This window comes from Pinus tabuliformis, chromosome 8 (assembly GCF_031772625.1).
Source record: "Pinus tabuliformis cultivar Carrire ecotype Pingquan chromosome 8, CPIR1, whole genome shotgun sequence".
Taxonomy (NCBI): Eukaryota; Viridiplantae; Streptophyta; class Pinopsida; order Pinales; family Pinaceae; genus Pinus; species Pinus tabuliformis.
In genome coordinates, this window is record NC_142294.1 from 1,444,573,536 (window position 1) to 1,444,717,714 (window position 144,179).

General features: G+C 38.5%; 1 protein-coding gene across 9 annotated transcripts; it reads left to right on the forward strand.

Moving 5' to 3' along the window:
- Positions 1-30,517: 30,517 nt before the first annotated feature.
- On the forward strand, positions 30,518-106,537 carry LOC149241137 (pseudouridine kinase-like). Of its 9 annotated transcripts, none has more exons than XM_089373888.1 (10): positions 30,522-30,838; positions 31,034-31,171; positions 31,301-31,432; positions 32,156-32,258; positions 32,349-32,396; positions 32,691-32,788; positions 32,921-33,035; positions 33,121-33,203; positions 33,463-34,057; positions 105,807-106,107. In XM_089373888.1, exons 2-9 carry the CDS (start codon positions 31,088-31,090, stop codon positions 33,826-33,828), a joined length of 1,029 nt encoding a protein of 342 aa, XP_089230014.1. In that variant the 5' UTR covers positions 30,522-30,838; positions 31,034-31,087; the 3' UTR covers positions 33,829-34,057; positions 105,807-106,107. The 9 variants fall into 9 exon arrangements, with proteins under 9 accessions (XP_089230017.1, XP_089230016.1, XP_089230018.1 ...); XM_089373886.1 differs by adding an exon at positions 106,168-106,537 and having other exon boundaries at positions 30,523-31,171; positions 105,807-105,865; XM_089373887.1 differs by having other exon boundaries at positions 30,523-31,171; positions 105,807-105,865; positions 105,956-106,107.
- Positions 106,538-144,179: the final 37,642 nt, after the last annotated feature.

The following is a 144,179-nucleotide window of genomic DNA, read 5'->3' on the forward strand; positions in this document are numbered from 1 at the left end:
ATCTTTTTTATGCTTGTCAGGAATCTTTGAGATTCCCTAGAGGATGATTTTTCACAACGACATAAATATGCCAATTTTATACTCAAAAGGACCAAAATTTTGCAGGGAACGCAATGGTGTGGTCTATTTCCCCTTTTGAGTAGCATAAATTTAGGTAACCAGCAGCAAGGAATCTTTGTAGAATATTATGGAATCTAAAAGATTCCTGTGGAGGCTGATTTTTTACTGAGGCAGAATGATGCCAACTTTATAGTCATTTTTCACAGAATTTCACAAGGAGAGCAATGGTGCACTCAGAACCTTCATCTGAGCAGCGGATTTTTCGGCAATCTTCAAGAAGGAATCTTTGGGGGGGTCTTCAAGATGCTCAAGGGTCCAGAATTTGACGGTATCAGAAAGAGGCAAATTTTATAGTTCTTTGACATGATTTTGTGCCATGAATTCAGTGGTGATGTTCGTCTCAGTAGTTGAGCTTTGAATTTTTTGGCCATCCCCAAAAGGGGAGGTATATGATGTAGTTATGTCATGCTTTTCTTCTGATTTTTTGAGATTATATTTTTGTTGTTGTGATCCCTGATTACCATTATGTTGAGGGATACTTGTATGCCATATCATGTGAGATTTTATTAGCTTGTCATGTTGAAGTGATGCCCATTTGAGCGAGAGTTCTTATAGGGAGAACATCTTGTGGAGAGACATGTTGCTCTTGTTGAGGGAATTTTTCCATATGAGTAAGAGTTCCTGAGAACACCTCATAGAGAGACATGCCACTTTGGTTGAGGGTATTCATCCTTGTAATGAAAAAGAATATACCATGTACGTCATCATCATTTACAACATTTAATGAAGCAACCTCCCCACTCTTAACACCAGGGCCTTAAGACGTAACCCACACTAGGTGAACTCCATTATCAATGTGTTTGTGTCATTGATTTGATGATCATCATTATGTTTCATCTTCTTTACAGTATGCACATGTGGCTTTCCATACTCTTTTATATGCAATTCTGCTAACATCACAAAAGTAAAATATATTTGTTAATCCCGGTAGCTGAAGAGAACTAGATCAGAACTCAATAACACTTTCGAAAATGAATTTACACAACATAACAATGATGCATTTGCAAAAACAAGGACAAGATCTAGATTGGAACCCTACTAGCCATGACAGAAATTTCGTCAAACATGTCACAAATATGTAGTCTACAAGTTTAAACAAGATATCTAAGCATAGGGGTCTCATACTTATCTAAAAATCGTTAAGAAGCATTGTTCCCTTATATCATAAGTTGCATTATCATCTATTAGGTCATAGATACATTATTCATTCATTTACAAATCAAAACATGAGGAGAGCCATACATCATCATTGTGATAATACATGCTTATAACCAGCATAATAACAACAGAAATATCAACGATAAATCCACCATAGAATCCACATATAAACCAGTACATTTACACATAATATACCAAGGAAAAAACCTCTTATTAATGAATGCAAAATCTAACCCAAGATGGGACTTCCACGTTCCACCCGACCATAGAATGGTTGAGCCAAATCTTTTTTGAGCCATTCACCCCCGTGCCATATTTCAAGCATGAATGTGGGACTCAAACCGAAAGAACCATCCAGGGCATGTTGAGGCTAAACCACCTCACCTTCATAAATAGAAACCAGGCTTTACCGTAATCCATCTCGGATCACTAGGCCAAACAAGAAACATGTAATAACATGCTTTACCATGATCTCCACCAGATCACTAGGCCAAAACAAGCATGGATGCCACTGGATTTATCCAACTACATCGTGAGGAATTTTCTTGTCTCCTAGTCTCTCAGGCTTTACTGCAATCCACACTGGATCACTAAACCCTAAACGGAGACCCAATCTCCAAGCTTTACCACATATCCCATCTTGGGATTACTGGGCCTAATGGGGAGCACCCACCTATAGGATTTACCGTATATCTCGCCATTCACCGGTTGAAGATTCATAGGCCCGCCGAGGCAACACAAAATATGGCTTTACTGAAACCCACAATCTGGTTCAAGGGTTCCTAGGCCATGTGTTCTATTATTTAGATATCCACCTCACTCAACTTTGAATCCATGCGGTAATCTAGCTCAACCAAAACATGAGAACCCCATCACACCATGGCTATCCGGAAATGGCAAGGCTAGGTTGAAAACATTGTCACACCTAGCAAAATCCATGCCATAACAACCAAGAACCACATGCAATACCACGCATGCCTTCTTTTTCTTTCTTGATCTAATGCCAAAGTGCTCCAAGAAAATTCTAAGTGTCCAAGAGTGATAGAGAGAGAGATAGAATAATGAGAGAGCTCCAAAACCGAACTGACAATACGTTCAAACTGATCCTCAGAAGCCTTTTTATCAATTAGACCTCTATTTCTTCATTTTCCATTATTTTCCTTCATTTTCCTCCTCACATGCAACATGTGACCTTTCACCTTCATTTTCTCCTAATTTCCATTATTTTCATAGATAAATATGCCAAAAAATTGATTTTTCCTTTCCAAAGCCTTAGCCATTGCCTTTGCCAATTTCCTTAGCAATAAAAAACCAATGAACACCCACACTAAGATGTTTTTCCCAACATTCAGCTTGGAATAAGTCTCCCATCAGCGAATTTGTAGGACCGTTAATTTTGTCATTGAGACCTTAAAACAAAAAACTGGGTCATATGGGGGCAATGCGCCCAGGAGCTAACCCCCAGCGTTGGCCTCCTCCCTCCGACGGTCACCGTAACCTTTAACGGTTATGCAAGAGTGTTCACATATGGATGCTTGTCTAGCGGTTAGGTGGGTGGTGGTGGTTGTGGTTACATCAAACGGTCTGCATCTGCGGTTTCAATGTTCACATGGGGGGTGGTCAAGTCCGCCCTCCTCCCAACCTTGGCAGAAATACACAATAACATTAACTTGAAACCTTTATATGTTAAGACATAACGTGCGGGTGCAAAGGTTAGTGTTTGGTGATGTTCTGTACATGTTTATGTTGTTGTTCAGTCTCTTATTTATGTTAAAATCGCACATAAAATTAACATAAAAACTCATTTTACATTTGCAAAACTCATGAATCCTTAAGCACAATGAAAGCATTTTGTTTCTAATCTGAGGAGGATCTTAGCACAACAATCTAGTATTCTAAATTAGATCATTCAACAAGATTCATACTAATTCAAATGAGATAGTTCATAAGCGTTAGCATAAGTGAAACAACATATGTTGCAAACATAACAAGAATATTCATACTATATTCACAACATATGCATGAAAATTGTCGGACCTGAGATTTTATTAAGTGAAAGTTCCAAGCATACATATACCATTGACGAACCACTAGTCCAAATAGTGGAACATGAAGTCTACACCTACTCCTCCAAAGAAAGATACTCCCTCTATGCTATGGAGAATCCAAGGCTCTAAACAAAACTCCCAAGCTCTTGATCCTAAGCTAAAAGCCTAGCCAAAATCTTAGCTCCCAAAAGCCCTTTACATGAGTTATGAGGACATATTTATAACAAAAGGGGTGACTATTCATCTTCCTTTTTTGACTCTTTAACTTCATTACAAAATTACTCTTGACATTCCATAATTGACACTTGGAATTTCAGTTAAATTAATTATAAAAGAATATTACAATATACTTGTACCCATATAGGACAAAATTAGGTAGAGCCAACTAAACAACCTAATAAGACAAAACAAGTTAAGCTTGAGTTTGGGGAAACTCCAACTCAACAACTTCAACTTGTAGGTTCTTGGTCACATGACAGTGCCAAGCTTCGTACTACGTGATGACTTCCCCAAACTGTATGATGGGATCAGGCTGGTAGTGAACTCTAGCCTCTATGGCATATGGGTATACTGATTTGGAACCGGTCTGAGTTTAATTCTTTAGCAGAGCAACATGGTATTGATCTGGACAGGGCCACCAATGTACTTCTGCATATTTTGCCTTTTCATTTCAATATCTTCTTTAGTAGTGATATGTCTGAGTTGATCCAAGTATCCTTCGACCTCCTACCTGACCTAATTCCTTCATTTAGCTTCAGTGAGTGAGCCAATTGATGGAATCCTATGCGATTTCACTATGAAATCCACGTTTTTGTACAATTGTGCATATGAGGCCTAAATATTAGTGATGAATGAGGCAAGTTGTTTGTTACTCTGAATGATCATCCGCACTTGTATTTTCTCCAACTCTGCTTGTTGCCTTGTTTTCTTTGCCAATTTGGATGGTGCCCCTTTGTATTGCATTGACCACTCATGTACGACATCAATGGTTGTATGGACATCCTTGAGGGCGTTATCATTATCCTTACACTTTTGTTGCATGTCGTGCAAGTGGAAAATTGCTTTATTCATAATGACAAGCTCCTCATAAAGGCTCCACGTGGTTTCTCCCAATGTTGATACTTCACCAAGTATGGTTTCCTTAAGTTCTTCCAAAAATATACCTATGCGGGAGCTGCGTTCTGGACCTCTGCTTGAAGTTGTTCAATTTCTTGCCTCACAACCTGTAAGTTCTTTACCAACTAGTTGTTCTAGGCCATCAGATACTCCGTGTTTGACTTGGTAGCACCTGCGAAGGCCAAGTCAGCTACGAAAATGGCATTTAGATTCCTTCTAGTGTCTCTCACAAACACCCTTTCTCTGATGAATGCAGGAGATGTGAGATCATCTGGAAAATGTTTCTTCCTTGTTTGTACAATCTTCTTCTAAAGCTTGTTGTAAGTCAGATTGTATGTATCCATGATCGGACCCTCATCAAGAGGAACAATTTCCTCTTCCTTGCTTGGAGGTTTCTATGTTGTCAGAGGAGGGGGACACTAAATGGTGTTCTGTTGAGTGCTCAACATCAGATCAACATCTTGGTTCAACGACTCCGGCTCCACCTCCATGTCCTGAATCACAATCAACTCCTTAATTTATTGAGTGATCTCCTTGTCCTGCAATTGTTTTCTCTCCTCTCCTAGTAGTTGGTTATGTTCTTGTTCCTCTACTTGTTATAGTGCTTCTTCTTCTTCCTCTATTCTTTGCCTTTCTTCTTCTTCTTATCTCTGACTTTCTTCTTCCAATCTCCTTTCCTCTTGTTCTCCCCCCTGCTTCATCTCTTCCTCCTTGTTCCTTTGTTTCCTCCTATTTTTTGTTGCTATAGTTGCTTTTAGGATGATTGGATCTGCTTTCATCTTGCGAATTTTCTCTTCCAATGGTCTATGTGGCACTTTCTTTTTTCCCCTTTCGCACACTAGGTTGTGCCTTTCTGTCGGTACTACCTCTGGAGTGACTTCCTTTTGTGGAGTAACCTGTGATGTTCCTGTGAAGTTGACTGGTTCATGGGACTTGGAGGAATTATAACAATTCTTCATCTCCTCCTCCTCGGGCCTGTGAAATGTCCCACTTGGCCATTGAAAATGAATCCTTGAATAGTGGTCCTTACAAACATTTATGGGATTGACGTATTGAAGTCCAAACAATTGAATGTGATTTTATCTATCTCCTTGCCTTCTGTGTCTGCAACTTTCAAATTCTTGATTTCGTATAATTCGATTTGCAAAGGAAGATCCTGCCAATTTGTTTTCTTCTTCTTGTGCAAAATTGTTGATAACCTTGTGGAATTATGGTAAGCAACTTCTTGCATGACTAACTTATCAATGGCATACATCAGTAGAAGATGTGGGAACTTCTGTCCACCAAACACTCTGAGGAAAGTGCCATCTGGTGAGGCAAACTAATCTGTTATTTTTGACACTGCTTCCATTTCCCCACGTGACATGCAGGGTTGTTCTTCCTCAAATATTAATTTGTAAAATGGAATGAGGAAGAAATCAATACGGTTTTCCATTACTCATTTGTGGTTGTACTCTGAAGGCAACTTACAATAAATGTGCACGATAGGCTCTCTTGGTGTCTAGGTCCAATTCATGCCAGAAAATGAATTGTGAGCACATATTGCATCCAGTAGATATACAGACATGTAGAATATGGCTTGCTTGCCCTTGGGAGGATTTTGGGCATTAGCTACATGGATCTTCAACTATTGAGCCAACAAGTCTAACCAATTGAATGGTTTTACTTTGTTCATAATATGATTTAGCAAGAACACCCAACCTTTGGGGAAGGTCTCAGTACATTGCTGACCATAGATCCTGCAACATAGAACTATAAAATAATAATAAGCCTTCTTGAGATATTTTGTCTTGTAGGTGTTGATGGATGTCTGACGAAACTTTGTTGGCTCTTTCACCCAACCTTTGACAACCTCCTTTGTGCTCAAGTAGCTAGTGGCTACATAGAAGTAATAATCCATGAGATATTTCTACTCCAACAAATGATACATGAGATAGTAATCTAGTGCCAAAAAATAGGCCAGCCTTTGTCCGCTAACACTACTAAGAGTCATGGTCTTGGAATCTGTATGAGAAATTATCCAGCTGACAATGTTTGCACATGGGAAAGTCAGGGACCTGCATGCAATCTAATGTAACCATGACCTTTGGACATTGATATACACTTGTCGGTCTTCAAGATCTGCTTTGAAGCTTCTTGTTGTGAATACCTCATTCTCTTTATGCCATGAGATGTTTGACTCCTTTTCTATAAATAGTTAAGTATCTGAGAAAACTGCAAGTTTACTGGAGTACTCTCAAGTGTCTCCCTGGTGCTGATTTCTATAGTGTCTTTTGAGGCAGATCTCTTGGGGGCCATGATAATAGTGACTGATCAAGAGAAGTGCTCAACAACTGCAATACATGTAGGAGGAAATTTCACTCATATAAAACATGAATTAGCTTCAACAAAATGTCTCACAAAGAAATATCAAGGCAGCAACCACAAGATTGAGGGGAAAATTGCGCAAATTCCTGAGTTGGTGAAGGGATTGGCTTCAAGAACTGCACATTACGCGGTCTCAGTAGCCATGTGAGTAGCTTAAAGCTTGACATTGCGCAATGCGCAATCTCAGCCTAGGTAGACTGAGGAAGAGATTGTGCATTTGCGCAGTCTCAGTGGCCAAGAGTGAGGCTTGAGCCTTGGAACTGTGCAATGCACAGTTGGGAAATCCAGGGACTGTGCATTACGCAGTCTCAGAGACCAACCATGATGCTTGAGCCTTGGACTTGTGCAATTCACAGTTGGGAAATCCAGGGACTGTGCATTCCGCAGTCTCAGAGACCAAGAATGAGGCTTGAGCCTTGGACTTGCGCAATGCCTAGTTGAGTAAGGAAACTGCTAGCCAAGTGAAGGGAAGATCTGCCTAGAAAGAGGATGAGAAAGTGGCAGATCTGAGTGATAGTGCAAGATGACTAAGGAAAGATAGATCAGTGAACATCAAGTGCAGATGGTCAACATGCAAAATGAAAATAAAACATGCATGGGGAGTCGCCAAAACAATGACCACTAATGGGCAAAAACAAGAAAGTTGATGCAACGCTTGTAAAAGGCGAATGACAAATTGGGCCAACACTTGTACAAGATAATATAAGTTAAAATTCCAACAACCATGAGAATAAACAAGAAAAACAACCTCATAGAAGTGAAATGACAAAAAGTAATATAAAAAGCGACAAAAGACGACAAAAGAAAAACTCCCCTGAAAAAGTGCCAAAAACTCCACCAAAGGGTCCTTGATCTCCTTGGGAAGGCTAGAGCTCCAAGATCTAATGTACAAATGAGGTCTAGGGGTGTCCATTACATAGATCTAGATTAGTTAGGGTTTATGATGCACATGCCTAAAATCAAGGAAAAGCGACACTTGGTGAAAGTCCAAAAATAAAAACGTATGTCATCCTTCAGGAAACTAGTTATCCACTCCCTATTTTCTAAGGATTTCCTTTTCCTTTTTTATCTTTTTATTTTTTGGCAAACTTCCCATTCACACTACCAAGAAGGATTGCACAATTCCCAACCACAAGGGACTAGGCAACTCATTGAATTAGTGAATTGCACAGTTTCTGAGCTCAAGGGAAGCTTTGCGTGATTTCTAAGCTCAAGGTTGGGATGTCTCCCAGAACTGCACAGTTTCTGAGCTCAAGATTGGCCTGCCTATCTAGACTGTGCAATTTAGATTCACAACGCTGACATGCCTTCCAATATTGTGCAATTCATGGAGGGAAGACCGCCAATGATGCAAAGTCAAGTCATGAGATAACTTATGTCTGAAAAGTATCAAACCAGGATCAAACAACACATCACAAGCACTGCATGAAATATAAGTCTTTAATATAACATGAATACTTGACATTAGTAAATGATAAGCTCCTGTGGATAGAAGGGAAGCTCATAAATCAAAGCATGGGAAATATTTTGGAGGGTGGTTGTAGTAGCTACAACACTTGACGACACACTAGTAGAACTCCAACTCTTTGTATGGGTCTTATTTCATGTAAAATAAGTCTAACTCTTCAGGAAGTATTTTTCATCTCATTGATCACCATAGATTCTTTACTTAATTTAAGTTAAATATATAGTCCCTACCATTATCTTCATCGATGACACACTAAAAAGGACAAGTCTAACTCAATTGTTTTGATTGGGGATGGGGAGTATATAAATACGAAAGTGGAAAAATGATATTTAGAGGCTTGGTTTTCATCTATGGTGTTTCTTTGTTGCCTGCAAGCCTGGACAGTGCCCTAATAGAGTCACTTCAGGGACACAAACATTGCTCCTCTGCCAGCAAGCCTAAACAGTACCCTAATGGAGTTGCTTGCTTCACCTCTCTATGCAAGAAGCCTTTCTCTTCTTTCGCCTTTTATTATTATTTTCCTTTTTTTTAATTTTTGTTCAAATAAATATGCATCGACACTTATTGATTTAATGATGCAAAAGAGGGATCTCGACTTATTGAGAGTATAAGAGGTTGTCACTCGAGAGAATGATATTTATACACCTCTAAAATACAGTTCACTTGTTAAAGTTTCCTCCCATCCTTACTCTACTCAACTCAATTAAAAAGATGAAACCAAACAACTATAAAACCGATTAGAGTAGCTGATACTAGTTATAGATTAAGCATCGTGATTCCACTATGGTTTTCTCCAAAAATGAACGTATTTTCAATCAAGGTATCATCGACTAAAAGTTACAATATCCACACAAAGAGAGGGAATAAACAGATAACCAAGAGTTAACAATAGCACAATTTCCTCTTGAACTTCACCATGCTTTCTTTGGAAACCAAACATGGTCTCATGCAGAATCTATCCTACAATGAAAATGAAAGAAAAGAGCAAAGCAGAAGGTAAATCAAAACAAAACACAACAAAGAAAATAAACAAACTACTCCTACTCCTAAACTAACCGAAAATAGGTCAGGCTTACGTAAAATGAAACTTCCAGTGTAACCATCGATGCATAGGCTGACCTATATGGGTGAGGGAATCCATATTAAGAAAGATATTCAAGAATAACATCAGAGAAGAAAGATATATTGATACATGCCACAACATTCGAAGAGTGGAAATGCACGCAGAAAAATATGACAAAAAAGCATATACAAAACACTTTGCAGATGCATGATGGTGTTTTTACACATCGCAATAAGGTGACATGCAAGAGAATCCTTTCGAACTTCTTAATTTAGCAAACATAAAGAAAGTGAAAACACTTATAGTTTGCGAACGAGATTGCCAGGTATGATTCCTCTAATGATTGAGCAATTACATCGTGAAAAACAGATGGAGGGTGCGAAGATTGTGGAAAGATTGATTTTCAATTTGTGTGATGGAATGATGAGGATCCTTGAAAGATAAAGCCTTATCCTAATTATGATTGGGACTGGCCTCAAGACTGTGAGAACATGACATAACCATCAGCGTGGGTTGAAGTGCCTCGACAACTTGTGATAGTTCCAAGACATTGGACAGTAGATCATCAAAAACCGGTGGCTTAGAAATATCAATAGCAGAAAAATCAGAGTCGTGACAAGATGAGTCAAAGAATATATCACGACAACCATGATCATAAAGTTCAACATCGAAAGCAAAGGCAAGCTCTTGATCTGACGAATCGTATAGAGGGGAAGATTGAAAACAAAAAATTTCACCTTTTGGTTCTTCAGAATGATCATATGATTAACGGGAAAGACCCGGAAAAGAAGATTCTTCCTCTCCATTTTCAAATATAAAACTGATATTCCACAAGTTCTGAGTATGATCAAAATTAACATCATCATAAACTGTTCCTTTGAAAGATACAACAGGTATGACAAAATCGTGGAAAATGTCAAAAAAATGTGGGAGAGGTGAAAAGGGAGAAAGATCAACTAGTAATGTAGATTCTTGTTCAGAGATATAATCCCACACATAAGCATCATGAATGATATTGCAAGTTTGTTGGTCAATACTAACTCTGTCCTAATTTTGATCCTCAAGAACATCAAAAGAAATGATTGAAACTGGTGAGCCCAACAAATCGCAATCAGGAGGACCAAAAGAACCAATGGATGGAGGGTGAGGAGAAAGAACATCACAAAAAAATCAGATCCATAGTCCAAACTTGCATTTAAATTTTGAATATGTGAGGTGGGAGAAGATGGTGGGAGATCAACAAAAGGACTCTCAAGTTCTCCAACCTCAACCTACGTAAATGGAGTTGTTTGATGAGAGGAAGACGAAGAGTCACTTGGAACAACAACTTCCTTCGTCGCATATTTGGGAGCTCCATAACTAGTATATGTTGGGAGACTTTTGAAAGATTCATATTCTTTTGGATTCATCGAAATATGAACAAGAAATTCGAACTTTTCTTTCATTAAATTCCAATCAATATCATCTTCGGAAAATTCAAAACAGAAATGAATGAAGCAATCGTGAAAATCGTTAAGAGATTCATCAGGTGATTTTATGAGATGCATGATTTTCTTGTAAACAAATTTATAATCATACCTGTCAAAAGCGTGGTAGATCTCACTGACAAGAAGTTCGAAAGAGTGTGAGAAGCGGTTGCATTAGAGGAGTTTTGAGGTCTAAAATGGGCCTCCTAAGAAAAATGTACAACTAAAATAAACTTTATAAGAACCAATAGGATTCAAGATGATGATTTCAACCATGGGGGATGATTAACCATTTTTGGAGTAAAAAAGTAAAAGGACTAAAAAAATAATACAATAATAAAACTATTTTTTCAACTCGTATTTTCAACTTATCTCCCAAATATTTTACTCAAATTTCAAGCAGGGGTACTCGTTGGATGCAAAATTTAATTCCTCGTCCAAATAGTACCCACATTACATACTTTCAATGGACCCTGCTACATGAAAAATGAGACATACATGAAAAAACGTTATTGCAATCAGATTTTTCATGTATTTCTTATTTTTCATGTAGTAGGGTCCATCCAAAGTATGTAACATGGGTACTCCTTGGACGAAGAATCAAACTCTGCATCCAATGAGTGTTCCTTCTCGAAATTTGAGTAAACCCATGGGGAGATAAGTTGAAAATATGAGTTGAAAAAATAGATTTTTCTTTTTTCCCTCTAAAATTTGATGATGTAATGTAATCTTATTTTATTATGTCCACAGTTATTTTATAATTTCCTTAGGAGCCCCATTTTAGACCTCAAAAATCCCCTAATGACCATTCCTTAACACGTGCTTCAAACGTGAGAATGAACAACCTGCAAGCAATATCCTCACAATGAATATTGTGTTGAGTGTAAAATACAAGAAATCAAGTGGTGTGCTCAAGAATGGTTGTTCCACCCTCGCCATCAAACTTCATATTTGACAAGTCATTAATTATCCTCACGAGCACTTTCAAGTTTACAGTTCTAGAAAAACATGTCGGGGTTAAGGTATGGGAAGAAGCCATTTAAAGATAAGGAAAGTTCAAACAGACTTCACGGGCTCAACTTGTCATATGGCCCTACTTCTAGCATCATAAATGTTGACGGTGTTGGACTCGCCAACATTTAGGGGGTATCCCCGATATGAAGTCCCAATTAGATCTCACACCGTTTGGACTCGGAGCCCTATCCGAAATATGACCTGGTTTTCAAAGCAATGGGTTTTAATGATGTGCCTTGGCTACAATAACACATATAATGGTGTATTCATGACTTTGGTGAATAAGTCTGTGACTTTACTAAGGGTCAAGTGCAATGTATGAAAGGTTCTAACACAACGGGAGGAAAATGAGTGAGACCCTTAGAAGCATGTAATAGTACACAACTTGAAAGGAACACATGAGCATAAAATACATCACGAGTTAGCTTGCAAAATAGTTCACAAGTTAACCATGACGGAAATAAACAACAACACACATTCAACAAGATTCATACTAATGCAAAAGAAATAGTTCATAAGCATTAGCGTAAGTGAAACAACATACATTGCAAACATAACAAGAACAATCCTACTATATTCACAACATATGCATAAAAATGTATCGTCTCTGAGCTTTTATTTAAGTGAAAAACTCCAAGCATACATATTCTATTGACGAACCACTAGTACCAATAGTGGAACATGGATTCTACATCTTCTCCTCCAAAGAAAGATACTCCCTCTATGCTACGAAGAAGCCAAGGCTCTCAACAAAACTCCCAAGCTCTTGATCCTACACTAAAAGTCTAACCAAAAGTTTGGCTCCAAAAATCCCTTTACATGAGTTATGAGGACATATTTATAACAAAATGCGTGACTATTCATCTTCCTTTTGTGACTCTTGAAGTTCATTACAAAATGACTCTTCACATTCCACAATTGACACTTGGAATTTCACTTACAAATTAATTACAAAAGAATATTACAATATATTCATACCCATATAGGAAAAAATTTGGTAGATCCAACTAGATAACCTAACAAGACAAAACAAGTTAAGCTTGAGTTTGGGGAAACTTCGGCTCAGTAACTTTGACTTTTAGGTTCTCGGTCACATGATGGTGCCAAGCTTTGTACTGCGCAATGACTTCTTCAAAATGTGCGATGGGATCAGGTTAGAAGCAAACTCTCCATGGCATCTGGGTACACTGATTTGGAACCAATTTGAGTTTCCTTCTTTAGCAGGAGCAACATGGTATTAATCTGGACATGGCCACCAATGTACTTTTACATATTTTTCCTGTTCACTTCAAGATCTTCTTTGGTAGTGATATGTCTGAGTTGATCCAAGTATCTTTTGACCTCCTACCTGACCTGATTCTGGTTTTTGGCTTCAGTCCAACTGATGGGATCTTGTGCGATTTCACCATGAAATCCACGTTTTTGTACAATCATGCATATGAGGCCTGAATATTGGCGATGAATGAGGTGAGATGTTTGTTACTCTGAATGATCATCCACACTTATGATTTCTCCAACTTTGCTTGTTGCCTTGTTTTCTTTGCCAATTCGTACGATGCCCCTTTGTATTGCATTGACCACTCATGCACGACAACAATGGTTGTATGGACAACCTTAAGGGATTTATCATTATCCTTACACTTTTGTTGCATGCCATGCAAGCGGACAAATGCTTTATGCACAGTGACAAGCTCCTCATAAAGTCTCTGCATGGTTTCTCCCAATGTCAATACTTCACCAAGTATGGCTACCTTAAGTTCTTCAAAATATACTTGTGCGGGAGATGCATTCTGGACCTCTTCTCATAGATTTTAAATTTCTTGCCTCATAGCCTATAAGTTCTTTTCCAATTGTTTTTTCTCAACATCAGATACTCCGTGTTTGACTTGGTAATACCTGCGAGGGCCAAGTTGGCTGCGGAAATGGAATTTGGATTTCTTCTAGTGTTTGTCACAATCACCCTTTCTCTAATGAATGCAGGAGATGTGAGATCATTTGGAAAATGATTCTTCCTTCCTTGTACAATCTTCTTCTTACGCTCATCGTAAGTAATATTGTACATGTCTATGAATAGACCCTCATTAATAGGAACAATTTCCTCTTCCTCTCTTGGATCTTTCTCTGTTATCAGAGGAGGGGGAGACTGAATGGTGATCTACTGAGTGCTCGACATTAGATCAACATCTTGGTTCAATGGCTCTGGTTCCACCTCTATCTCTTGAACAAAATAAAATCCTCAATTTCTTGAGCGAGCTCCTTGTCCTGCAATTGTTCACTCTCCTCTCCTAGTAGTTGGTTATGGTCTTGTTCCTTGGCTTGTTTCCATGCTACTTCTTCTTCCTCTATTATTCGCCTTTCCTCTTCTTCTTATATCTTCCTTTCTTCTTCCAATATACTCTACTCTCGTTCTTCCCTTTGCTTCATATCTTCCTTCTGCTTCCTCTATTTCCTCCTCTTTTCTACGACTATGGCTGCTTTCAGGATGATTGGATCTGCTTTCATCTTGCGGCTCTGCTCTTCCACCTCACTGTGTGCAACTTTTCTTTTGCCACTTTTGCGAACTGGGTTGCACCTTTCTGTTGGTACTGCCTCTGGAGTGAATTCCTTCTACAAAGTAACCTGTGATGTTCCTACAAAGTTGACTAGTTCATGAGACTTGGAGGCATTATAAAAATTCTTCATCTCCTCCTCCTTGGGCCTGTGAAATGTCCTGCTTAGCCATTGAAAATGAATCCTTGCATAATGGTATTTACAAACATTCCTAGGATCATACGGATTGAATTCCAAACAACCAAATGTGAATTTCTCTATCTCCTTTCCTTTGGTGTCTGCAACTTTCAAACTTTTGATTTTGTACAATTCGATTTTTAAAGGAAGAGTGAGCCAAGGTGCTTTCTTCTTCCTATGCAAAGCTATTGATAACCCTATGGAAAGATGGTAAGAAACTTCTTGTATGAATAACTTATTTGTGACATACCTCGGTATAAGATGTGGAGACTTCTGTCCACCAAACACTCTGAGGAAGTGTCGTCCATTGGGGAAAACCAATTTGATATTTTTGACATTACTTCCATTGCCCCACATGACATGCAAGTTGGTTCTTCCTCAAAGATTAATTTATACAATGGAATGAGGAAGTGATCAGTCAACTTTTCCATTACTCCTTTGTGGTTTCACTCCGAAATCAGCTTGCAGTATATGTGCTCGACAGGCTCACTTGGTGTCCAGGTCCAATTCATGCTAGGAAATGAATTGTAAGTGCATATTGCATCCAGCAGATAGGCAGACATGTAGAATTTGGCTTGCTTTCCTTGGGAGGATTCTGGGAATTAGCTACATGGATATTCAACTGTTGCGCCAACAAGTCTGGCTAGTGGAATGATTTTCCTTTGTTCACAATCTGATTCAATAAGAATGCCCAACCTTCGAGGAAGGTCTTCGTACTTTGATGACCATAGATCCTTGAACATAGAACTATGAAGTACTGATAAGCCTTCCCGAGAGATTTTGTCTTGTAGGTGTTGGTGGGTGTCTGACGGAAATTTGTTGGCTCTTTCACCCAGCCTTTGACAACCTCCTTTGTGCTCAAGTAGTTGGTGGCTGCATAGAAGTAAGAATCCATGAGTTATTCCAAGTCTGACAAATGATACATGAGATGGTAATCTAGTGCTAGAAAATAGGTAAGCCTTTGTCTGCTGGCACTGCTAAGAGTCATGGTCTTGGAATCCGTATGAGAAATTATCCAGCTAACAATGTCTACACATAGGAAATTTAGGTTCTTGCATGCAATATTGTGTAACCTTGACCTTTGGACATTAATATACATCGGTCGGTCTTCAAGATTTGCTTTGAAGCTTCTTGCTATGAATGCCTCATTCTCTTTGTGCCATGTGATGTCTGACTCCTTTTATATAAACAATTGAGTATCTAAGAAAACTGGAAATTTTACTGAAGTACTCTCAACTGCTTCCCCAATGTTGCTTTCTGTAGTGTCCTTTGAGGTAGATTTCTTGGCGGCCATGATAATAATGACTGATCAAGAGAAGTGCTCAACAACTGCAATATTTATAAGAGGAAACTGCACTCATGGAAAACATGAATAAGCTTAAGAAAAATGAATCACAAATCAAGATAAAGGAAGCAACCACAATATTGAGGGGAAAAATTGTGCAATTCCTAAGTTGGGGAAGGGACTGGCTTCAAGAACTACACATTGCACAGTCTCAATAGAGAGGGGAGAAACTTGAGGCTTGAGACTACATAATGCGCAGTCTCAGCCTGGGCAGACTAGGGGAGAGACTAGACATTTCATGACCTTAGTGGCCAAGGGTGAGGATTGAGCCTTGGAACTGCACAATACGCAGTTGGAAAATCTAGGGACTACGCATTGCACAGTCTTGTAGGCCAAGCACGAGGCTTGAGCCTTGGACTTGCGCAATGCCCAGTTGAGCAAGGCAACTGTTGGCCAAGTGAAGGGCAGATCTGCCCAGAAAGAGGATGGGAAAGTGGCAGATCTGAGTGATAGTGCAAGTTAGAGTGTAGATCTGACTAAGGTAAGATAGATCAATTAAGATCAAGCGTGGAAAGTCAACATGCAAAAATAAAAACAAACATGCACAGGAGTTGCCAAAATGGTGACCACTAATGGGAATAAATAATAAAGCTGATGTGAAACTTGTAAAAGGCGAATGATAGACTGAACCAACACTTTTAAAAGCTAATATAAGTTAAAATTTTAGCAACCATGAGAAGAAACAAGCAAAAAAACACTCACAGAACCAGAACAACAAAAGCGATAAAAGATGACAAAAGAAAAACTCACCTGGAAAAGCACTGCAAACTCCACCGAAGGCTCCTTGATCTCCTTGGTAAGGTTATAGCTCTAATATTGAATGTACAAATTAGCTCTAGGGGTGTCCATTATATAGATCTAGGTTGGTTAGGATTTATGATGTGCATGCCTAAAATCAAGGAAAAAGTGACACTTGGCGCAAGTCTAAAAATAACAACTTGTGTCATCCTTCGAGAAACTAATTACCCACTCCCTATTTTCTAAGGATTTCCTTTTGCTTTTTATTTTATTTTTCTTTTTCAGGAAACTAACCATTCACACTGCCAAGAAGGATTTCACAATTCCCAACCATAAGGGGTTGGGCAACTCCTTGACTCAGTGAATTGTGCAGTTTCTGAGCTCAGGGGAAGTTTTGTTGCAATTTTTAAGCTCAAGGTCGGGTTGTCTCCCAAAATTGTGCAGTTTCTGAGCTCAATGCTGGCCTGCCTATCTGGATTGTGCAATTTAGATTCATAAGGCTGGTCTCCCTTCCAAGATTGTGTAGTTTCTGGAGAGAAGACCGACAATGCTGCAAAGTCAAGTCAAGAGATATCTTATGTCTAAAAGCTATCAAACGAGGATTAAAAAATAGATCACAAGTAGTGCATGAAAGATAAGTCTTTAACATAACATGAATACTTGACATCAATAAATGATAAGCTCTTGTGGACATAAGGGAGGCTCCAAAATCAAAATTTTGTAGGGTGGTTGTAGCGGCTACAACAGTGCCCAAAGAGTTATTCGCACTGAAGCGTGAAGCGTACATTCCTCAATCGGTTTTCATTAGCCCCTATCAACATTGGAGATCTAAGCTCTATGAGATGGAAGTTGGAACACTATAAACTGGCAGTAGTTCAGAGATTTGAAAAAATAATTGACAAACGAGGCAAGTTTCAATCCGTGGTTGTGGAGGAGTTTAAGAAGTATGACTTGCAAATAAGGAGTTGCTATCACAAGTAAGAAACCTTGGTGTTTCTCATGGATTTGGACGTCGTCTTTCTTGTTGAATTTTTGCATTTTTCTGTCAGATATGCCAACAAAACGCCGGACTCGTACTTCAAGCAGGGGTTTTAACGAGACATTAGAAAATTTCGTGGCAACAAAATCCCTGGTCGGTTGATAAAATACAGGTATACAAATTCTTCAAGGTCCCATTCGCCTTTAATAGCCCTGGTTTACCGTATATTCACTATTTGAAATGACGAATAGGTTGACATATCACCTCGACATTTGTAGCCATAGTGGTGGCGACGACCATTCATCAGCAAAATTTTACAGTAAGAACCTTTTAAAGTTATAGTAAAACTTTGTAATTTGCATACAATTTTTTTCTAATTTTTTGTAAGATGATACTAATAGCCCAACAACGTCCCGAAATGTCACTACCACTGACATAACAATCTACTATATAATAGATCACATGGCTTTAGAGTTGCAAATATTTAATAATAATAATATATGTTTTTATCATTACAATATGGTAAATTTATATGTTTTTTTATCATATAGCAATATAAATTTAGTTGAAAATAATTATTCATGTATTTGGGTAAATTTCTAAATGATAACTGATTTTTTTTTCTAAAATGTGTACCGGTGATTATAGAATTAAAAGCAGTATTGGCATGAAAAGGGTTAAAGAATTTTAAAAATGAAGTTTAAAAAAATGTTTATATGGAATGGAAGGAAAAGAAAAAGATACTCTATTAGGAATAAATAAAAGAGAGATGGAATTTATAAAAATAAATAATGATGTAAAAAGTGTAAGAATACAAAAATAAAAATTAAAAAATAATAAAAGGATAAATAATTAAATATGAAAAATAAAAGTAATAAAAAAAATTGGAAAAAAAAAATATTGTTATAAGGAAAAAGTAGAAGCTTAAAATAAAATACTGTAAAAAAACATAAAAATAAATAATAATAAGATATAAAATAATAAAAAAGTGGATGAGGAAGAGATAATAGGAAAATATCTAAATTAGCCTAGATCCATTTTAATCCTAAATCTATCAAGCGTCGAGAGGGATCAAATATCTTGAGGTGCAAACCTCTTTTTTGAGTGCAAAACTTCAGGAAAGGTTTGTGCCTCAAGAGATTTGACCCCTCTCATCCCTTGATATATCTCGGGTTAAGGTGGATCTAGGTTAGTTCTAGTAGTGTGCGATCACACAAAATTTGTTGAACACCTAATTATTTTTTATAATTTTAAATATGCTAAAAATGTCTAAGATTAATCTAGTCATTTTAATTTTAAATTTGCTCAGTTACCTCAATTTTTTGATATGATAGACACTGTTAATAACTTAAATGATGAAATAAAAAAATTGAATGCGAAATGAAAATGTAACAGTGTTGAAATGTTAGAAAATATGAATAATAAAATTGTAGTCAATTACAAATAGTCTTCGTTGTGATCATTCTCAAACTATTTTCTTTTACTATTCTTATTGTCACCCCTGTTAATTTTGACATCTTTTCATATTGATTATATGACAAGAGCTACTGTAGACCATTCAAATCTTTAACTTGAGCTATTGTAGTAAACATCATACCTTGTCTCTCTTGCTCTCCAATATTATTAGTAGCTTTCTCCAATGTCGATCAATGTGACTTATGGAGTGTTAAACCCCAAGTTTCAATGACAGTTGTTTCTATTACCTCGATAAAATGAAAAGTGACTAACAATGTTAAAATGGTAGAAAATGGGAATAATAAAAATGTATTCAATTACAAATAGTTTACAATTTCAAGAAGCAAACACTTCAAGTAAGTGAACATCTTATTTAAGATGAAAATTCAAGTATTTTATTTATGGTTGAATTACTGTAACACAGAAATCAATGCACATCATCAATATTTTTTTTGTGCTTACACATAAATCAATGAACACTTCTAATCTAATTACTTTGAAATTAATGTACATCATACATCTAGTTACATCAAATAAAAAATAAACATCTACGCTAAAATCAATGCATCTAGTGGAAGCAATCAAATAAGATTAGAAATCAACATCTACATTGAAATAAATGCATCTAGTGCAAGCAACCAAATAGGATTAGAAATCAACAATGACATTGAAATCAATGCATCCAGTGAAATCAATCAAATAAGATCAAGATCCAATATCTATATTGAAATCAATGCATCTATTTCAATGAAAAACCAAAATATTCATGGCTTTATAAATCCAACTTCTTTTAACTTTCGTTAAATCCTTACTTCCTCTTTCTCTATGGTTAACAAGACTATATAATATATGTATTTGTCTTTGTGTGTCTCTTTCTTCTTCCCTCTTTCTCTCCCTTCCATTTTCTGTCTATCTCCCTCTCTCTCTCCTTCGCTCTCTCTCTCTCCCTTTCTACCTTTCCCTCCCTCTTTTTGTCTCTCCCTTTTTCCCTCTCTTCACCCTTTCCATCTATATTTATATATACCTCAACATTTCCTCCTTGTATCTCTATATCACCTTGACAAACTCACATACTCTCTCTCTCTTCATATATATTTATCCCTCCCTCCCTCCCTCCCTCTCTCTCTGTCTCTCTCTTCTTCCCTCTCTCTCCCTTCCATATATATTTATATCTCCCTTTTTCTCTCTATATCACCCCCCAAACATTCTCTCTCTCTCTCTCTCTCTCACCTTGAAAAACACACATACTCTCTCTCTCTCTTCATATATATTTATCCCTCCCTCCCTCCCTCCCTCTCTTTGTCTCTCTCTTCTTCCCTCTCTCTCCCTTCCATATATATTTATATCTCCCTTTGTCTCTCTATATCACCCGCCAAACATTCTCTCTCTCTCTCTCTCTCTCTCTCTCTCTCTCTCTCTATATATATATATATATATATATCCCTCTCTCTCCCCACTTCTCTCTTCCTTCTCGCTCTCATCTCTCCATTCTCTATCCATATCTCCCTTTTCACCCTATCTCTCTCTCTCTCTATCCACCTTTCTCTCTTTATGTCTTTCTTCTTCTCTCCATCTCCCCCCCCCTAAATCCATGTCTCTCTCCTTCTCTCTCTTTTCCTTCCTCTATCTCTCTTTTTCTCCCACCTCCCTATATCTCTCCCACCCATCACTCTCACTCTCTCTCTTTATGCCCTCCAACCCTATGACTATCTCCTTCTCTCTCTCTCTCTCCTCTTCTCTCCCCCCTCCATCTTTGTGTCCCCTCTCCCTCTCTTTCCCTTCTCTCCCTCTCTCTGCTCTCCTTTTATCTCTCTTCCCTCCTTCTCTCCTCTCCCCCCTTCTCTCTCTCCCTCTCTCTCTCTCCCCCCATTAGATATGACTTCCCACTTCCACTCGAGAATCGAGATTGATTATAGCAATCTCGTTGGGTAGCTGCATTCCACTTTAAATTGTTTGAATTCTAGGCACCTGGAAATACATTCAATGACATTTAATGAGGTCCAACAAAGTGAGCCCAAACATATAAAAGAAGGTGAGAACCTCTTTCACTCACAAATGTGGGTGAAGGGTTCTCCACTACATTTCATTGTTGATAGTGGGAGTCAAAATAACCTCATCTTAGCATAGGTCATTAAGCGGTTGGGCTTGTAAAAAACACCACACTTACATCCATACACCATCGGGTGGCTCCACCAAGGGTGAGATTTTCATGTTAGCCAATAGTACCACCTACCCTAAAGCATCAAGCCTTTTAAGGACGAGGTATTGTATGATGTTGCTCCCCTTGAAGTTTGTGATGTTTTATTAGGCCAACCGTACTTATGGAAGAATCATGTTGTATATGAGTCTATACCTTGTAGTGTTATTATTACTCTAGGCAGACAACTATAAAACATACTAGAGGTAGCCCCACCTACTACCATTTCTTTGATCTCATCTAAGCAATGCAATAAGGTAATCTCTCATACTAGGAAATTTGTCTTATTCCTAATTTTCTCTCAAAGTAAGGAGAATAGTATGGCCACATCCATGGCCTCCCCACAGGGCTCATCCACGAAGCGAAGGAAAGTGGATAAGGTCATGGAAGAGTATAGAGACATCTTCTCCTCACCTATAAGGGTACCGCTCCACTTCCATGTTAAGCATTCAATCGATCTAACCCTCAATGCACTTCTACCTAATGGGATAATCTGTTGCCACTTTCTTCTAAAAAATAAGGAAATCAAGCGATACATCTAAGAGCTACTCCAAAAATGGCACATCCGAGCAAGATCCTCGCCCTGTGGAAACCCAATTGTAGTCTTATAGAAGAAAGATGGGACTTGGTGAATCTACATTGATTATCAAGCCCTGAACAAAATCATAGTAAGGAACCGGTATCTAATTCCCTATATTAACGACATTCTTGACTAGCTCAAGGGGGATAAGTACTATAGTTAGATTGATTTGAAGTCCAACTACCACCAAGTCCCAATAGAACCAATGAATGTGTGGAATATTGCTTTCAAGTCCAAGGAGGGTCATTTTGAACAGTTGGTCATGCCCTTTGGTTTGATATATGCCCCAACAACTTTTATGGGGTTGATGGATGATATATTATGGCCTTTCACCAAATCTTTCATTGCTGTATATCGAGATGATATCCTCCTCTTCAACAAGGGTTGGGTAGAACACTTGTAACATATTCAACAGGTCCTTCATACTTTGCGAAAATAAAAATATATGTGTTAACTTGGAAAATTTCTCCTTCAACATTGATAAGGTCCAATACCTAGGCTACATTATTGATGAGTAGGGTTTACATGTTCATCGAGCCAAGATCCAAGTCATTCAGGATTGGTTGGGCTTGACAAATCTAAAAGAGATTCACAACTTCTTGGTCCTTGCTAACTTTTATCAAATATTCCTATTGGAGTTCTCTTATTTCGCTTGGCCCTTAAGTCACGTAACCAAGGGTGGAGCAAAAGCAAAGTTTTTTTTCTCTTGAGTCACAATAGAAGGAATTTGATGAACTGAAACACAACCTTTGCTTTGCACTATTCCTCACCTTACCATACCTGCAACAACCATTTGAGATTTAGACAATGCCTCTGACTATGCCATTGGTGTGGTCCTCATTCAACAAGGGCATTTGATGGCCTATCATAGTGAGACACTCTCTGATATTGTCCAACTAATGTGGAAATTCAATTTTTCTCAATTTGACCAAGGCAAAGTCGATTACAGGCTTTCTTCCTACACTTATCAACATTGTAGAAATTTGGTGATAGAATTGCAACTGCTTAAGAAATTTAATCTAAAATCATGAGACGTACTTCTACTCTACTGCTCTATGAAAATTAATTCACAATTTAGAACAAAATTCACAAAGATGCAATAACAAAAAACCACACATGCACAATATTTTTCTAGGGGAATCCATTTGGGAAAAAACCCTCAAGCCTCTTTGCATTAATTACATGAATAACTAATGTATTACAATTGCTTGCCCGCTCTAACCAGAACCTGCAAGCGAATAACCTATCTCTCTGCTCAATGAGAATCTCTGACCCAGACTTCGTCTATTTCTACCTATGCTTGAACCCATATTTCCTTGCACAAATCATGAGGAATTATCCCCTACCTTTTAGGAATTTTCCTCTAATTGATTGCACAATGGCAAAGAATTAATCATCTAACTGCAGGCAACACTTGTACACTCAAACTAGTTTACAATTGCTTGTTACATTGCCTTGGAATCTCCACCACAATTGGGGAACTCAAATTCTCTGCATGCACTAGCTATTTTGAGTTGATTGATAAGTTAATTGGATGATCACTGAGTTAGACTATTGTCCCACTGTACAACTCACCTTCCACTAGTTCCATCAACTATTATAACTAGTTTAACTGAAAACAATTGGAAATAACTGACCTTGATTGCTACAAATTAGCAATCACACATGCTTAACTGAACTCCAAGCCCTCTAACTTAGATTTACTAAGCTAACTGAGTGACAAGATCCATGTCACCCCAGTTAACAGCCTCCAAGTTGTCTGCTGATGTGGAAATTCAAATTTTCTCAATTTGACCAAGGCACAACCAAATTGAGACTTTCTTGCTACACTTCTCAACACTCCCTCTTAGCAATAAGGGATTATCAACCACCCTTATCCTGCACCTATGGAATTTGAATGTCCCTCTTGACAAAGCCTTTGTCAAGAAGTCAACATCTTGTTCCTCTGTTGGAATGTATTATATTAACATTATTTGCCTCTGCACATAGTCCCATAAATGATGATACCAGATATCTATATGCTGGGATCGATTGTGAAATATCAGATTCTCAAAGAGCTTAATGCAACTCTTATTATCACAATAGATCACAGTTGGATCCATCATCTAACTAAACAATCCCACAAGTATCTTTCTCATCTAGATCGCCTCACATGTTGCTTGACTTACAGCCATGTATTCAACTTCTGCTGAATTGAGCACCACAAATCTTTGGTTCCTGTTGTACCAGGAAACCGATGCGGACCCAACACAGAAAATTCCACCTAATTTTCTCTTCAGGTCAGATGGACTCCCTGCCCAATCTGCATCTATGAAGCCATGCAACTTCACTCCCTTTGTCTGTCTGTACCATAATCCATATTGGGTAGTGCCTCTGAGGTACCGTAAAACATGGTTAACTTCCTTCCAATACAATTTGGTTGGCCTAACCATAGATTGGCTCAGCTGGTTGACTACATAGCACATATCTGGTCGTGTGTTCACAAGATACATTAATGAATTGACTAGTTGTTGGTAAATGGTAGCATCCATGTCTTCACCTGAAGTGGCATCCTCCTTCCTCCAGTTGGTCGCTAGAGGTGTCTCCATGGGCTTACAACTCTCCATGAAAAATATCGACAATATCTCGGTGGCATACTTCCCTTGAGACACAAACAATTCCCCATCGCCTTGCCATACTTCCAACCTGAGGAAGTAGTGCATGAGACCCATGTCCTGCATCTCAAATTCCTTTACAAGGTCCTCCTTGCAAGAGCTGATCAATTGCTTATCACCTGTTAATATTAAATCATCAACATATAAAATTTTGATAAGAAATTTACCTTCTACCAAAATATAATAGAAGTTCGCATCCGCTTCACTTTTGGTGAAGCCCAATCCATAGAGATAGCTATCGATCCTGGTGTACCAAGCTCGGGGTGCCTGTTTGACACTATACAATGCTCACTTGAGTCTGTACACATGAGACTCCCAATCAAATGTATCAAAACATTCTAGTTTCTCGATGTATACTTCCTCCTCAATAACACCATTGATAATTTTTTTTTTACATCCATCTGGTGGATCTTCCACCCCATCTGCACAACCAGTGCAAGAATTGATCTAATGGATGAATACTTTGCTACGGGAGAAAAGGTTTCCTCGTAGTCAAGTCCCTTGACTTGAGAGAATCCTTTCTGGAGGTTAAAAATTGAGTAAAATACCGCCTTTTTACCAAACTAGTCTAAAACTACAACTCAATAGGTCTCGACCTTGCTAACTTGGAAACAAAATTGTCCTAGCCTAATTGTTCAAGCATTTAGGTTGGTACTTCGTAAGGCCGGGATTAGATCCGCCCTGCTCATCATTCGTTGCTTTGTTTGTTTTAAATATTAAATAATTTTTTTAATACGGGTTGAAGCCCCCACCACCAACCCTGCTCCTGGTTCCTTGCACGGTTTACAATTGTCATGTGGCCAAGGGCACAGGCAGTCATGCCATGCGCCCGACCCCTTTAATTCCTCCGCTGATGGTTCTGTCAGGCATATAAAACCACATGCTATGGGCTTGGGTGGTGGTGCCACATACCCAACCCTAGCCCCCTGCTCTCGATCACGTATATCACAAATGATCAACGACTGGGCCTGACCCTCTCCCCAACCACTCGACCACTTACATTAAATAAAATTCATTGACCTGTATTAATAAGTCAGTCATGCAACCTAATTAGTTGGGCGGTCGGTTTGTGTAATGGAGGTCATTAGGTTGAATCTTATGGATCCTGTTGGTTGAATTAATAAATTATGGCATAGTCCTGAGTGCCACATGGTGCCTTGGGATTGGGCCATGTGTCACTCTATGATTGGCCCATCTCCTAAACATTCAACCCAATTACAGTGCGCCACGTGTCCTCATGCAACTGACCCAAATGTCGACTTCTAGTTGGATCCCTCCTGACAATTCATACCACCCAACCATTAGATGACATCAATACCACATAAATGTACAAAATTCCATTTCAACATATGTACCTTCATAGTCAACCTGCAACTTTGACATTTTGCATGTGTTCCCAAAACTTCAAAATGTGTTAACTTTCTCATATGATGTCAGATTGATGTGATTAAGCGTCGTTGAAATCAACATGACGAGCTCTATGTTTTGGTGCTAGTTTTGAGAGAATTTGAACACTTTGATTTTTAATCATTTTCTGGATCTCCTAGATCACCGAAAGCTAGAGACTACCATACAAGTTTTTTCCCATTGGACAACTAACAAATAATGTCTCACTAACGCATTGGTGCATTTGTTGATGAAAATTTTTTGAGGGATGATGCAACATAGAAAAGATAGGCCATGCTTCATCGAGATCCACCCACTAGTACAAATGAGGCCAAAATTTGACGACTATTCGTTGTATATGTGACTTATTGATGTTAGATAACTGACACATTGACGTTGAGCAACTTGTTGTTGGCATTGTGTCAGATAGTCGACACTTTATTAAGTATCAGATATTCGACGGGACTGACGTCGAATATCTGATGCCAAAAAAGGCCGAAATTGTCATTAACAATCTGACGCTTTGAAGTCGGTTTTGGAACTCTCACATGCGTCAGTTATGTAACGAAAATCCGATAGGACCCACAATTCATTTTGCCCTTAATTTTATTATTCTAACCCTTAATTTTTATTTTATTATGCTAAACTTTCGTCCCTAATATTTATCCTAAAGTATTAATATAATATCTATTTATATTTATATTTATTATTATTTTTAAATTTCATTATTTTCATCATAATTTTCCTCAATATTATTCTTTTCCTCATTTTTAGTCTTATTATAATTCTCCCCTTATTATTTATTATAATGTATTAATATATTAATTATACTTTATTTATTTTTCCTTATTTTATCCTAATTATCCTTAATACTATCTTATTCCCCTTTTTAATATATAATTATTCCCTTCATACTATCTTACCCTCATTTTAATAAAGATTATCCCTCTAATTCTTTTTTTATAAATACTATAAATAATCATAATAATTATTTGTATTAATTTATTATTATTTCCGATCGTTATTTTGATTTATTTTAATAATTTTTCTAACAATAATTTTGAGACTTTTTTCTCTTTATATACTCTTGCTAGATCAAATTTTCTCCATCTTATTGTCGTGATGATGAACCACATTAGTTAGTTTGAAACGTGTTGGCAAATAATAGTTTAAACTACATTAGTTAGTTCGAAACGCATTAGCAAATAATAGTTTCATGTGATGAATCAGAATACATTTTTCTAAATAATTCTACTCACAGAAGCCTACATTAAAAAATGTTTTTCTTATTTTAATACCTTCTAACACATAAAACTCATTACTTACATATCTAATCATATTAAATTTAACTATTTATTATGTATTTTTTAATTTGTCCAATAAAAACTAAAAAATATTTTTCTTATTTTAATACCTTCTAATAAAAAACACTCATTACTTATATATCTAGTCTAGTCATATTAAATTTAACTATTTATTATGTATTTTCTAATTTCTCTGATAAAAACTAAACTACCATATGACACTTATTTATCACAATTTTTTTTTGTTAAGCTTGGTAGATCCCCATTTTTCATTAATTATAGAGCAAATATACACCACATAGGACTGGTCAGGTAGCTTCAACTTGCCCAATGGGAAACCAAGTCTATTGGCCACATATTCGCATTATATGCTAACCACTAGCAATTTTTTTTAAGTCTCTCTATCCAAGCAATATAGGTTTCAGATTCTTGTCCACTTCCATACTCTAGAGTTCTACATACATATATAATTGCATAGGCAAATTTAAAAGCTATCCGCATATATAAAAAAAACTATCAGAAATAAGGTTTGCTAGTCATGCTGTTCAGCTGATGCCGATTCCACCGGTGCTAGATCTTTGACATTCGTACTAGGTAGCTACGTCTGGACCAAGATACATGGCAAGTGCTGCTCAATTTGGCCAAGGTGGACATCCTATTTGTGCAGTTGAAATTGCATCTTCTGAAATTCCTGCTTGTAATTCGACATTCCTTGAACTGTGACTGCCATGCCTACCGAGATTTGCTCCATCGCCTTTCCCAACAGGCTTTTCATCAACTAGTATAGGTAGAGGGTCTGCTTGAATTGGGTGATTCTACCTCTTGTATTTTAGGGTTCGGGACAAGTTCTCTCTAGTCCTCTAATTCCGTATCTGCCTCACTCTCCTACTTCACTTCTGCTTCCCATTCTTCTAACAAATTTCAAATTTCTTTATTGGTTCCCTCTCGGTAAGCGACTGCCACTTCGCTAATTAACCTTTCCACATACTTCTGACCCCGTCGACCACCCCACGGTCCCGGTTCTGTGTCTTGCCTTGTCGCGTGGGGTTTCTTACTGTGGCCTCGGGTTTTTGCAGGTCATGCCATAGTCTCTCTTGCCCAGTGTTGTACAGTGAGGCAAACTATAACCTGATTAAACTTCAACTTCAAAGTATTATAACAAGGTGCATGCACACAAGTGGTGGGATTGCGTCGCTCCATCCCACCAGCTTCCAACCCCTTGTGTCAATTGCAATACCATGCTCCTCATGGTCACAGGCGGGTTCCATGGAAGGGGCTGACCCATGACCTGCACCTGAGGTTGTATTTCGCAAAAGACGCTCCCCCTTAGCAGCAGTGCAACATGCAATGTCTCCCCCATCCCTGGTAAATAGATGCATCTGCCTATGGGCTGTTGGCCTAACCTAGCTAGTATGCCCATTGTTATCCGCCCAATTAGCAAAAAGAGGACCCAACCCAAGTATCCACCCATCCCTGAGCCCCATAATGCCGCCATCGCCATCCCTCCTGCCATAGCCAATCTCAATTCCTTGCTAGGTTTCCCGCCCGCAGTAATTCTTCTCCTTCTTCTCCATTCCTAGGTTTTTGTAAACCCCCCTCCGGCTGTGCATGGTTATCTTATAGAGGTTTCCTCTCACAATGCGGGTGAACTTGCAGACATCCCCATAGCCCAACTCCCCAGCTTCTCCAACAATACACCTACATGCTTCAACACTATGCCCCCTGCCCAAAGCCATCCAAATTCTCATACAGAAGAGGAGAATTTTGAAGCAGAGCAAAATGGAGATGGTGCCTATCGGGTACCAAAGACAAAAGCAGAAGCAGACACATGCCACCAGCCTACGCCCCCAGCCCCCCACAACCATATGATCCATCCCCAAGATTCCTACCCTCTCCCTCAAACGAAACCCAAAATAGGGCAACATAATGAGATAAGAGAGATGGCTGATAACATACCCATAATCCTTCGCGTGTAGTCGATGGAGTTGCTGCTACTCGTGGCACCACAGGACTAGAGCGCCACTCCAGTGTCCTTGCCCACAATCGCTCTGATACTCACCAGACTTCTCTCTGGGACAATTACAAACTCCAACATTCCCCTTCCTCCCGTTGCCACCTTTCCTCTATGCAGTGATTGACATCATGCAAAGGGCCACTGCACCCATCGCCTCGAGCATGTGGGGTGCGGTGGCTCTGTACCTTGTTGTACTCACTATTAATCCTGACTTAATGTGGTAATCCGTTGGCTCACACCCCGATCGGAAGTATTTATCACTATTGATTTTAATATATATAATTTCCATCATTTAAATTAATCTTAATATTTAATATTTCCATTAATCACTTAAAATAATTTTAATAAATATAATTTCCATTATAAAATAAGGGCTACATAGTAGCTAGTACCTGTCGCTTAGTTTAAATATAGCTTAATTAAACTAAAAAGAAATAAACACAAAAATAAAACAACTAATAAAATGTTACATTGTTGAATGTGATCACAAAAAATTAAGAAATATGATTAACTAATATTATTTATATTAGCATATATACACTTTAATATATATGTTTATTATCTATGTGTGTTTTTTTATTTTATATATATATATATATATATATATTTTTTAATAATTAAATTGATTAAAATATATTATTATAATAATAAGTCACTTTAAATTGAAAATATGGAGAAAAATTATAAGTCATGAAAATGGAAATAATAGAAAAATAAGAAAAAAATAATAAAAATAAAAAAGTTAAATAAAAATGTAAAAATAGTAACTAATAGAAATGAAAGTTACTAAACAACTTATAATAATAAGACCTCAACCAATCACCTTAGAAATAAATAAATTTAAATAATAATAAAAAATAACAAAACTTGAATTCCTAATGTTAAACTATGAATAAGCAACATAAATTTTGGTCAAAAGCAAACTAATAAAAAGTGAAAAACAAAATTGAATGCTTAATATAATAATCTTGTAATTGACTTGATAAAATAATAATAAAAAATAATTAAAATTAGATTCTTAATATTAAATTATAAATAGACAACATAAATTTTTGGCTAAAAGCAACTAAAAAACCATCAAAAACAAAACTAAATATTTAATATAATAATCTTGTAATTAGCTTAAGATTCTTGTCACATAAATATTTTGAAAATGGTATCAGTAGATAGAGATGTTACATGAAACTAAACTAATTGTAGTAACTTCCGAGTATACCATGGCCATGACCGTAACCCCAATTGCAGGAAAATTCCCGTAGTAACTTGACCACGACCATAACCCGACATTAGTACGAGGGCACCCTGACTCAGCAATCTACAATCCAATAGTTAATTGATGTAAACTCCCATTCCAACGCCACTGACCTGAACCTGACGCCAGTACGAGTGCATCCTGAATAAGCGATATTCATAATCCAAAAAAGGAACCTTAGTCTTCCAGCTGTACACACTGCCCAGAGAAACGAGACGGATGAAGCATCCCTATGTTTGGCCAAATATGTGGTCCGAAATCGACATATATCGGTCAAACAAATAACAAAATTCCGCAGATCAATGCAAATCGCTGCATTCGATGGGCTAACTCGCGCTCAGGCTTAACGTGTCCCGTAGGATGATATTATTTCAATACAGTAGCATGGTTGTAAAACCCCTCTGTGCACTTCACATTTTTATTCAATTTATCTCTGTGAAGCAGGTGCTGATGGTTTGAATGAAAGAAAGACAGACATCATTATTTAAGTGTAAAAGGTTAAAGATAGCTTATAAAACAGATTATTTCTTCATATAGCCGACCTTTTTAAAGCAATACCAATAACTATCTACCTATTTACAGCAATATCAATAACTATCCATACTTAGATCACACTGAATACCCAAATTCTGAAGAATGGGAGAAAGAAGAATACTCGAGCGTATTGGGACTATTTCACAGCATTTGAATCCCTCAAGGACTAACATTTCTTTCAATGCTGTAACAACCCTTGCTAATTCCCTTTGGCATCCTGCATGAATTTGTTTCCCTTTCGTTATAAGATAGTGGAGTTTCATTGCACATTCCAATACAAGTCAGAGTTCACGTGGGGTGTTATGATGCTTGCAGTGTTTAGGAAATGGTGGAAAGCATTCAAGTTATGAGCGAGAGGGTCATACTGTGATTATAGGAGGTTTGGTTTTGGATATTCATGCTAAGGCTGCAAAAAATATCCGTGCAGGTACTACCACTCCTGGTCAGGTAAAACCCTTGTCTTCCAAAATTGACCTTTATATAAATTTTGATCATCCATTAAAGTCTTGGGAAAAGCTAAACGTTCATCCATTTGTTTGAATATATATAAAATTTTGGATTATCAGTATTCTTTTAAATATTCCTGCTTTATCCAATCATCCATTTGTTTGAATATGTATAAAATTTTGGATTATCAATATTCTTTTAAATATTCCTGCTTTATCCAATCATCCATTTGTTTGAATATATATAAAAGTTTTGATTATTAATATTCTTTTAAATTTTCCTGATTTTTCCAATGGGGGTAGTGGTCTAGAGGAACCATTGCATATCAGGCCACCCGTTAAGGTTAAATTGCCAAAGGTGCAAATAAGTGGTTAGGCAAATTGCATGTTCTAAATGATATCGATGGAGAAGTGCCCCTGTCATGGCAGCTTAGCTGAAGGAAAGTTCTTATAATTAATGGTTGTGAAAATGCACATTTCTTGTGCTGCTTAACATATCTGAGTTACCTGTAATACTTCTCAAGTTTAAAGGAAGCACTTATTTCAAAAAACTGTTTCTTGAATTTTAGCATTTCCCTAGTTTGTTCAAATCAGTAGACAAAAAATTGAATTATTCTCTGAAAATATGTTGTAAGAAATGAGTTAGCTTCAAATTTATGTAATGCCCATTTCTGAATGTTTTGTCGAAGTTTGAATCAGCAATAGTCTCAGGCATATGTTGCAGGTCACATATTTAAGCGGGGGAGTATCCAGAAATGTCGCTGAGTGTATGCAAAGACTCGGAGTTAAGCCCTTTATCATCAGTGTTGTTGGAGAAGACATGGCAGGTATGGTTCCGTATTGCTTAGTCATCTATCTGGTAACTTGTCGATTTATTTGAGATGTTCTATGGATTCTGTCTGTATTGTCTTGTGCAGGAAAAACATTGCTTGACAACTGTAAGTCCCTTGGTTTGTCCATAGATGGTAAGTTCAAACTAACTCTCATCCTTAATTTGCTTAGTTGCATTAAGTTCACAAACTGGTATGCATTTGGTCGAGGATGCATTTCTACGTCAATAGCTGCATCTTTCTTGTATCTATTTGTGTATTATATTAGTTACTTAAGATCATGGGAATTGAACCCAAGAGTTTTTTGATTTCGTTATACGTATTCACATTAAGAATAACAAGTTGCTACTACGGTCATTTTCATTTATGCGATCACTTTTGGCACTGCAAGTAGTAGTCCAAACATGTTATTTTGTATTGGAATTTCAGGAATCCGCAAGTGTAAGAATGTAGCAACCCCTGTTGTATCAAACATATTTGACAGTGCAGGAGAAATAGCATCCGCTGTTGCAGACGTGCAGGCAGTTGTAAGTTACAACTGACCATGGAAAATAATTCTTTTCGTAGACATCCTCTCTAAAGCGGTTTGGGAGAATGCCAGAAAGAGTGTACTGTTAAATTTCATAATTCATGTTTTTCATGACCGTTTGAGATGACAGGAAGAATCCTTGACAGCAGAATGGATAAATCAGTTTAGGAGCTATTTTGGCTCTGCACCTTTGTTGATGATTGATGCAAATTTACATCCTCTGGCCCTTGAGGCAGCTTGCAATTGTAAGTTTACAGACTTTGATGCTGTTGTACTTACATCTATATGGGCAACAGTGATCTTATGCATCAGATTTCTCTTGATTTGCAGTGGCCAAGGAATCAAATACACCTGTTTGGTTTGAGCCTGTATCATTTGCCAAATCAGCTAGAGTCAGAAGTATTGTAAAATATGTAAGTAATGAGTAATTTTATGTATTGCAAATTCTGTTTCGTTGAGGTTGTTGCAGCCCATCTATTTTCCTTTTGTGCCTGCTGCAGATTTGCATCTTCGAGGAAATATTTAGTAAGTAATGAGTAATTTTATGTATTGCAAATTGTGTTTCATTGAGGTTGTTGCAGCCCATCTATTTTCCTTTTGTGCCTCCTGCAGATTTGCATCTTCGAGGAAATATTTAGTATGCCCTAACTCATTGCTTGAATTGCTGTGCAGGTCACTTTTGTTTCACCTAACGAGTCTGAACTTATTGCTATGGCAGAGTCAATATCTTCTTTAAATTTGTCTCAGTCTCTTCAAATCCTGGAGAATGATGGCAAGAAAATGAATGTTGAAGCAATCTATGAAATTTTCAAACCAGCCATCAGTATATTGCTAGATGAGGGTGTTAAGTTTATTGTTTTGACACTTGGATCCTCTGGTGTGTTTCTGTGTTTTAAAGAGGTATCTAGTTTAACAGTGATTCCTATAAATGGTTCTAAAAGCGATCAGTTTGAAAAGGGTCGAACAGGCAGTGGGCAACTGGCTCTGTCAACTGTTGAGAAGCCAAAGTTCTCAAATAATTACCATGCCAGATACTAGGAATCTGGGAAGAAAATTCTCCACTTCAATTGCTTACATTTTCCAGCTTTGCCTGCATCAATTTTATGCCTAACAGGTGCAGGTGATTGCTTTGTGGGTGGTACCCTTGCAGCTCTTTGTGTTGGAAAGGACATAATAGAAAGTATGGCTTTTGGTGTGGCGGTAGCAAAGCGGGCAGTTGAATCTGAACTGAATGTACCTTCTCATTTATCTCTAACAATGGTTTCAGGTAAACTGTTCTACATGGAATCATCGTTGTATTGCATATTTGATCATGTTGTTTTTTCTCTTTTTGAAATATGTAAAGTTGTAAATTGCCATAGTTTTTGTTACTCTTAGAAGGTTTGAAACTCTAGATGTATGAGTGGTCTTCAAGATATTGTATCCCTGTGTCTTTTTAGATATCTTATTTGCCATTTACATGGTTAACAAGTTGATTATAAATTCTACATCTGGACTTTACTGGCTCACCGTGTCATTTTTGGTATGGATTATATGCACAGCAGATGGAATTTTTGAGAAAGCTCAGTGCAAAGGCCCATGGTTTGAAAGTGTAAATTTAGTAGCAATTTGACAGTCCAATTTAGAATATATAAAAATATTGTTGCATTGTGAAGATGGGGTGTCATCTCTTTTTGAAGAAGGGGAGGGAAAGAAGAGACACTCATGTTTAGGGACTTTAACTTAGTAGTTCTCACCTTGGAGTGGTAGCTAAAGAGAAGCACTTAGAACTTGAAATTATAATTATTAATTTGTATAAATGTCCACTAAAGATCGAGATAGATTGAAGGGACCAGCAAAAACAATCAACAATAATAATCAAGCAAAAGAGATGGCGTAATAAAGACACCCATAAAAATGAAATGAATGATGAGTACAAGAGAGACATGAAATGAAATGACATAAACATAGGTGTACAAGTAAGTTATCCCAACTTCCAAGAGGGAAAACCCTAGAAAGTGAATGAGTGCCAATAAAGAAAGATATCTTGAAATAAGATACCTCTGCCATAAGGAAGGAGGGGTTTAGCCCTGCTCATCATTTGAATCAATATTACAAATGTTGACACCAAGTCTCTACTGAAAATTTCCCGTTGGAGAGTCCCTAAGCTGATAGGGCCCTAGAAAGTAATCTTGTGCGACACAACACACTCGTGATGGTGGTCGAGGCAGAGGATGAAGAAGTACAAAGCTGAATCCCTCCTAACATCCAAGGCTGAAAATCCCAGTAGAAGGAAATAAACTAATAATGCATCTCTGAGTAAGTGTCCTGCATGGGCACTCTCGAGTGTCTCGGCATCCTTTAGGACCTCTCAGTGTGGCACAGTCTGGAATCTGGGTGGTGCAGGCCAGGGAGCAATGCTGGATAGTCCTAGTGTTGTTCAAATAAGTAGCTGCAGGTTGCTTGACCTCCTTTGTGTCTTTATATGGATGAAAGGGGAGGTAATCTCAGCAGTAGTTGCAAAAGGGCTTTGAAGTATACGTTCTTTGAGAGAAAATGCCTTCCCAATGTACAAGACAGTGAAGCAGGACTCGCAATCCATACTTTCCAAATTGTGCCAAATTGCAAGTATGGATCAGGTTAGCTCTGAAGAGAGTTTTTCAGACTTGGGGTCAAACTTGGTTGGCTGTCTATAATATATATAGACCCAAAAGGCACTGAATTTGCTCAATCTTTTAGTTCTGTGCATTTTTTTATCTCTCCCACAACCACTGCAAGCCACAAATTGACAGAGAAGAGGACAAATCAATGCATCTATGATCTAGGGTATCTGTCAATGTATTTATTGCATCATAGCAATAGCATATGGCAAGGTTTTACTGTTTCACAGTGCAGCAAAAAACTAGGGTTTCATATGAGCAACTGTTACAGCATATTTTCAAGACCAAGAGGTACCTCTACATGCTCATTTTCATGTTTCTTCTCTGCTGTTAGGGTTTTAGGGGCTTTAGATACTGTTCATAGGCTTGTTTATTTATTTATTTGTCATCTATTGTCTTTTTCAGGAATTTCAAGGCTGTCTGTGCCATAACAGTCATAATCTGGAAAAAATCAGAAATCAGAAATTGTAAACTGTGGCAGAACCTCTTTCCTACATACTTTGTAAACTGGCCCTAAACCATAATGATGGCATAATCTTAAACCAAGACAGTAGAAATTCAGAGGGAAAATGCATTTTCATGGATTTACAGTGAAAAGATTCCAGGATCAGTTAAAGCTGAAATGGAAATTTTTCAACCTACCATGTTGTGGTGGCGTACATAGGTTTAAATACCAGTGTTGTTAAAATCGCGATAAAATCGCGATTTTTTCAAAAAAATCGCGATTTTTATCCCAAAAAATCGCCGTATTTTTTTTATAACGATTTTTTCGGAAAAAATCGCGATTTTTTTCGAAAAAATCGCCGAGGGCGCGGGCAGCGGGCTTTTAATAGGGAAAAACGAATTTTTTTTATGTCATTTGACTGTCGCCGCGCGGAGGAGGAGGAGAAGAGCTGAAGGAGAGGAGCTGAAGGGTTTGGGTCGAGTTTGGGAGCGAATCCAAGTGTTTTTAGGAGAAATCCAAGACAAGATCACCAATTTGTCCATAAAAACGGTATGTAGATTAATTTTTTTTTGTTTTGCTTCTTTAAAAACTTTGTTTTTCATTGTTTTTAAAGAATTTTTTGTAATTTTTCATTGATTTGGGATGGGTAATTTGTTATGACTATGAGAACCAATTTTTTATTTTTATTTTTTCATTTTTTTTAAACATTGTTTATGTTTTTTGAATTTTCATTGTTTTTTGGCATTTGCCATTGGCATTTGGTTGGGTAACTTGGGTTTGGAAATTGGGATTTTGGAAATAATTAACTTGTAATTTTGTAAATGCTAAATTGTAATTTGTATTATGTAATCCTAAATTCCTATTTCCTAATCCTTATTTTTCCATAGGTTTGCAAATTCAAAATTCAAAAACAAACATGCCAAGGAAATTGGATCCTTTCTGGGAATATGGTGAACCTAAAGCTCCGAATGATAGACAAACCTTGAATTGCAAGTTGCGTGGAAAGGAGATAAGCGGGGGGGTGTACAGGTTGAAGTTCCACCTTGCACAAATCCCTGGACGTGATGTGGGGCCCTGTATAAATACAAATCCTAAAATTATCCAAAGAGCCATGAGAGCATTGGGAGAATTAGAGCACACTAGAGAGGCCAAAGAAGAACTCAAAAGGCAACTAAAAAGGTCAGCTGAAGGAAGTGGGCCAAGTGGCATTGGTTCTACTGCAGCGTCAGTCAATCCGGTAGCTGCATCATCATTTTTTGTTCCTCGAACCACACCTGGTTCACAACCAACTATCAGTTCAATGCTAAAAAGAACTGAAAAAGAACAAGCTGATAGGTTGATGGCAAAATTTCTCCTCTGGAGTGATATTCCTTTCAGCATTGTAAGGAATAATCCATTTTTCCAACCTACTGTTGATGCTATTGCCAGTGTTGGCCCGGGGTACAAAATCCCTTCTCTTCATGATTTCAGAGGCCGGATTCTTCAAGAGGAAAAGCGTGACTGCACCCAAAGATTGGAGGATTTTAGGGCATCATGGGCACAAACAGGATGCACTGTTATGTCAGATGGTTGGACTGACCAAAAGGGGAGAACCCTTATAAACTTCTTGGTTAGTTGTCCCAAGGGGACTATGTTTATCAAATCTATTGATGCAACTCATCAAATCAAAGATGCAAGAACTTTATGTGATTTGCTGGATGTGTTTATTTTGGAGGTGGGTGCAGAAAATGTTGTCCAAGTCATAACGGACAATGCTGCAAATTATGTTGCTGCTGGTAGAATGCTTATGGACAGGCATCCTACTTTATTTTGGACACCTTGTGCTGCCCATTGTATTGATTTGATGTTAGAGGACATAGGGAAAATTCCCTTTGTCAAAGATATTGTTGACTCATCAAAAAGCATCACAAAATTTATTTACAATCACACATCTGTGCTTAGCTTGATGAGAAAATGCACCAACAACAAAGAGTTGGTGTGCCCCGCCATTACACGGTTTGCGACGAGTTTCATATCTCTTCAATCCCTCTTGAATTCTATGTGGGATTTGAAGAGAATGTTTCTTTCAGAGGAGTGGCGTGCTTCGTCAATGAGCCGCAAACCAGAAGGAGAGGCCGTGTGCAGACTAGTTTCATACCAGGAAGACTTCTGGGCGGGAGTGCAGGAGGTGTGCGCTGTTACTGAACCTTTGGTAAAGGTTCTTCGGTTGGTTGATGGTGAGAAGCCCGCAATGGGCTATTTGTATGAAGCCATGGACATGGCCAAAGAAGCCATTCGGTCCTACTATGATGATAAGGGAGATGATGGGTTTCAGAGACAACTCCTTCTATGGGAAGTGATTGATGAACGATGGAACAACACACTCCATCGTCCCATTCATGCTGCTGGGCTTTTCCTGAACCCTGCATTTTCTTATGCATGTGGGTTTGATTTTGATGCTGAGATCGTGGATGGATTATTAACCTGTGTCCAGAAGATGGTGAGATCTCCAGAACAACGTATAGAGATCTCTAAACAAATTGAGACATATAAGATGTTAGGTGGCACATTTGGCTTTGAGATGGCTGTCACTGATAGGACGATTAAAATGCCAGGTATTTTTTAGTTTGTACTTTGTAACTTTGTTTCAAATTTCATTGTCTCTTCAAATTCCATTTTTTTCTTATGTTTATTTAAAATTTTATTTGTAATTTTGTTGTAGACGCATGGTGGAAGATGTATGGTGGCAGAGTACCCCTTTTGCAAAAGCTTGCCGTACGCATCCTCAACCAAACATGCAGCTCCTCAGGATGTGAGCGCAATTGGAGTGTATTTGAAAAAATACACAACAAGAAGCGCAATAGGTTAACAACTTAACACTTAAACATTTAAAATATTGCAAATTTCCAAATAAATTTTTGAATTCATTAAACAATATTTTTTTTATAATATTAATTATTAATTATTATTTCATGAACTTTGTACAGGTTGGAGTCCCATAGACTTAATGACATGGTCTATGTCTACTACAATCTTCGATTGTGGGTGAGGCAACTAGAGAAGACACCTGATATGGAAGCCATCTCATTGGATGGGATTGACACCACTGCTGAATGGAGGGTTGAGACCGAGAGGCCTCTCATGGATCCCACTGATGATTGGTTAGTGCAGGATGAGGGGGAGGAGGAGGGGGAGGAGGAGGAGGAGGAGGAGGAGGAGCAGGAGCAGGAGCAGGAGCAGTTGGAGGAGCAGGAGGAGGAGGTGACACCGCCTACCCGGGCTACCACTACCACCAGTAGAGGACGTGGTCTCCGTCTACCTACAGTAGCTGCTACTTCTACTTCTTCAGCTTCTAGAGCACGTCATACTCCACTGCCATTTCCACCAGCACAGGCACCAGCATCTTCATCTAGGGGGAAAGGGAAAGCAGTGACATTTTCTCGCAAGAGGGGCAGAGGAAATCAATAGGATTAGAGTCTTAGACTTTCATTTTATTGTATATGACATTATGACATGATGAGATACATTATCATATTTTTTGTTGATATTTTGAGGCTGAGTTGGGACTCAGGACTTACTATTCAGGACATGATTCAATGTTATGTGTGATTTTAGCGCTAGAAATGATATTAAACATCTTATATATTAGTTTTTTTATCATATTTATGTGTCAATGTATTTATTTTATGTTGTAGATGGTTTAGATATTAAAAAAAATGAAAAAAAATGAAAAAAAATGAATATTTTTGTGCCAAACGCTTTTTTCCCGCTTTTGCCGATTTTTTCCGCTTTTTTCCCGGCGCCGATTTAATCCCGATCGCGCTTTTAACAACATTGTTAAATACCACCTTGCATGTATTCTTGGGATGCCATTGTTGAAATATGTAACAAGGTCCGGTCCTCATAATGACATATGTAATCAATATTTTATGTATTTGATATTAAAGAGAAAAGAAATTTATTATTGTCATTCTTGATGCATGGGTTTCATGCTTAAGGTTATTTGATTTATAGGTCAAGCACCCATTGAGTGCTTATAGGGCTTGTCATTGAGTCCACAAGTCAATTGAGTCATTGTCATGTATGAAAGACCCTTTTCGGCATGTTATATATTGTAAAGAAAATTTATGTAAAGTCAAAAGACCCTCTAAGACCTTGTCAACAAGCAAAGATCAAGTTGGCATTCATGAGAGGACGAGTTGGCCTCCAAGCAGCTATTCGACCTAGAAGAGAAGCCGATATATTAGAGACTTTGACCTCATTTGAAAGACACACACACTCCACACAAGAAGTTCGATCAAGGAAGAGAAAAAGGTGCGAAGAAGAGGAGGACTAGAAGAAGAAAAGGAAAGCGAAGTTTCGGATTGTTTTTGGGCCTCTATCCTTCACACGTGCGAGAAAACTAGGGCACCTATTGCAGCAGCTAAGACCAAATTGCAGAAGTCAAGTTAGGGCACCAATTGGCATACTTTGCAAGGCGAGTCTCTAAGAAGAAAAGGTCAATTCAAACGAGGGAGAAAAGAGGGAGAAATCACCATATTTTCCACATGTGCAAGAGCTAGGATTTCTCCAAAAAAAGCTGATGGGGATCGAAGTTGCAGAAGTAGCTTTTGGAGGTCAAAATTGCTGGAGAAATTGTTGGGGGTCGAAGTTTATGGAGAAATTACTAGGGTCGAAATTACTGAAAAGAGAAGCTAGTTAGAGGAAGGTTTGACTTGGTCTTGGAGGGGTCTTTGACAAGGGGTCTTAGGTCTTGGAATTCATCATTTGAAGTTATATAAGAAGATAAGAGTTCTTGTGGGTTTCCTCTCAGAAGTAGAGGTTTTGGCCCTGGCTGAAAGCCTACATTTTGTGTCTCCTTGTCAAATTGATCTTCATTGTTTGTTAGCTATTTGATGATAGAGAATACTAATAATAATTAAGTGAAAGAAAAAGCTAATAATGTTAAGTAAAAATACATCACAAGAAGTTATCGAAATAAGAGAAATCATCTATTTAGCTGCCCCTAGATTTCTCAACATGGTATCAAAGTTAAGGTGACAAGTCAAGAAGAGGCAACTTGAAGATCACATCATTAAAGTAGGATACATAAGGGTCGAGCACAAGGAAATCATTAAAGAGGACGAAGAAGCACCAAGGACGAGTACTCATTTCAAAAGATTACATCATCACAAGGAAACGAAGACCTCAAGGACCCTATGTCCACTCAAAGAAAGAAGGACTACACATTTGAAGCATCTTGGAGTCTCCATATTCTTCATTTCTACATCCCAAGGAAGTAAGAAGAAGCATTTCCATCATCATAAAAAAAATCAAGGTGATCTCCCTCTCTTTGAAGAAAGGATCGCATTTCGAGTATATTTGAAGAAAGACATCTCTAGAAGAAGTATTGTCATCTTCAAACATCATCAATCATCATCAAAATCAAGAAGGCATCAAGTTGATGATATCATCATCAAAGGAGCATCTTCACTTGACAAGTAAGTGTCTTTATATTTATGTCTAAATATACTATCAAAATTACTTCATTCTGCAAGGAAAGCAACAAACTAGTTGGGTCATCAAATTTCCTTGCATGGAAGAAGAGGATAGATTTGATCTTCATAGAGAATGAAGTTATTGGACATGTTAAGGGTTCAATCTCCGAACCATCACAAGAGGAAGCTCAAGCACTATCAAATTATATGAAAGGGGAAATAAGGGCTCAAAGAATCCTCATAGAATCAATTAAGGATTCCCTCATCCCTTATGTAGCAAAGTTGGAGAAATCGAAAGAAATCTATGATAAGCTAGTAGAATTGTTCTCTGTAAGCACTGCAGGATAAGTTATATCATTGAGAACTGAGCTATACAAGATGAAGATATCAAAGGAAGAAGGGATAGCCTCATACCTTATTAGGGTGTCACAAATAAGAAACCAACTATAAGAGTTAGGGGAAATAATGTCCGATAAATAAATGACCACTATTGTGCTCAATGCACTACTTGATGAATGGGGCAACTTTGTATCAAGTATTTGTGGAAAGAAGGAAGCCACTCCATTAAGTGGACTTTGGTCATTGTGTAAGATTGAAGAAACTAGGTTGAAGGCAAAAAGCAATGTTGGATCAAATGAACAAGTTCAAGCATATGTTGCCATGGCTCAGAGAAAAGGAAAGTTTGGAAACTTTGATCCTCAGAAAAAGAAGAAGATCGATATGTCAAAAATACAATGTTATGAATGTAATGAATATGGGCACTTTAAAATAAATTGTCCCAAACTCAAGAAGGACAACAAGAAGAGAAAGGAAAGAAATGAAGCCCATGTTACCAAAGAAGTGGAAGAATCAGAAAAGAAGAAATCAAAGGAGGAAGTGAAAGATCTCTACTATGACTGAGATAATCTCCTTCACTTAGTTCTTTTCAATTTTGTAGAAGATAGCAATCATGATAGGAAGCATCTCTAGCATCAAGATGCATTAGAATTGAAATAGAGATGACATTGTCATAGAAGCTTGGAAGGATAGCTGAAGTAGAAATCTACATGGTTGTAGCAGTCATCATGATAAAAAGAAAGTAGTTCATGGCATCTCCATTAGAAGCATATAAGGACAATCATAGTAGCAGTATGTATGGTTGGAAGAAAGTCATCTAGCATGATAGAAGATAAAGAAATCATCATACATCATCATCATTAGAAAGGAGCAGTAGGATGAGGATAATCAAGATCCTCCATTGGAAACTTCATTAAAAGTTTCACCTCTACTTGGAAGAAGCAAGTGTCTCGCTGATAATCTATGGAATACCTTGCGTGGGATCCTGTGGTAAGGTATGATGACGAAGATGTGCAACATGTTGATTTGTTTGAAGTACTTTCATCTTCAAGCAAGGAAAGGAAGCTGCTAGAGGGAAGTTTAGATGACCAAAAGAAGGAAAAGGTATGTATATATTTGATAGATAAAGTCATGTCATCATATAGTTGCAAATAGCATGGTTGAATGTTCGATCTCATGAGTATGATCGAAGGAGAAGTATCTCTTCCATTAAAATGATGCATGAAAGCATGTAGGCAATGTGCCTTGAACTCTTCTACATATTGAGAACATGAAATCAACATAATATGATTTCATATGGAATATGATGTAATTGACAATTATGGTTCCTATGATAAAGGAACTATGTGAAGAAGTTCCCGGGGAAGCAATAAGTGAAGAAATGAAGAAGAGTTTGTGAAAGATGCAACTATAGTCACATAAGATAAGATAAGTGATCAACATTCAATAACTAGAAGTATTAGCTATGACATCTCCATGGAGAAGGTATGAAGACCATGATAAAGTTTGAAAAAGGAGACCCTTGATATTGAATGTCTTGGAGACGAAATCATACATGTGCAGGATGTTGATGTTGAATGAAAGTGATGTCATGACGAAAGGCCATCATAAAAGGTAATTTTGATTTGATGATTATTTTTTATTTTTGAAAACCTCTGGTTGGGTTGAAATAGGGTTGTCGAATGAGAGTTGTAGATGTCACCTACAACTAGTACTCATGTGATTGGATGGAAGATCCTGAAAGAAACATGACTTAGAAGAGGTAGTTGTATGAAGAAAAAGCTAGATGTGGACAATTAGATGACTTTTTGATGAAAAGAGGGATGAAATGACTATTGGTTAAACACTATGGTTTGTTGAAGGGAAAGTGATGAAGAAGATGGTCGATGCCGTACAAAGAAGATCTAGAATATGAAGTCTCCATGATGAAAAAGTTGAAGTTCATGACATTGAGAAGAGGAGTCCTACAAGCAGCTGATAGTACCATGATCTCCACCAAAGAGCAGAGAGCTGCTGTTGGAAACAAGTCCCTAGTTAAGAGGGAGCTTGGGCAAGTCCTTGGTTAAGAGGGAGCTTGAGTATATTCCTTTTATAGGAATGAGTATATCCTCCCTAGTTGAGAGGGAGAGATAGACACATCATTCTTGTCTTCATGTTATGAAGAAAGAATGGAGGATTAGGTAAGCATCTGAGATTAATTTCGATACTCTTTGAGGATGTGGTAGGGCATCCAATAGGCAAGAGTAGTCGAAGAGGAAATTCCTTGAGGATGTGTTATTCCAAGACAGGAATTGTCCTAAAAGGACATACCCTTTGAACACCCAGGTGGGGTATGTGCCTTGAGAGACAATGATGATGGTGTCTATCAATCATTTGTCTCGCCAACATTTTGCTCTGATCTTATGGAGAGATAGAGATGTTAGTCAAGGCCTTGCTATGTGACAATGCTAGTTGGTATGATGAGATGCAATGAGATAAGCTGAAATAATAGCTTATGAGATGGCTTACCAATCCGACTCTTCTTATGAGAATTCTTTAGTATGAGAATGTCCAAGTACCTTGTATGGATTATGAATACCTCCCTAGTTAAGAGGGAGTGTTGAAATATGTAACTAGGTTCGGTCTTCATAATGACAAATGTAGTCATGATTTTATGTATTCGATATTAAAGAGAAAATAAATTTATTATTGTCATTCTTGATGCATGGGTTTTATGCTCAAGGTTATTTGATTTATAGGTCAAACACCCATTGAGTGCTTCTAGGGCTTGTCATTGAGTCAACAAGTCAATTGAGTCATTGTCATGTATGAAAGACCTTTTTGAGCATGTTATATATTGTAAAGAAAATTTATGTAAAGTCAAAAGACCCTCCAAGACCTTGTCAACAAGCAAAGATCAAGTCGGCCTTCATGAGAGGACAAGTCAGTCTCCAAGCAGCTATTCAACCTAGAAAGGAGGCCTATATATTAGAGACTTTGACCTCATTTGAAAGACACACACACTCCACACAAGAAATTCAAGCAAGGAAGAGAAAAAGGTGCGATAGAAGAGGACTAGAAGAAGAAAAGGAAAGCGAAGTTTTGGATTGTTTTTGGGCCTCTATCCTTCACACGTGCGAGAAAACTAGGGCACCTATTGCAACAGCTAAGATTGAATTTCAGAAGTCAAGTTAGGGCATCAATTGGCATACTTCGCAAGCCGAGTCTCTAAGAAGAAAAGATCAATTCAAGCGAGGGAGAAAAGAGGGAGAAATCACAATCTTTTCCAAATGTGCAAGAGCTAGGGTTTCTACAGAAGAAGCTGTTGGGGATCGAAGTTGCAGAAGTAGCTGCTGCAGGTCGAAATTGCTAGAGAAACTGCTAGGGGTCAAAGTTGTTGTCGAAATTACTGGGGTCGAAATTACTGAAAAGAGAAGCTAGTTAGAGGAAGGTTTGACTTGGACTTGGAGGGGTCTTTGACAAAGGGTCTTAGGTCTTGGAATTTCTCATTTGAATTTCTATAAGAAGAGAAGAGTTCTTTTGGGTTTCATCTCAAAAGGAGAGGTTTTGGCCCTGGCGGAAAACCTACATTTTGTGTCTCTTTGACTCATTGATTTTTATTGTTTGGTAGTTGTTTGATGATAAAGAATACTAATAATAATCAAGTAAAAGGAAAAGCTAATCAAGTTAATAAAAATTCATCACAAGTAGTTATTGAAATAAGAGAAATCATCTATTTAGCTAACCCTAGATTTCTCAATAGCCATTAATCTTCGTGTGAAGGCTTTGAAGTTTCCAAACACTAGGCAAACTTGGTCATAGAAATTCTTAATGAGGAAAAAATAAGAAAGAAAGAATAATGCACAAAAGGAAACACTTGAAGTTGGATTTTGTTTTAATACCCTCTCATTGCCCCCCTTTGTAGAATCTAAAATGCCAAGCCATGGTTACTTGGGAGTGGAGTGGGGAGCGACATTTTCAAAAGCTCTCGAGTTGGGAGCGAATTTTTATATAATATATATTTTTATATATTTTGATTCATATATGTCAACAAAAGCATGCAGAATGATGAATTAGATATAAAAAGTATAAAAAGATGGATTAAACCATATAACATCAATCATCTAGAAGTTATAAACTTCATCAACCATGTCCACAAGTTACAAGTTCTCATTTATATAGCATGTAAGGGTGCACATAACCAAAATAGCATCTAGTGCAATCCATCTCTAAATCGAAAATACATCAACAAATATGTTCTAGATGGCCTTGAGCATCCAAAAAAATCATGCTACAACAAATAGCTACATATCATCAAAATCATTGCCTATTGTTAATTTTAGATAACAATGGTATGTTCTATGCTTTAGGACAATTTACTTCAATGTTCCTTATCAGCCCAATGACAATTTCCAATTATCTTCAATAGCAATCACATTAACTTATACACATTGACAGTGAATGCAGATAGAACATAAAAACATATGCAGAAGACAAGCCAAGACAAGAGGACCCAAGATGTGGTGGATGCCAGGGACAAACCCCAATGTGGGGAAATCCTTTGATCAAATCTTCTTATTATTCTTCAATAGTTCAACCAGGAGAGAGAGAGTACAAATATCAGAAATACATGCCCGAAACAGTTCTGCCAAATCAGTAGTCAATGCAACCCTAAACAGAAAGTCAATGGGGGTCAAAGCTGCCCGAAAATGTCCTCCAACTAGCTCGGTCAACAACAAAAGAATGTGGCTTGCCAAGGGAGTCAAACTCAACCCAAAACCAACTCGGTTAACCTAGTCAAAGTCTGTTTTAATTCTGTGGTCAAACCAGAAAGTCAACGCAACAGTCCACTCAATCAAACACTCCCCATTCACCTCAAAATTTGTGCCAAAGAATGTGGTCTGCAGAAATCAAAATTCTTCCCACAAAATAGAAGTCAACGTTGGTCAAATACTCCAAGTCAATTCTAGTCAACACATGCCCTAATCCCTGAAATTTTCGGCCTCCAAAACCCATCCAAAAATTTGCCTTCCTTCCACACGTGCAAGAAGAGAGCCTCCAAGTTGTATGAACCGATAAAGAGAGGAGAGAGAAGATGATGTGATGAGATGAGTGATGTCCAAATGAGAGAAGGGTCACTTCTATTTATACACTTCGTTGAGGGTGAGGAGACACATCCATTGGGCTTCATGGGCCTACATTTGACTAAGGCTGACCTTGACAATTTGTCCATGAGAATGAATAAATTCAAAATCCCATTTTTGCTTGTCAGAATGGGATGATCTTTATATCAAAATTATACCTCTTGAAAAGAGAAATCCAATGCAATAATAATCTCCATCATATGAGCTGTCCTAAGGTGGAATTGGCCCTAGTTGCCAATTTTAACACATATCCTAGGATCTTTGTCATTAATATCACCCTCTAAGCAATTAACATAAGATAAAAAAAATGTAGCATGTCAAGTCAAGATTTTGTTTGAGTGATGGGTACATTTTTAGTAGGGTCATGCTAGAGGAGTTCGACAACTAATGTCACTAACATCAAGGTACATAGAGGGCTTGGTGCTCTTGATTAAATACAAGTCCCATACCCTAGTACATGACAAAATCCAATGGAAACATTGCAATCCCCCCAATCGTGAAATCTTGAAAAATTGATAAGTTTGCTGGATTTTGAGTGACCTAAAATTCTACTTTCTCCATATGAAATCCAATGAGGTCGGAACCACTCTCAAACATCCCGAGTCATTTCATGGTAATAAGTAAAAGTGACAAAAATGAAAGCTTAAGGATAATGTCACTTTTACTTTAAGAATTTAACATTACCATGAATTGCATATTAATTCTAGGGACATAAGCTTGAATATTAGGCTGCCCTACTAAAAAATTCTTGTTTCTTTGAAAAACAATTGTGTTTGTAACATCTTTGTGACAAAATTTTTGTGAAAAAATCAGGGAGTGATTTTTTTTTTTTATGGGAGTGCGCTCCTGAAATTCGCTCCTTGCGAGAGCGCGCCTGCTCGGAGTGCTCTCCGGGAGCGATTCGAAGGGGGGGTAGTTGCTCCCCTGCAACCTTGTGCAAATCCCAAGATTTACAACCGCTGAAGTGCCACAACCTCCTATTCCTATAGATCTTAGCTGTGGGGTTGGTAATATAGATGCATTTTTTGCTCCCTTCACACAACTTGGTTCAAAACTAGCCTAGCAAACACGTGTTAGAAAAAATAATGTCCATAGCTAGGAAGGCCATAGCCAAGTTTTTGTATTACTTCGACAATCCCTTCGATGGTGCTAGAAGCCCTTATTAGTGATCTATGATTGATGTTATTGCTATTGCAGGTTTGGGGTTCAAAGCCACTATATCTGAGATCTTCATTATTATGGACCAAGATGAATGCTGAACAATACTAGTGTTGTCCAACTAAGTGGTTGTAGGTGCTTAACCCCCAGTGTATTGAAAACTAAGTTGGAGGAAATGCCTAGTTTGGATACGTTCTAGGACTTGAAATACTTGGAAATGCTGAAATGGGTATGGAGTTAAATTTCCATGAAACTCTGCAACTACTTAGCTGAATATCTAAAAACTGAAATCTAGTTTACTTTCACGAAGATACAAAGTCTCTTAACAATTCATAAGCAACGGAATAAAAACACAAAGATAAAAATACATGCACAAATTGACACTTATTTTCTCAGGAAACCCAATAGGGAAAACCTGCTTGCTTGATGTGGCTATTTTATTGATTGTTCTTGAGCACTTGGATCTATTACAAAGCAATCTGTCTCCTTGAGAAAGCGTTTTGCTTCTCTCTCAAATCTCAGCTGATACAATTGATCTTGGCTGGCCTTGATCCTGCTTGATCTCGACCCTCTAGCACACAATTGTTCCTCTGCTACCTCCTTGACTTGCTCTGCAAAACCTACTCTCTTCTGCTTGATCTTTGCGCACTAGAGGCTCCTTGATGTGGCTATTTTATTGATCGTTCTTGATCACTTGGATCTATTACAAAGCAATCTGTCTCCTTGAGAAAACGTTTTTCTCTCTCTCAAATCTCAGCTGATACGATTGGTCTTGGCTGGCCTTGATCCTGCTTGATCTCGACCCTCTAGTACAATTGTTCCTCTGCTACCTCCTTGACTTCTTCTGCAAAACCTACTCTCTTCTGCTTGATCCTTGCGCACTAGAGGCTCCTTAATCCTTGCACATTAGGTCCCTATTTCATAGCGCACATGAGCTCCTATTCTCTAGCACAGATCAACTCCTATTTTATAGGACCCCCACTCCACACAACCAATTCTCCTAAATTCTAGCGCACTTGTGCCTCCTATTCTTTAGGACACAATTCCTACGCTCCACAATCAAGGCTTTCTCTCACAATCTCGTGAGCTTTGTCTCGTCACAAACCTTTATGCACAAAACCAATCGATTTACTTATGCCTTCGTCCTCTCTTTATAGGTGAACTTCGACCCATGCAAGGAGGCCCAACTAAATTTAGAACTTGAGCTCTGATAGCGAGTTAACTGAGAGTGTTAGTTGCTCTGCTTCCAATCATAACTAGAGTTGTTGACCTGTGCTCTGTCCAATCAATAGTGGAGATCTAACTCACTCTTCCTTCAATCAAGACTGAAGAATAACTCACTCTAACTGAACTACTAACTGCCACCTCGTTTTGTAGTCAAACTGATGAAGAATCCTCTTTAACTGAAGCTCCAACTCTACGCATGTTAACTTGATGATTATTCCAGTAAACTGAAAATAACTCATCCTAATTGAAGTCTAACTCATGAGATGACACTCATACTGGGAGAAGGACAATTCGAGGTATTCACTGGCTAAGGCACAAGCCAAAATACCATGCTCGCTACATTTTCAACATATGAAATGCCACCGGCCATATCATCTGGTGTTTCCAAATTTGGAAACGCTGTGTGTTATGGTTAGTTGCATTTCCAATGACGTTTTCAGTGCTTTTTTGGAATTTTCTTGGTCCAATTAAATGCTCGAGAGCAGTGTGGGACCCATGTTGAAATTGTAGCTTGGAAGGTGATTCTGCATGGATCAAGTGCCATGACATGCAGTGAGTCACCTTAATTATCTCTTATGACAATTTATTAATGAATTTCCAAAGTCAAGACTTTAAACGACAATTTAATTTAATTGTTGTGTACTTTTTACTAAAAAGGGAAAATAAGTCAACAACAGATTAAGTCATACCCCTTGATCTCAATAAGGTGGGATCTAATCTCAACCATTGATATTAGGTATTTCACTTGAGATTAGGGTTTGATCTTTCTAATAGGAGGTTCGAGCTAAAGGAGATGGAGATTCATTTTGGCACAAATTGGGATTCGGTGGAGTGTAGTATTTGGCAACGACAACGAGAAAAGGTTAGATTGATCTAGCTTAAGCAAGATCAATAGAGAGGTCGAGTTTCTTTGTACGTAGAAGTTTTCTGCTGGGCCACGCATGTGGGTCATATAAGAGTCGAGTGAGAGAAAGAGGGCTAAGATATTTTTCCAGGTATTTGTTGGAGCAAATTCTTGTGCAACTGCTGTAAGAAAATATTTCTCCTGAAGTTGAGTAAGAAGCTCAATGTTTGCTGGTTTTACCCACACTAGGGTTTCTAGGGTATATTTGTGTTCTTCTCTATTGCATGTGATTGGTTTCTTTTCTTTTTGCTTTTGCTATTTATTTGGTTAAAAGCCTAGAATATAAAGAACTTGATTTCAGTTGCTACCTTGGAGGACAAGGGTTACATTGTGACCTTTGAGGAGGCTAAAGTGTATATTGTATTCGACCCAAGAACTCCAAGACAACAAAAGCAATAGGGGCCAAGAAGGGAAACTTCTTTCGATTGTAGTTTGAGCCAACACATGCATTGGTTGGGAGAAGTATAGCTAGGAGGATGGCTCATCTTCATCATGGAGCACTTAATGTGCTCAAAGAGATAGTGACGTCGCTTCCAAAACTGAAGGTCAAGCAACATGAGGTGTGCAAGGGTTGCACACTGGGTGAATATACCAAGACCAGTTTTTTGAGCAGCGACACTAGTCCAAAGGGATTTTGGATCTAGTACACTCAGACATGTGTGGACCCATGACAACAATATCCTTGCGTCGATACTAGGATTAGGGGACCTTCATTAACGAATTCTCCAAGAAGACTTGGATCTATTTCATGAAAAATAAGGACAGGGCCTTCAGTAGATTCAAGGAGTTCAAAGCTCTAGTTGAGAGTCAAATAGGGAGGAAGATCAAGATTTTGAGGTTGGATAATGGAGGCAAGTACATCTCGAATAATTTCAAGGACTTCTGTGCTTAGGAAGGTATCAAGGATGAGTTGATTGTTCCATAAAATCCTCATTAGAATGGGGTTGCAGAGTGGAAACACAGGGCTATAGTTGGAGCAACCAAGGCCATGCTCCATGACTAGGATTTGCATTTGTTTTTATGGGTAGAGGCTGTTGAAATATGTAACTAGGTTCAGTTTTCATAATGACATATGTAATCATGATTTTATGTATTTAATGTAAAAAGAAAATAAATTTATTATTGTTGTTCTTGAGGCATGGGTTTCATGCTCAAGGAAATTTATTTTATAGGTCAAACACCCATTGAGTGCTTCTAGGTTTGTGATAAAGTCAATTGAGTCGTTGTCATGTATTGAAGACCCATTTGGGCATGTTACATATTGTAAAGAAAATTATTTGAGTCAAAATTAGAGTCAAAATACCCTCCAAGACCTCGTCGTAGTGCAAATATCAAGTCGGCCTGCATAAAGGGTCAAGTCAGCCTAAAGATAGGAATTCGTACCCCTCACAAGCCTATAAATAAGAAGGAATTCGATCTCATTTGCACACTCACTCAAGCAAGTTTGATCTCCTCAAGATAGAAGTTGGAAAAGGATGATGAAGAAGAAGAAGATCAAGATCGAAGTTTTTGGGCCTCTCTCTCTCTCTCTCTCTCTCTCTCTTTCGTTAGGGTTTCTAGAATTGCTGGGCTAGACGAAATTCTGACGCTGCATTGAAGCTATGAAGTTGTAGCTAGGTCGAAGTTGTAAAAGGTCAAAGTCCTGAAAGGTCGAAGCTATGAATCTGCCGGAGAGGTCGAAGTTGCAGAAGAATATTTTGGGTAGGTCGAAGTTGCAGAAGAATATTTTGGGTAGGTCGAAGTTGCAGAAGAATCTGTTGGGCAGGTTGAAGTTGCAAAAGAAGCTGTTAGAAGTCAAGATTGCAGAAGTTGCTGGAAGCAAGGTGTGACTTGGTCTTGGAGGGTCTTGGTCAAGGGTCAAAGGTCTTGGAATTTTTCAATTGAAGATCTATAAGAAGAGAAAGAATTTTGGTGGGTTTTCCTCTTAGTTGGAGATGTTTTGGCCCTGGCTGATTGCCCATATCCTGTGTCCTATTGTCTCACTATTCTTTATGGTTTGGTAGTTGTTTGATGATAGAGAACACTAATAATAATCAAGAGAAATAAGAAGCTAATCAAGTTAAGTAAAAATATATCACAAGCAGTTATCAAAGTTCGAGAAATCACCTATCTTAAGTTGCCCCCTAGATTTCTCAACATGGTTTCAGAGCTAAGGTGACTACATCAAAGAAGGGCAGCATGAAGAAGGATACTCAAGGGCCGAAGTATAAAGAGATCATCTTGGAAACATTAAGAGCATCAATCATCAAGAAGGACTAACCCTCTCATCATATTGAAGGGAATAATTAAGAGCATCAAAGAAGACCTCAAAGCCCTAGCTCATCCAAAGAAGGGTTCCATACTTGAAGCGTTCTTGGGAAACTCACACATTCTACAACCATCATCATGAGAAAGGAAGAGCGAAGCACTTCTGGGTCTGTTTTCTGGGCTATATTCTCCACACGTGCGAAGTATTAGGACATCCTTCTGCAGTAGTAAGTATCGAATTGCAGCCACCATCAAGGGTCAAGTTTTGTGCCAAGAAAGGTCTCCTTTGCAAGCCAAAATAACAAAAAAAAGGAAGTCAAGTCAAGCAAAGTAGAAAGAAGGCAAATTTGTCCATCTTCTAGCCACACATGTACGATGTGAACTAGGGTTACTACAAAAAAGCCGAAATTGCAGAACTGCTACAACACGCCGGAATTCTGAAGAAGGGCTGAAATTTGAGGTTGTGAAACAAGTTTAACTAGCGTTGACTTAAAGGAAGAAAAGCAAGAAAAACCGTTGTCATAGTCATCAATTAATCAGTGTGATCTCCCTTTGAGCCAAGGATCACTTTTGAAGGAAGACATCTTCTATCTACGTCATCATCAAAATCAAAAAGGCATTAAGTTGAAGCTTGACAAGTAAGAATCTTTATATCTATATTTGAATCTATCAAAATCACTTCATTTTGCAAGGAAAGCAACAAATTGGTTGGGTCATTCAAACTTTCTTCCATGGAAGAAGAGGATAAATTTGATCCTCATAAAAAAATGAATTCGTTGAGCATGTTAAGGGTTCTGTCACTAAACCTCCAAAGGAAGAAGCTCAAGCTCTAGTTGAATACATGAAAAGGGAAATAAGGGCTCAAAGGATTCTTATAGAATCCATCAAGGATCCCCTCATTCTGTATGTAAAGTTAGAGACATCAAAAGAAATCTACGAGAAATTAGTGGAATTGTTCTTCGTAGGCACCGCTAGAGAAGTCATATATTTAAGAATCGAGCTGTATAAAATGAAAGCATCTATGGAAAGAAGGAAGCAACCCCATTCAGTGAACTTTGGTCATTGTGTAAAATTGAAGAAACCAGGTTAAAAGAAAAAAGTGATGTGGGACCAAGCGAACAAGTTCAAGCATTTGCTGCCATGGCTAAGAGAAAAGGAAAGTTTGGAAAATTTGGTCCTCAGAAAAAGAAGAAGATCAATATGTCAAAGATCCAATACTATGGCTGTCAGGAATATGGGCATTACAAAAGAGATTGTCCGAAATTCAAAAAGGACTACAAGAGGAAAGAAAGAAATGAAGCTCATATCATCGAAGAAGTGGAAGAACCTGATGAGAAGAAATCTAAAGGGATAGATCTTCACTATTAGGGTTTCTCCAATGCATGGCAAGGAGAAGTGGGAGGTGAGAAGACCTCTACCATGGCAGTCAAGATAAGGAGCATTATGACAAGATGCATCTTAGTAGAAAATGGCATCATACTAGAAGCATACGATTAAAGCAAGAGCTCATGTCATCATTATAAAAGCTTGAAAGGATAGCTGAAGTAAAGTCTACATGGTTGTAGCAAGAAAAGGAAGTAGCTCTTGGTAACCTCATTAAAAGCATAAGTAGTACTTATGGGAAAGGAAAGTCATCTAGCATGATAGAAGGAATTCATCATACATCATCTTTATGAGAAAGGAGCATTTGCTGAATGAGGATAATCAAGATCCTCCGTTGGAATCTTCATTAGAAGGTTCACCTCTCTTGGGAAAAGAAAGTGTCTCGCTGAGAATTCCATCTTGTATGGGATTCATGGTTTAAGAAAAATGATGGTATGATGACAAAAGAAAGCAGCATGGTTAAAGAACTTTCAAGCAAGGAAAGGAAGCTGCCAAAGGAAGTTTAGATGACCAACAAAAGAAAAGAGGTATGTATGCATTTGTTAGAATAAGTCATGTAGAGAATAGTCTTTCAGATTAATCACATTGTAAGGATTGGGTCAATGATTAATCCGAAAGACTCTTCTCTAGAATATGGATCACAAAAGTCTTAGATCTAACCGAATAAGTCATGTCATCACATAGTTGCAGATAGCATGGGTAAATGCTCTACCTCACGAGCATGATTGAATAAAAGGGATCTCTTACTTTGGAAAAGATGCATGAAGGCATGGTTCACATATTGACAAGATGAAATCAACATAATATGTCCTCACATGGAATATGAGGTGGTTGACAAAGATAAAAGAACTATGGATGGAAGTTCTTGGGAAGCAATATGTGAAGAAAGAAAGAAGAGATCATGAAAGATGCAACTATGATCACATAACAAAAGGAATCAACATCTGATGACTAGAAGGAACTGGTATGACATCTCCATGGAGAAGGTATGAAGACCCTGGTAAGGTGTTAATTTTAGGTATGTTCTATGCTTAAGAGCAATTTACTTTAGTTTTCTTATTAGCCCAATATCAATATCCAGTTTAGCAATCACATCAGTATGATAGTAAAATGCAGATAGAACATAAACATAAACAGTAGAAGACAAGCCAAGACAAGAGGACACAAGATGTGGCACTAGCCAGGGACAAACCCAATGTGGGAAACCCTTGATCAAATCTTCTTATATTCTTCAATAGTTCAACAGAGAGAGAGAGATAATACAAATATACAAATCTGATATTTTATGACAGCAACAACAAACCCTAACCAACAAAGTCAACGCTGGTCAAATAGGTCAGAATTGACCTCCAAACAAGCTCGGTCAAAGCTCAGTCAACACGGCCTCCAACAACAAGATGTATTAGCCCAAAACAGTCAGAAAATCCCAGTCAAACATTGGTCAACTGCAGTCAAGCCTGCAACTAGCCCTAGGATAGTCAACGCTGGTCAACGCGGGGTAAAAGTAGGGTCAAAGTGGCTATCCAGGACTGCGGCCTACCAAGGAGAGGTAGCCTAACCCAATCTGCAAACAAGAAGAGGTCAGCGCTAGTGAACGCTATCAAACAACACTTCTACACTTCGGTCAAACCTGGTCAAATTGGCATCTCAGAAGATTTTGGCACCAATCCAATGTGTGTGATGAGGCTCAACCATATATTGTCTCAACGTGTTAACTGCAAAACATATATTCGGACAGGAGTTCACCAAGAACATCAGTGCTCCTATGAGTTGACGATACTCGGAAGCATTTCCCAATTCAGTTCCGACAACACTACTGCATAAGGTCTTAAAGTTAAGCTCCATCGGGGTAGTCACGAGCTTGCAGTCCACCATCCCAAATCTTTCCAATATCTTCACAACATATTTTCCTTGAGATAGGATAATTTATCCTGGCTTTTGCCAGACCTCCAACCCTAGGAAGTAGTGCATCAGCCCTAGGTCCTTCATCTCAAATTCGGAAGCCAACTCCCTCTTACATTTGTGAATGAGAGGGTCTGCACTAGTCAGAAAGAGGTCATCCACATAAAGCACCAGTATGAGAGGTCTGTCATCCTCAACTTTAAAGTAAAGGTTCGGATTGGCTTCACTCCTAGTGAATCCCAGCTTCATCAGATAGCTATCAATCTTCTCATACCAAGCTCGGGGTGCTTGCTTCAACCCATAGAGAACTTTCTTCAACCTGCATACATGAGATTCCCTATCATGAATCTCAAACCCCTCGGGTTGTTCCACATATACTTCCTCTTTAATCGAACCATGCAAGAAAGCGGTCTTGACATCCATCTGATGTAGCTTCCATCCTTGTGAAGCAACAAGGGCTATGATCGAGTGGATGGTGGTGTATCAGGCAACAAGTGCAAATTTCTCATCATAATCTACACCTTCCTTTTAAGAGAAGCCTCAAGCAACAAAGCAAGCCTTGTACTTTTCTGCACTCCCATCAACTCCATGCTTGATTTTGTAAAGCCATTTAGAGGTGATAACCGATTTGTCCTGGGGTCTAGGGACCGCATCCCAGACATCTTTCTTCATAATGGACTCATATTCTTCATTCATAGCATCCTTCCATACTTGATGCTTCATGACTTCTTCAAATGATGAAGGTTCATTTTGAATGATAGTACTCATGGCGGTCAAGTATCCTTGATACCTGTTCGGCTTCTTGCTCTCACGAAAAGTCCCCCTTGGTGCAATATGTCTCTCGGCATCTTTGAGAGTCTTCCTAAGCCATGAGGGCCTCCTCTTGGAGAAGCAGGGCCCTTTGGGAGGAGGATCAATAGGATCCATAGGTTCATCAACATCCGACATCATTTCGTCCTCTTTTTCACCTTGTCTTTTGGTGTTTGCATCTGTGTCCTTCCTTGGGATAGGAAGGTTGTCGATCTTGCTAAGAGCCACATCTTCGTCAAAGGTGACATCATGACTATCTCAACTTCCCTTTGACCAACCACATAAATTCTATAGCCCTTAGAATTTTTGCTATAGGCCACAAAGATTTCTTTCTTTCCAAATGCACCCAATTTTGCTTACTTTCTCTTTCGGCACATAAGAGTATACGGGACTTCCAAAAATTCTAAAATGAGAGACATCGTGTTTCTTACTAGAGAACATTTCTTCGGGAGTCTTGGAGTCCAATGCTTGATGAGGGCATTTAGTTTTGAACATGCAAGGCCATATTCGCATCTTCGGCCCATAGAAACTTCGGAAACCTGTGATCATGAAGCATGGCACAAACAACGTCCATAATAGTACGATTCTTCCTTTCAGCCACACCATTCTGCTCGGGGGTGTATGGTGTTGTGGTCTCTCTCTTAATGTCAGCGTTTCTGCAATAGTCATGTAATTCTTTTGATTCGTACTCGGTCCCATTATCAGTCCTCCATATCTTGATTCTCTTCTCGGATTGATTTTTGATCATGGCTTTGAAGTGACAGAACCAAGTGAACACTTCATCCTTCTTTCTCAAGAAGTAGATCCAAGTCTTGCGAGAATAGTCATCCGTAAAAGTGAGATAATATAAGTATCCTCCTAAAGAGTTTACGAGCATCATACCAGATATGTCAGAGTGGATCAACTGCAGTATATCGGTGGTCTTACTATTACTTGAGGGGAATGGTCCCCTTAGAAGTTTTCCTTCGGCACATTCCAGACATGTACCTTCATGCTCTACTTTGAACTCGGGCATCCTTGTCACCATTTGTCTCACATCGGGTAGGGCCTTATAATGAAGATGGGCAAGCCTTCGGTGCCATAGTTCGAATTGAAGAGAAGTGTCGCAAGACATGGCTCCCAATGGACTTCCTCCAACTTGATATAAAGTGTCAACCCAGAACCCAAGAGTAAAAGCATCTTTAAAATTCCTTTTCCAAACACGTACCTTTCCATCGATGAATTCCACCTTGTATCCTTTGTCTTCCATTGTCGAAATGGACACTAGGTTCTTCTTGAGATCAGGTATATATAGAACTTCTTGTAAATGAATCGTGTTACCTTGATTCAATTGAAGGGTAACATTTCCTACTCCCTTCATAGGATAGGTGGCATCGTTTCCAAGAATAATCTCCAAGTTTGTCTCCTTCTCTATCAGATTAGAGAGAGCTTCCTTGTACCTGGTGAAGTTCCTTGAGGCACCACGATCAATTAGCCAATTCCCCAAAGTTTTCGGTGGAGAGGTAGTGGAGAGGGCTGATATAAGATAGTATTCCTTTTGCTTATTGTTAACAACATTTGATTCTTCATACCTGGAGTTCCTTGCTTTCTTGGAGGGTTGACCATTTCCTTGATGTCCCACATTCCTTTTTCCTTTGCCATTGAACCTGCCATTCCTTTGATTGTGGTTGTTGAAGTTTCCTGTGGAGTGATTGTGATCATCATTATGTGATGTTTCCCTTCTATTTGGACACTCCCTCGCATAGTGGCCAAACTTATTGCAAACAAAGCACCTGCCCTTCCTTCCACCCTTAGATCCGTTCTTTCCATTGAAATGACCTTTAGACCCTTGCATTATTTCTTCTTTTGGCATGAGCGGAGAATGTAGTGGGATTGCCTCTATTAGAAGGCATTTCTTGCTCCACCATTCTTGTTTCTTCTTGAATGCATCTCGACATTAATTCTTCAAATCCCGGAATTTGATCATTATTGAGAATAGTGGTTCTAAATATATACCACTTGGGTGGGAGGATAGTAAGTTCCCGGTCAGGAATGACCTCTCCAATCGAAAGTAGATCATTCTTGATCTCAGTGATCCTTAAGAAGTAGGATTGAATATCCTCGTCCTTGCCCTTCTTAATATCCTTCAACTTATTTTTGAGAAACAAAATTTGATTTGCATCACTAACCTTGAACATGCTTACCAATCTGTTGTAGATCTTCTTGGAGGTGTTCAAATCAGAGATGTAGGCCACTAAACGCTTGTCAATGGAATCTCTGATAATCTTCTTTGCTTTGACTTCAGCCTTGTTGTACTTGCTCTTTGTAGCAGCCGATGCATTTGATGGAGGCTCAGGGATTTTACCCTTCACATAATCCAACACTTCTTGTTCTTCCAATGTCAGATCAAGAGACATCTTCCATCCATGATAGTCAGACTTTTCACGGAGTTTGTCTTCAACTGAGAAGTGGGATGAGGAACCCATTGAGCCTTTTTCCTTGTCCAACTGTCTTCGGTGATTGCTCTTTCACTCTTGCTTGGGTTTTGTCTTCACTTCAACTCTGATACCATGTTAATTTTAGGTATGTTCTATGCTTAAGAGCAATTTACTTCAATTTTCTTATTAGCCCAATATCAATATCCAGTTTAGCAATCACATCAACATGATAGTAAAATGCAGATAGAACATAAACATAAACTGTAGAAGACAAGCCAAGACAAGATGACACAAGATGTGGCACCAGCTAGGGACAAACCCCAATGTGGGGAAACCCTTGATCAAATATTCTTATATTTTTCAATAGTTTAGAAGAGAGAGAGATAGTACAAATATACAAATCTGATATTTTATGACAGCAACAACAAACCCTAACCAACAAAGTCAACATTGGTCAAATAGGTCAGATTTGACCTCCAATCAAGCTCGGTCAAAGCTCAATCAACTCGGCCTCCAACAGCAAGATGTATCAGCCCAAAACAGTCCAAAAATCCTAGTCAAACATTGGTCAACTACAGTCAAGCTTGCAGCCAGCCCTAGGACAGTCAATGCTGGTCAACGCAGGGTCAAAGTAGGGTCAAAGTGGTTGTCCAGAACTGCGGCCTGCCAAGGAGAGGCAACCTAACCCAATCTGCAAACAAGAAGAGGTCAGCGCTGGTCAATGCTGTCAAAACAACACTTCTGCACTTCGGTCAAACCTGGTCAATGCTGCCCTAAACAGAAAAGTCTTCCTTCCTCCTTCGCACATGTGAGAGAGATGCTGCCCCAGATCTGCGTACCCAATCAAGAGAGAAGAGATAGATGTGTGAGGATGAGATGGTGAAATAATGCCATGAGGTCTCCTCCTTTTATATGCAACATTGAGGTTAAGTTGGGGGTGAAAATGCATGTTTTTCTTGCTGGTCGACTTTGAAAAATTGTCAATAATATAAATAAATTCATATCTCCATATATACATGTCGGAATCAGATGATCTTTAGATCAATTCTACACCTCTCGGAGAGAGGAATCCAAGAAAAATATCAGCTGCCATAAATAAGGTGACCCGTATGGAGTTTGGCCCTAGTTTCCAATTTTAACACAAGGTCTGTAAAGGAGACCCTTGACATATAATGTCTTGGAGATGTGTTTATGAATATGAAGGATGTTGATGTTGCAAGCAAGCGTATGTCATGATGAAAGGCCACCACAAAAGGTAATTTTGATTTGATGTTCATTTTTTGTTTTTGAAGAACATCTGGATGGGTTAATGCAGGACTACCGAAAAAGAGTTGTAGATGTCACCTACAACTAGCACTCATGTGGTGGGATGGAAGATCCTGAAGGAAACATGACTTGGAAGAGGTAGCTATATGAAGGAAAACCAGATGTGGACTAGAAGATCACTTTCCAATGAAGAGAAGGATGACATCATTGACTTGATTTGTAAAGGAAAGTGATGGATGGCTGATGCCGTACAAGATGAAATTCATGACGTCGAATGGAGGAGCTCTACAAGCAGCTGAAGGTCCCATGATCTCCATTGTTGCTGGAAACAAGTCCTTGGCTAAGAGGGAGCTTGGAAGCAAGTCCTTGGTTAATGTTAATTTATGGTATGTTCTATGCTTATAACAGTTTACTTCTTTTTCTTATTATATTCCACCGATTAGCAATCACATGTACATAAAGTAAATTGCAGATAGAACATTAAACGATCGACAGAAAACAGGCCAAGACAAGAGACACAAGATGTGGCGGCTAGCCAGGGACAAACCCCACAATGTGTGGGGAAACCCTTTGATCAAATCTTCTTTTATCTTCAATAATTCAGCAGAGAGAAATAGTACAATAAATCTGATTCATATCAGCAGTAGCAAACCCTAGATCGGTAGCATCAGCATTAGCGGCTTCATTATCAAACTAGGGCAGACCATATCTCACAAACCGACAGTCGGATTGACTTCATTCCACCACCAAAAGTTTCGGCTTCCAGAAGAGGTTCAGATGAACCTACAATGCAATTCAGATGAGGAGATCTTCTAGGCCACAGAAGTCAATCTTTACTTCTGCAGTTGCAGCTTCAGTTTCAGCAGTTTCCGGCTTCAAACTAGGGCAGTCGATATCTTGCAAACCGTTCGTCGGATTGACTTCATTCCACCACCAAAAGTTGCGGCTTTCAAAGGAGGTTCAGATGAACCTACAACGCAGTTCCAAAGAGGAGATCTTCTAGGCCACGCAAGTCAATCTTTACTTCTGTAGTTGCAGCTTCAAATTCAACAGCTTCCGGCTTCACATGTGTGAGAGAGAGAGACCCATTTCAGCGCAGTAGAGAAGAGACTCATATCTGCGCAGTAGAGAGAGAGAGATGTGATGAGATGAGTGAGTCCAAATGAGGAAAAGTCCTCTTATATTTATACACAACGTTGGTGGGTGAATAGATGCGACTGTTGGGCTTCTGAGCCTACATGAGTTGTAGGTCGGCTTGATAATAATTCCATAATCAAAATAAATTCATATCTCCATGAATACTTATTGGAATTGGATGATCTTTATATCAATCCTACACCTCTCAACGAGAGGAATCTAATAAAAATATTATTAGCCATGAATAAGATGACCCACATGAAGTTTTGCCCTGGTTGCCAATTTTAACACTCCCTCTCAACCATGGAGAACTTCATCTGCAATCTGTCTATCGATCGTTACTATTCATCCATCAAATGCACTGCTTTGTACAGCCTGACCCTTGCCCTGCTCTGCTCTATTTTGCCTGTTCTGCTTTGTCTTGTTCTACCCTGCACTGATCTGTACTGTTTTGTTCTGTTCTGCTCTGCTCTTGCATTGTTCTGTTCTACTCTGCTTTTGTCCGCATTATGAAGAAGAAGAAATGATCGAGGATGTATCATACTGACTCAAAGTCAGTCTCAGAGTATGTACCACTGGTCCCAGACCAATCTCAACCAACCCAAAGTCAGCGTCATAGTGAGTACAACTCCAATGGTCCCAGACCAATATCATCCTCCACTGACTCAAAGTCAGTCTCAGAGTATGTACCACTGATCCCAGACCAGTCTCAACCGACCCGAAGTCAGCGTCATAGTATGGTACAACTCCTACCACTGGTCCCAGACCAGTATCATTGATCCCAGATCAATGGAGGTCATCCTAGCGTAGGGAGTACGGTAGTTACCACGATGCATCCATCGGTACTACTATGGTCCCTAACTTCATTTCCCTGCTCATTGATCAGATGAGAGGTACTTCCCATGAGTCCCAGACTGCATGGGTAGGATGCCTCGACAGGAGAACTAATCAATCCTGTCCTCACAGGAGAACACATCAATCCTGCTACAATTGCCATGGAGAACACATCAATCCAGGCCTCACAGGAGAACACATCAATCCTGCTACAATTGCCATGGAGAACACATCAATCCAGGCCTCACAGGAGAACACATCAATCCTGCTACAATCGCCGTGGAGAACACATCAATCCAGGCTGCCATGGAGAACACATCAATCCAGGCCTCACAGGAGAACTAATCATCCTGCTACACAGGAGAGCGAATCATCCTGTTCCACAAGAGAGCGAATCATCTTGTCCCACAAGAGAGCGAATCATCTTGTTCCACTGTGCACCACCAGGGGAGGGTGAGTCACCCTGTGGTCATATGTTGCTCCAGTAGGAACCGCAAGCCCTCAGAGCTCCCAGAGCTCAATGTATGCAACATGCAGGACCCTTGTACAAAGGTTTCTTGCCGACTCCAAGTCGTTTGGGAAAATCACAGATTAGATCTTTCCTCGGGGCTTTGACAAGGTGTATCAACCTGTACATCATCTTAATGTGATGGAGCTTTCTTGCTCATCGACTTACCATATCCCAGATGATGTCTCTCTGCTGGAGCAATTGACGAATACGGGATTCCTCAATAATCGAATCCCACCTCTGGTTGTTACAGAGAATCACAGTGGTATCCAATGTAAATCCAACCATCTCACTGAAGAGCTTTCGCAACCAGACTGCCTCACATGAGGTTATGCTAGCAACAATATATCCTGCTTCGGCGGTGCTCAAAGCCACTGACTTCTGCTTCCTGCTCATCCAGGATATCAAAGCAGATCCCAAGGTGAAACAGTACCCGGAAGTGCTCTTACGGTCCACCACACTGCCTGCCCAATCAACATCAGTATATCCAAGTAGTCTCAGACTCTCATATCTCCGGCAGTGTATCTTAATCCATGAGAGATTGGGTCCTGAAGACATCTCAGAAGATTCCTAGCATCAATCCAGTGAGGCTCAACCAAATATGAACTCACAATGCTAACTGCAAAACATATGTTCGGACGGAGGTTCACTAAGAACATCAATGTGAATGAGTTTTTGAAACTCAGAGGCATTTCCCAAGTCTGGTCCGACATCACTACCATATAACTTCTAAAAGTTAAGATCCTCGAGGTAGTCACAGGCTTGCAGTCCATCATACCAAATCTTTCCAATATCTTTACCACATATTTTCCTTGAGATAGGAAAATTTCCCTTGGCTTCTGCCATACTTCAAGTCCTTGGTCCTTCATTTCAAATTCAGAAGCCATCTCCCTCTTACATTTGTGAATGAGAGGGTTTGCACCTGTTAGAAAGAGGTTATCCACGTACAACACCGATATGAGAGGCTTGTCATCTTCAACCTTAAAGTAAAGGTTAGGATCAACTTCACTCCTAGTGAATCCCAGCTTCATCAAGTAGCTATCGATCCTCTCATACCATGCTCGGGGTGCTTGCTTTAGCCCATAGAGAGCCTTCTTCAACCTGCATACATGAGTTTTTCAATCATAAATCTCAAATCCTTCAGGTTGCTCCACATAAACCTCTTCTTTGATAGAACCATGTAAGAACGCGATCTTGACATCCATTTGATGTAGGTTCCATCCTTGTGAAGCCACAAGGGCTATGATCAAGCGGATGGTCGTATATCTGGCAACAGGTGCAAATATCATAGTCTATACCTCCCTTCTGGGATAAACCACGAGCAACAAAATGAACCTTATACTTTTCCATGCTTCCATTTGCTGCATGCTTTATCTTGTAAATCCATTTTGAAGTAACAATTGTCTTGTCAGGGGTCTGGGAACTACTTCCCAGACATCATTCTCCATAATAGACCCATATTCTATGGTCATAACATCCTTCCATAGTTAATGCTTGATGACATCTGAGAATGATGAAGGTTCATTTTGTATGATCGTGCTCATGATGGTCAGGTATCCCTGATACTGTTAAGTTTCTTACTTTGATGGAAGGTTCCTCAGGGTGCAACATGTCCTTCAGCATCATTAAGTATCCCCCTAAGCCATGAAGGCCTCTTCCTAGAAGAGGAAGGCTCATGTGGATGAGGATCAATCGGATCCATGGGTTCTTCTACATCAGGCATTGATTCATCATCCTTTTCTTTCGGTTCCCTGGTGTCGGCTTCTTGAGAGCTACTCAAAGTCAGCAGATTGTCCACCTTGCTGAGGGCCATATCTTTGTCAAAGGTGACATCATGACTAATCACGACTTCCCTTTGACCGATGGTGAACATTTCTTCAGGAGTTTAGGAACCCAATGCTTGATGAGGGCATCGATTTTGTACATATACAACGGTGATTGTAGTTTCAGCCCATAGAAACTTCGGAAGTCTTTGATCATGTAGCATGGCCCGGACAACTTCCATCATCGTGCGGTTCTTCCTTCTCACCACACCATTCTGCTCAGGAGTATGTGGTGTAGTAGTCTCCCTCTTAATGCCAACCTCAGGTATGCCCGAGTGAACCAATTATAATATATCGGAGGTCTTGCTTTGGCTTGAAGGGAATGGTCCCCTTTTGAGCTTTCCTTCGGCACATCCTGGACATACACCTTCTTTCTCTACTCAGAATTCGGGCATCCCTGTCACCATCTGTCTTACATCGGGTAGAGCTTTGTAATGAAGGTGGGCAAACCTCTGATGCCAAAGTTTGGACTAAATAGTTGTGTCACAAGACATGACACCTAGCGGACTTCCATCGACCTGATATAATGAATCAACACTAAACCCTAGAGTAAAGGCATCTTTAACATTATTTTTCCATATACATACCTTGCCATCGCTGAAGGTTACCTTGTAGCCTTTGTCTTCCATTGCCGAGATGGACACTAGGTTCTTTTTGAGGTCAGGTGCATTTAATACATCTTGGAATTTCTAGCCTTCTTGAATGCTTGTCCTCTTCCTTGATTCCCAACTCTCCTCTTACCTTTGTTGTTGAATTTGTCATTCCTTTGATTGCCATCAGAGGGATTTCGAGTTGCACCACTGCATACTGTACCATGCTTCTTTAATCATGATTATCATCATGCTGCCCATGTCCATGATTTTATCCATCATAATGCTGCTCAAACTAGTGTGCATCATCATCATGCTATCCTATATGTCCATGATCTCATGTTGCCCTTTATGTCCATGATCTCATTCATCATGATGCTCATGATCTCATACATAGTGACTTGCTTTATCGCAAATGTAACATCGTCATTTTCTTCTAGCCTTAGGTCCAACCTTTCCTTTTGATTTAGTCCCGGAATTATTTCTTTTCTTTGCATGAGAAGAAAAGGCAGCAGGAGGACCTTTAGGCATGGGCATTTCTTGCACTTCTTCCCTTGTTTCTTCTTGAATGCATCTAGCCATTAATTCCTCGAAACTAGGAATTACATTATAGTTCAAAAGAGTAATCCTGAATCCATACCATTCAGATGGTAATCCTCCGAGAGTTGTGAGTGCCATTTCTCTGTCAGTAATGGTTTCCCCAATAGATAGGAGATCGTTCTTGATCTCGGTGATTCTTAAGAAGTATGCTTGCATACTTTCATCTTTACCCTTCTTGATTTCCCTCAGCTTATTTCTAAGAAACAAAACTTGATTTGCATCATTAACTTTAAATAAACTCACCAGTCTATCGTAGATTTCCTTGGAGGTGTCCAGTTCAGAGATGTAGGCCACCAAGTGCTTGTCAATAGAGTCTCGTATGATCTTCTATTGTTTTGACTTCTCCATTTTTTCATTTGTTCCAGGCAGCAGCGGATGCATTTGATGGAGGCTCAACAATATTGCCTCTCACATGATCCAACACTCCTTGATTCTCAAGGGTTAGATCGATAGACATCTTCCATCCGTGATAGTCAGCTTTCTCACGGAGCTTGTCTTCAGCAGGAAAGAGTGTTGAGGACCCCATAGTTCTTTTAGGATAGCCTTGCCAATATTCTCTTCGATGATTGCTCTTGCTCTTGCTTGGGCTTTGTCTTCACCTCAGCTCTGATACCATGTTAATTTATGGTATGTTCTATGCTTATAACAGTTTACTTCTTTTTCTTATTATATTCCACCGATTAGCAATCACATGTACATAAAGTAAATTGCAGATAGAACATTAAACGATCGACAGAAAACAAGCCAAGACAAGAGACACAAGATGTGGCGGCTAGCCAGGGACAAATCCCACAATGTGTGGGGAAACCCTTTGATCAAATATTCTTTTATCTTCAATAATTCAGCAGAGAGAAATAGTACAATAAATCTGATTCATATCAGCAGTAGCAAACCCTAGATCAGTAGCATCAGCATTAGCGGCTTCATTATCAAACTAGGGCAGACCAATCTCACAAACCGACAGTCAGATTGACTTCATTCCACCACCAAAAGTTTCGGCTTCCAGAAGAGGTTCAGATGAACCTATAGCGCAGTTCAAATGAGGAGATCTTCTAGGCCACGCAAGTCAATCTTTACTTCTGCAGTTGCAGCTTCAGTTTCAGCAGTTTCCGGCTTCAAACTAGGGCAGTCGATATCTTGCAAACCGTTCGTCGGATTGACTTCATTCCACCACCAAAAGTTGCGGCTTTCAAAGGAGGTTCAGATGAACCTACAACGCAGTTCCAAAGAGGAGATCTTCTAGGCCACGCAAGTCTCTTTACTTCTGCAGTTGCAGCTTCAAATTCAACAGCTTCCGGCTTCACATGTGTGAGAGAGAGAGACCCATTTCAGCGCAGTAGAGAAGAGACTCATATCTGCGTAGTAGAGAGAGAGAGAGATGTGATGAGATGAGTGAGTCCAAATGAGGAAAAGTCCTCTTATATTTATACACAACGTTGGTGGGTGAATAGATGCGACTGTTGGGCTTCTTAGCCTACATGAGTTGTAGGTCGGCTTGATAATAATTCTATAATCAAAATAAATTCATATCTCCATGAATACTTATCGGAATTGGATGATCTTTATATCAATCCTACACCTCTCGACGAGAGGAATCTAATAAAAATATTATTAGCCATGAATAAGATGACCCACATGAAGTTTTGCCCTGGTTTCCAATTTTAACAGTTAAAGAGGGAGCTTGGAAGCAAGTCCTTGGTTAAGAGGGAGCTTGGACAAGTCCCTGAATAAGAGGGAGCTTGGGTACATTCCTTTTAATATGAATGGGTACATTCCTTTATAGGAATGGGTATATCCTCCCTAGTTGAGAGAGAAATAGACACATCATTCTTGTCTTCAATTTGAGAAGAAAGAATGGAGGATTGGGTAAGCATCTGGCATCCGATACTCTTTGAAAATGTGGTAGGGAATTGAAGATAAGAGTAGTCGTAGGGGACTGATATTCTTTGAGGACTGAGAATCCAAGATAAGAATAGTTCTGGAAGGATATACCTTGTGAACACCCGGGTGGGGTATGTTCCTTGAGAGAAAATGATGATGGTGTCTATAAATCATTGGTCTTGCCAACATTGTGCTCTGATCTTGTGGAGAGATAAAGTTGTTAGTCAAGGCCTTGCTATGTGACAATGCTGGTTGATATGATGCTAAACAGATGGGTTACCAATCTGACTCTTCTTATGAGAATTCTTTAGATTGAAAATGTCCAAGTACCTTGTATGGATTATGAATACCCCCCTAGTTAAGAGGGAGTGTTCAAATATGTAACTAGGTTCGGTCTTCATAATGACATATGTTATCATGATTTTATGTAAAAAGAAAATAAATTTATTATTGTTGTTCTTGAAGGATGGGTTTCACGCTCAAGGAAATTTATTTTATAGACCAAGCACCCATTGAGTGCTTCTAGGTTTGTCCTAAAGTCAATTGAGTCATTGTCATGTATTGAAGACCCATTTGGGCATGTTACATATTGTAAAGAAAATTATTTGAGTCAAAATTAGAGTCAAAAGACCCTCCAAGACCTCGTCATAGCGCAAAGAACAAGTTGGCCCACATGAAGGGGCTGTTGAAAAAGTGTAACTAGGTTCGGTCTTTATAATGACATGTAACTGTGATTTTTGTAAATGATGTAAAGAAGGAAAAAATAAAATTATTATTGTAAGACTTGCTTCATGGGTTTCATGAGCAAGAGATTTTATTTAGATGGCTTCCATTGAGAGCCTTAGGATTTGTCATTAAAGTCAAAGAGTCGATGTCTTGGGGATATGACAAATGTATATGAGTCTATAAAAGTGTCTAGAACCCCTCCAACGACAAGCACTGGTCCTCCTATTCATGTCGACCTTAAGATGTATAAGAAATTCATGTCGGCTCACCTTATATGGAGACACAACTATTCGAAATGTTATGTCGGCTTATATTGATAGGCAAACAACTATATATAGGCATGAAGGCACTTTGCATTTCCGCAGTCAGAAATTCAAATATCTTTGAGATTTTTGGATAACAATTTCAGAGTTCGGTTAAGGATGTAGAAGGAGCTTGGACTAAGGTACATAAGTGGAGATTGGGTGTTGTTAATGTAATTTGGATCCCTCTGAAGTTCAAATCACAGTGATAGCGAGGGAGAGAATGGTCTCTGTATAGACCACAGTTCGGTGCTCTGAAATAGTCACAGTTCTGTATCATAAAGGACCTATAGTTCGGTATTATACCACAGTGATTCGGTATAATCTCTATCTCACGACAAAGAAAGAATTCGGTGCCTCTCAGGAAGAAGGTCACTAGTATGTGACTAGGCCTTGGTGTTATTATTTGAAGAAGGTCTCGGTACTATCTCAGACATAAGGATTCAGTTCTACTGTTGAAGGAGAGGTTCATTACAGTGACCTCAATTTGATATAATTACATGACTACAGTGATCTCATATGATGCAAGATCTGAAATAGAAGACACCGAGAAAGAGTAATCGATAAGGTGGAAGAGGACTAGTGTCTTGGTCTTGGAGTGGTTGATAGATCAAGGGTCTTGGTCTTGGTATTCGTCAATTGGAATCTCTATAAGAAGAATTTGTGCGGGTTTTCCTCTCAAAGAGTGAGAGGTTTTGGCCCTGGCTGATAGCCTACATTCTGTGTCTCTTGTCTATTTTATGTTCATGCATTGGTTAGTGTTTGATGAAGAATAACACTAATAATCTAAGAAAAAAAATTCTAATATAAGAAGCAAAAAACATTCACAAGCAGTTACTAATTGGAAGAGAAATCACCTAATGCTAATGCCCTAGATTTCTCAACAGGGACAAGTCGGCCTAAAGATAGGAATTTGTACACCTCACAAGCCTATAAATAAGAAGGAATTTAACCTCATTTGCACACTCACTCAAGCAAGTTCGATCTCCTCAAGATAGAAAGTAGAAAATGACGAAGAAGAAGATCAAGATCGAAGTTTTTGGGCCTCTCTCTCTATCTCTTTCGTTAGGGTTTCTACAATTACTGGGTTAGATGAAATTCTAAAGTTGCATCGAACTTGTAGCTAGGTCGAAGCTGTGAATCTGTTGGAGAGGTCAAAGTTGCAGAAGAATCTGTTGGGCAGGTCGAAGTTGTAGAACAATCTGTTGGGTAGGTCAAAGTTGCAGAAGAATTTGCTAGAATTCAAGATTATAGAAGTTGCTGGAAGCAAGGTGTGACTTGACCTTGGAGGGTCTTGGTCAAGGGTCAAATTTCTTGTAATTTTTCAATTGAAGATCTATAAGAAGAGAAAGAATTCTGGTGGGATTTCCTCTCAGTTGGAGAGGTTTTGGCCCTGGCTAATCGCCTATGTCTTGTGTCTTATTGTCTCACTGTTCTTTATGGTTTGGTAGTTGTTTGATGATAGAGAACACTAATAATAATCAGGAGAAAGAAGAAGCTAATCAAGTTAAGTAAAAATATATCACAAGCAATTATAAAAGTTCGAGAAATCCCTCATCTTTAGTTGCCCCTTAGATTTCTCAATAGAGGCTTGGAACATTGTTTTATACTTGCAGAATAGAAGCCCACACAAAGTGTTGGGCAAATTGACACCAAAGGAGGCGTTTACAGGGAAGAAACCATATTTGGGACACATTCACATCTTTGGGTACTTTGTGTATTGCCATGTTCGCGAGGAGAAAAGAACCAAGTTAGAGGCTACTTCAAAGAAAGGTATCCTTGTGGGGTACAACGAGACTTCAAAATCCTATCGTGTTTACATTCCTGCTCTCAGGAAGACAATAATGTGCAAGGGTGTGAAGTCTGAAGAAGAATGGGCTCTTCGAAAGTCTGATAGCATGAGTTCTTCTATAGTTGAAGTTTAGGAGGAGCAGGCACCAGAGGTTCAGTCAACGCATATTCCTTTGACTATTGTCACACACGTTGGTGAGAAGAGTGAGCAACCCAAGCAGAGAGATCAGGATGAGGAACAGGGGATTCCTAACACCCAACCTCAGACTCTAGGCATAGGGAGAAAGTAGGCCAAGTGGGCAGAGCAGACATTGAGAGAGGCCTATCTCACTCTCCCAAGTGGCATCCTCATCTGGTAAATTCTTCCACCTCACCAAGAATTCCCAGACCGTCTTGCTCTGTAGCTGCCTCTCCCTGGTATTAATAATAGCCTCTGGCTGCAACACCAAATGCCCCTCATCATCCGTGGGTGGTAGCTCATCTGTCACTATCACATGCTGCCCCAATGCCTTCTTCAGGCATGATACATGAAAAATGTTATGAATCTTGCTGCCTTGGGGCAGCTCCAACTCATACGCAACCTGTCCAATCCTGCGTATCACCCTGTATGGCCCATAAAAGTAGGGCAGCTTCTTAGCCCCCTTCTGCTTCAGTGACGACTGTCGGTATGGCTATAATCGTAGGTAGACTAGGTCCCCTACCTCAAACTGTCTCTTCACCCGACCCCTGTCAGCATACAACTTCTGCTGGTTCTGCGCTGTAGCCATATTATCCTTGAGAGCTCGGAGAATATCCTGACTCTCTTGGATCCAAATCTTGGCTCCCGGAGCCTCACTAGCACCAAACATCACGTCAACAAAAGATAAAGGATGATACCCATACAAAGCATAAGATGGTGACATACCAATGGACATGTGATGTGTAGTGTTGTAGCAGTACTCCCCCATATGCAGCCACTTCAACCATGCTCGTTGTTGCCCACTGACATAGTTACGCAAGTAGCCCTCCAGCCACTTGTTAACTATCTCTGTCTGCCTATCCGTCTGTGGGTGATAGCGTGTACTCGGTGTCAACTCCGTCCCCACCAACCGCAAAAGCTCCTGCCAAAACCCGCCCATGAAATGACTGTCCCTGTCACTGATGATGGTCTTAGGAAGACCATGTAGCCTGAAGACTTCTTTGAAGAACAACTTGGCCACTTGTGCTGCTGTGTAGTGTGCGGATATGGCGAAAAAATGTGCGTACTTTGTCAGTCGATCAACGATGACAAAGATACAATCCTTGCCCTGTACCATGGGCAACCCTGTGATGAAGTCCATTGAAATACTCTCCCATTTCCCCTCCAGAATGGGAAGAGGCTGCAATATTCCTGCAGGATGGCTCATCTCCCCCTTGTTCCTCTGACAAACATCGCACTCCTGGACATGCTGGAGTACGTCCTCCTTGAGGCCCTTCCATGAGAACCTCTCTCTAATGGCCCTGTAGGTTTTGGTAAACCCCTGATGGCCAGCCAACGGTGAATCATGTGATGCCTGAAGTATCTTCTTCTTGAGCTGAGATCCCTCAGTCAAGAAGATCCAGTCCCTGTAGTAGATGATCTCATCGACCACCCTGTACCTGTCATCCACCACCTGCCCATCCAGAACCTCACATGCAAATTTGTCCTTGGAGTACTCTACTAAGAGTCGAGCCCTCCAGTTTGTGTCGAAGCTCATAAGAGACAACGTGGCTGGTCTACGTGAAAGGGCATCTGCTACCACGTTTATCTTACCCTTGACATACTCAATGTCAAAGTCATACGCTTGGATCTTACTGATCCACTTCTGCTGCCTCTCCTGTAGTTGCTTCTGCTCCAAAAAGAACCTGAGGCTACTGTGATCAGTTGTCACCCTGAACCTGTTACCCACTAAATACTGCCGAAACTTGGCCAATGCATGCATGATGGCCAACATCTCCTTGTCGTATATAGGATACAACCTCTCGTGTGGAAGGAGCTTCCGGCTCTCAAAGGCTATAGGGTGACCTCCCTGCATCAACACTACGCCGATCCCCTCTCCCGACGCATCACATTCCAAAACAAATGGTTGCGTAAAATCCGGCAATGCAAGCACTGGGCAGCTGCTCATAACCTCCTTGAGCCTGTCAAAGGCTCGTTGCACTGTATCCGACCAACTGAATGCCCCCTTCCTCGTCAGATCTATCAGGGGTGCAGAACGCTGTGAGAAACCCTTGACGAACTTCCGGTAGTAAGTACAAATGCCAATGAATCCTCGGAGTTCCGTCACGTTCCTCGGCTCTGGCCAATCTCTGATGGCCTTGATCTTCTCCTCGTGGACCCTCACTCCGTCCACCCCTATGATGTGTCCCAAGTACAACATCTCCGTCAACCCAAACTCATACTTGGAGAGCTTGGCATAGAACTGCTGCTCCTCCAAGATGCGCAATACTGTCTCAATATGCTGGAGATGCTCCTCCCAAGTCCTGCTGTAAATGAGGATATCATCAAAGAACACCAACACAAATTTCCTTACGTGACTGCGGAAGATGTGATTCATGCAAGACTGTAATGTAGCTGGGGCGTTGGTTAGCCCGAAGGGCATCACTAAAAACTCAAAGTGCCCATAGTGACACCTGAAGGCAGTCTTGGGAATGTTCTGCTCCCTCACGCGAATCTGATGGTACCCAGATCTCAAATCAATCTTTGAGAAGAACCGTGCTCCTCTCAACTCATCCATCAACTCATCAATCCTGGGTATGGGGTACCTGTTCTTCAGTGTCTTCTTGTTCAGGGCCCTGTAGTCAATGCACATCCTCAATGTGCCGTCCTTCTTTTTCACCAACACCACAGAAGAAGCAAAAGGACTCGTGCTCGGCCGAATGTGCCCAAGAGCCAGCAACTCCTGAATGGCCTGCTCAATCTCATCCCGATAGGCCTTGGGATGCCTATAGGGGGTAGTAATCACTGCCTGTATGCCCTGCTCAAGCTCAATGGTGTGCTTAAACCCCCGGTCCAGTGGTTGTCCCGGCGGAATCTCCCCAAATACTGTGGCATACCGGTCAAGGATGGATTGTATCTCCAGGTGCACTGTCTGCCCTGTAGTCCCTGTCTCTGATGCACGCAGCTCTACTGCCCACTCTATGTCTCCCTTCCGGAACACTGCCTCCATCCGATGAGCCGAAACAGTCTGAGGCAGATATGTGTGTTGTCCCCGTATCTTCTCATGCCTCCCTGTCTTCTCATCATCCCACTCCATCTCTAGGGCCTTCCAATCTGTCGTGACCTTCCCTAGAGTGATAAGCCACTGAACACCCAATACTATGTTGGTGTCTGGAATATTGACCACGAAAAAGTGGTCAGTCAGTGTGTAGGTGCCCATCGTCACTGATAACTCTGGGACATAACGAGCACACACCATGGTCTAATCTCCTGGGACCAAAACTGAAAATCCATCGAAGCTCTCTGTCTGTATACCTCTCCGCTCAACCATCTGTGCATCGATGAAGTTGTGGGTTGCCCCACTGCCAACCAAAACTGATACACACTGGCCACGTACTGTCCCTCGTACGCGCAGCGTCAAATACTTGGGAACTCCTCGCAATGCTGCAAGGGCTCCTCCAGTAGGTGCAAAAGCTACACCACCTGCTGGTGGTGGTGGAGGCAGCGAGGGACCCTGCACGGCATGACTATCTCCTGCCTCCACATCATCCTCCTCATCCTCTTCCCCGCTGCTCTCAGAGAAGACCTCAATAAAGTGTGCTTTGCCAGCAGCACATCTATGTCCTGGTGCCCACGGCTCCTGACAGGTAAAGCACAACCGCTTCTTCTTCAACTCCCTCCTGGCGTCATCATCAATCTGTGCTCGTCCTGGATTCCCTTTTGGAGGCGGAATCCTCACGTCTTTCCCCTTAGGCTGGAAAGCCTGTCTCTGGGGGTAAGGTGTCCGGGTCTTGGGTAAGGCATCCTGTAAGTCCCGGGTCCTGCTGATAGCATCCTGGAGTGTGACTGGTCTAGTGGACCTGACTAGACCCCGAAGTGGCTTTGCTAACCCCTCAACAAACATGTAGATCCTCCGTGCCGTGGATAGATCTGGCACCATCACTGAAATCCTCAAGAAGTCTGCAATGTAGGTCTCTAGGCTCCCTGTCTGCTTGAGCCTTGTCAGCTCAACGAAGTGCTGTTCCGGATCCCTTTGGTCAAACCTCTCCATCAATCTCCTGGTAAACTCGGCATATGTCGTCATTGTGGAATGTCCGAGTGTAACCATCCCATGGAACCACCAATCCTGGGCCTCACCATCCAAATGTAATGTCGCCACCTTGATGGCCTCTGCCTCTGACATCTGGTTAAGCTGGAAATAGATGTCCAACTTCTCCACCCAAGACCTTGCCGAACTGTTTGATGAACCATCAAACGTAGGCAAGTGGAATCTACTAGCTGTGTGGTGGGTGTCTCCATCGTGATAATGCTAGTGTCCTCTGTGATGGTTGCAGAGTCTACTATCCCGCTGGAGTTGAACAAAGTCTCTGAATGAGAAAGCATCCCTGAACTCCTGCCCATAGGCCTGGTACTCTGCAAAATAATTGCCCATGTGACCGGGCTCTGCCTCCTGCTAGGCTCTAGCCCCCGTGTCTGCTCCTAGGAAAGTGGGCATGGTAGAGCGTGTAGGGGCATGTGAGGCCATTTGCTGAGTAGTATCACGCTGAGTGGCACCTTGCTTTGGAAAATGGTGGGATGTACTCGATCCCTCACCAACCTGGAAAACCCGCGGGTTCTCACGCTGTCTAGCCTCCACTGCTATGAATCTCTACCCCATCACCTCGATCTACCTTGACAGATCTTGCACTGATTTGAGGAGCATGTCTGCAAATCTCTTCCTGTCCTCATCTGCCATCGGATCCTCTTGCTCTGCATCCACCACAGGCTCCTCCTGTCCTGCGTCCACCATAGGCTCCTCCTGTTCTGCGTCCACCACCGGAACACAGTCTCCCTCTCCGTAGGTGTTCTCCAACCTACGCCCAGTGTCTCTGTATCTCCTACCTCTGTAACAGATGTAGGGCTTTTCCCCCGGTGTCATAGATTGCTAGCTCCACAGGCTGAGCTAGATCTATGCTTTGATACCACTGTAATATCCCGTTTCAAGGATATCCCTCAAACCCCAGCAACTCCAACCAAATAATAAGCAAGAGATATAGTAACCGGGAAGCTCAAAGAGATAAAAATAACAGTAGTGCAACATACAATAATGTAAACATGGAATACAGACAGATACTCAAGAAATGCAGAGAGAAATGCTAAGCCATTTTGTTATACTGAGCAATGGAATGACTACAGGAGGTGATCAGAAAGATAGCACCTCGACTTGCACAAGGCAAGTGAAGAAATACACCCAGAATGATAAAGGAATGGCCTCTCTCTAAACTGCGTCCAAGCTGTCGGAGAACTGCTGTGCTACTGTTACTGCTAGAATCAAATGAGGATTTGGGGCTATTCCCCTCCTCAGAAAATTCTGAAACTCTGGAATCAGCCTCTACTCAATAAACCCAGAAAAACCCAGAAAGCTTTTCTGAAATAGCCAACCCCCGAAAATCACCCCCTTGGGAATCTATGTTGTCCCTCAAGGCTCTGTGCTGCCACTGAATAGAATCCTCCAAAACTCAGCCCGAAACTCTGCCAAAATCCTCCAATATGCAAGAGTTGATCCCTTGCTCAATCTCCCAACTCAAATTCTCCTCAACGCCAAAGATCAATCCTACTGCAAAAGACTGCTGAAAACTACCTTGCCCGAGCAGGCACTCGAAGTCCCCTGGGGCTAAGGGTGAGATCTCCGAATGGAGACACTCGATGCACTAAACAGTGCTACAGACAGGCTAAACAGCCAGCATGCTCTAAGTCGAAGTGACTAGCTCAAATGCACATAATCGAATGCCAAAATGAGGAGGCTCCACTCTCCTTTATAGCGTTGGCCTTTCTCAAAACCCTAAGGCCCACCTCCTCCAATGTAGCCTCTTCTTGCCATGTGCTCCTCTCCATCTGTGCAGTCACTCCAAGTGTCTACGTGGGCCCCTCCTCTACGTGGTTCTTTGGCCCCCCTTGGCTCATCTTTAAGTTACAACGTTGTGCCATTAGGGAGTCTTTATTCATAAAGTGAGTATGTCCCCCTTTCCTCACCTTTTTATTTATAAATAGCTATAGAAGGCAAAATTGAGCAAAATTGAATATTCCAATTAGCCATGGCTAATTAGGAATATTACATGCAATCTAGTACAAGTTAAGCTCTTTGAACCGTAGCTAGGGTATTCACCAAAATAGGAAATCGTAGACACCAATTATGCATAGCCAGGAATGTCTTCCAACTAAAGCTGCTCACTCCACCAATGATTCACAAGAAGTAAATATAACACACTAATAAGTCCTCCCTAGCACCTTCACATGTATTACACAAGTGTACAAGATAGTTTCCCCCAATTTTTTCCACATCTAGAACTCTAGATAGTATTGGGGTTTCCAAATGCCATAAAACCCTTTTCTTTTTCTCTCACAAAAGCTATAAGATCTAGTGCCCCCCTTGCTTCTCTAAGGTTTATCCCAAACTCTAGCTTCTCTGTCTTCTTAGGGAAAAATCCTAACCCTAGTCTTCCCTTCAATTTTGTCAAGAACCTTAATGCTCAAGACAAGGAGAGAAAACAAAAATGAAGAGCACAAAGGGAGCTAGTTTGCTCTTTCTCTTACATCTTTAACACAATAATGAATATGATCTCAAAGGGCTCTCTTCTCCCTCCATTTATATGAAAGGTGAGGGAGGCCATCAATAACAAGTGGATCTAGTCAATAACGAGCAATGTAACTAATTAATAGGTAGGCCCAAATGTGGAGCATGCCAACTCTAAGTGACACAATTCAAGCCCCAAGGCATGCACGTGTTGATTTGGGGTAGCACCGGATGTGCTCTAGCCACGAAATTTGGTGGAGAGGCTGGGGCACATGAGATCTCCAATACCCAGAAAGGGTTTGGGCAGACTCTAAATGCTTCAGGAGATATTAAAATAATTAATATTTTTAATGGAGTCCCTAAGTCTAAACTTAGGGAAAATAAAATATTAATGGGAATTAATATGAAACTGTGTTAGAATGGTCCAAAAGACATGGATCAAGCCAGATCTAATCTTATCCGTTGATTAGGGACTTAATCTCGGCCGTTGATATGTCAACAGGAAAAGTATAAGAGGAGGCTTGAGGGTCACTTGGAGAATACACCAGAGTGATCAGTCATTCTATTCTCTAGAGCGAGGTTTGCTAAGAGAGATAGAATTAGTGATCGGGAGTTGCAGCTGAGGGGCATTGAGTATAGAGAAACAGAGAGGCAGAGATAGTGCCGGGAGAGCAGCGCAGTAGCCGGGGAGAGTGATGCAGAGCCAGCCAGGACTCACTTAGGGCCACACAGAGGCAGTCGGGAGCTACGCAGAGCCTCAAAGAGGTCAGCTTTGTTGACACAGAGGGCCAGAAGGCTAACGCAAGGCCTCCTAAGGTTGACGCAGACCCATTTAGGGTGACGCAGGGCCAACGCTGTGCAAAGGGGGGCTGACGCAGTCCAGAAAGGGCATACGCTGGGGTTTTTGGGGCAGATTGTAGCTGAGGAGCTGCCGGAAGGATTATCCAGGGTTTCAGCTAGGAAATTTGTCTCAAACTGAGAGGTATTACTACGAAGGAAATTCTTTGTTGGGTAGGCCAATCCTGGCAACCAGATTGTACTCTAATATTGCTTAATAAGAAAACCCTCCGATAGCTGCATCGATTTTCCCACATTGGGTTTTTCCAGGGACATTTGTCCAAAAATAATGGTGTCATATGGTGTGATTGTTTCTGTTTCCTTCAGTTATTGATCTGTAATATGTTGAGCATGCACTAGTGTTTATTTTCAGTATTTACATTGTAAATAACTTGTTAAGTAACGGAACAAGTAGGTAGGAATAAATCAGATAAAGTGCAAGGAGGGTTTCTAACTAAGTAGACTTAGAAACTTCAACAACATGTCTAATAAGCAAAGGCTCAATGTTGAGCGCTCTTGAAGAAAGGTCCAATGCTCCTACTCCAAAGGCCTCCAATGCTCCCTCTTAACCCACGTGGACCTTTGGGTCCACCCTACCTACATGATCATTCCTCAACTTGAGCGTCATCAAGTGAAATACAAGCCTTTATGCAAGCAACAAAGTGTTCCCATCCCATCTAGGGCTTGATGCCCTCCTCTAAGATGCACGATGCTTCTTCTCTAATGCAGGTCATACTCCCAAGTAAGCAGTCGACATATCCATGTGTGTAGACCGAACTTTTGTGAAAGTGCAGGAGGCCAAAATTCGACCTGTCTCTGACAGTTTGACCAGGTTTGACATGGGCTTGTTTACTAGGCAGTTTGACTTTATTTGATTGGAAAATATCAAATTGTATATCTTGTTGAATTGAATAATTTATGTAAGAAAAGGTTGTTGAGTTTTTCATTAGTTAGGGTTTTCCCAGGGTAAATTTTGTCTCGTCTTTGGCTGTCTCTTCATGATTCTACTATCATTATTGTTTTACAATTGAGATTTTCTCTATGTAATTGCTTAATGATGAATGTGACACAAGATGAAATAATTAAGAAATCATTGGAAGTAATTATTGGTCTAGAAGATCATGAAAAATCAACATGGTATCAAAGCATGGGTTAAAGAGCAACCAAGAGAAGCCCTAATTTGAATCATGTAGCCCTAGTTAATGGCATAAAATCTTAGAACAACTAAAGTCAAATTATGGTTTTTGTATCCACAACTAAAGAAGAAAAGGGCCGAAGCCCTAGACTAAGGTCGAATGCCTTCAAGCCTAATCACTGTTGTGGTTGGGATTGTATTGGTCAAGATACGTTGTTGGTGCTAGGGTGCCATTGCTTGATCTTGCTATTGCTTGAACAAAGTGATCCAAACGAGAAAAGGTTTCTTCACCTACAAATCAATAGGTGGTCAATTAGCACATGACAAAGTTTGTTGCAAAGGGTGTCAATAAAATTTGGAAGTCTTAGGGTTTGTAAACCCTAGAAGACTAGAAGTTTTAGATAAGAAATCCCTAGGGTTTGTGGATAAAACCCTAGAGCTAGATCGAAATTGATGTTTCCACTGAAAGAAGAAACCCTAGCTCATGCAAGGAAGGAAAGGAAAGCAACACGCTGATGACGAGGATGAGGATCATGAGTTTGTAGATGGATCTCAATGATTTCTGCAGGAAGGTAAAGATCAAGAGAGAGCTGAAAATTCCCTACAATCCTCAAAGATAAGTACTTTATGTTGATTTTTAGTAGCATCGGATGTGCTCTAAGTCTTAAATTTTGCAAGGAGGCTTGGGCACATGTATTCCAAAGAACCCAAAAAGCGTTTTGGGAAATTCCACCCAAAGACAGTTTTATTAAAATAATTGATTATTTTTAATGGGTCCCTAAGTCTAAACTTAGGAAATTAAAATAATTAATGGGTATTGATCTAACTGTGGGTGTAACTTCTAGAAGAAGACGAGGATCAAACAAAAATGATCTTAGCCATTGGTTAGCTTCTAATCTGGGCCGTTGAATGTCAACGAGAAGATTATTTAAGGAGGCTTGAGGGTCACTTGGAAGACACACAGAGAGTTCAGAAGTTGATTTTTTGAAACAAAACAGCTGCTGGGAGAATTTCAATAGTGAGCTTTTGCAGAGGGGCAAAGGGAGTTTTGGCTGGAGGATCTTCTTCGAAGCCAAGAATACTCAGTAGAGAGGCAGAGAGACACATAGAGTAGGCAACATAGAGGGAAGAGAGGGTGATGCAGAGCCAAGAAGGGCTCACGCAGGGCAGCATAGCAGCTTCTAGCGCAGAGGTCTGAATTTGCTGAAGGAGTTGACGTTTTTTAGCCGGGAGGGCTGGCAAAGGTTTTTGAAGGCAAATCGATTCTCAGTTGAGTTGACGCAGTGACTTAGAGGTTGATGCAGTGACTTAGAGGCTGACGCAAGGCCCACACAGGGGCAGCGCAAAAGTAGCTGTGGAACTCGTAGTTCAGTTGCCGGATCAGCCGGGACTTGCAGTGTAGAGTGAAGTAATCTCACCAGTTTCTTCGGCTAAGCGATTTTCTCTGTAGCTGAATTGTCGGGAGGGCATCTAGTAGTTGTATTCAGAAATATGTCAGCTTAATAATAAAAACCCTCAGATTTGCTGCACCGGTTTTCTCGCATTGGGTTTTTCCCGAGACATTTGTCCAAAAAAATTGTGTCACTTGTGTGTATCTTTCTCTATTGTTCAGTTTCTTGTTTCGACATATAATTTAATTGGTGTAGGCTGCAATGTATGTATTTCGATGTTTGTTGTAGGAAACTGCAAATAACTTGTTCATGTAAATCTAACAAGTAGAAGAAATATCATCAGTGCTGCAGTGGGAATTCCCGGGTTTAAGGATTTTTCACACTTTATATCTCTCTTCCTTAATTATTATTGTTTTACTATTAGTTAGCCTCTTGTCTTTTTTTCTTATGTTGGGTTATAATCGTGTTTTCCATGACCTCCTAATGAGGGTTGCAGGTACATCAAGAATGCTGCCAAGGCTCTGGTAGAAGATGGAAGAATTGGAAGAACAAAGCAAAGTTTGTGGCATGAGGATTTTCCTAGGATCATTGATTTGTGTTTCAGAGGGAGAAATTTTATTGACATCGTGCCCGATGACCGAAAGAGCTCCTAGTTCAGAGGGAGTAGGCAAGCCAACAAGTTTGAAGGATGCCATGATGGAGGAAATTGTGCCAGAGAGAAGTCAGTGGTGACTTCCAAGTGGATCTACAAGATGAAGTATGTGGTAAATGGCAACAGAGAGAAGTACAAAGTGAGGATTCTCCCAGGAAGAGGGAGAGGACTATGAAGAGACATTTGCTCCAGTTGTCAGGTACACTTCTGTTAGAACTTTAATTTTTGTTACTTCTATTATGGGTTGGAAATTACATCAGGTGGATGTGGAGATCGCTTTCCTCAATGGAGTAATTGAGGAAGAAGTGTACATAGAGATACCTCAGGGCTTTGAGGTAGATGAGCGGAAATCTCATGTTTGTAGAATAAAGAAGGCTTTGTATGGACCGTGAGAATGGTATTCACAGATGGATGGATATCTAATGAGTCTTGGTTGATCTTGTTATCATATGACTTGTTTTTTACATAAGCAAAAGGATTCATGTGACAGAGGAAGCAACAGTGGTAGAAGAATTTGCTTCCGTGATAGAGGGAGATGTTAGGATTACCACAGGAAACCCTGGATCAGTGTCAGCGGGAGTTCATCTCTGAGTTCAAGATGAAGGATCTTGATTGGATACATTACTTCTTGGAATTAGAAGTGTGGCATGAGGCTGATGAGATCTTCCTTGGTCAAAGGAAGCATGTTATCACGATTCTTCAGGGATTTGGGATGATGGAGAACTAGTCCATGGTCACTCCCATGGTAACTATTCTGAAGAAGCTAAGTGGTAGAGGAAGCAACCGGGTTTGCTACATCAGGATCTTCTTTAGTAGCTGTGTTAATGGATCCAGTGAAATCGGTCAGTTTATGGTTGAGCCGAGGCATAAGATATGTTGAGGTACTGACATGGTACATGTCTAAAATGATGAAGTACACCTGAAGGGATATACAAATTTAGATTGGACAGAGAGTGCTGAAGAAAGGAAGAGCACATCATGATGATGATTCAGTTTGGATTTTGCTTGGGCAAGAACCAGACATTTGTTGCACTAATGACTGCAAAGGCTATTGCATCTAGTTTGGCAAGTTGTGAAGCAGTGCGGGTTTAGAGCTATTCACAGGATTATTTGATTAGATGTTGGAGACGACCGTGATAATAGGTCGAAGGACATTGAGATCAAGTATCGAGATATGGTACAGACGAGAGTAGTGAGGCTCCAATGCATTTCTACAAACGAGCAAGATTGCTGACATTCTCACAAAGCCTCTGTCCTGGGATGAAGTTTGTATACTTTAGGGACAAGCTTGGAGTGGTTGAGAATGCTTCCCTTGGTTAAAGGGAGTGTTGATGTTGTGGCATTAAGGGTCTGGGATTCTCTGTAGGTCAGGATATGACAGGTCATGGGTAATGACCAGACCATGTAATGTGGCTAGGGAGATTGGCCCAGTGATCATCAAGGCTCGGAGTGCTCCCTCGATCAGGGGTTACCTGACCATATTGCCTAGAGTTACTTTCCTAGTGGGTTGAGTGAGTGCCTATAGCATCAGACAAGTGATTTTCCATTCAATAGCATGCGATGACATGTGAGAATGGTAAATTGGCCCAGGATTTCACCATGTGTCAGGGGGTGCCTGATTCCAAGTGACTGGTGGATTAGTGAAACAAGGAGTAGTCTCATGTCAAGGGATGCTTGACCAACCAATGGGTAATTGGCTTGTGAATGACTAGATCCTTTGCAAAGGGGATATGTCTAGTGGGTGATCACATTCCTTTGCATGATGTTGATGCAGGATGCTTTCCACATGGTTCTAGTATAGAACATGAGGTGGATGGATTCATTAACATAGCTAGCTCATTCAACCTTTTCTTGGAACAAGATGTCATCTGAAGAAGTCAAAGATAATACCTCCCTAGCTAAGAGGGAGTGTTGAATTTTGGGGTAGTTGCGGTCGATATTCCCAACTACTCTAAGTCAGCCCACAAAAGAAATATAAAAGAAGAATTTTGAATTTAAATTTTCGAATTTAGATTGCCTCCAAAAAGTCAAGTCGGCTCCAATTCTTAAGGCGGCCCAACCCATGGGACATGCCCATTGGGGCACTCTAATCTACTATATATACACCATTTGTCTTTCTCCATTAAGCACCAATTCAGATCACTCACAATTATCATCTTTTGTTCACACATGCGAAGGAAGGAAGTAGACTTCTGAGGCTAAGTCGAGTTTGTTGACATCTATTTGACCAACATTGACCGAATTTTCTTAAGGAAGCTTTGGCTGAGGTATCTGAGGTTCTTTGGGCAGCAGACCAAAATTCTGTGGAAGTGCAAGAGGTCGAAATTCGGCTTGTCTCTGGCAGTTTGACTAGGTTTTGACTTGGGCTTGTTTACTAGGCAATTTGACTTTATTTGACTAGAAAATATCATATTACATCTCTTGTTGATTGAATAATTTAAGGTTGTTGGGTTTTTCCCTAGTTAGGGTTTTCCCAGGGTAAATTTTGTGTCTCTTGTGTTTGGTTGTCTCTTCATGATTCTACTGTCATTATTGTTTTACAGTTGAGATTTTCTATGTGTAATTGCTTAATGATGAATGTGACACTAGATGAAATAATTAAGAAATCATTGGAAGTAATTATCAGTTTAGAACATAAAAATTCAACATCCTTGTTATCCTTTTACTTAACTTTTTAACATTACCATTAAAGGAATGATAAAGGAAATGTTAACTTTTACTTAAATTTTTAACATTATTTGTAATTGTTTCGGGATGTTTGAGAGTGGATCCAACCTCATTGAACTTCATATGAAGAAAGTAGAATTTCATATCCCATTCAAAATTCAACAGACTTGACAACTTATAGGATTTCAAGATTGGTGAGATTGCAACATTTTCATTGGATTCTATCACGTACGAGGGCATGCGGTTGACATTTAATCAAGAGCACTGAACCCTTTATGTACCCCAATATTTTAAGGCTCTGATTAGATAGTTTCATAAAAAATGGATGGTGTTGACTTATGTCCCTAGAGGATTGAGGTAGAGGAAAAGGCTAGACAAGAGGCAAAGGATGAAGAATGATACTAATGACAAGGATCCAAATATAAGTGATGGTGGAACATTGCTTGTCATTTAAATGTTCTTACTCGTTTATTCATATTGCTTTCTTTGAAAGTTTCAATATAATCAATTAGTGTACTATGGATGACATTTCTAACTTTATAATAATGTCATAATCATCAAGTAGCACAAACATGCATGTTTTCACATTTTATGAAACTAATTTGGCATTTTACATATTTCTTTTAATATAAATGCATTATATATATATATATATATATATATATATATATATGCTCCCAATACACTCTGCTCCTGAGGCTTTTTTGGAAATGGTGCTCCCACTCCTGCGCCTTTTTCACACTTTGGCAACCTAGGTCTAGATGCGCCTTTATCCTACACTAGATATGGTGTTAGTGGAAGGGAATGATACGATGAAGAAAGCCATCTCAATCTTGGATGCTTACTCAGCCACTTCCGTTGAAGCTTTTGCATAATGGCTCTCTTTTGGCACTTGAAACACTTAACATGACACAGGTGTTTCTTTCCTTGATTCTTTCTTCATGCCCTACACCGACTGCATACCGACTGCAACTACAAAAAAATTAACACTCCCTCTTAGCTAGGGAGGTATTCGCCTTGACTGCCTCAAATTTCCTCTTTGCTGAACAATTTCTCCATCTTAAGAAAGATTGAATGAGCCCGCTATGTTAATGTATCCATCCACTTCATGTTCTATCCTAGAACCATGTGGAAAGCATCTTGCATCAGCATCATGCAAGGAATCTAGTTATCCACTAGCCAAACATCCTTTGTAAAGGATCTGCTTAACCACTAGCCAAATACCCTTTGGCGATATGGTTAGGTACCCCCTGATCAAAGTAAACACAAGACTAGTCCTGGGTCACCAACTATCCAAGTTGTCATTTGGAAGTTAGAACCAGGTAAGTATCCCTGACCAATGGTGAAGCCCTGGGCCAATTTACCATTCCCTCATGTCGTCACATGATACTTAAATGGTAAAACCTTTCACGATGCTATGGGGCACTTACTCGACCCACTAGCCAAGTAACCCTTGGAAATATGGTCAAAACCTTCTGATAGGGGGAGCACTCTGGGCCTTGATGCTCTCTGGGCCATTCTCCCTAGCCACATTACATGGCACCTGGTCAATACCCTTGACCTAGGGAGAATGTTTTCCCTTGATGCTACAACATCAACACTCCCTCTCACCGAGGGAGGCATTCTCAACCACTCCAAGCTTGTCCCTAAAGTAGACAAACTTCATCTGGGACAGAGGCTTTGTGAGAATGTCAACAACCTGCTCGTCTGTAGAAATGTATTGGAGCCTCACTGCTCCCTTCTATACCATGTCTCGGATGTAGTGGTACTTGATCTCAATGTGCTTCAACCTGTCATTAAAAACTGGATTTTTCGAAAGCTTCACACAACTTTGATTATCAAAATGTATCGTAGTTGTTTCCAACACCTGATCAAATAATCTTGCGAGTAGCTTTCGAAGCCACACTGCTTCACAACTCGCCAAACTAGCTGCAATATACTCAACCTCTGCAGTGTTGAGTGCGATAGATGTTTGCTTCCTGCTCATCCAGGATATCATAGCAAAACCCAAACTAAAGCAACATTATGGTGTGCTCTTCCTGTCTTCGACACTCCCTGTCCAATCAGAATTTGTATATTCTTGCAGTTGTACTTCATTATTTGAGACATATCTCAATCCATATCCAACTGTACCATGTCGGTAACTCAACACATGTTGTCCCGCATGCCTCGACTCAACCATAAATTGACTAGCTTCCTTCGCTGGATCTATCACCATAGTTGCTTTCCGGTCACGCTGATTGGGTGCTCCCTCTGACACTAAAACAAATCCTGCTGTGGAAATCCTGGTTGCTCCCTCTGTCACTGCTACTTTGTAGTCACTGAAGCATATTTGATGTTTGGCATGGTCCACTCATAGAAGGCAGGCTGCTCTTTTAGACCTTCCATCTCTGAGCATCTAGTTTGACAAACTCAATACCATGACATCCACTTGGATGGTTGGTCCTTCCACTTTGCTTGATTTTCTGTACATCATTGGATCCACCAAATCTGAATTAGAGCCTCTTAGCTTCTTCAGACTGGTCACCATGGGAGTGTCCATGAAGGATCGTAATGATATACTTCCCTTGACCAAGGAAGATCTTACTCGACTTCTTCCATCTTTTTAATCCCAAGTAGTAATGCATCAAACCTAGATCCTTCATCTCGAACTCAGAGGTCAACGTCCTCTTACAATTATCGATGAATTTTTTTTCTCCTGTCAGAAACAAGTCATCAACATATAACAACAAGACCAAAGGCTCACCTCTAACAACCTTGTAGTAGAGGTTGGGATCGAGATCACTCTTGGTGAAACCAAGGCTGATCAGGTATCCATCAATTTGAGAATACCAAGTCCGAGGTGCTTGCTTGAGTCCGTACAAAGCCTTTAGTTTGCAAACATGAGATTCCCTCTCATGTACCTCAAAGCTCTGAGGTTGTTCTATGTACACTTCTTCCTAAATCACTCCATTGAGGAAAGCATACTTCACATCCATCTAATGCAATTTACAAACCATAATATAAGCAATAGAAATAATAGTTCTAATAGAAGTGTACCTGGCAATTCGAGCAAATGTCTCTTCATAGTCCTCTCCCTCTTTCTAGTGTTGATTTTGGGCAGCATCGGATGTGCTCTAGTTCTGAAATTTTGTGCAGGGGCTAGAACACATGAGATCTCAAAGACCCAGAAATCGTTTGGACAAATTCCACCCGGATGAGGAGTTATTAAAATAATTAATATTTTTAATGGGTTCCTAAGTCTAAACTTAGGAAAATAAAAATATTAATGGGTATTAATAAAGATATGGGTGAGAAGCTTCTAAGAGACGAGGATCAAGTTTGTTTTAATCTTAGCCGTTGATTAGAGACTTAATCTCAGCCGTTGATTCATCAACAGGAAAAGTATAAGAGAAGACTTGAGAGTCATTTGGAGACACCCCGAGCAAATACTCAGTACCCCGAGGGAAATCGATTCTCAAGGAGAAGGAGTTTGATTTTAGAGGGAGAGTTGTAGGGTAGAGGAAGAGAAGGGTATTAGCAACAGTCAGTGACTGAGGAGGAGGTGACGTAGGGCATTTGAGAGACAACGCAGAGAGAAGAGTAGGCAGACTGAGAGACGCAGTCCTCACGCAGGCTGATGCAGAGTGATGCAGAGGGACGCAGAAGTGACGCAGAGGTGGGTGAAGGGTCTCCAGGGTGTCAGAACTTCTCCAGGAAGAGGAGAAACTTTGTCTCAGGTGTTTTCTCTCAGTAGTGTCTCAGTTTCTCTGTAAAATCATTCCTTGTAAAGTGATTGTTGCTGAAGATTAATAAAACCCTCATCTGCTGCACCAATTTTCCCACATTGGGTTTTTCCGGGGACAATTGTCCAAAAACAACTGTGTTGATGTGATTGATTCTTGTGCTTGTATATCACTGTTATTTTCTCTATGTAATTATGTGATAACTGCAGTAGAATTTATTTTAATATTTACTGAAGGGTTTTTCGTAAATAACTTATTGTGAGAAATAAGTAGGTGAAATAAATCAGTTGTTGCAGTAGAATTTCGTATTAGAAATTTTCACATGGTATCAGAGCAGAGATCGGGCAACAGGATAGAAGAATCTGCTATGAGTCGGGAGTATGATGTCGAGACATCAACTCAGAGGGACTCATGCAGATCTCCAAAGAAAGAAGAGAGCACGAAGAACATGGATCACGATTACTCTATGTTAGCTTCTAGACTAGAAGAAGAAGTCACTTGCCTAGCAAGTTCTGCCTCCTCTGAGGTTTGGTATATAGATAGTGGAGCTTCCTGGCATATGACAGGAATACGAGAATGTTTTTCGAATTATCAGGAAGAAAGGATGAATTTTCAAATCACCATGGGAAATAAGGCAAAGTGTACCCCTGTAGGAAGAGGTATTGTAGTCTTTCAAACAGAAGCAGGGGATCGACTTCAAGTAACCAACGTGCTGCATGTGCCAGGATTGGGGATGAAATTACTCTCTGTATCCTAGCTTCAAAACAAGGGCTATGATGTGTTCTTCATTAAGGAGAAAGCATATGTCAAACACCCGAGTTGGAAAAAGAAGGCCCGGATTGGAATCAGAAGTAACAGGCTATATAGATTACAACTAGAATCTCCAATGGCACTGATAGGCAGCAGTGGCGATAAATATTTGAATGAACTATGGCACAGGAGGATGGGATACTTACACTATGGGGCTCTAAGAATTCCCGGGAAAACAGTATCGGGAGTTCCAGAATTAAGTATCGAACGAGATGATGTATGCAGAGGGTGTGCACTAGGCAAGTACGCTAAGGCAACATTTTCCAGAAGCAACAATAGGGCTAAGAGTGTTCTGGGATTGATACACTCAGATATCTGCGGACCCATGTCCACAAAAGCTCTTAGTGGTGCCGAATATTTCGTCACCTTCATTAATGACCATTCCAGAAAGACTTGGATCTACTTTCTGAAAAATTGAAAACCAAGAATGAGGTTTTTGGTTGATTCAAAGAGTTCAAGGCTCTAGTTGAAAATCTGACAGGAAAGAAGATAAAGATATTGCGCTCAGACAATGGTGGAGAATACATCGACAAGGACTTCATTGATTTTTGCGCAAGGGAAGGCATCAGAAGGGAGTGGACAACCCCCTATAATCTGGAGCAGAATGGAGTAGCAGAAAGGAAGAACCGGACTATTATTGAAGCAACCAGGGCAATGTTGTATGATCAGGATATGCCCAAGTTTCTATGGGCAGAAGCATGCAACACGACAGTGTATATCCAGAACAAGACTCCTCATAGGGCATTAGGTAAGATTACTTCGGAGAGTGTCTTCACCGGTAAGAAGCCTGAAGTGAGTCATTTCAGGATATTTGGGAGTTTGGCATACTGCCATGTACCCGAAGAGAAGAGGAAGAAATTGGATCAGACTGCAGAGAAAGGATATCTTGTAGGATATAGCGAGAATGCTAAGGCATATAGAATCTATCTTCCGGGGAATAGGAAGATTGTAATCCGACAGGATGTGAAATTCATGGAGGATAGAGCCTTCAGAAAATCCTGGGAAATGCCTTCTGATGAGCAGTCAAAGGATGATCCGTTGGTACAACCACTTCAACCAGCGCTCGAATTTCTCCTAAAGACAAAACTCCAGAGGTGGAGCCTTAGGAAGAGGACTTCGATATATACTATGAGATGCAGAGGATTTTGTCAGGGCGCCCAGGAACGAGAAAAGGGAGCGTAGACAACTAGACATATACCAAGCATTGGTAACTCAATTGGAGAACCCTACAGTTTTCAGGAGGCCGTTCAACATCAAGTATGGGTAGATGCTATGGTGGAAGAATACAGTTCCATAATGGTCAATGATGTTTGGGAAGTGGTACCTAGGCCTCAGGACAGGTCAGTTGTAGGGTCGAGATGGCTCTACAAAGTCAAATACACTGCAGATGGCAATGTAGAAAAATACAAAGCCAGGTTTGTGGCTAAGGGGTTTGCTCAGAAGGAAGGGATAGACTACGAAGAAACCTTCGCCCCAGTAGCCAAGTATACTTCTATTAGATCCATGATATCCCTTGCAGCTCAGATGGGGTGGGAGATTCACCAGATGGATGTCAAGACGACGTTCTTGAACAGGGTGATAGAAGAAGAAGTATACATTGAACAACCAAAGGGTTTTGACACACATGAGAAGAAATCTCATGTATGCAGATTGAAGAAAGCTCTGTATGGACTTAAACAGACACCTAGAGCATGGTACGGTGAATTGCTGGTTACTTGCAAAAGATGGGATTCGTCAAGAGTGACGTAGATCCTAACCTCTACTATCTGGTTGTAGAGAATGAGCATCTAATCCTGGTTTTATATGTGGATGATCTCTTTCTGATAGGATCATCGAGGCTCATCAAAGATTGCAAGGAGAACCTAGCCACATAATTCGACATGAAGGATTTGGGATGGATGCATTATTTCCTAGGGTTGGAAGTTTGGTAGCAGAAGGGTGAAATTTTCCTTGGGCAAGGGAGATACGCTACAAAGATTTTGAAAAGGTTCAGAATGCAGGATTGTAGACTTATGGCTAATCCAATGATCACCAACTGGAAGAAGATTGATGTGTCCGAAGATAAAGAAGTCGATCCCACCTTGTACATGCAGCTCATAGGGTCCCTAATGTATCTGGTCAATACCAGGTCGGACATTTGTTACGTTGTCAACACCCTCAATCAGTTCATGGTAGAACCAAAGAGGGCGCACTGGGTAGCAGCCAAGCATGTTCTCAGCTATATACGAGGAACAATCAAGCATGGATTAATGTACACCCAAGTCAATGATATCGGGTTGAGTGGGTTCACTGACGCAGATTGGGCTGGAAGTCTAGTAGATTGGAAAAGTGCCACTGGGTACTGTTTCAACATTGGATCAGGAATGACCTCCTGGTGTAGTAGGAAACAAAAATCCGTGGCTCCGAGCTCAGCTGAAGTTGAATATATGGCAGCTAGCACAGTTTTGTGTGAAGCCATATGGCTTAGGAAATTGTTTGTGAATCCTTTCAGGAGAAATATGGAAGCGACCAGTGTTTTGTGTGATAATCAGAGTTGCATCAAGCTCTCTGAGAATTCAATATTTCATGATCTGTTGAAGCACATTGATATCAGGTGTCACTTTATCAGAGACTGTGTCCAACGAGGGGCAATACAGTTGAGTTACACCCCAACAAGAGAACATGTGGCAGACATTCTCACCAAGGCCCTAGGAAGAACAAAGTTTGGTTACTTCAGGGAGAAGATGGGGATGGTGAAGAATCCATTTCAATATCAGAAGCAGATAATATAAGGAGTTATAGTGCAACAGTTAGAAGTGGCAGTGCTATGGGCAGTATGATGCAACATATTCAGAGGGAGTTGCAATGCAGATGTAGCAGTGACAGTTACAGTGTCATGGGCAACAATACAGGTGACAACAGTGCAGTGGATGAGGGGCAGTTGGCCGAGCATCGACAGCGCAGAGGACCGATGCCGGGGATTAGTGTGATGCTTATGTTGGGAAGTATTGCTAGAGCACATTCCTCGCTAATAGGGATTGTTGATTTTGGGTAGCATTGGATGTGCCCTAGCTCCGAAATTTTGTGGAGGGGCTAGAACACATGAGATCTCCAAGACCCAGAAATCATTTGGACAAATTCCACCCAGATGAGGAGTTATTAAAATAGTTAATATTTTTAATGGGTTCCTAAGTCTAAACTTAGGAAAAAAAAATATTAATGGGTATTAATAAAGATATGGGTGAGAAACTTCTAAGAGACAAGGATCAAGTCTGTTTTAATCTTAGCCATTGATTCATCAACAGGAAAAGTATAAGAGAAGAATTGAGAGTCATTTGGAGACACCCCGGGAAAATACTCAGTACCCCGAGGGAAATCGATTCTCAAGGAGTTCGATTTCAGAGGGAGAGTTGCAGGGTGGAGGAAGAGGAGGGTATTAGCAGCAGTCAGTGACTGAGGAGGAGGTGACGCAGGGAATTTGAGAGACAACGCAGAGGGAAAAGCAGGAAGACTAGGAGACGTAGTCCTCACGCAGGCTGACGCAGAGTGACGCAGAGGGATGCAGAAGTGGCTAAAGGGTCTCCAAGGTGTTAGAACTTCTCCAGGAAGAGGAGAAACTTTGTCTCAGGTGTTTTTTCTCAATAGTGTCTCAGTTTCTCTGTAAAATCATTCCTTGTAAAGCGATTGTTGCTAAAGATTAATAAAACCCTCATCTGTTGCACCGATTTTCCCACATCGGGTTTTTCCGCAGACAATTGTCCAAAAACAACTGTGTTGATGTGATTGATTCTTGTGCTTGTATATCACTGCTATTTTCTCTATGTAATTATGTGATAACTGCATTAGAATTTATTTTAAAATTTACTGAAGGCTTTTTCGTAAATAACTTATTGTGATAAATAAGTAGGTGAAATAAATCAGTTCCTGCAGTAGAATTTCATATTAGAAATTTTCACATCTAGGAGAACCTCTTGCCACGAATGTTGCTTTGTACTTCTCTTTGCTGCCATCTACAACATGCTTGATCTTGTAGATCCACTTGGAAGTCACGACCGACTTCCCCTCAAGTCTCGTCACAATTTCCCACACATCATTCTTCATTATGGATTGATATTCCTCCATCATGACATCCTTCCAAACTGCCTGGTTGTTTTCCCCCTTTGAACCTGGAGCTCTTATGGTCATCTGGCATGGTTCTAGATGTGTGTACAATTTCTCCCTCTTGAACACGAATCACTCTTGTTAAGTTTATGTTCGATCCTGGGAGAATCCCCTTGCCACAAACTTTGCTTAGTTCTTCTCGATGCTTCCATCTGTTGCCAGAGCCTTGGTAGCCTTCACTATGTATTTGCAAACCTCATTAAGAGGCCATGGAAGAAACAATTATAACCAAGCAAAAGATACAAAGACAAGAGGCTGACTAAAAATAAAGTAATAATAATCAAGAAAAAAAATATGAAGTACTTATCTTTTGATCTGAGGATTGTAGGGACTATCAACTCCTCTTAATCTCTCCTTAATGAGGTCCTTGGAAATATACTCTCCTCCATTATCTGACCTTAGAGCCTTGAACTCTCTATCTGTTCATGTCTTAAATAATAAGATCATTTGTACTGTCATTCTAGGATCTCTTTTGATTTGGATGCTCATCATCATCAATGTCTACTGCTGAAGCATGCTGCTTGACCTTCCTCTTCCTATCATTGTTTCCTTCAGGACACTTTCTTTTATAGTGACCAAACTTATGACATCTGAAACATTAAATCTTTGACATCCTTCTTCTTTTGATCTCGAGTGGGAGCAGGACTTCTATCTGAATTTCTTTTTCGAAAATTTCCAAAATTTCTTCTTCCTTTACCATTCTTTGTATGAGTTGCAAGTGCTTGGGACTCATCATCTTGAGGTCTGTGAATTTTCCCTTTTGATATTAACCTAGACTCCTCTTGAGTACAGGTAGTCCATAGTTGTTCAAACTTTGGAATTTCTGATTTGCCACAAATGCTTGATACAAATGAATCTGGAAACACATTAAGAGTCACAATCACAAGTTTTGATTCATCGATATTTTCTGCGATGGCTTTGAGATGATCTCTTAACTGATAGATCCTCATAAAGTAGGAAGCCACAGTGTCTGATATAGACATTTGTATATCACGAAGTTGATTCCAAAAGGTCATATTTTGACCAATGTTGTTGACTACATACAATCCCACTAGGGCACCATACATTTCCTTTGAAGTCTTCAACTCAGAAACAAATGGAATCAAATGGTCTTTGATAGATTCAACAAGAATCCTATTGGCCTTAATTTTAGTCTTCTTGTGTTTGGCCTTTTCGTCATCATCCTGAGGTTCAACAATCTTTCCTTCCTCATATTTTATGACATCATTTTCTTCAAGAATGAGATCTATTTTGGTCTTCCAAGCCCTAAAATTTGTTGCATCTTCTAGCTTATTTTCAGCCTTAATATAGGGAGCCATCTAGTCAAATATTAGCTTGCAGAATAGGTGTCTTCAAGGAGTGATCTCACTAGCCTTCACCAAAGCTTTGATACCATGTTGATTTTATAGTGCTAATTTAGACAAGCACAATTTTCTGCCACTGATAATTACTTCCAATGATATACAGTCTTACTTTAGCATATTTCAGAACATCATTAAGCAATTACACTCAAAAAATTCAATAGTAGATGCAACAGAAACAATAAAGATCACAGTAGAAAAACCATGCATAGTAGACACCAAAAATTTTCACCTAGGAAACCCAAACTTGGGAGAAAACGCAACAATCTTTTCTAGGAGAAATAATTCAATTCAACAAAATTACAATCTGATTTTTCAAGTCAAAACTTGGTCAACCTAGACCAACAATCTAGCACAGGTCAAACTTGGTCAAATAGGCCTAAATTTGGCCTCTTGTAGCTGCCCACAAATTTGGTCAATCTTGAGTTAAATAGGCCGAATTTTGGCCTCCTTCTGTTTCCCATAAGCTTGGTCAATCTGTCCAAATATTCAATCAAATTGCCTAGTCAAATTGCCCAATCAAACTATGGTCAAACAGACTGCTCAAAATTCAGTCAAATTGCTCAGAAAATCTTGGTCAAACTCCGCCCAAAACATATTCAAACAGATCAGGAGAATCTTGGTCAACGCTAGTCAAACAAACTCCAAAAGAGTTCGGTCAAACTTTCGAAGACTTCCTACTCTCTCACACGTGTGGAGGAATGAAGGAGGTCAAATGTGTATATCTAGTGGTCAAAGGAGGCAGTTTTTTGACCGAGGGTCACACCTGCCGTTTTGGAGCTGACCTGCCTTTTTGGAGCCTACATGAGCTCATAGATAATAATTTTCTTTCTTTTAATTTGGTTGACTTGTGTAGTTGGGGAATATCGACCACAACTACCTAAAAATCAACATTTACTTCCCATCCTCATCTTTTTTATGAGGGCTAGGGTTTGGATCTCCTTCACTATAGTCTATACTGACAACTCTCTCCTGTATTGTGTCCTCTTGGATGAAGTAATCCCAAATCTTCTCAAAGGTGGTAAACTTCTAATGAGAACAAACACCTTACACAAAGGGCACCCAAGGTGTTGAGAACTTGTTTAGTGCTATGGGCATTAACTCCTCAATCTCACCCTTTTCTCCATTATATAAAAGTTGATCTTTAAGCTTGAAGCCATCGTGTCTGTCACCATTGTGGGTATTGGTGAGCTTATTTCAAATAAGCATCTTGCATTAGACATTCAAACATTGATAAAGAGAGATTAATGCTTTGTACATGTTTTGGGTTGATTTATCAATATGAGGAATCAAGTGGTCATTCATAGTATCCAATATGATCTTCTTAGCCTTAGCAAACTTCTTGCTATGCTCAACAAGTTGTTGGGCATTGATGGGAACTACATTTTCCCCATCAACAATGGTTTATAGATTGACTTCCTCCACTAATATGTAAAGCTTGCACTTATGAGTGAATTAAGAGGCTCTCTATAGCCAATCACTTCCTATGAGATTGAATATGTTCACCATCCTTGCAATCTCCTTGGTTAAACCTCAAACAAATAGATCAACTAACAAAAGAAATTAGATCAGCTACGTATCACGAATATAGATCACCTATCACAAGCATATGCAATTCTCTAATCACCTAAGTTTCATGAGAATCTCACCCATAGACCTTTCTAGAATGACCTTCTGGGTCATTCTAGAACCAAAAGGTATTTTATCTACTAGAGAAAGAAAGCTTCGACATCGTACAATCAAGGAATACCTGATCAAGTGGAAGGACTTACCCGAAGAAGAAGCTTCTTGGGAGAATGAATCATTTTGTCAACAACATCTATCGTTACATATGCTTTGAGGACAAAGCATTCTTTTGAGAGGAAGGCAATGTTATGTAAAAATTAGTTAATATTATGTAAAAATTAGTTAGTGTAGTTTATTAAGCAAAGGGCATGATCAAAGATCATGCCCGTTCACCAAGAGGCACCTAAGGCGGTATATAGCCCGGGCCTCTCACAAAAAAGTAATCATCATCATTCAATTATTAATAACATATTTACTTATTTCTATTTTTGATTTATTTCGGTTTGGCTATGGTTCTGCCCCATTTGTAGTTCTATTTGATTTGTTGTGTCCTGAAGCCTCTTGATATCCTCAGAGTGCCCATTAAACTTATTCTGGAAATCAGCTAATTTTTTATTGAAATCATCGGAGTGGTTAGTAATCCCATTCTCCAATTCAATCAATTTTTTATTGAAATCAGCCATTGACATCGACATTGAATGAGTCTGTGGGGGTGTAAATTTGTCTGCCAGCTTAATTTTTTTTTTAAATAATTAAATTAAATTAATTATATGACATATAAGTGTTTTTGTTTTTTATTTTTTATTTTATTTAAAATAATTAAATTATATAACATATAGTTTTCAAACTATATAATATATGTATATATAAATAAATTATATATAATATATGTTATATAATATATAAATATTTAATATAATTTAGTTATATATATATTATAAATATATATAATGAAATGAAACGACACAACCAAATTTAAATGAAACGGCACGCCGAGAGTCAATGGCCACGATGATTGGCTGTAGATGTGGCCAGAATCGAGGGTTAAGGACTGGTTGCGGATGGCATGCATTGAATGGCGTACAGCGGATGGCCGGCAGGTAGAACGATGAGCGGAGAGGGGCGGAAAACCTGTGCGGGCCGTGGACAGAAGCGGAATCGACGGGCAGCGGAGGGGATAATGCAGCAAAGGAACAACAGGGAACACGACGAGGGACAAATGGAACAGTGAAACAGTTGGGCAAATGAGCGATGCGGTGGTCGTGGACGGTGAGGGACAACAGTCGAGGGGCAGCAGAACGGATTGCAGGTTGAAGGCAGCAGAACAACGAGGGTGTGCAAGTCGAGGGTCTTAGCCTCTGATACCAGATGAAGTAAAAGACTTCAGTAATAAACAGAAATAAGTAAATATGTTATTAATAATTGAATGATGATGATTACATTTTTGTGAGAGGCCCGGGCTATATACCGCCTTAGGTGCCTGTTGGTGAACGGGCATGATCTTTGCTTAATAAACTACACTAACTAATTTTTACATAATATTAACTAATTTTTACATAACAACTTATCTTAGGCATGGATGCTCCAACCACAACTCCTCTAATAGGTAGTGACCCTCTCCATACATAGATTACATTATTTCAATTGTACAACTCTCATACCTATTAGTTTTTAAGTACATGGTAAGCATAGTTACACTCCTAAAACAAAACCCTAAGCTAGGAATCAAACTCTTATTAATTACTTACCGAAACAATATAAAGGAATGCTAGATCTACAAAAAAATCATTATAAGAACAAAACAACTAGCTTAATTTGTAGCACTTAATCACTTTTTTCTCTATTAATTTCAAGAAAGAATTACAATGGAAGAAGCTCAAAATTCTATTGTGTAATCATCATAGTGAAATGGCCAAGTCTATTAAGAGATGACAATACAATGCATTTGGACATTCCATTATTCACCCTAGTTGATAAGGTCAAACCCTAACCCTAAATGGCGAAGGAAGGGTGTGCCTTCATGCATAGATAACTCTGCATGGAATAGTGCACCCTATTTAAGAACCCTAAATGCGTGTATGCATGCACAACACCTCAAATTGAAGATGCTATCACGCATGTTCTTCATTGGGGTCCATACCCCCTAAAATATATCAAAACTGGCAATGTGATGTGCCCTCCCCAGTGGGATCTGCACTCTAATATGGATAATGCATGCAAAACATTGCTATGCCCAATTAGATTCCCTCTCATGTACGATCACTATTGTAACATGATGCAAGGAAATCATAGCATGACTGGATCTACCTATTGCCTCATTGTTGAAAGAGAATATCTATGGAGCAATAGATAAAGTATTTTTGGCCTTCAATGGAAAAACATGTGGAAGATTACATTCGAAGGTGTTCACATTGCAACTAAGGAAAGCCTTCTAATAAGAATCTTGAGTTGTAATGTTGCATTAATCGTTATCGGGATAATATCGGCACGAGGAAAAAATCATAATCATCGGGAAATAATAGGAAATAATCGGGAAAAAATCGTTTGGTACAAAAATATTCATTTTTTTTCAAAATTTTTAATATCTAAACCATCTACAACATAAAATAAATACATTGACACATAAATATGATAAAATAACTAATATATAAGATGTTTAATATCATTTCTAGTGCTAAAATCACACATAACATTGAATCATGTCCTGAATAGTAAGTCCTGACCCCTGAGTCCCAACTTAGCCTCAAAATATCAACAAAATATATAATAATGTATCTCATCATGTCATAATGTCATATACAATAAAATGAAGAAAATAACTAAAGTCTAATCCTATTGATTTCCTCTGCCCCTCTTGCGAGAAAATGCCACAGCGTTCCCTTTCCCTCTAGATGTAGATGCTGGTGCTGGTGGAGTTGGCAGTGGAGTTTGCTATGCTCTAGAAGCTGAAGAACTAGAAGTAGGAGCTATAGGAGGTAGACCACGTCCTCTACTGGTGGCAAGGGTAGCCCGGGTAGGTGGTGTCACCTGGAAACATTACAATCTCCCAATCCTGAAGTCCTGAAAAATTGATAACTCTACTGGATTTTGAATGAAATCTAAAATTTTACTTTCTCCATATGAAATCCAATGAGGCCGGAACCACTCTCAAACATCCGATTCATTTCATGGTAATGTTAAAAATTTAAGTAAAAGGATGAAAATTTAACATTACCATGAATAGCATATCAATACTAGGGCATACACTTGATCATTAAGCTGCCCCACTAAAAAATTATTTGTTTTTTTCCAAAAAAAAAAATTGCATTTCGAACATTTAGCATCCCTTATAAAACCTCACTGCCCCGACTGCCCGCGATAATTTCCGATTTTATCGCGAATTTTTGGAAAAAATCGTGATAATTTGAAAACTCGCGATAATTTCCAAAAAATCGGGGAAAAAAAATACCGGTGATAATTTCGAATAAAACTCGCGATATTTTCGTTCTGCTGAAAAACTCATGATAAAACGATAAAATCGCGATTTTCACAACACTGGTATCAACGTTGGCTAATTCCCTTCAGTTTGTGGATATTCATTTCCATAGATTTTTTGCTAGTTCCTTGTAGTTTGTGGATATTCAATTCCATGGATTTCGTCAATGGTTTTCATACCACACATTCTTAGCATGATTTCATTTATGGTTTGTAGATTCTCTAAGATGCTAATCTTCATTCCTTAAAACAAGGCAATTGATGAAGTTGTGAAGATATCCTTTTAGCATATTTGGAATCACTTGGCTAACCATTGATCATCATTTTCAATTGCAAGTCCAAATTTTATCGTAACTTTTGAAAATCCTCGTTGAAGATTTTGAGTTGTTAGTTGAGGTTTTCAACCTCATTTCATATACAAGTTGAATTCTATATCTAGATAGTTAATGGAACCTTGGTCCATGCTCCTTGCACATACCACCAACAAAATAAACAATAGTATTAACCTTGCACACTTTGTAGCACAACTATAACAAGGTGATTCATGTCCTTACTAGGCATTCTCCATTCTCCATTTGTTATGGTTTTCAACCCATATGAGGTTTTGGTTGCTCTCCTAGCTCCATCCCCATCCCATTAGCGGAAGGAGAAAGACAAAGCTTGTTTCTTTATGAAAAACTTGGTAAAAATACACTATATAGTGTAGGATATCCTTCAACATAAATAGACCATGTAGAAGGCATTGTATGACAGGCATCAAATAGCCCTTTTGATTTTAGATTGGTGACAAAATTTGGTTTCACTTGGACACAAGCAATAGATAAAAAACTAGTAGTGTTAGCTCAAGCCAATCTTATATGGGCCTTACACCATCATACCGCGGTTGGGTCCCAATGCTTTCAAGCTGGACCTTCCATGTCCATGATATGGTAAATGTCAACGAGCTTAAACTATATGAGCCCCCTATTACAACAATAAATCTATCCACTTAACTTCTATATATTTGTCAAATACTTAACACAAAGTTTGGTCAACAATGAACTCTTTATATAAGATGAAGATACAAGTACATGCCATCAAATTTTCTAAAGCTGGTACAAGATATTCCTTTAATCTTATCACAAGCTAGGACTCTTTAGTGCTATCCCAAACCTAGCTAGGGAAACCTCAACAAGTTAGCATTACACCAACTATAAACCCTAGCCACCAACTCTTCCTAATTAGGAATTACTTCCAACCAAAGTTGGTCACTCCACTAAAGGTCCACAACTACCAAGCATACACATTGGCAATCCTCTTTGGCACCACACTTGCATCTTACATGTGTACAAGAGAAAACAAGATAGTATCCCTCTATCTTGATTCTTCTTCACATCAAGTACTCTAGGTAGTGCTAGTGTTTCCAATGGAAAAAAATTCCAGTCTTCCTTTCACAAGAACCACAAGAACAAGTGCTCCCTTTATTTGTCTAAGGTTTCTGCCAAATCTTGGCTTCCTTTATCTTTTGAGGGAAAGGCATAACCCTAACACCTGGCTTGCTTTGACACAAGAACCCTAGTGCTCAAGGTAAGAGAGAAAAGTACAAAGAAGAAGATTATATATGAAAAAGACAAGTTCATTCTAGCTCTCACATCTCTAATAGATGGTGTGATCGATATGAATTATGAAAAGATGCTCTCTTCCCTTTATATATATGAAAGGTGAGGGATTCCCACAATAATAAAGTGGACAAAATCTACAAGCAAACAATCTAATTAATCACTAGAAAGGTTCACATGTGAAATGATCCAACTCCCTCTAAGTGGCACATGTCAAGCTCCAAGGTATGCACATCCATTAAGCAAGGGTCTCAATGTGAGCACTCCGTAATAAAGGTTCAATGCCCCTCGAAAGACCTCCCGTGCTCGAACACTACCTTCTAAACAATGTGCTCTATTGGGTTCAACACAACTCCATGACCAGTCCTCTTTCCAAGCATCCTCAACTCAAGAACAAACCTCCACGTAAGCATCTAGGTGCTCCCATCCTACCTAAGGTTCAATGTTTTTTTCCTAAATGCTTGACATTCCTCCGAATAGGCCATCCTCCCAAAGAAGCAGCCAAGCTCTCCAAAATCCCAAGGAAGAGTGTGACATAAGTGTCAAGTTAAGATATGACAATCAATGAGTAATCTGTCTCCAATGCATATGTTTTCTACAACACAACCAAAGGTTGTCAACACACCAAGAGCTCCACATCACATGAAGCACTCCCAAATATGGTGTAAAGACTTTTGAAAAACCCCAAAAGAAAACACTCCCTCTTTAGAAGGAAAGTGTTTTCACAAACACCAATCTTCTCCCTTTGCATCTGAATTAAAACTACCATTTGCAAATCTTAATTTGTTGTCGTCTTAGAATCAAACACTGGCCTCTAGAAAACATCACTCTTCTCTATGAAGGCGTCAGACATCACCCCCTCAAAACAACCAGAAGACTCACAATTGGAAGTAACTAATGTAATGTATCTAACATATCCCCTAGAAGGTATACTTTCCCTCATCGAAGATTTCGACGCTCCTGCATGTTTATGTGCATCATACAATGTTTGAGTAAGCCATCTTGGTTCCTTTCCAACTGAAGTAGACGGTAAGGATGTATCATGCCTTAACCTCCCCTCTCCTACTCTTGGATTTGATTCTTCTCTTGCATTTGAGACAAGTTCTGGAACAACCTCCTTACTCCCTTCAATTATTGACTGAGAAAGTTGTGATCTAGAGGATTGCACATCCTCATCAAATTTCACATCCAAGCTTACCACAATCTTCCACTGTGGTGGAAGGTCGATCTTGTAAGCTTTAGAAGTCTCACTGTATTCAATAAAACAAGATAATAGTACAACTTCTTGAACCTCCCCTCTGCAAAGGACTTAACCATTTGGGGATCTAATGGAACATAACCTCAGACCATTGGTAACTTTCCAAACTCCAACATCTTTCATATCAACTTCATGAGCCAGAGTCTTTAGACGCCACATCATGAGCCATTTAGGATACCCTGCAAAGATGATCATAAACTATACAAAACCAAGATAACTGGATCAGATTTGATAAATTCACAGTGATAAAAATCTGCACATATCTTGATTCTTATCCACCCTTAACTAGTAAATACCAAGCTTGTAATACAAACAACAACACTCACATGACCTTCAACAAATTGTAAACATGGGTGTCTTGCTCATGCACCTCAAAAACTCTAGCAATTTAATAAAACCCCTGGACAGACTTAACTCCTTTTCATGAGAATCCTCTGGTAACTGGAGCAAGAATCTCATCAATGTCTACTCTCCTTCTGAGAGGATTCAACAACCCTTTCATGGTACTCTTTGATATTCATCAGCTGCAATCTTGGAATCAGTCGCTAATTCTATAATAGGTTTTGAATCCATATCCATGAAATCTTGTTGTGCATGCTTTGCATATGCCTCCTCAAAACTAGAAGGCTCACCTAGTTTCCCACTGGTATGTACAAGTACCATGGAATCATTAAGTATGCTGAAAAGGCCACTGTTTTGCACCTCTTTAGCCAAATTCCTCATGTGTGCTAGAGTATAATCATTGATAGTGTACTGTTGTCCTTTGAATGCAACTCCAGACTAAAAGTTTGTCATGCATGAAACTAACGGAAGATTTTTCTTCAAACCAAGAACAAACAAAACATCATTCAATTCTAGAATATCACATAATAGCATCCAAAAGGAAATGGAACCCAATCCTTTCACAAAATAAGTAGCATCATCACCCAACTCCATACACATTCCTCCCTCTTGCTCTTGAAGTCATGTTTCTCAGTGGCCCACTATCCACATAGCATCAAACACTTATACAATGTTACAAGATAAACAAGAAACTGTGGTGAATGTGGTTTTAAGCTGAGATTCTAACTCATCCACTCCTACTACAACACTTGCTCTCCCTGTGACCTGTTTTTGTAGCTTGGTCTTCTATGTCTTCTTTGAAAATTGGTTGGCATAATGTCACATCTGGTGACACCTAAAACATCTCACATTACTCAAATTCTTCTTACCTTGGCTTGATTGTTTCTTCTTACCCTTCTTGTGTCCTTTGTTTCTTATCCTTCTAAAGAGGGATAGGTCTTCTACTTCCTTTTGATTTGCTAAACAAGATGCTAACTTGATATCTTTCTACACAATGTCATCCTAAATCTTATCAAAGTTAGGTGAATTCTCATGAAGACAAACACTTGGACAATGGCCTCACCAATAGTACAGCACAAACACAAACTAAATTATCTCTAATAATCCATGCTCTAGTTCTGCTGAACAAGCGCCTTGTTCTATTTTTGTTGATGACGATGACGATGACGATTATTAGGATATGTAATTGAATTTGACTTTAGCTCACGTTTTATTTCAATTTCAGCACATAAGTCACTTATAAAAGTTGATTTTGGATGTATAGCCTCATCTATAAAGGCTAGTTCTGGATTTTGCATCATGTTGATGTAACCATCTATGGGAGGTAATGTAGACATTGTTTTCCTTCTAAAATGTCATTTACGTGTATCAATCTTTTTTTTTTTCCTCCGATGCTTCCATTTTTTTTTTAGGTGGGGTGGGGTTGGGGTAATGTTTACAGGTGATTCCATTTCAGAAAGCTCCAGACATTTCCATGTGTTGTGTAACTTAGACTGTCCCAAAGAATAGGTCACAACATAAAAATTTGTAATATTCAGTGACAGCATAAACTGAGATAACTCACTGAAGTCCCTGAATCAAGATAGGCAGGATTTCATGCTAAAGTAATTCCCCTACATGTGCTGTAGACAATTAAAACAATTCTTTCGGGAGAACGTAGAACACATGACTACATATATATCATTGACCAGTCCCGGGAAACCACCCACAGTGCCTCTACATGCTGTGCTCCAAAGAAAATCAGACAGGACTAACCTGTCAGTGGAGATGGTGGGCCAAATTACATCAAGGGTGAAACATTTATGGCCTCTTACTTTAGAAACTTTCAATTGAAAAGTTAATTCTGAGAAGTTTGTCTGCTGCAAACATCGCAATCAGGATTAAATCAGCAAGGGGAAAAAATCGTCCAAAAATCGGCAAAACATTGGCAACATTAAAAAAATATAAAAAAAAAATCATTTTTTTTTCAATTTTTCAAGTATCTAAAGCATCCACGATCTTTTCACGTTTTTAATGATTTTTTGGCGATTTTTACGATTTTATCCCTATTTTTACGATATTTATTGCGATTTTTCATTTTGGAAAAAAATTTGGCGATTTTTATGATTTTTCGGCGATTTTTCAAAATGAAAAAATCGCCGATTAAACTGCTATGCAGAAAAAAATGCGATTTTCGCAACACTGCTGCTACTGCAAATTAGAGTCTGTAATCCTTGCACATAAGTACGGTAAATTTATAAAATCCTATAGGAGTTTAAGCAGCCCAAATAGATTTAGTTCTGAGTCCTGACTTATTTGTGGAGTCATGCTTATATGTCTTGGCTACTTCCCTGTAAGTTAGAATTGTAAATCACTCGACTGATTTTGTCATCCAACAGAAGTGGTGCAATTGACTTCAGGTTTTATCCTAGGGTTTAAATTATAATTTTTCCTATTTACAAGATTGTGCTTGAAATCTATTTATTATCAGACCAACCTTAAAACTGGTACATATCAACTTGACTAGTCAAGCTTTTCTTACATACAGTCACATAAAGACTTACCATCAGACAAACAAAAAAACAGACCTGTTCTCAGAAAACTTAAAAAGAAAGAGCTTTGTACTTCCAGAAGCACTACCCTGCCTTGAAATTCCATTCTAACCAGGTGTCCTTCTTCAAAAGCGAGTGCTTCCTTCGAGAGAGTATCTGCTTGTTGGTTGTACACCTTGTAAATATGTTCTACTGAAAGCAAATCATAGGATTCCTGTAAAGTCTGGATCCTGCACTGCCATTGTTCTAAACAAAGAATTTCTGCTTTGCTTTCCATTGCAACCAGTCAGTCCACGATGGCCTTCGAATCCCCTACCACCTTCAGCTGCCACATTCCTTTTTCACTGGCAGACTGTAGAAGAGCCCAGAATGCCAAGAGCTCAGCCCTTGAATTTGTTCCACCCCTTGCATCCATCTTTACACAATGGTAATGATTCAGAGAGTGAAACAAAACCATACCAGCACCACATTTCAAATCCTGATTAGCTTCATAAAAAAAGCTCCAAGCCATATTTGAGTTGAAAACCAGAGCTCTACTTATTTTGATCTGTTTTTTGGTAATCTTGTTCTTTTCAATTCTTTGAAAGCAGCTTGAATTTTATGAGCCACCTGTCCAGGTATCCAGCGATATCTCTGTTGAAATCTGTTTGCTTCTGTTACAGTCTTCTAAAATTGTTTATTTTCTATGCTATTCCTCACCTGTTAAAACCATGAAGGTATTACATTCTACTTCGAAAATTCCTAGTCCTAAAAAAATCAAGAAGCCAGGGATGATTACCATATTTCTATTTGATAAACATGTTTTCCGGTTCTCCAAGAGGCGCAAGGTCTGGGAAATCCTATTCCTTGTGGAAGTTCTCCTGACATGCCCATTGATAGTGATGATTCCTTGGAATCTTGAATCAAAACAGGGCATTGTGTTGAACTTGAAAATGTATCAGACAGTGTTTATACACACTGACATGGGCCAAGTGCATGGGACACAAATCAATTTCTCATTTTGGTTTCTTGTTATCATTTCTTATTTGTTGTATTATAATGTCAGGCAGCAGTTCTGCTCAAGTTTTATCTAAAACTTTCCTTGAGCTTTGCATATTTGGTGGAGTGGACTCTCTGTCCTCAGTTGTGTTGTTTGCAGTTTTTTATGCTCAGCCATACCTTTGGTAGATTTATTTTGATTAGTCTTCAAAACTCTTATGGAAGTCAGTTCACAACAACATTGCTAGAAATAAAAATAAAGAGCACAGAAAATTGGAGTCTGTATTCTGGAAAAAAATATTGTATATTAGTTAAAATTGGTTTTGTTGGATGCAGATGATGCGAAGACTGTCCTATCCCTGATGAGAACAATCGATTCATCATTTCACTAGGAGGTGTGATTTTCTGTTTTAGATGTGTTTTAGACATATTGGGGTTATGATTCCATAAATATATTGGTACATATTAATTTTAAATGAATTCAGGCTCCTGATATGGTAGCAGACTGCTCAAGTTTTCTTATTGTCCCAATGAAAGCATGGTGGAAGCATGCCAAAACTCAAATTCAATTGAGACTTCGGTTTGCTTCTTGTCTGATGCAGACAATGATCATTTGGCCAATAGTTGGTTGTTGATAGCTTATTATTGTGGATGGTTTTCATTGGACTGGAAATAATACAACTTGTGTGCTTGGCAGCCTAGAAAGAACATCAAATAACTCATCGACAAGCCCTAACTCTCAACTCTACTATCATCTATAATGGGATGTGTCTGATGTCTCACAAGTCGGCACAGTAAGAGGAATTTTGTGATGAACATGGACGATAACAGTGTGATGCATACCTCAATTTTCACTCCATTTAGTTATCAGAAGTTCAATTTTCACACCATGTGGCGCCCCCAAGAACCGCCCCGGATAAAGCAATGTTTTATCCTTTTCACTATTTATTATTTCTCCGCTGTTCTTCTGTCATCATCATTCTCTCATCCTGAAGATGGATCCCATTTGGGATTTGAAACGTTGGTTCAAAAATGATAAAACTGTGGATTCTCCGGTCAATGATTCAATAGATACTTATAGTTTATGCATTGACAATTGACAGTTTTATCATAATCTAATAAATTAGAATGTATCATATATGCTTTATAATTGCACATATTTCTTAAATGTCCTAATATATATATATATATTCTCGTTTCCCCGTTTCCAAAATTTGAGGAGGTCGCGTTTCGTATCGCTTCCCGTTTCAGAAACTCGTATCCGTTTCCCCGTTTCGTGCAAACGGGGATCCGTCGACTTGATGTGAATGGTGATAATAACACCACGTAACCGCGTTGTTGTGGCCAAATCGGGGCGGTTCGAAACGGGGATCCGTTGACTTGATGTGAATGGTGATAATAACACCACGTAACCGCGTTGTTGTGGCCAAATCGGGGCGGTTCTTGGGGGCGCCACATGGTGGCCATCTATCGGCTAAATCTAAGCCATTCTGAGGGTGCAACGAGGCAGCCTTATAGCCGCCAAATCTGAGCCATTCTACGTGTGCCACGTTGTGGGAATCTGGGGGATCTAGCAATCCTCGTCGGATGGTATGTCACATGGCGAGAGTTCCGCACGTTAGTTCTGTCGTGTTGCAATGTAAAATTTTGTGATAACGGGATTTGAACTCGTGATTTCTTCATAAATCCTCGTCGGATGGCATGTCGCATGGCGAGAGTTCCGTGCACTAGTTTTATCGCGTTGCAAGGCAAAATTTTGTGATAAAGGGATTTGAACTTGTGATTTCTTCATATCCCCTTTGCGAAGTAACCAACTCATCGACTATTTGTTAGTGCCTTTCGTTATTTATAATACTTCGAGTACAGGTTAAAATACAACGAAACGCACAAGGCTTCGATTACTTTGACATTGTTTGGTAGTTTGATTGCTAGGAATTTTGAATATATTATTTCTTTTTAGTTACTTTGTGATATAGTTTTTGAATTTTAGAATATTTATGTTGGGATTTTGTTTGTTTTTTTCCGCTTTAATAAAAAATAAAAATGGTGTTCATCTCACTTTTTCCCTATTTTTTTTTGTGAATTGATGTAAGAATGTTTTTTATTATTGTAGGTAATGATTTTTTTTTAACATCATCTATAAAGTATAGGATTTTTTTAATATAAAAATGGTGTTCATCTCACTTTTTCCCTATTTTTTTTTGTGAATTGATGTAAGAATGTTTTTTATTATTGTAGGTAATGATTTTTTTTTAACATCATCTATAAAGTATAGGATTTTTTTAATATTGTAATTTTTGGAATACAAGTTTATTTGTGCAAATTGTAATGATCGCGATAGTTTTGAATAATACATCAGACTTCTTTACTCTATGGGATAAACTGTTTTTCGGCTACTTTGCATTTAGGGATAAATTGTAATCAACATCCCATAAAATTATAAAGCATTATGACTCTTCACTTTTACTTATTACAATGTGGATTATTCATAATAAATAAAATTATAAAGTTTTATAACTCTTCACTTTTACTATTCATAATAAATTTATTATTTCACAAAAAAATTGAACTTAGGTCACATTATCATTAATTTTGTTTTATTAGCTTTGACTGTTGATAAAATGTTTTGAGTTAGTAATTGGATAATAAAAGCTTTTTTGTTATATCATTGTATTGTTGGAAGACAATCAAATAAATCTTAATTGCATTTTATTTTATTTATGTTATCTATTATTGATATAAATTTTATTGATTATATTAGTGTTTTTGAATGTCATAAATAATGTTCAAATATTGAAAAAATGAATATATAATCTACCAACTTTATAAGTTCTTTAGATTATTATTCACTAGTATTAAGTATAGTGTTATATTGAAGTGTTTTATTTCAGCTAGAATGAAGTGAGAAATCTAGTTTTATATTTTATATTTTGTCTTTTTAATTGTTTGTAAAGAGGAAAATGATAGAGGAGATCATTGCAACTACTTTGTCAATAGCTCTTTCAAGTAAGTGTCTATATTTTGCTCCTCTTTTTTGTTTTGGTTGTGTGTGCATTCTTAAATTTAATATTATAGCATCAATTTTTATTACACCTAGTTTTCCTTATTTTTTGTTTTTATATATAATTAGAAATGTTTTTCATATATATATATATATGGATGGATGGATTTGATAATATCAGTGAACATAACCTATAGCCGATATACAAAATGCTAGAATAAAGTGCATTATCATAATTCTATTTATAATAAATAAATAACAATTAAAAAACAAACCATTCATAAATTAACAACTTACCTTGTTTATATATATAGATATAGATATATATTACCATTACATTATCATTTTATTAATTTTTATTTTATATTATAAACTTTTTATATATGAATACTTAAAAGAATTGGTTTTAAATTATTTGAAAATAAAGTTTTGCTATATTTTTATACATTATAATATATTTTAAATAAACAAAAATAAATAATTAACTTAGAAAAATATTATAATATATGTTTTTTAATATATTTTTTCTCAACACTCATCATTTACTTATGGTGGGCATCATTGATTAAACCTTGTTGCAAATCTGAAAGCGAATTTTGGGTAGTATTGTATTCTTGATGGCGAGAATCTAATTTTGGTACTATTTCTATTTTTTCTGACGCCAAATCTAACAATATTAAAATCCCCCACATCCCTCACGAAATTTAAAATATTTACTATTTTTTTTTGGCCCTTCATGATATATAACAAGTTAACCATTAATTTAATCTTATCAATTTCGAATCATATGAAAAAACATAAATTATATATTTAAAGAATCATCACTTTGGCTAACATGTCTTTTTCTTTTTATTAAATACAAACTTGGAAAATTATATATTAAAATTTAAATAAATTTATAATGTTAATTATTTCAATAATATTAAAAATGGTAAAACATATTATATATAAAAATGATCTATTTGAAAAAATATTAATAAAATAATCAAAATATAGAAATTTGATAATATTGGTTTAAACTGTCTTTGAAATTTTCAAGCTTCATCATGTTGATTTGGGATAGCATTGGATGTGTTCTAGCCATGAAAATTGGTGGAGAGGCTAAAGAACATGAGATCTCCAAGACCCAGAAATGGTTTGGGCAGAATATAACTAGTGTGAGAGATATTAAAATAATTAATATTTTTAATGTAGTTCCTAAGTCTAAACTAAGGAAAAATAAAATATTAATGTGAATTAATATAAAATTGGGTTAAAATGGTCCAAAAGTCATGGATCAAGCCAAATCTAATCATAGCCGTTGATTAGAGATTTAATCTCGGTCGTTGATGGACCAATGAGAAAAATATAAGAGGAGGCTTGAGGGTTAGTTGGGAAAAAAACACCAAGAGAGATCAAGAACTAGATTTTCTTGGGCAGGGTTTGCTGAGGAAATTGAGTGAGTGATCAGAGTTGCAGCTGAGGGGCAGTGAATACATAGCAGAGAGGCAGAGTTAGTACTGGGACGATTAGCGCAGAAGCCGGGAGAGGTTGACGCAGAGCCAGCTAGAGGCCACGTAGAGGTCGCAAGAGAGCACGCAAAGGCAGCTAGGAGCTGCGCAAAGCCAGAGAGGGTCAGCGTGTGAGACGCAGAGGCTCCAGACGCTGACGCAGAGCCCGGAGAGGCTAACATGGGACTAGAGAGGTTGACGTTGGTTTAACGCTGGGCCAAAGAGACTGATGCAGAGCCTAGAGGCAGCGCTGGGAGCATTTCGTGGGACAAACTGGGAGATGGAGAGCCAAATAGGGTGACACAACCCCTATCAGAGTGACACAGAGTAGCAGAAGCTGCATTGTTGCTGTGGGATCGTTCATTCGGTGATTTAGCCAGAATATCTGTCTCCGACTGAGAGGTACTACTACCGAGGGCATTCTCTGTGGGGTGAGCCATTTCTGGCACCTTGGTTGTATTCTGAAACTACATAATAATAAAACCCTCTGAATAGCTACACCAGTTTTCCCGCATTAGGTTTTTCCGGGGACATTAGTCCAAAAACAACGGTGTCACTTGTGTGTTTGTTTCTTTCAGTTGATGATTTGTATGTGTTGATAATGTATTTGTATTTATTTTCAGTATTTACATGGTAAATAACTTGTCAAGTAATTGAACAAGTAGGAAGAAATAAATCAGATAGTACATGAAGAATTTCTAACGGTTAGACTTATAAATTCCAACACATCGTAAGAGCCCTTCATACCCTACATAACACCTTCTGTTGCTTAATTGACCATCCCCACAGGCCACCCATGCCACTGCTTGAGCTACCGCTGCTGCTTCTCGATCTCGATCTGCGTCTGGAAAATATGGGTATAGTGGTATAAATATCGATCTGCTCCTTGAACTGGGCTAACTTCTGGCTCTCAATTAACTCGATCTAGGGCAGGTGAATCTGTATGATTTACCATATAGTATGGCCATAAAATTCGTTAGGATTCGCAGGCGGTTCGAGCACGCCTTAGCGTGTGAGGCCCCACGGATGTGTATGAGCCCAGGAGCTCCCCCCCTCACCTCGATCAGCCTCCGCCCCTCCCCACCTCCCCTCTTTTCGTTTTATGAATTTGGGAGTTTGGGGTTTCCTTCTCTTAAGGTTGGAAGGATAGATACTCCCCTTGCCCCTATCAGCTTATTGGAGTTCCCATCCTTCCCCTTTCTTAAGGCAAGAGGACAAGACTTACTAGAATAATCATGGGTAGTATTAAGAAGTGTTCCTTGTTTTATTTTTAGAGAAGGAAAGCAAGAATTGAATGAATGAATTTGGATGGTAAATCCCCCCTTTGCATGAAGGAAAGGTGCACAAGGACGATGGTCCTAGATGGAGAGTGGATGATGTAGAGATGGATGAACTAGGACGTGAGCCACCGAAGGAGTATGTAGAGTCAGTGCCACCTGAGGCAACCATTTCACCAGAGGTGGAGGGTGAGAGAGATCATGGAATCCTACAGTCCGAGAAATCGGGGAGAGCTACCACTAATTTGATGTCCTCGAGGACAACATATCCTCTTACATCAATAGAAAAATATGGAATGGAATTACTAGCTTTCTCTTTGAGGGTAGTCAAAATAATGCTTGCATCCCTAAAGCTAACAAATTATCCGGCTTCAAAACCTAATTCTTTTTTACTAAGCATCTTTGGGAACTTTTGCGTCACACAGCTCACCAACTTGATATTATGTTTCTTAAGGGTAAAAACCACAGTATGTCCGAACAGGATCCCCCCCCCCCCTTCCCCCTCTATAGGGTTTTGACTAGAATTTCTTCCTAGGGCTACACCCTCTATTTTTTCCCCTCAAAGAGCATAGCGAAGGGTTCCTCGGTGTAAACAAAAAATAGAAATAGTGAAACTTAAGTTCCATCCCCGATAAGGGGGCTAGCGATTAACATTAAGACATTTGGGCTTGGCTGTAAGGGCTATGGCTCCTTCCTCGCTGGGTGGCCTTTCGTGCCCACGTTTTCCTTCTTCTAATTCTTCGGTGGAGCTTTCTGTGTTGGATGTGGTTTGAGTTCTGCGTGGGTTGTCCGATTTGCTCGTGGTGGAGATCCTGATAAGTCGCGTGAGAAGTCTGTTTTCGTTTTTGTGCCTGATGAGACAGCATATGGTGGACAGCTACGGATCCTCAGAGTATCCTACATCGGTCTCACCCACGCTTCGCACAGAGTGGGCAAGACATATCCTACGAGGCTTAATAGTGAACCGCACTATTAACCTCCCCTTGTTTGGTAAGGTCTTGACTGTATGTTTCCCAATTTCTTGGTGGGTAAGTTACTCTACTAGCCTACTAGTTGTCCCAATGCTTAGCCCTCAACAGAATTAACAACATCAACTATATATATAATTACGTTAGCATAAATCTGACCTGACATGATGCCAGCCATTGAGAGAGATTTATTTCATTTTGACCAACCTTGAGAGATATTTTCACTGATCTTATTAGAATATGAATTGAATGGTTGAATGAGTCCCGTTGATGATAGAATTTGCAAGTGATTTCGAGTCCCACTGATGATAGAATTTGCAAGTGATTTCCATACAAATTGTTCGAAAGTTAAGAGTTAGTCATCGATCTTGCTTTGATCCCCTATCAGAGGTCACTGACCCACACAAGAACACGATATTATGTCTGCCATACATAGGCTCTTTTGGGTTCATTTTCTCCCTCCACCATAATCAATGGAATCAATCGCTACGATAGAGATACTCGAGCCAACTTATTAGAATCAGTGAACGCAGCCGTACACCCTACTATAGAAAGAAAAGGGAAGGGTATAAGATTTTTTTATTAAATAATATTTAAAAACATAAATTATGTAATATTTATTAATATATTTGAAAATATTAATAAAAAATAATGAATGGAATCAATCGCTACGATAGAGATACTCGAGCCAGCTTATTAGAATCAATCAACGCAATCGTCCACCCAACTATCGAAAGATAAGGGAAGGGTATAAGAATTTTTTATTAAATAATATTTAAAAACATAAATTATGTAATATTTATTAATATATTTGAAAATATATTAAATTTACTTCAAATTGTAGAATTAATTTATAAACTATATAAAAATGTATACAAAACCATAAAAAGTATGTATTTGAAAATTATTAAACTTAGATAGGAACTCTATATGTAGTTTTCATAATTTAAATATTGTTTGAGATAATAACAATTATACCCTCCCATCGCCCACTTTAAATATATAATTTTAACTAAAATAATTTAGATCACATGATAATGTCAATTTTTTTATCATATAAAAGTACATAAAGTTAAAGAAGATATTCTCTTATATAAATAGTAAATATTAAATAATAATGTTAATAGCCCCTAGGATTATTTCAATTGGCCAAGTCCTTATCATTAAAAATGCATTTACTATATAGAGGTCACTAGTTCAATTCTCTAGACACTCTCTTGACCTAGGTTAGGCTTTGTAATTGTAAACAGTTAAGTCCCGGGGAAACTCAATTGGAGGAAGAAGAAATATAAGGCGGTTTTCTAGATTACTCTAGGTTACATATATATATATATATATATATATATATATGTATATAATCTTTTAAATATAAGATAAATAATCATAAGGTAATATTGTTAACTTTTAAAATGTAATATATCAAAGTTATAAAATGTTACAATTCTACTTTATAAGAAAATTGAATTATTATATATAAGTGATGAGTATTAATAATAAATCCTAGTTTTTGAAATGTGGATTAAGTGAGTATTATATATATAATGAAAGTAAATGGATATTTTACTAAAATTGTTAATATGTTTGATAGATGATATATAATGATTTCATTTTATTTGATTAAATATCTTTTAGATATAATTATAATTGTATTTTTGTTTAAAATAGAGTCTATGTAATCTCCAATCCATATAACCCTTATTAAAACTTAACATTTATAACCTTTAATGTAGCCCATGAGAGTCCTAACACATAACCTTCAATATAACTCCTATAAGCACTTTTGACAGTAACACATATAACTTCTAAAAAATTATTCCTTCTTACATTTAACTTGCAACATGTAAACCCAATAAACTATAAAAAAACTCTTCTAACTCTAACCTCTAACCCATACAACTCCTAAATCTATAACCCTTAACAAATGTGACTCTTACCAGCTATCATCTCTAATCCTTATTTACCCTAACCCATGTAACCCTATAGTCACTCACCCTTTGTATAAGCTATAAAATCCCTAATCTATAATTGTTAATAAGTATCACTTATAACCCATAATATAACAAAAACCTTAGAAGTTATGAGCCCCATAACTTCTAAATGCTAAAACTTGATAATAATCTCTGATTATGAACAACAAAAATGTATCCTCTAAGCCTTAACCTACATCAATGATCACCTTGTTACTCAACTCATTATTCTTAATCCATGTAATATATTTGTACACATATATCTTATGTAACCCATAATTTCTAAACCATATAACCTCTAAAAACCTTTAACACATGTCATTCCTAACCCATGTAACAATAACAAAAAACTTATAGTCAATAATTTTTAATTGTTGAAAACACACATATTTTCCAATCTATGAAACATATTATTTATATTCCCTTTATATCCTTATAACCTAATCACAATAACCCTTTATTTTAAACCTTGAACTTATGTACTCCTATGTCCAAAATCATATAACAATATTACTCCTATAACACATCATTCCTAATCCATATAAGAAATTACTCCTAACACATGTAATTCTATAACTCTCGATTCTTAACCATAATAACCATAACAAGTTTCTCATACAACCATTCATATTTAAATCTTATTTATAATCACTTCAAACATCTAACCCTTATAACCATAACTAGTATCCTTGATGACCCTTATGTACTCAATAACGCCTAGGTCATATAACCCCTTACCATTAACCTATGTTAAACCCCAAGATAACCTTAAATCCATCTAACCTTTCTAGACATGAATCCATAAACCCTAGCACTTATGACTTCTACCTCTTACTGTGAATAAGTAACAAATATAACCTATATACCTTACCCATTTAATAACCTTCATGCATTTAACATAATATTGTTAACTTCTATAATCCCATGTTTGGTAAGACTTAACCCATAACGATCCAGGTGGATCTTCGGACACAATGGCATGGAAAAGCTCAAAATTCAAAGTGGTAGAAAAACAAGTATCTTGACATCAGATCGAAGTGCTCGTCGCCCTAATTTCAATGGTGTGAATAGCACTCCAATCTGAGTCCGGATGATGAAATTATCACCAAAAGACTCTACCTTTGTTCCTTTGAAAAATGAGGCATTTTCTCTAAAAAATGGGTTTTAAGCCTTATAGGACAAAATCGCAATCAGAGGAGTCAAAAGGGCGGATTAAAGGTCGATGGGATGAACCCCCCATCAGCGATCTCTGATTAATCGCAATCAGGGGCAAGCGATGGGCGATATCAGGACTTAAGGCAGGGACATGCAATATCGGTGTCGGCGATCGGCATCGACGTATGCCAAGGTATGTGGAAGAACCCCTAGGCCGTAGCGATGCGATATACTAATAGCGACGTGCAATCTCAGCCATCGGATCGGAAGACAGATCAACGGTCAGGATGATGTCGGCATATCGGCGATTGGCGGATCGGCATATCGACGGATCGGCGATTAGCGATCCCCACGACAGGGCCATTGAACAGCGCGATAGCGATTTGCGATAAAGCGTTGGACCCGATGGTTTTTTAAGCCCGATTTCATATATTTGAAGTCCGATTAAAAGGCTTTTGGTCAGATTTTCTTATGTTTCTATGTATTATCACTTGGAACGAAAAAGAGCTATTTTAAAGGTTTGGTTGCGCCCGCCGATCCTTCCATTCAATGGCTTCTATTATAATCAATCTGACCTCTGATTTAAGCGCGCTTGTAACCAAAAGCAATGATATAAAGCCCAATGCACGCAGAAAGTGTAGGGGGAAGAGGATTTTTGGCACGCAGTTCGAGGCAGAAGCAGTGCAGGAGGGCGAAAGTGCATTTTGTCTGAATTGGACAAATCTTATATGTTTTTAGCCCCTCTTGATGCCACGAACGCAGTGGTGCTATCCATTTCTCCATCCGAGTTCTCCATTTCTCAACCATTTTCCAGAATGGAGGTATAAGACTCCTTTTATGTAACTGATGATTGTATTCTCTTCTTTTCATGCCATTTAATGAATGAAGGCCTCCCCATTGATCAAGCAGGGCCCGAAGACGTAGTCCAAGTTGGACGAACTCCGTTATCAAGTCTTGTTGTCTTCTTTTCATGCTTTACGTGTTTCTTCTTCTTCTCTCATGTGCACATTAAATTTCTATGTTAAGCTGCAATTTTACATGTGATTCTTTTAGTACATCTATAAGTAAAAGGTCCCTGGATCAAGTGGTATCAAAGTAGGTCTTTTTAGATGTGAATTGCATGTTTGTATGCTAATAAGAAATAGACTCCAAAGAGGCGAAGGGGAACTAGAGCCTTTCGATCCCGAAGTGGGGCGTGCACATCGAAGGAGAAACATGGCAAATGAAGAGGAGCGCAATTTACACAAGACCACCTATTCAATGGCAAAGAATGTCAGTCAGTTGCTTTCAAGGCTGGAGAAATCAGAAGAGAGAAACCAAGAAGAACAAGGTTTAGTGCATGGAAATGGTGGAGAAGAACCCCCTCCTTCTCCTTCCATGAGTGAAAGTTCTTCTTCCTCTCACCACCATAATCGTAGAAATTCAAGGGATGCATCTAAGAAACCCTTCTTTAAATTAGATGTTAAATTTGATCTTCCCATGTTTAATGGTGAAAGTAATGCAGAAAATCTTAATAATTGGATTAGGCAGATTGAGATCTACTGCAGGATTTAGTAGATCGTGGAGGATGAGGCAAAGATTCAGCTGGCCTCTCTACGGCTGAGCAGCACCGCTCTCGTTTGGTGGGAGAGCAAATTGCAAAGCAGTAAGAATGTTGTTAACCTCTTTTACTTATGGCCTGATTTTATTTCTGCGTTAAAGGAACAATTTTATCCCTTGGATTACAAGCAAAAAGCTTTAATCAATTGGAAGTATTTAAGGCAAGGAAAAGGTCAGGATGTTTAGAGTTTTACAGAGGAGTTTAGAAAGCAAGCACTTAATTTGGGTATTGCACTTGATACACCTGAAGTAGTAACTAAGTACATTGGATCGCTACATAGTTACATTAGGCATTCATTATTGTTGTTTGAACCAACCACTATTGACTCAGCCAGCGTAAAGGCAATTCATATTGAGAACAGGGGCAAAAATGAAAGAGATGATCATTCTAGAAAACCACTGTTCAAACCTCCCAATGGAAAATCTAAAGCGAAATGAAAAGGAAAGGAGAAGAAGACGGCATCAACCAAGAGAGAAGAACGAGAAAGGCCGTATTGCAATCACTGCAAAAAGGAAGGTCACGATGACGATCACTGTTGGAAACAACATCCAGAAAAGAGACCAAAGAAATGTGGAGGAAAAGGCAAGCAAAAGACAGTGGCAACTACGCAGCAAGACCTTGGATCCGATTCAGGAGATGAAGCGTTGATCACAACAATAGGAACAAAAGGTACTCTTACACCTCATGTTAATTCTAAATCACATGAAGGCACTAGTTCTGTAAATGAGTCCCTTCCTAATGATCGAAAGAGAATTGAGCTATTTCATATCAGAGTTGTTGTAAATCATACTAAGGTGGAAACTTTATTTGATACTGGATCCCAAGCAAACTTAATTGCAGAATCCATGGTAAAGAAACTCGGCTTAGAAACAAAACCACATCTGAAACCTTACCCGCTAGGATGGATACATGATAAAGAAAAACTGAATGTAACTAAGTAGCATAAAGTAAAATTTGTGATCGCTTCTAAGCTAGTGGATGAAGTAGAACTTGATGTGATACCATTGGATATCTAGGGCATGGTGTTAGGGAGTCTGTATCTATATGATAGAAAGGAAATCTTCTTCCGTCATGAAAACAAAAACCAAATCACAAAAGATGGGGTAGAATATAGAGTAAGGGCTCATCAAACTAAAATCAATGCTAGCCTTGTAAGTGTAGGACAAATGAAAAGGTTGGTGAATTCCAGTAAGGGTTGCATGCTTATGGTTGTAAGGGGAAAAGAGGCGGAATTAGATGATGCTTTCCAGGGTTGTGATCAGGAACATAAAAAGGAATTATGTGAATTAATTTCTAACTATGATGAGATGTTTCAGGAACCGAAGGGATTACCTCCGAAGAGAGAAATCCAACATGAAATCCATTTGCAACATGATGCTCCTTTACCATATATTGGCATGTACAGGATGTCGACCATTGAGACGGTCCTAATTGCAAAGCAGGATGTGTGGAAAACCGCTGTCAAGACCAAACAAGGGCTATTCGAATGGATGGTGATGCCATTCAGACTTTGCAACGCTCCAGCCACTTTTATGAGGGTCATGAATGATCTCTTAGGCCTTTCATTGATGAATTTGTTCTTGTATATTTAGATGATATACTTGTCTTTAGTAAAAGTTGGAATGAACATTTGTGTCATGTGAAGAAAGTGCTTGATGCATTGAAAAGAGAAAAACTCTATGTAAAGTTGTCAAAGTGTGAGTTCAGGAAAACCTCTTTGGGTTACCTAGGTCATATTGTTGGTCATGGCCAGTTAAAAATTGATCCCTCTAAAGTTGAAGCAATTGTAAATTGGCCTAAGCCTATTAGTGTAACCGAGGTCCGTAGCTTTTTAGGTGCAGTCCAGTATTGGAGGAGATTTATTTCCAATTTCTTTGTTATTGCAGCACCTCTGAACACATTGACAAGTGTGAAAAAGGTCTTCCAATGGGGAGGAAGACAACAGAAGTCCTTCGAAACATTGAAGGAAAAGATCAGCATCGCGCCAGTCTTAGCTTTACCAGATCTCCAATAGCCATTCGAGATCGAAACAGATGCCAACAGTTATGCCATGGGAGCTGTACTGATGCAGCAAAAGAAGCCGATATGTTACCATTCTGAGAAGTTCTCTCACGTTGTGATAAACTATCCCACTTATGACAAGGAGCTTTATGCCTTGGTGCAGAGTGTGAAAAAGTGGAAACACTACTTGATCAGTAAGGAGACCATCATCCATACAGATCATCAGCCCTTGCATTACCTTCAGTCACAAACCAAGTTGCAGCAATCTCGTCATTTCAGGTGGATGGGTTTTCTTCAATAGTTTCATCTGGTAATAAAGTATAAGAATGGCACTAGCAACAAAGTGGCTGATATGCTATCTCGCCCTCCTATTTCTACTTCTGTTATTTTGCATAATGCTTCATTGTCTTTTGAGAGTTATGCTGAACAATATGCTAACGATGATGACTTTAAGGAGATTTATGCAAAACTAACCCATGGTTCACAGGTGGACAACTATCACTTGCAGGGGAAACTATTGTATCACCTTGGCAAATTGTGTATTCCCATAGGAGAACGAGTACATGTAATTCGAGAGGCCCGCACCTCTATTATGTCTGGTCACTTTGGTGTTGAAAAGACTTTATGTCATGTACAAAGAATTGGTTTTTGGCCTCATATGAAGAACATTATGACTCACTATGTAAAGGGTTGTGTGATGTGTTCTGTTTCAAAGCCCTCTAATAGAAAACTCGGGTTCTACACACCACTCCCTATTCCGAGTCGTCCATGGGAATACCTTCGAGTTGGTTTCAACGGGATGCACCCCAGCAAGGCAAAATGGCTGGAGAAGGAAAGAGTGAGGGAACAATTCCCTCACTTTCCAATTGACTAATGAAAGCTTTTGGCGGTCCAAAAGATCCTCAATGGGGAGGATTGATCCAGGTCGATCTTCAGACACAATGGCATGGGAAATATCAAAATTCAAAGTGGCAGAAAAGCAAGTATCTTGAAATCAGATCGAAGTGCTTGTCGCCCTGATTCCAACGGTGCGAACGACACTCCAATCCAAGTCCGGATGATGAAGTTATCACCAAACGACTCTGCCTTTATTCCTTTGAAAAATGAGGCATTTTCTCTAAAAAATGAGTTTTAAGCCTTATAGGACAAAATCGCAATCGGAGGAGTCAAAAGGGCGGATTAAAGGTCGGCGGGATGAACCCCCGATCAACGATCTCCGATTAATCACAATCGGGGGCAAGCGAAGGGCGATATCGGGACTTAAGGCAAGCGACATGCGATATCAGCATTGGCGATTGGCGTCAGCGTATGCCAAGGTATATGGAAGAACCCCTGGCCCGTAACGATGCGATATGCCGACAGCGACATGCAATCTCAGCCGTCGGATCAGAAGACAGATCAACGATCAGGATGATATCGGCATATCGGCGATCGGCAGATTGGCATATCGTCGATCGGCAGATCGGCGATCGACGATCCCTGCGACAGGGCCATTGAACAGCGCGATAACGATTTGCGATAAAGGGCCGGACCCGATGGGTTTATAAGCCCAATTTCATATATTTGAAGTTCGGTTAAAAGGATTTTGGTCGGATTTTCTTATGTTTCTATGTATTATCACTTGGAACGAAAAAGAGTTATTTTAAAGGTTTGGTTGCCCCGCCGATGCTTCCATTCAACAACTTCTATTATAATCAATCCGACCTCCGATTAAAGTGCGATTGTAACCAAAAGCAATGATATAAAGCCCAATTCACGCAGAAAGTGTAGGGGGGGAGAGGATTTTTGGCATGCAGTTCGAGGCAAAAGCAGTGCAGGAGGGCGAAAGTGCATTTTGTCTGAATTGGACAAATCTTATATGTTTTCAGCCCCTCTCGACACCACGGACGCAGTGGTGCTATCCATTTCTCCATCTGAGTTCTCCATTTCTCATCCATTTTCCAGAATGGAGGTATAAGACTCCTTTTATGTAACTGATGATTGTATTCTCTTCTTTTCATGCCATTTAATGAATGAAGGCCTCCCCATTGATCGAGCAAGGCCCGGAGACGTAGTCCAAGTTGGACGAACTCCGTTATCAAGTCTTGTTGTCTTCTTTTCATGCTTTATGTGTTTCTTCTTCTTCTCTCATGTGCACATTAAATTTCTATGTTAAGCTGCAATTTTTACATGTGATTCTTTTAGTACATCTATAAGTAAAAGGTCCCCGGATCACATAATCATTATAATGACTATAATGCCTTATACACCAATTGTGTAATATCTAATCCATTTAAATTTAATCACCTTTATTAGAATAACCATTAATATAATTTGTAAGCACTATAATATTTTATGTTAATAATTCTTAATCCTTAGCATCATGCAATCCTTATGAACCCTATAATCAATAATCCTATAACAATTAAGACATGTAGGACTTAACAACTATAACCCCTAATATATACAACTTCTAAACTTTATCACTTCTTAACCATCACCCTTAAAGACTACAATTCTTGACACACAACGTGTATAAACTCAAATCATTAAGCAATTTAAGTCTTAAAACCTACAACCATTAACAAATGTAAATCCTAATCAATATAATCTCTATCTCGAGTTTCTTCTAACCCATTTATCTCCACATATGGTAACTCTTATAATCACTATCACCCATAACCCTTATGCCCATACTATAAACCATACAATACAAAATCCCTAATTGTGCCATCACATGATCCATAAACAATAATATAACCACCATCTTGTAAAACTCATAAACCATATTATGCATATCCCAAAAATCCCCTATAACCTCTTCTTCCTAACGCCGAACTTATATCATGTCCAAAAACATATAACCACTTTACTCCTATATGATGTCCTTCCTAATTAATATAAGGTATGACCATTAATAAATATGAGCTATTTCCCATACATGTAAATATATAACTTTAAAATATATGCCTCACTACTTCCAAGAGCTAAACATTATAAATATAAACACTATCCCTTGTAACCATTTTCCCTCAATCCTTACCCTTATGACCATAATGATTGTTCCTCAAAAATCATTATGTAAATGTTAACACTTAATCCATATAAGCCCTATTGGCTATAACTTAGTACTAAATAACACATAGTTTCCTTAACGTATCCTTAAATTTAACCCCTCTGACCATGAATCCATAAGATATAACACCTATTAATTAAAACTTTAACCCTCATTTTTAACACATATAACCCAATTGAAAAATGACCCTTAACTTTTATAATTCATTCAAGCATAACATTACAATCCATATCCCTTATAATTTTTCACAATCAACCATTAATCTCTAATATTTTTTCTTATCACCCCCCAACATATTAACCCCTAATATAAGTGATAATCATGATAAACATTTCAATTCCTAACCCTTATCATCCCTTAAACATGATGACCACTACAACATTTAATTCTTGTAACCCTTCACACTTATAACCCTTATAACCATTAAACTAAATAACTATCATAACCCATATAATCCCTTCACTCCTTTAACCTATAAGTTGTAAATCCAAACACTTATAAAACTATAACCATTAATTCTTAGTATTATATATACTACAACCACAAACCCTTAAATATTAGAAACAATATTTTCCCTAACAATTATAACCCCTAGCTTCTAATCCTTAGAAACCACAACCAATAACCCTTATAGACATTGATTTCATAATATCTAAACCTTATAATGTGTATTATCATGCTTGACATATATAACCCATTATTATTATAAACCTTTAATCCCATGTGTATGTATCCTCGATCACTAACAATTAATTTGTTTAAAACCACTAACACATGACCTCTCATAACCCGTTATGAACTAAAATATAAAAACTTAAACTTTTAAAGCATATAACCTGTGACTAAGAATGCATATCCTAATTATACATAACTCTTAAGTGATATAATTCATATTATTTTCCCAAATATATATAATCCTTAAACCATGTAGTGATTCTATTAACCCTTAATATTTCCCATATAACTTATATCCATTTAACACCAAACAATTACACTCCCTCATTCTACTTATATGAAATCCTTATGAATCTTTCTCTTTATAAACTTGAAAAATTAACCCTCGTAATTACTAGTCCTTAATGATTTGACCCTTCAGCATGGTCCTCTATAAACTAATTAGACATAACTTCAAGTATCTCACTTATCACATTTACCATAATTCCTTATAATTCATAACTCTTAATTCACAACAACACTACATTTTAACCATTATAACCATCTATGTAACCCTTATCTTTTATATATCTTAATTTAAATAAAATTTAACCATAATATGTAATTCCTAATGCTAATTCACTAAAAATTTAGCCATAACACTTACACTTGATATTATTTTCGAACCTCATTGGATATCATGTTTTCTTTAAAATATTTAAGGGAGGGAATGCCAACGACCAATGACAATAGTCGTTGGCAATCCCAAGTGATTCACATAATTTTAACATATGACTTGTGGCTCCCCTCTCAACAACATACCTTTAGCGGATGGTTCGATCAACTATAACACTCATTCTTATAATCATTAATCATTATAGTCCTTATAACCATTAAAACTTGTATCACCTATAACATATGAATGTTGAAATATACAATTAATCTAACTTAAATTTCATATAACCTTTTGTATATCGTTAATAATTTCAAATATGATGAATCCATAAGCCTCAATCCATTTATAAGTAACATAAATATGCAACACCCAACATTAAAAATTAAGCCCCTAATACTTTTATCTTTTAATATAAGTTAGTAATCCCTAACAATTACAACGTCTATAAATTCTAAATAATATAACATATAATATCTAACCATTAACACTGCTTAAACCTAATACTACGACTATCATAACATGTAATACTAATATTTATATCCCATAATCCAATTTCACCTCATATCCCTTACTAAGTTATAATCCTTACAATCCCTATAATCACTACAATACCTAAGCACTTTAAATATTATCACATCTAATCATTAACAAAAATGGCCTATTGTATGAACTAAACCACGTGAATGCTAACTATATGCTCTAATATCTTAAGCATGTAATTTATATCACTAATTAATACAAATGCTAACACTTATAACCCTTAAATTATACAAATTAACCCTTAAATTAAACCCATATATATCCTAATTAGTTATCCATAACACTTATAATCCCTAACCTTAATAACCCTTATCTCTATCACATCTATTATAATGAAATATATAGCAAGACATGTGTGTTCCTGAGTAGATATAACCCTTGACCCATAAAAACATTAATTGCTTCATAATCAATATAAACTTTATAAATCCTAATAATTGACTTGTATAATATGCATAATAAATTCCTAGTTTTTTCTGGGCTACTATAGATAATTCATACCAACTATTGAAAATTGAGATTGAATTTTATAACTCTTAACAATTATAAAGTTTATTTTAATAGCTTGTGTATTATCATAAATATTAAAGCAATATAACATACATATATATAACACGAGAGGCTATCTCCATCCTAGTATGGTAGAGATGTTGTAATATACTTTTTGTTGTTTAACATTTTGACTCATTCAAATTACATACATTAATATTTTGACTCATTCAAATTACATAAAAAGAAAATATAATAATAATTAAAGTAAAATAGTTAATTTACCATCTGTATTTTTTGAATTCTAGATTTTTGAACATAATATTTTAAAATATAGTAATTTTATTTTAAATATACATCCTAGATCCATATTATCTCCGAATTTGTAAAGGTGCAAACTTCTTTTTTGAGTACAAAACTAAAGGAAATGTTCCATACTGAACTAGATAGTGTATCGTGGCATAAAAATGTAACAAAATTAAATTTTATATATATATATATATATAATGGTTTTTGGGCTTGTAGTATTGATGACTCATGAGTATTAAGTTTTTATGTGCTTATTAATGAAATTTAAATAGGGTCACAAATTTATTGTTTAATTTATATGGTAAAATTGATCTTAATTTATAGCGACTATTTATATCTTATACATTTTAATGTGATGGATGGTTTAGATATATCTCAAAAGTAAAATGTAATAAAATTATTTTTGAATAATTTTTTTATAAAATATTTTGATGGTGAAATGAGAGATGGTTTTTTGGAATGTGGTATTGATGAACTGTGGTATTGGCCCACGTTATTGTAACAAAGCCTATGTACAAGTTAACAAAATGTGTGGTAAAGTGGGTGTGAATATTGTTAAAAATATTGTTATATTGTAAGTTTATTGTAAGGATTAATGTTTTATTTATTTATTAATTAAATTTAAATATGGTTGCATAATCATTATTTTAATTTATAACGTAAAATAAATCTTAACTTATAGCTACTACTTATATGTTATATATTTTAATGTGATATGTATATTATGATTTTCTTTTATTTGGTGCTTTTACTAATAAAAACAAAATTACAATATAATAAATTGAATTTTATTATTTTTATTACTTTTAATTTTGTTATTTTTATTACTTTTATCGTTTTATGGACACTACAACATCTCAACATCTCCCCATAGCCAACATGTAAATGTTTTCAAATATTTTAGGTCTTGTAAAATGAACAAATTAATATAAATTCAACATATTGAGCCAACAAGTAAAGATGTAAAAATGTTGACAAACTTTCTAACATTACACCTACACCTCCCCTATACTAGGTTGTGTAGTGCCTATCAACGCAAACATAATATATTTCTTTTATGTTGTAAGGGATTCTCTTTGAGAAAAACTTCCCTAGAATGCCACTGTGTGCAGCCCTGTGCCGTTGATTTACTGTTAGACGATTTGAGTGTTTTCCGCCATTGGTTTAATATGTCATATGTCAAATCATCGCCCTCTTTCCTTAACTTTCCACAAGACAGACGAAGGAAATCATGCTCTGTTAGGGTTTCTTCTTACTTCTTTCTGCGGTCTTCTTCCAAGTTGTGGTGCTCTTCCATGGCTCGCCAAGATTACAGGTAATTTTTTTTGTTTGTTTTAAAACTTGAAATATTAAGACGATTTCTTTCCGTTCTCTAGTAGATATTTTGCAACTGATGTAATTTGTTTTTTAATATTTGATATCCCTATCCTTCTATGTTATCTATGGAAGTATTGGTTCCCATGGGCTTTTACAGTATTTACATTAAATCTTTTACCAATGTCCGTTGCATTTGGTTTCTAAACGAGGGTTTTGTTTTTCAATTTGTAACTTTTAACTTCCATTCCACTATCCATTGGTTCGTGATACCTCTGTTCTTATGGGGCTATCTTCCATGGTTCACAAAACTTTCCTTAAAATCTACATATGACTTCTTTTCATTGGCTTAATATGTCATAAGTCAAATTCTCGCCCTCTTTCCCAAACCTTCCACAAGACATACGAAGGAAACCATGCTATGCTAGGGTTTGTTCTCGTTCCTTTCTGTGGTCCTCTTCTAAGTTGCAAACGACATTTTTGTTTCTTATGGGAGTGTTCTTTTACGCTTGAGGGATACCATATTTTTTAGCCTTGAAAACCCTTTAGGAATTGGTCCAGTAAGCATGTTATTTAACAAATCTAAAGACTTCAAGCTCATGCTGTTGCTTAACTACCATGGTATTGATCTAGTAAGTTTGTTGTTGTTCGACACCGACCTACTTAGATTCTAGAACTCACCTAATTCTGTAGGCAAGGACCCATATAAGTTAGCAAATGGAATGTGTAAAGATTCTAGCTTTGACAAGTTACTAAGCTACTACAGAATCTCACCTGCATAAGAATTGTACCTGATCATCATATGCCTGAGCTTTGGCATCTTCTCTAGCTCTGCTGGGATTGAACCAGTGATCTCATTGAAGGAGGAGCATAGTTGCAAAAGATAATACTACAAAGTCATTTCAATGGCATTGCAGGCCCTTTGCAGTTAAACAAAAATGGAGACTTGATGTGCTTTAATTTTGGATTATCAATGTAGTTGGTACACGCTTCCGCAACATTGGTTACTAGTCAAACCAAAGAGGCTTATGGGTCACCCCTCCAGAAATTACAACCACCATCAATGATAATCGATATCATATAAAGCTAAAATTGTTTGATATTATATGGCCCGGTGAAAGCAAAACACAGGGTCTTGAATATGTGTAACTTTAATTTTATTTTATAAAGCTAAAATTGTTTGATATTATATGGCCCGGTGAAAGCAAAACACAGGGTCTTGAATATGTGTAACTTTAATTTTATTTTATGTTTATATAACACTTGTCGGGCAACCATAACTTCTGGCATATATTGTGTAATAATTTATGCTACGAGAAAAAAACTTGGAAATTCCAGGTTTTCAATATTTTCTCTTTGTGCTAGTTGTATGATGTTTTGTATTCCATGAAGCTCGCTATTATTGAATTAATGCAAGAAGATTATCTTTTGATATATGAAAATATAGTTATTTGAAAGTTGTGTTTCATCAAATCACTTGAGAATACATGTTTGCAAAATGTAATGGAAAATTGGGGATTTAATCATTCAAACCATATAAACTACCTTTTTTGGAAAGAGTGAAGATCTCGTTCGTTCAAACTACATGACATACCTTTGTGACATGATTTTGACAATATATGGTATAGTTTCATTTGAAGTGATGTTTTTAACGTGTATAAAATGAAATGGGTTACCACAGTGCCATATTGTTTAATGCAGGTTTGATTTCCTTACGATGTTCATGAAGCATCGTGAGTAATATTTCTCATCTTTTTTGCTCCTCATGGCTTGTAGCTTCCCTGCCAAAACATTGGTTTTCTTTATACTTCATGGTATTGATGTGCTTAAAATGCATGATTATTACCAAGACTTTGTGAGAATGATGAAGCTTCACTATGTTAGCAGTAATGGAAAGGTATTTGTGGAAATAAATTTAGGAGACCATGTTTTTGCAAGTGTCCTAAATACATTGTGTTAAGAAGTTTGTGAAAAAAAATTAAATATGATATAGATATTCATGTAGGGAAAACTATGAGCATGGTTGGACGAGAAATGATTATCATATGGCTATTTGTGGTCTTAATTATTAAGTCAAGTTACACTACAAATTTATCAACAACCTTAGCAGTTCAACAACTTTCACCAACAATTCAAGGAATTGATAGTTTAGTGGGAGGTAGTTCATCAATAGCATATCAAACAGGATCATTGTCAGAAACTATCTATCAAAATAATTCAAGATAGACAAATCCAGATTAGTTCCTTTAGATTTGCATGACAGGTATGCTAGGGCATTGACTCTAGGACCAAACAAAGGAGGTGTAGCAGCAGTTGTGGACGAGCTTCCCAATGTTCATTTGTTTTTATCCAAGCACTGTAGATTTAGAACCGTGGGTGGAGAATTTACCAAAAGAGAATGGGGATTTGTAAGTACCCTTTCTCTAGACTTTTTTTTGTCATCTTAGTCTTCTTTATTGAACCATGAAAATTGTGATAAAAAATTTGTTGGTATGTACAAGATTTTCCAAAAAATTCCTCGTTCACAGTTCACGTGTCCACAAAAATCCTGTCCCTCTCTGAGAGTGGGGAACTTCAGAGAATTCAAGACAAGTTGTTGAAAATTGATTCATGTGAGACACCAACCAGTCAAGTTGACTCCAATAAGTTTGGCCTAAAGATTTTCTGGGGCATTTTCATAGTGACTGGAATTGTGTGGTTTATAGCCTTTTTTATATCTTTTTGTCACATGATATGTCTGTTTCTTCGTAATATTCACAAAGATGTTGAGAATTCCATGAATTGTTTCCATGCATTAGGTTGTAGTGCAAGGTTTGTGAAATCATTTTCCATATTTATTGATAAGAGTGAGGATTATGAAAGGAAAGAGAGGCTCAAGAGAAAGCGAACACAGAAGAAAATGGATTTGGATTCTGAGATGTGTCAACCTGAGCCCCTTACCTCCCTTAGTCAGACTTTTTCTATTCATCATGCCATTTATCCTCTTTAGTTTTACACTTTTAACTGCACTATTTTAGTTACAGGATGGGATAACATCCGTGAACGGAAGGATTGATATCCATTGTTGGAAAGGGAGAAATTTGGCACTATCCACACACATTCATTCATATGTAAATCATATTTGGGATGAAATGTTATGAAACCAGCTCACAAAAAGATAGAAAAGAAAGATAAATGCCTTAGAATTCAGCCTCTTCGAGGGGGAACCTCCTTTACATTACACAAATGAACAATTCTTCGTTGATACAAATGACAAGACCTCCTTTCTATATATAGGAGTCTAAGGGGCCATAATATAATCAGAGCCGACATAACAATAATAATGTAAGGGTGCAACAATAACAATAGTGGGCTTCTATGGGGCACAATAATAACAATATGGGGACTACATGGGCACAAGAATAGAAGATTGGGGTTGCACTAATAACAATACGTGGTTGCACTAGTAGTATAGGGACCTAACATGCCCCTCTCCTTCAAAAAGTGTTGTCCTCAATGCTTGAGTAGCTCTGGATGCTTCTGTATAAAATTCTCTTCCTCCCATGTGGAATCTTCAATGGGTAGCTTCTTCTAGTTTATGAGATAATTTGAAATTGATCGATTTCGTAGCTGTCAATTTCTCAGTTCTGTGACTGCTTCATGTTCCAATATGAATTTTCCTCCTTTGTCAAGTTCTGGCAATATTGTTTTAACTGGGATCTTCTCCAACTTTTCAATGAGTGCCCACACTTCTTCGTCATTGTTCCATTCATCCTTTGATTCGTTTATCCAATCTAGTTGGATAATAGAAATGGCACAAAACAATGCTTCCACGTCCTCATCCTTTCTTGAGAGTGCATCTGCAAAAACATTTTGCTTCCCTTTTTTGTAGATGATTTCAAAGTCATAACCCAACATCTTTGTGACCCATTTTTGCTTTTCTTCTGAAGATAATCTTTGTTCTAAAAAGTATTTAAGACTATCATGATCCGTTTTTACCTTTAAGTGTCTTCTCATTAGGTAAGGTCTGATGTTTGGAGGAACACTTCCTGGAATCAAATGAATAGCATAATCATGATCACAAATAGGTGGGAGGCCTTTGGGAGTCTCAAATACCTTGGAATGATTGTCCAAGCCTTTTTGGAGATCTGGAGAAATAGATGATTTCGATGTGGGAACCTCTAGCGAACATAATTGTGCAATTACGCCTCTTTTTTCTTTCTTTAGAAGCTTTGTCATTATGTTAGAGATGATTATCTTTCCCGGTTTCCCTGTGATACCCCTTAATTCAACTTCCTTTCCTTCCGAAGAAAATTTCATGAAAAGTTCTTGAAAATTAAAAGTTATTGTACCCAAGGATTGTAGCCATTGGACTCCTAGTACAACATCAACACCACCCATTGGAATGGAAAGCATTGGGCTATTCAATACATATTCTCCCATGGATAGCTTGATATTATGGCACTTTCTAGAGCAATTTATGTTTCCTCCACTCGCAACCATCACTTGACACTCTGGTGCTCGATATAGGAAGTAATTCAATTCCTTGGCTATCGTACAATGAATAAAATTATGGGTACTGCCTGAATCAATCAACACTATTACCTTTTTCTTCTTGATATGTCCTTCTATCTTGACATTTTGAGGAGTGGTAATTCTGTCCAATGTATTAGAAGATATCGTTGGATTCATTTCTTGATGCTCTATATGATCTTTTGCTTCTTGAACCTTTTTCTTCTTGATATGCCTTTCTATCTTGAGAGTTTGAGGGGTGGTAATTCTTGCCAATGATTTACAAGATATGGTCGGATTCATTTCTTCTTTCTCTGGGGTTGATTCCTGGTGTTTATCCTCTTCTTTGGACGTTTCTTGATCCTTTTCTTCCTCCTCTTCACAATCTATGTAAAATAATTTCTTCTCATCACACTTATGACCTTTAGTGTATTTGTTATCACAACTGTAACAAAGCTCTTTTTCTCTTTTTTCTTCCAATCGTTGTCGTGTAAACCTTGTAGGTTGTGGAAGGCTAGGAGAAAAAACACTTCCATATTTATAATTGTTAGTGGTAGGATTCCTTGTTTCCATAATTCCGCTTTCAATTTTTCTTGCCACCCTGAATTCCTTCTCCAATGAATCAGGTTCCCAAAGATGAACCACGTTGATAGTTATCATTTAAATTCCCTATGAAGACATCAATCCTTTGCTTCTCTGGAATATAATTTACCCTTATATTCAATTTTCCCAATGTGCTATGCCATTGAACCCTTTTGTTTGAGATTGATCAATTGGCTAAAGAAGGTGTTATTCTTTGTATCCTCCTAATGTGCTATCATTTCTTCTGTGAAAATTGACCAAGTGACAAGTGATTTACGAGAACAAAGCCCTTTATACCATAAAAATTGATTCGGTTCTAAATATAAAGATGCAATATGTACCTTTTGTAACAGTGGTACACCATGTAGATCAAAATATTGCTCCATCTGTAGTATCCAATTTACCGGATCCTTGCCATCAAACTTCCTCATATCACTTTTTCTTGATTTTAGGAGATCGATCTTGAAACAACTATAACTCTGTAATTTAGGATCTCCAAGGTCTGAAATTGCAAGTTACAGTAGCCCTCTGTGTCCTCTTTCCAATGCCACCAGTCTGATCAAAATTGGATTCTCCAAGAAAGAGTTATGCCCAATCTCCCAGGATGACCTTCTTATATACTTTTTGAGTAGAGCGAACTTGTACGAAGTTGCACGTGTTACTGTTTCGACCTTCGAACCTGAAAACAATATACTGAAAAGTACAGTCTGTCCTATTTTTGTAGCTTCTTACCAAATTTCAATCTCATTCTCAGAGAGAAATTTATGACGATTTTCCCCAGGTCACCTGTTTGGAATGTAATTCGAGCGCCTACAAAAACCCTAAATGTCTTCGATCGTATCTCTGAAAATATAGAGAAACATGATCTAAAATTTGGGCCAGAGCTTCACCAAGATTTCGGCTCAAATGGGGTATAATTTCAAAGTCTGAAACTTCGTAGAAAAACAATTATAACGAAAATTCCACAATGACCTGTTTGAGATGGAATTCTGGAGCTTTCAAAAACCCTAATTTCCTTAGATGATATCTCCTTTATAGTGAGACAAGATCTGAAATTCTGACCTGAGGTGTAGCAATATTTCTTCTCAAATGGGTTTTGTTTTTAGCTTCTGTAATGTCTTCGAAGAAAAGTTATAGTGAAAATTCCACGATGACCTGTTTGGAGCAGCGAAACCCTAGAATCCAAAGCTATACCAAATGTTATGAACCCAGCTCACAAAAAGATTGAAAAGAGGAAAAAAAACGCCTTAGAATTCAGCCCCTTCGAGGGGGCAACCTCCTTTACATTACACAAATGAACAATTCTTCAATGATACAAATGACAAGACCTCCTTTCTATATATAGGAGTCTAAGGGGCCATAATATAATCAGAGCTGACATAACAATAATAATGTAAGGGCACAACAATAAAAATAGCGGGATTCTATGGGGCACAATAATAACAATATCAGGACTACATGGGCACAACAATAGAATATGGGGGTTGCACTAATAACAATAAGGGGTTACACTAGTAGTATAGGGACCTAACATGAAAGGTTTATATGAAAGGAGGGGAGGTCAAAGACTATAGTTTTCCCTCTGAATCTGAGCTGCTATTTTAAATGTAATTACACCCTAAGGCATTCCCTTTGATAAAAACTCCTCTCGAATGTCACCGTGTGGGGTCCTGTGTCGTTAATTATGTGTTAGACAATTGGAGTGTTTTTTGTCATTGGTTTAATATGTCATATGTCAAATTCTTTCCCTCTTTCCTAAACCTTCCACAACATACGAAGGAAACCATGCTCTGTTAGGGTTTTTTCTCATTCCTTTTTGTGGTCTTCTTTCAAGTTGCTGACAACATTGTTGTTTCTTGTGGCCATGTTCTTTTACGTTTGAGATGAAGTTTTTGTTGCTTGGTATTCGTTTTTTCCATGACATGTCTGCATAGGACAAATTTTTAAGCTTTCTGAATCCCAAAAGAATGTGGTCTCTAATCTTGTTTTATTGAATTTTGACTTTGTTCAAAGTGGGACAATTTTTAAGATCATAAGGGATTTCTACTGTGAACTGGTTGGAGAAGAGGATAATCCCAACTAACTGGTTTCCTGCACATAGCTCAGGGGGGATTGGTCTCGTTAATTTATTTAAACATGCCTCTAACCATTTTAGCCTATAATTTATTCCCAACTATTGAGGAAGGGTTCATGTAAAGGAATTGTTCGATATGCCAAGATACATCAAGCCGGTCAGGTCACTAACCCCCTTAGGGATGTCTCCTATGAGGTTATTAACACATAGGTTTAGGGCTACCATATTTTTTAGCCTTGAAAACCCTTCAAGAATTGGTCCAGTGAGCATGTTATTTGACAAATCTAATGACTTCAAGCTCGTGATGTTGCTTGACTTCCATCATATTGATCTAGTAAGTCTGTTGTTGTTCAACACCAACCTACTTAGATTCTATAACTCACCTAAATCTATAGGCAAGGACCCAAATAAGTTAGCAAATGGAATATGTAAAGGCTCTAGCTTTGACAAGTTACTGAGCTACCATGAAATCCTACCTATGTAAGAATTGTACTCAATCATCATATGCCTGAGCTCTGGCATCTTCCCTAGCTTTGCTGGGATTGAACCAATGATATCATTTCCCTCCAAATATAGGAATTTTAGGCTAGGGAAGTCACCATACTGGATGGGAATGCTCCCATTAAAGTAACTTCCACCAAGGTTCAGAAACTTTAGCGTACTGAGATGAGAAAACTGAAATGACAAAGGGCAAGTAAAGTCGTTGTTGTAAGCATTGAAATCCACAAGATTCTGCAACCCCAAAAGTATCTGTAGCAGTGATCGATTAAAGGAATTCTGGTTGATATACATGGTTTCTACTTTGGGGAGCCTGAAAGTGGCTTCGTTGATTGCTCCAACAAAGTGGTTTTGGCTGGCATTTAAGTTGACAAGGTGGTCAAGCAACTCCACTGCTTGCGATATTTTACCTGTGGGGTTTTTTCTTGAGAGATACAAAGCCACCACTCTAGACTTATTGTTACATTTAATTCCATTCCATCAACAATGTGACACAAGCATGCTACTATTATTGTATTTCCAATTGGAGAGATAACCCAAATTGTCTACTAGGACTGATTCGATTGCCATTAAGGCATGGATCTCGTCTGAAATTTCATTGCCACATGCAAAGCCTAAAAAATCAATGCAAAGAAGTATGAATTGAGTTAACCAACACAACTTGTTATTGGCCTTTAGATCCATTATTATGGTTTTAGGTTTTCTAGTAATGAATTTCCCAATAGTTTACTAGATCAATAGTTCATGAAACTGTTTTTAAAAGTCTTCTCAATGTAGGGATAAGACCATTATGATGTTCATATTTTGTTACAATGTAGACCTACATTTTGTTTTTTGTTTTTTGTTTTTTGTTTTGTTTTGTTTTGTTTTGTTTTCTTTCATAATGATATAATGAACTGTGAGCCAAAGAAGAGTTGCAATGCTAATAAAAACATTATTAAAAAGTTTATTTCATTTTGTTGGTTTAACTAGTTCCTCCGCCAATGGCACACTCAGTTCAATTTGTTGATGGTTTGATAATGAACTGTGAGTCAAAGCATAGTTACAACACTAATAAAAACATTATTGAAAAGTTAATTCTGTTTTTTTGGTTTAATTACTTCCTCTGTCAATGACAAACTCAGTTCAATTTGATGATGGTTCACTTCTTCCTCCTTGGATAGCTCATTGTACATATATTTTTCCATCTCTTCTTAATAACCTTAATCATTTTTCCTTTAAACTGGGTAAGGGAATTTTTTCCTTTCAATTATTCAATGACAATATTTTTTTCCTTTCGATCTTGATAAATATGCCATATCTCACTGGTTCAAAGCGTTGAAGTCCTTATGTGCCCCAGAATACATCATTATCCATGTACTGGTTGGTTTGATTCTCAATAAGATTTGATGGCGTTAGGTCCTTATAATACTAGTGATTACCCCATTACTATTGTAGTTGTATCCCTTATTAATATTGTTGTGCCCCTATTGTCCCCATATTGTTATTACTGTGCCCCATAGAATCCCTCTATTGTTATTTTTGTGGCTTTATATTATTATTGTTAGGTCGATTGGGTTATATTGTGACTCCTTAGACTCCTATATATAGAAAGGAGGTTTTGTCATTTGAATCATCCAAGAATTGTTCATTTGTGTAATGTAAAGGAGGTTGCCCCCTCGAAGAGGCTGAAGTCTAAGGCGTTCAACTATCTTTTCTATCTTTTTTTGAGCTGGTTTCATAACATTTGGTATCAGAGCTTTGGATTCTAGGGTTTCGCTGCTCCAAATAGGTCATCGTGGAATTTTCACTATAACTTTATTCTGCGACGTTTCAGAAGCTAAAAAAAAAACCCATTTGAGACAAAATCGCGCTGAACCTCGGGTCTGAATTTCAGAACTTTTCGCACTATATTTGCGGAGATATGATCTGAGGAAGTTGGTCTTTTTGCAGACTCCTAAATTACATTCCAAACAGGTGACCTGGGGAAAATCGTCATAACTCTCTCTCTGAGCATTGGATTGAAATTTTGTAAGAAGGTACAGAAAGAGGACGAATTTTAGTTTCTTTTATATATTTTTCAGGGCCAAAGGTCGAAACAGTGACTCGTGGCACGTCGTACAAGTTCGCTCTACTGAACTAGTCTGTAATCAGGTCACTGTGGGAGATTTGGCATAACTCTTCCCTAGAGAATCCAATTTGGATCAGACTGGTGGCATTGGAAAGAGGACGCAGAGGGCTACCACAGATCGCAATTTCAGAACTGGATGATCTGAAATTACAGAGATACATCAGATTCAATATCAAGCTCCTACAAAGTGAAAAAGGGTGTGTAGTTTTTTTTTTTTTTTTGCATAAGCTTGGTTTGAAAAATTAGTTTCAAGGAATTCAAAGGGCATAGTAAATCATTATTATCAGTAATTGATGCCCCGAGGAAAGAAAATGCAAACACATAGCAAGCAACTTGAAAGCTCTAGCATGACTCAGGAAGAAGAGGAAGAAATGCAACATGATATATCAAAATTACGAGACCAAGTGCAACAAGTGTCACTTGCACAAAAAGTAACAGAATCTAAGATGGATGGTTTAAAGAAAGATGTAGAAGCTAAGATGGATGGTTTAAATAAAGGCGTAGAAGCTAAGATCGATTGTTTAAAGAAAGGCGTAGAAGCTAAGATGAATGACGTGGAAGCTAAAATGGACGATTTGAAGATAGATTTGAAGACATATTTGAAGACAAATTTGAATAAGTTTCTACAAGAAATGCTTACTAATGGTGAAAGGGTAGTAAAGGAAACTCATGATGAGAACAAAAGAAATGTTAATCATGATTTCATAGACTCGAACATTGAATCGAAGACCCACCATATTCCAAAAATCAATATGAGGAAGTTTGATGGCAAGGATCCCACAACATGGATATTACAGATGGAGCAATTTTTCGATCTCAATAATGTGCAAAACACACAAAAGGTACATATTGCAACTTTATATTTGGAACCAAATCAGTTTGTATGGTATCAATGGCTTTGCTCTCGTAAACAAATTATCACTTGGGCAATTTTTACGGAAGAATTGACAGCACATTATGAGGATACAAAAAGCAACACTTTTTTTAGCCAATTGATAAGTCTCAAACAAAAGGGTTAATTAATTGAGCACATTGAGGAGTTCCAAAAATTGAACATAAGGGTAAAAAATATTCCAGAGCAGCATAGGATTGATGTGTTCATAGGGACTTTAAAGAATAATATCCAACATGATGTTCGCCTTTGGGAACCTGATTCATTAGAGAAGGCATTCAGGTTAGCAAGAAAAATGGAAAGCAAAATTATGGCAACCAGGAACCACTCACATCTATAAAAATGGAAGTGTTGTTGCCCCTAGTCTTCCACAAACTATAAGGTTGACACCACAAAAATTGGAAGAAAAAAGAGCAAAAGGGCTTTGTTACAATTGTGATAGCAAATACACTAAAGGTCATAAGTGTGCTGAGAAGAAATTATTCTACATAGATTGTGAAGAGGAAGAAGAAAGGGAGCAAGAAAGGTCAAAAGAAGAGGATATACTCCATGAACAAAGCCTAGATAAAGAAGAAATGAATCCGACCATATCTTGTAATGCATTGGCTGGAATTACCACTCCTCAAACCATCAAGATAGAAGGACAAATCAAGAAGAAAAAGGTAATAGTGTTGATTGATTTAGGAAGTACCCACAATTTTATTCATTGTAAGGTAGCAAAAGAATTGAATTGCTTCCTATATCCAACACCAGAGTGTCAAGTGATGATTGCAAATGGAGGAATGATAAATTGCTTTGGAAAGTGCCATAATATCAAGCTATCCATGGGAGAATATGTATTGACTAGCCCAATGCTTTCCATTCCAATGGGAGGTGCTGATGTTGTACTAGGAGTCCAATGGCTACAATCCTTGGGTACAATAGCTATTAATTTTCAAGATTTTTTCATGAAAATTTCTGCGGAGGGAAAGGAGGTTGAATTAAGGGGTATTGCAGGGAAACCGGGAAAGATAATAAGCTCTAACAGTATGACAAAGCTTCTAAAAAAAGAACAAAGAGGTGTAATTGCACAATTATGTTCGCTAGATGTTTCCACATCAGAATCATCTATTTCTCCAGATCTCCAGAAAGGCTTGGACAATCATTCCAAGGTATTTGAGACTCCCAAAGGTCTCCCACCTATTCGTGAGCATGTTCATGCTATTCATCTGATTCCAGGAAGTGTTCCTGCAAACATCAGGCCGTACAGATATCCCTATGCCCAAAAGAGTGAAATTGAACGTATGGTTTTAGAAATGCTAGAGGCTGGTATAATTCAACCTAGTCAAAGTTCTTTCTCTGCTCCAGTAGTATTAGTGCACAAGAAGGATGGATCATGGCGCATGTGTCCGGATTATAGGGAGCTCAACAAGCTCACTATTAAAGATAAGTTTCCCATTCCTGTCATTGATGAATTACTGGATGAATTGCATGGATCAATTTACTTCACCAAGTTGGATCTTTGTTCAGGATATCATCAAATCAGAATGAAGATTGAAGACATTCTGAAAACAACATTTAGAACTCATGAGGGTCATTATGAATTTTTGGTCATGCCTTTTGGCCTTACAATGCACCTTCTACATTTCAAGGTTTGATGAATTCCATTTTCAAACCCTTAGAAAATTTGTGTTAGTATTTTTTGATGATATACTAATCTACAACAAGTCTTGGAAGGATCATGTTGAACATGTTGACAGGGTGCTACAACTATTGGAGGAGAAACAATTATATGCAAAAAGATCCAAATGTTTCTTTGAAGTACAAGAGGTGGAATATCTGGGTCATATTATATCTCATGAAGGAGTTAAGGTAGACCCTAGCAAAATTAAATCCATTAAGGAATGGAAAATCCCCACATCCATAAAGCATCTGCGAAGATTTCTCGGGTTGACAGGGTATTATCGCAAGTTTGTTAAGAATTATGGGAGAATAGCAGCACATCTAACAACATTATTGAATAAAGATGCATTTTCATGGACTTCATAAGCAATAAAGGCCTTCAAACATCTTAAAGAGGCAATGTGCCAAGCACCGGTCTTAGCTACACCAGACTTCACAAAAACCTTTATTGTGGAATGTGATGCTTCAGGAAATGGAATTGGTGCTGTTTTAGTGCAAGATGAAAGACCCATTGCTTTTGAAATTTGTCCAATCAGGGGAAAGTTTTTACACAAAGCTATTTATGAGAAGGAAATGTTGGCAATACTACATGCACTTAAGAAATGGCGACCCTACCTAATGGGAAGACACTTCAAGGTAAAAACGGATCATGATAACCTTAAATACTTTTTAGAACAAAAATTATCCTCTGAAGAGCAACAAAAGTGGGTCACAAAGATGTTGGGTTATGACTTTGAAATCATCTACAAAAAAAGGAAGCAAAATGTGGTGGCAAATGCACTCACAAGAAAGGATGAGGATGTGGAAGCATTGTTGTGCGCCATTTCTATTATCCAACCAGATTGGATAAATGAAGCAAAGGAGGAATGGAAGAATGATGAAGAAGTGTGGGCACTTATTCAAAATTTACAACAAAATTCCAGTACATCTGATACATTTAGCTGGCAAAAAGATTCGTTATGGTACAAAGTGTTATCACTTAGAATAAATTTTTTTATGTATATAATCCTTTGTCCAAGTTCAATGTCAAATTGTTTTTGTTCTATGTTTCTTACTTAGGGTTGGAGCTTTAAAGGTGTTTGATGTAAATCGTACTCTAATCCTATTGGTCATCCTCCACCATCATGGTTTCATAAGCCATGTCTTGTCTTATCCATGTCACCGATCCTTTCCGTAATTTCGCAGCGCAGTCTCCTATTGGTCAGTTTCGCAGCGTATTTCCGTAATTTCGCAGCGCAGTCTCTTATTGGCCAGTTTTGCAGCATAATCATTGTTTAGCCATTCCGCAGCGTGTCACCATCAAGCCGTTTCGCAGCACATTATGACAATTCAAAACTAGCCGCGCTGCGAAATCGCAGATTCGTGCGTTTTGCAGCGAATATTTCTCAAAGGGTCAAGTCTGTTGATGAGTCACCACTTCTGTCTTCTCATGTCAGTCTGCGTACCTCCTAAACGCTCATTAACCATCACTCCACCAATAGATTTGTAGACATGCACATAAATATTATTCAAATGTGTTTTACCGTGCATGGATCTTTATGATGATCGTAAATGATGCATAAGTGACCAGCCTGTGTGATGATATATTTGAGTTTGCAAGTGAGGCTGTTTTCAAGTGAGCCTGATTACAAGCGAGGCCGAGTTAAAAAGAATTGAATCACCGTTTTAGTTGAAGTTGTTGGTCATTGTCTGTGCGAAAGTTTCAAAAGCAAAATGGAGAGGAAAGAACATAGGTCTGGAAAATGTCAGAGAACAGAGCCCGAAGGTTTAGACCTAGCATTAAGAGATGAAGGCGTGAAGAAAGCCTTCAAGGATGCCGGCTGTTGGAATTTCTGTAAGAAGCTGCAAGGTGGCCATGCTCAGGTAACAAAGGATTTTGCTTTAAACTTCACCGGTTTGAATTCTAAAATAGCTATGTTAGAGGTTCAAGTGTCTCCGGAGGCAATAGCTGCTGTAACTGAGATTCCAAGAGGGGGGCAAGAATGGTTCAAGAATTTTAAGTTTGATATGAACCCCTGCAAAGAATTTTTAAAAGAGACATATGTGAATGAAGACCTAACAAAAGCAGTGCCTAGAAACTATGTTAAGGAGCACTATGCCCTTCTTCTCACCTGTATTCAGAAGTACTTAACCTGTGAGGGAAGATATAATAAAGTCTACTCTTATCACTTCAAGTTGCTGTTACATTTCACTGGTAAAGCATCCATAGACATTCCCTTCTATTTGTTTCGTAGTCTGAGCAAAATGTGTGACAAAGTGCAATTAAGGAAGGATGACTGTGAAACATCTTTATTTCACCATGGTTTGGTTAAATTGTTAGTTTTGGATGGTCTTCAGAAAATAGGTAGAGATTGGAACTCTTTCATTTTCATGGCTGGTTTCCAAAGTAAAACAGGTCTTACTCCACAGCCAGTTAGGGAAAAAGAACAATCAGTCGAAGAACCCACGCTGGCTGAACTTCAAAAGGAGGCAAAAGGTAAAAAGAAAGCCAAGTCACAGTTGAGAAAGTCAGTGAAGCCACTGATCATTAAAGAACAACCTCAGCCATCAGCAAAAGAAGAAGCTCAGCATAAGAAATCTGTACCTGGACCAAGTGGATCTGAAACAGTGTCAAGAGTTAGGACAAGGAGCCAAATAAGCAAAGAAAAAGGCAAAGCATTGGCTGTTGAAGAAAGCCCGGTATCTAAGGCAAGCCTAAGTGATTTGTTGGAGGCCATTGAGTTTGAGCAAATTGAACCGGTGCACATTGAACCAGTGCATGTTGATTTGACACAGTCATCACCAGAAAGCACCAAGAAGTCTAGAGCTTCAAAAAGACTGAGGTTTGATGAACCAGGTGATGAATTCATACTCAAGCCTAGAAGACCTGTTACGAGGAAGCAAGTAAGGGAAGCTGAGAAACTGCCTAGAACAGAGGTAGCTGAAAATTTGCCTAGAACAGAGGAGGCAGAGAAAGTCAAGAAAAAAGACACAAATAGAACAGTCATCATTTCCCAAGGAGGTGATATTATAGCCATAAAGAACCAGTTGGAGGCAGCTAAAATTGAAATTGATAAGGTGAAGAATGCCACTAGGGAGTTTGCAGTCAGGTATGCAAATTATCGAAAAGCTGTTTTGAAAGGAAGTAAAAACCTAGTAAGTCAGGTGGATTCAGTAGCTGATGTCTACACATGGACAGTTCCAGCTCTCAAACAGGCCAAACTCATCAGAAAGGTAAACATGTGTTTAAGAGCCGAAAACAAAGCTATGAAGAAGAGGATTGAAGACTTGGAATCACAGCTAGGTCAGTGGAAGAAGGTTGAAGACTTAAAGGCCCAGCTAGACCAATTAGCTGATAAATGAAGTTGCTGCTCAAAGAAAGGTGTTGTTCTAAGTTTTGTCAAATTTTGCTTAGTTTCATTATTTTGAAGACATCTAGATCCCTGCCATATGTAAAGGAGTTTTAGCAATTAAAGGTATAAGCAAATACAAGCTGTTTTAACAAATTCAGCAGTTTCGTAGCGCGCTACGAAACTGCTGTAGGTGGCGTTTTCAAAGAAAATGAACAGTTTGATAATATGTGCGGGAATTTTCAAAAGGGAACACCTAAAGGTTATGTGAAAGATCAAATAAAGACATCCCAGCCATTCTGATCAAGACAGGTGTGCCTTCAAAAGGGTGAAATGTTTTAACCTAAGTGTAAATTTTCGGTTATAAAGCCACTTTATTGCCGGTTATAGGGTGTTGAATGAATTGCATACATGGAATTTTGGTTTGCGCACCTGGCCATCGATGGAGCATCCAACTCATCGGGAAACATGGTGGTGTTCTATTGTTTTTGGGTTATTAAAGTGACTTAAAGTACATGTTGCTGCATATTCAAAGTGATGGGGGACCAGAACCGAAAAGTAAGGGATATTCTCAGCCAACACGGAGCAGATTAAAGCCTTCAGTATCCAAAGCCAACATGGGGCATTAACTGCTCATCTCATGCCATCTCAGCCAAACGAAGAGGAAACCAGGTGTCAAAGCTGCAAGGAGGAATCATTCCACGAAGAAGATAGAGTTAGGGTTATAATAAAATTGGAACTCTCTAGAACTTCAGTTAGTGGTTATTGTATTAAATAGTTTGTTGCAAAGCAGATAGGTGTCATTAGTGACAGTCAAAGAGCTCCCCTCATGCTGGAGGAGGAAGCTCCAAGTAGTTATACTTATGTTTCTATATATAGCTGAAGAATGAATGTAAGTAGGGTTGGATATTTTATGAAAACAGAGTGCTATTTTGGCTTGTGTAAAGAACAGTTTCAGTAATACAATTGGCTGCTTGTCTTCTCAGGATTCATACAGTGTTTCAATGCTCAAGATATGTGGTTTTGCTTTATCTTTAATGTTTTTTACAGTTGTATAAATACACAATCACTCAGAATTCACTTTGCTGCTCTGATTTCCTGTGTGTATTTGTAAGCTGAGGTTTTTTATGAGATGTTTTTTGAGTGTTTAAACATCACATGCCCTGACTTCTATGTATGAGTAGTGTTATAGTTTACTGAAGTTTGATTGAACCCCATAAACCCAATGGAAGTCTTTGTAATGTCTGTCCAGCCACCATGTTTGTTAAATTCACCTTGCAAGAGTTAGCCATCTTATCAATAGTTAAAATCAATAACCTTTTGAGAGAGCCCTCTCAGGCTAAGGAGGCTAAGCCTTAGTCAAAAGATTGGTCTGAAACAGTTACACAGAGTCTACTGATAAGCAGCCCTTCAGTGCATGATTTTGTGATAACACAAAGATCGCTTATACCTCTGTAAGAATTACCAACTCAAACAAAATATTCTTATGGAATTGCACACTTCTCCCTTAGGAGGGCACTCAGGATTTTTAAAAACTACCACAGTGTTAAGAAGGAATTTTTTTGGGATGGCCTTAAATCGGATATTCAAAAGTTTGTGGTGGAATGTTTGGTTTGCCAACAAAATAAAGTTGAAACAATTAAGACCCCGGGTCTGTTACAACCTTTATCCATTCCAAGCCAATGTTGGAAGGAGGTTTCAATGTATTTTATCACAGGTTTACCCAAATCTGAGGGAAAGAGTGTCATCATGGTGGTAGTTGACAAACTTACCAAGTATGCACACTTTTGTGCATTATCACATCCATTTAAAGCCAATATAGTTTCTACTGCATTTATGGAAACAATTCAAAAGCTACATGGAAATCCAAAGATTATTGTAAGTGATAGAGATCCCATTTTCACTGGAAATTTTTGGACAGAATTATTTTCTTGTCTTGGTACTCAGTTAGCTCATAGCTCATCTTATCATCCTCAATCTAATGGGCAAACTGAGATAGTAAACAAATGTTTGGAAGGATATCTTCGTTGCTTTGTATATGATAAACAGAAACAATGGGTCAAATGGTTGCCTCTCGCTGAATGGTGGTATAACACTTCCTTCCATACATCAACAAAAATGACCCCATTTATGGCACTTTATGGATATCAGCCACCATCCATCACATCATATTTAAGAGAAAATTCTAAGGTACAAGCAGTGGAACATCACATCGAACATTAACAACAAGTCCTCCAACTCTTAAAGCATAACCTCGTGTTGGCACAGAATAGAATGAAACAACAGGCAGATCAACATCGCAGTGAAAGAAGTTTTGATGTAGGTGATTGGGTATTCCTACGGCTACAACCATATAAACAAATGTACCTCAAGCAAGCTAAGAAGGATAATAAATTATCACCAAAGTATTATGGTCCGTGTTATCACCCCAAGAAACTCACCTAGGTTGTATATCAGTGATGCTCGGGAACATTACAAACTCAACAATTATGTTGGATAAAATGATGGATGAATGAAGAAAATGCTGCATATTCAAGCCAGATAACCACTTCTACTATGATTGACCCCAGACATG

Bases quoted from the DNA above. Each gene is read 5' to 3' on its own strand.
- LOC149241137 (XM_089373888.1), top strand. From the start codon at position 31,088: ATGGGAGAAAGAAGAATACTCGAGCGTATTGGGACTATTTCACAGCAT. The intron at 32,397-32,690 runs GTAAGTTCAAAC...TTGGAATTTCAG, and splicing joins CCTTGGTTTGTCCATAGATG to GAATCCGCAAGTGTAAGAAT. The intron at 33,204-33,462 runs GTAAGTAATGAG...ATTGCTGTGCAG, and splicing joins TCAGAAGTATTGTAAAATAT to GTCACTTTTGTTTCACCTAA.